Source organism: Archocentrus centrarchus, chromosome 11, assembly GCF_007364275.1.
Source record: "Archocentrus centrarchus isolate MPI-CPG fArcCen1 chromosome 11, fArcCen1, whole genome shotgun sequence".
NCBI classification, from domain to species: domain Eukaryota; kingdom Metazoa; phylum Chordata; class Actinopteri; order Cichliformes; family Cichlidae; genus Archocentrus; species Archocentrus centrarchus.
Genome location: NC_044356.1, coordinates 34,049,144 through 34,193,322, shown reverse-complemented (window position 1 = coordinate 34,193,322; position 144,179 = coordinate 34,049,144). Strand labels below are relative to the sequence as shown.

At 41.6% G+C, this 144,179-nt stretch overlaps 1 long non-coding RNA gene and 18 gene segments (V, D, J or C); 10 read left to right on the top strand and 9 right to left on the bottom strand.

The window, feature by feature from the left end:
• The first annotated feature begins 8,065 nt into the window (after positions 1-8,065).
• LOC115787780 (Ig kappa chain V region 3381-like) lies at positions 8,066-8,550 on the top strand. The segment is given in 2 exon segments: positions 8,066-8,120; positions 8,228-8,550. Coding segments are annotated over 2 exon segments (375 nt in total).
• A 4,233-nt stretch (positions 8,551-12,783) lies between these two features.
• On the bottom strand, positions 12,784-14,489 carry LOC115787779 (Ig kappa-b4 chain C region-like). The segment is given in 4 exon segments: positions 12,784-13,281; positions 13,976-14,098; positions 14,323-14,404; positions 14,463-14,489. Coding segments are annotated over 4 exon segments (561 nt in total).
• A 1,473-nt stretch (positions 14,490-15,962) lies between these two features.
• Positions 15,963-16,601, top strand: LOC115787778 (Ig kappa chain V region 3381-like). The segment is given in 2 exon segments: positions 15,963-16,171; positions 16,279-16,601. Coding segments are annotated over 2 exon segments (375 nt in total).
• Positions 16,602-35,346: 18,745 nt separating this feature from the next.
• On the bottom strand, positions 35,347-40,176 carry LOC115787777 (Ig kappa-b4 chain C region-like). The segment is given in 3 exon segments: positions 35,347-35,777; positions 36,807-36,888; positions 40,168-40,176. Coding segments are annotated over 3 exon segments (420 nt in total).
• A 6,943-nt stretch (positions 40,177-47,119) lies between these two features.
• LOC115788811 (Ig kappa-b4 chain C region-like) lies at positions 47,120-47,571 on the bottom strand. The segment is given in 1 exon segment: positions 47,120-47,571. A coding segment is annotated over 1 exon segment (309 nt).
• A 3,756-nt stretch (positions 47,572-51,327) lies between these two features.
• On the top strand, positions 51,328-51,822 carry LOC115787776 (Ig kappa chain V region 3381-like). The segment is given in 2 exon segments: positions 51,328-51,383; positions 51,491-51,822. Coding segments are annotated over 2 exon segments (384 nt in total).
• Positions 51,823-54,919: 3,097 nt separating this feature from the next.
• Positions 54,920-55,658, top strand: LOC115788808 (immunoglobulin kappa variable 2-29-like). The segment is given in 2 exon segments: positions 54,920-54,995; positions 55,186-55,658. Coding segments are annotated over 2 exon segments (360 nt in total).
• Positions 55,659-56,719: 1,061 nt separating this feature from the next.
• Positions 56,720-57,214, top strand: LOC115787775 (Ig kappa chain V region 3381-like). The segment is given in 2 exon segments: positions 56,720-56,775; positions 56,883-57,214. Coding segments are annotated over 2 exon segments (384 nt in total).
• A 7,733-nt stretch (positions 57,215-64,947) lies between these two features.
• Positions 64,948-66,083, top strand: LOC115788828 (uncharacterized). The gene is made up of 2 exons (XR_004020627.1): positions 64,948-65,081; positions 65,717-66,083. It is a non-coding gene; the product is annotated as an uncharacterized LOC115788828 (long non-coding RNA).
• Positions 66,084-69,669: 3,586 nt separating this feature from the next.
• On the bottom strand, positions 69,670-71,199 carry LOC115788816 (Ig kappa-b4 chain C region-like). The segment is given in 2 exon segments: positions 69,670-70,098; positions 71,138-71,199. A coding segment is annotated over 1 exon segment (258 nt).
• Positions 71,200-72,929: 1,730 nt separating this feature from the next.
• On the top strand, positions 72,930-73,415 carry LOC115787774 (Ig kappa chain V region 3381-like). The segment is given in 2 exon segments: positions 72,930-72,985; positions 73,093-73,415. Coding segments are annotated over 2 exon segments (375 nt in total).
• A 9,184-nt stretch (positions 73,416-82,599) lies between these two features.
• LOC115788819 (Ig kappa-b4 chain C region-like) lies at positions 82,600-83,838 on the bottom strand. The segment is given in 2 exon segments: positions 82,600-83,028; positions 83,725-83,838. A coding segment is annotated over 1 exon segment (258 nt).
• A 17,738-nt stretch (positions 83,839-101,576) lies between these two features.
• On the bottom strand, positions 101,577-104,176 carry LOC115787773 (Ig kappa-b4 chain C region-like). The segment is given in 3 exon segments: positions 101,577-102,034; positions 102,735-102,784; positions 104,136-104,176. Coding segments are annotated over 3 exon segments (423 nt in total).
• A 328-nt stretch (positions 104,177-104,504) lies between these two features.
• On the top strand, positions 104,505-104,987 carry LOC115788804 (Ig kappa chain V region 3381-like). The segment is given in 2 exon segments: positions 104,505-104,557; positions 104,665-104,987. Coding segments are annotated over 2 exon segments (375 nt in total).
• Positions 104,988-114,215: 9,228 nt separating this feature from the next.
• LOC115788812 (Ig kappa-b4 chain C region-like) lies at positions 114,216-115,516 on the bottom strand. The segment is given in 2 exon segments: positions 114,216-114,690; positions 115,386-115,516. A coding segment is annotated over 1 exon segment (258 nt).
• A 4,736-nt stretch (positions 115,517-120,252) lies between these two features.
• Positions 120,253-120,743, top strand: LOC115787772 (Ig kappa chain V region 3381-like). The segment is given in 2 exon segments: positions 120,253-120,304; positions 120,412-120,743. Coding segments are annotated over 2 exon segments (384 nt in total).
• Positions 120,744-128,810: 8,067 nt separating this feature from the next.
• On the bottom strand, positions 128,811-129,958 carry LOC115788813 (Ig kappa-b4 chain C region-like). The segment is given in 2 exon segments: positions 128,811-129,229; positions 129,922-129,958. A coding segment is annotated over 1 exon segment (258 nt).
• Positions 129,959-131,713: 1,755 nt separating this feature from the next.
• LOC115787771 (Ig kappa chain V region 3381-like) lies at positions 131,714-132,199 on the top strand. The segment is given in 2 exon segments: positions 131,714-131,769; positions 131,877-132,199. Coding segments are annotated over 2 exon segments (375 nt in total).
• Positions 132,200-141,338: 9,139 nt separating this feature from the next.
• Positions 141,339-144,179, bottom strand: part of LOC115787769 (Ig kappa-b4 chain C region-like) — a 4,128-nt gene continuing 1,287 nt past the window's right edge. The window contains 2 exon segments of the C gene segment in view: positions 141,339-141,824; positions 142,853-142,923. Coding sequence covers positions 141,496-141,824; positions 142,853-142,923 — 400 coding nt within the window.

Below are 144,179 nucleotides of genomic sequence, written 5' to 3'. Positions count from 1 at the left end.
TTCTATACAGCGGGTGGACAAAAGAGACATTTTGGCTAGCTATAGCAGCTGTTGCATTCATGGTCAAGTCACTCTCCCTTTGTCCCTCTACATCACTGGGTGCAATTTCATTTTCGGCCACAGGGTGGCGCTTCTGGATGACATTTTGAGGCAAGGGTACTTCACTGTACTCACATTTCTCTTTTAATTCGTCGATTTGGTCATTGAGTTTCAGCAAAACAGACATTCCTTCATCTTCTCTTGAGGTAATATCTTCTCCCTCTATATACTGAAGAATACACCTTCTCAACTTACGTGCTACGTCGCTGTCACGTTCATCTACAGTAAGGCTGAGGGCTGTACACACATCCTTCAGGTCCTGTGCTTTCAGACTCAACAACTTTTCTTCTATCTCAGCCACCAGGCTTTCCCAGTCAGATGACATCTGTTGCACTTCGGCCATGATCAAAACGTTTTACCTTCTTCCTCGTGGCTCTTGGAGTCTGTAGCCTTGGTTAGCAGCTAGTGCTAGCTCGCACCAAGTCTGCATCTGTCGCTCTCTCTCGTCTTGCTTCGCGGTGAAGAAAACACTTCAACCGGGCGGAAACACCAAGTTTATGTTGCCCTCTTAAAAAGACAGGATTCCATCTTCAGTTCAGCAACTTTTTTTATTCCCGATTCTCTGAATGATTCCACAAAGCAGGCACAAACATGAGCACAGATGAACGAGAGAAAGTAACAAAAAAAAAACATTCACCAGAGGTCGCACCGCTCACCAACCTCGCGATAGTTGATGACATCACATCCTGAACTCTGACCCCATAGTAGCAACATTAATCACAGTAATATTTGGCATAACATCAAAATAAAATAGAAACGTAAAATATTTACCTATTGTTTAAATCTGTTACTGCCAACTAAATAATTGAAAATACAAATAAGATTAAAAGGGATATTTCAAGGTCGCAACATGAGCAAAAAGATGTCCTTATGTGGACACTAGCATAAAACAACAGAAACAACATGACTTAACAGAGTATAAAATACTCTTGAGCACAATGAAGTATAAGGTGCACAAAGCCAAAATGTAATGTCCCCATATGTTGATGCAGGGTCTCAGGAGCTTAAAGCAGATAATCCGAAAGCTGGAGAGGGAATGGCGTCTCAATAAATTAGAAGATGCTCATTTAGCCTGGAAAAAGAGTTTGTTGCTCTATAAAAAAGCCCTCCGTAAAGCTAGGACATCTTACTATTCATCAGTAATTGAAGAAAATAATAACAACCCCAGGTTTGTTTTCAGCACTGTAGCCAGGCTGACAAAGAGTCAGAGCTCTGTAGAGCCGAGTATTCCTTTCACTTTAACTAGAATCAGAATCAGAATCAGAAGGTTTTTATTGCCATATGGGTGAACAGGTTCACAGCATTAGGAAATTGCTGCGGTACTTCGTGCTTACAGAAAAAAAACAAAAAAAAACAAATAAGTATAAAAACTATAAGACAATATACAAGTATACAAATTGCAAATATACAGAGATATTAGAGCTTACAAAATATACAGTGCAGAGACTAATTAAAAGATAAAAGAATGTAAACTATATTCCACTAATATGTACATCAGTGCAATCAGACAGGTGCATAGACATAGGGTCATCAGCGTTTGTGGAGGGTGGTGGTAACAGTCTTAGGGTAATTGTTCATGAGTCCAACAGCAGAGGGGAAGAAACTGTTCTTATGGCGGGAGGTTCTGGTCCGTATGGACCGTAGCCTCCTGCCTGAGGGGAGAGGGTCAAAAAGTCTGTGCCCAGGGTGAGAGTGGTCGGCTGTGATCCGACCTGCACGCCCCAGTGTCCTGGAGGTGTACAGGTCCTGGAGAGATGGGAGGTTACAGCCAATCACCTTCTCAGCAGAGTGCACAACGCGCTGTAGTCTCTGTTTGTCCCTAGTGGTGGCTCCAGCGTACCACACAGTGATGGAGGAGGTAAGGATGGACTCAATGATGGCAGTATAGAACTGCACCATGGTCCTTGCTGGCAAGTTGAATTTCTTCAACTGCCGCAGGAAGTACATCCTCTGCTGGGCCTTTTTGACGACAGAGGTGATGGTGTGCTCCCACTTGAGGTCCTGGGTGATGGTAGTTCCCAGGAAGCGAAAAGAGTCCACTGTGGTGATGGGGGTGTCAGTCAGGATGATGGAGGGTAGAGGGGCTGTGTGCTTCCTAAAGTCCACTATAATCTCCACTGTCTTCTGGGCGTTCAGTACCAGGTTATTGTGGCTGCACCAGGACACCAGACGTTTGACCTCCATCCTGTAGGCCGACTCGTCCCCGTCTGAGATGAGTCCGATGAGAGTCATGTCGTCTGCAAACTTAATAAGCTTGACAGACTGGTGGTCAGAGGTGCAGCAGTTGGTATACAGGGAGAAGAGCAGAGGAGAGAGGACACAGCCCTGAGGAGTGCCAGTGCTGATGGTCCGGGAGTCCGAGACATTCTTCCCCAGCCTCACGTGCTGCTTCCTGTTCATCAGGAAGTCAATGATCCACCTGCAGATGGGATCTGGCACGTTCATCTGGGACAGCTTGTCTTGGAGGAGATCAGGGATGATGGTGTTGAAGGCAGAGCTGAAGTCCACAAACAGGATCCTGGCGTAGGTTCCCTGGGAGTCCAGATGCTGTAGGATGAAGTGCAGAGTCAGGTTGATGGCGTCGTCCACAGACTTGTTGGCTCTGTAGGCAAACTGCAGGGGGTCCAGAAGGGGGGCTGTGAGGGACTTGAGGTGGGACAGCACCAGACGCTCAAATGACTTCATGACCACAGAAGTCAGTGCCACAGGTCTGTAGTCATTTAGTCCAGTGATCCTTGGCTTCTTGGGGACAGGAACAATGGTAGCGGTTTTAAAGCAGACAGGCACGTGGCAAGCCTCCAGTGAGGAGTTGAAGATGTTCGTGAACAATGGGGCAAGCTCGTTAGCACAGTGTCTCAGTGTGGCAGGTGAGACACCATCTGGACCTGGAGCTTTGCGAGCTTTGACACTCCTGAACTGCTTTAGCACCTGGTCCTCCTGAATACAAAAGACTGTGGGGGTGGGGGAGGAGGGGGACTCTGGGGTGGGAGTCCTTGATGATGTGGGCTTCTCTGAGGTGTGGGGAGTGGGGGAGGTTGGGGGGTGAATATTTGTGTTGGCTGTATTGTAGTTGGGACTGGTGGAGGTGTGAAGGCTGCTGAACTGACCATCAAAACGACAATAGAACTCGTTCAGTCTATTTGCAGTTTGTAGGTCGTCTGTGGAGTGGGGGGTTTTAGGCTTGTAGTTGGTAATCTGCCTAAAGCTTTTCCATACAGAGGCCGCGTCGTTCTCTGAGATCTGCTGCTGTATATTCTCAGAGTGATGTGATCTAGCAGTGGCCACTTCCTTGCTAAACCTGTACTTGGCCTCTTTGTAGCAGTCTTTGTCCCCACTTTTAAAAGCCTCCCTCTTCTCTATCCACAGCTGCTTCAGTTTGGGAGTAAACCAGGGTTTGTCACTGTTATAACTCACCCTGGTGCGTGATGGCACAATGCTGTCCTCGCAGAAGTGGATATACGAGGTTACAGTGTCCGTGTAGTCATCCAGACTGTCACAGGCAGCCCTCATTGAGTCCCAGTCTGTAGTTTCGAAGCATGTGCGGAGCTCCTCCACAGCCTCACGGGTCCACTGCTTTGTTGTCCTCACCACAGGTTTTGAGAGCTTCAGCCTCTGTCTGTACGCGGGGATCAGGTGGATCATGTCGTGGTCAGAGAGGCCGAGTGCAGCGCGGGGCACTGCGTGATAAGCCCCGCTTATCGTGCTGTAGCAGTGGTCTAGTGTCTTCTCCTCTCTGGTCGGACATGTGATATATTGTTTGTATTTGGGAAGTTCCTGTCTCAGGCTGGCTTTATTAAAGTCCCCAAGTACGATGATAAGAGAGTCCGGGTATGTCCGCTCCATGCACAGAATCTGCTCTGTGAGCGCGCACTGGGCCTCGTGCACGTCCGCGTCCGGCGGGATGTAAACAGCAGCCAGTATGAATGAAGCGAACTCCCGCGGAGAGTAGAACGGTTTACAGTGAATGAAAAGATATTCCAGTGAGGGAGAGCAGTGCTTAGCAATCACTGTCACATCCGTACACCAGCCACTGTTTATGTAGAAGCAGACTCCTCCACCTGTAGCCTTGCCGGAAAGCGCAGCTTGCCGGTCTGCGCGGAGGAGATGAAATCCCTCCAACTGGAGCGCGCAGTCCGGTATCTCCTCACACAGCCATGACTCCGTGAAGCATAACACACAGGATTTGGAAAAGTCTATTCATGCTCCTCATCAGTGTCAGTTCGTCCATTTTGTTCCTAAGTGAACGCACGTTGGAGAGGAAAATCCCAGGTAAGGCTGTGCGTAATCCACGTCTCCTTAGCCTCACAAGCACGCCAGCGCGCTTCCCTCTCTTTCGGCGTCTCACTTTCTGGGCCAGAGTGTGTAATAAATCCGCCGCAGATGCGACAAAAACAGGAAATAAATCCGAAGGTGTTGTGGACCTAATGTTGAAAAGCTCTTCTCTGGTGTAAGAATACCCAGAAGAGTGTCCAGACACAGAAATAACGCACAAAAACAAACAAAACAGAGCGCACCGAAGTACCAGGGCATCCATTCGCGGCGCCATCTTGGCAAAGATGGCAAAGAACTAGTAGTGACTTCATGAATTTCTTTAGAAATAAAATCTTAGACATTCGAGAAAAAATTATTCATAACCATCTCAAAGATTATTCTTCATGTTCGGCTGCTTTCAGCACTGCTGGTATTTGTTTAGACTCTTTTGCTCCAGTTGATCTTTCAGAGTTAACTTCAATAGTTACTTCCCCCAAACCAGCAACATGTTTATTAGATCCCATTCCTACTAGACTGTTCAAAGACGTCTTTCCAATTATTGATGCTTCAATCTTAAAAATGATCAATCAGTCTTTATTAGTTGGCTATGTACCACAGACCTTCAAGGTGGCTGTAATTAAACTTACTACTTAAAAAGCCATCACTTGACCCAGCTGTCTTAGCTAATTATAGGCCAATCTCCAACCTTCCTTTTCTCTCACAGACTCTTGAAAGAGTAGTTGTAAAACAGCTAACTGATCATCTGCAGAGGAACGGTTTATTTGAAGAGTTTCAGTCAGGTTTCAGAATTCATCACAGTACAGAAACAGCATTAGTGAAGGTTACAAATGATCTTCTTACAGCCTCTGACAGTGGACTCATCTCTGTTCTTGTCCTGTTGGACCTCAGTGCAGCTTTGATACTGTTGACCATAACATTTTATTACAGAGATTAGAGCATACTATAGGTATTAAAGGTACTGCACTGCAGTGGTTTGAATCATATTTATCTAATAGATTCCAATTTGTTCATGTAAATGGGGAGTCTTCTTCAGACAGTAAGGTTAATTATGGAGTACAGGGACTAGAAAGAGAGAGCAGATTTCTCCCATATTGGCTTCTCTTCATTGGCTCCCTGTTAAATCTAGAATAGAATTTAAAATCCTTCTCCTCACATACAAGGTCTTGAATAATCAGGCCCCATCTTATCTCAAAGACCTCATAGTACCATATCACCCCAACAGAGCACTTCTCTCTCAGACTGCTGGCTTACTTGTGGTTCCTAGGATACTTAAGAGTAGAATGGGAGGCAGAGCCTTCAGCTTTCAGGCGCCTCTTCTGTGGAACCAGCTTCCAGCTTGGATTCAGGAGACAGACACCCTCTCTATTTTTAAGATTAGGCTTAAAACTTTCCTTTTTGATCAAGCTCTTAGTTAGGGCTGGATCAGGTGACCCTGAACCAGCCCTTAGTTATGCTGCTATAGGCCCAGGCTGCTGGGGGGTTCACATAATGCACTTTTTCTTTTTACTCACCTTTTTACTCTGTTTGAACTTCACTCTGTGTTTAATCATTGGTTATTATTAATCTGTTTATCTTCCACATCATGTCTTTTGTCCTGTCTCTCTCCCCTCATCCCCAACCTGTTGTGGTAGATGACTGCCCCTCCCTGAGCCTGGTTCTGCTGGAGGTTTCTTCCTGTGCTTTCACATAGGGGGTCGTTTTGACTGTTGGGTTTTCTCTGTATTATTGTAGGGTCTTTACCTACAGTACAAATCGCCTTGAGGTGACTGTTTGTTGTGATTTGGTGCTATATATATATAACTGAATTGAATTGAATTAGTTCTTTATAATTAATATCACACTCTTGCTACATTAAGTAGGAAGCACTTCAATCTTTTTAAGATGATGTATAATGTGTTATCCAATGCATAATATATTATCTAAATGCATATCCAGGTAGACCGAACCAAGAAGGAAAAAAAAAGTTAAGTCAACTTTTAATGGATTAAATTTAGGCTATGACCTTTGACCTCAAATTAAAGCTCTGTAATAACTAAAAATAAATAAATATAAGAAAACAAAGTTTAAGCTGTAGTCATATTTAACTTTTACATCCTGTGGTCAGCATTATGCATCAAAAATGAATCATTGCTGTGTTTTATAATGAGAACATTTAGAGAATTACAAAAATATTAATATCTGCAACTTGTACCTAACTTGGTTAAAACTAGTTAAGTTTATGCAGAAATAGTGAATAGTTCAATATCTAATTCCACAATTCCAATTTTTTTTTTCTTTTTCGGTTTGTTTGTTCATTTTTCTTTGGTTTTCCAAGGGATGTGTTCCTTTTTAAGGCCCTTTCCACATGTCCAGAGGTATTTTGGTAACCTAAGCTTTTTCTATGCATTTTGGCCTGTTGTCCACATTTAAATTGCATGTTAGGTTTTAGGAACTTAAAAAAAAAATCCTTCCAGGCTGAAGATTTTCAGAAACTCAGTTTTTTTGTTTATATGTAGAAACAAAAAAAAGAAAGACTTTGTCTTGCTAAGTCAACATGAACTTTATCTTCTTTTCTGACATCAGACTGTTTTATGTTTTCATGAAGATTTTGAAAAGATAAAAAGTGCTGTTCTGAAAGGGGAAGTTCCAGAAACAAACTGCCAGCATTTTTGGTCCTGGAAGCAAGCTAATGTGGACTTTGCTCAGGATTTGCTGACTCGTTTTGATCAGAGCACAATGTGATTTAGCAGAGTGAGCATAAAGCTACCAAAGTTCTTGAAGTAGCTGCTTTAGTTGACACAAGTCATATGTTTGTAATCTGCACCCACATTCAGCCAGTTAAGATGTTAGGGGACACAGATTCAAATCATTCATTTGTGTTGCCATTTGCCTCACTGTGGACACAGGGGTAACTATTTTGATGAGAGACATGAGATGAGTGTTGCTGTTTTGTGTTAATTAAATATATGGTTCAAACTGGTGTAAGGAGATGTGTGCATGAGAATGCATCCATATTATACACCAAGAAAAGACAAAATGAAGGAATAAAGGAATTTAGCAAAAAGGATCTTGGTACCTGGAAAAAGCATCCTAGACCAGTAATTGTTTTAGTATAAATTTCTGCCTAATAAGAACCCATCCATCCATCCATCCTCCTCCACCTCACCCGTTCAGGGTTGCACGGCGGCTGGAGCCTATACCAGCTGTCACGGGGCGAGAGGCAGGGTACACCCTGTACAGGTCACCTGCAAACACAGAAAGACAGACAACCATTCACACCTATGGGCAATTTAGAGTTACCAATTAACCTAACCCAGTCACTGGACTGTGGGAGGAAACTGGAGTACCCAGAGGAAACCCACACAGACACAGGGAGAACATGCAAACTCCACACAGAAAGACCCAGGCCAAGGTGGAATCAAACCCAGGCCTTCTAGATGTCCTTCTAGCTGTGAGGCAGCAGTGCTAACCACTTACCAATTAATATTTTCCTCACAACACATTTTCTGATAAAAACATCTGTTACTTCTTATATTTATATGATAATCATACATGCACCCTGTTGGAGTCACTTCATTTCCATAGAGAGCCACTTTGCATCAGCAGCACCATGCTCCAGTGCTCTGGGAGACTTTATAGTCCTGAGAGTTGAACACTGGATGACTGACAGCTGTCCTTCATCACAACAGAAGCCACAGAAATCGTCCTCATCAAAAACATGACTTTGATCTGCGTCCTCATCTGGACTCTCCTCTGCTGCTGCTTCACAGGTAAAGTCCAGAGAATCAAACTCCTCTCCTCTATCAACATCTGTCCCTCTGAAATGAAGCTGACAAAACCATCAAGCTGCTTTATGTTTGTGTCTCTGTATCCTCAGAGTCCAGAGGACAGATCACAGTGACTCAGCCTGGAGCAGTGAGCTCTGCTGTGGGAGGATCTGTGAACATCAACTGTAGGACCAGTCAGGATGTTTATGGCTCCAACTATTTATCCTGGTACCAACAGAAAGATGGAAAACCTCCCAAACTTATCATTTATTATGCTAGCTATCGATATTCAGGGATTCCAGCTCGTTTTATAGGCAGTGGATCAAACTCTGACTTCACTCTGACCATCAGTGGCGTCCAGGCTGAAGATGCAGCAGTTTATTACTGTCAGAGTTATCACTATATCAACAGCCAGCATGTGTTCACACAGTGAAAAACAGTCGTACAAAAACCTCCCTCAGTCAGACTGAACAGAAAGTGGACTGACTGCTGCAGCTGGAAGATACTGCAGAGACTGATACAGTTCACTGACACACACACACACACACACACACACACACACACACACACACACACACACACACACACACACACACACACACACACACACAGGCAATGGCCTTCATGACGTATACTAAAAAAATTAATTTGACAAATTGTTTCTCCCATTTTCCTTATTTTCATTTTTTTTTCAAGTCAAAAGGAGTTAAAGTGGAACAATGTGATTTGATAAATGTGAACAATCAGATCATTAAAAAGACCTTCATGCCAAATTAAAGTCAGTACATCTCATACATCTAAAAAAAAAAGATTTTAAATAGTACAATTTCAGCTCAAACTCTGAAAGGACTCAAGCTCAAAAACAAAGTAATCATAATTTGCTTCCATGATGTGAGCACAGCTACACATACATGACCTCCAAAGCATATGCAGTGACATATTTCTCCTATACAACAACCACTGCTTTGAGTCCATCCTGCACTTTGGATTTTCAGCTCAGAGATGGACTTGAGACAAATAAATGTGACTGAGGGCAGGCTGGTCGTATCTCTGCCTTACCTTAACTTTAAAGTTCTCATTTCTGTTTCCTGACAAGAAAACATGAAATTTATTTCACATAATGACAACTTCTTTCTTTTCCTTCAAATGGAGGCAGCAATCAGCAAAGTAAAGGAAGATTTATGGACACACAGCACAAGTAAAACAAGTCCACAAACACACACTCGTTACACTCTTTGCACAGTGTATGTTCAGCATGAACACACATACAGTGTGTAAGAGCGTTACCTTCAGAAATGTGAAAAAGCTCCTAAACTCCTGTGATGCAAAATATCTTCAAGCTGGAGTTTTCAGCTTTAATGGAAAGCAGATCAGACTGACTTCACTTTGAGCATCAGTAAAGCTCAGACTGCAGATGCAGAGTTCATTACTGTCAGCAGCATCACAGCCACCCGCTCACACAGTGATACAACGTCATATGGAAGCTGATCAGAATCAACAAATGCAGAGAAATTTAAAGTCATCAAGATATTACTAATATTTGGTTGATTGAACGTCACTTTCAGTTCAATAAGGAGACATCACTGAGAGAACAAGAACAAGATTTATTCATAATACAAATGGTTGTTTGGTGATTAGACTCCGATGGCCCAGTGAAGCTGAAGGGAATCCCAGTAGAGATCTGGATTAGGCAGGACCCCCCAGAGTCTAGATGCTGGTGGTGGTGGAGACTAAGATGGAGGCTCAGAAGGAGCTCTTGGGTGGTGAAGGGGAGGGGGTGGGCTGCACGAGAGACTCTGTAAGGGAGAATGAGAGGTAAGCAGTGATATTTAAAGCCCACTAAGTGGAGGCTGATTGGACTCAAAGAGATGAGGTCAGCATTGAGTTTGACAGCGTGGGAAAGTGGAGGTGATGACAGACAGAGAGATGGCAAAACACCTGAGACAGAAAGCAGACAAGTGATTTCAGATCTTCCTCATTGAACTCATGAAAAAGCTTCATTTGCTATAAGACCAATACTTGAGTGAAGAACAGATTTCCATGCAGTATCTACACCTACATGCAGCAACACATTCTGATCAAAAGACCACTGAAACAGCAGATGGAACAATCTCACCATGAGGTCAATCTAGGGCCTGAGGTCGAGGTTTCAATCATAACACTTGATCTCACTCAGCAAGTGAGGCACACATTTATCACTGAGATGAACTACAAACTCCATGTAGTGAGTAAAAATCAAACAATAAAAAACTGAGGAAATCTGAGCTCATAAAACTCACACACTTCCATATTTTCAGGATGTGCATGTGTCCAAGATTCATGACCTGACCTCAGCGTCCCTTCATGTGATGTCTTTATTTGATATAATCTCTACATTACAAAAGCCAAACTATGCCAAAATTAAAAAATAAAATAAAATAAATAATAAACTTTTATTGCATATGTGTCCTGCCTCTCTGCTCCCAGCTGTTAAGAGGCCAGTGTTGATCAGAGGCTGTCCAGGCCTTTCACAGCCACTCACACAGCAGCAGCACAATGATGATGTCACTGACTCTCCTGCTGGCCACCCTGGGGCTCAGTTTGTTGTTCCAGGACAGACTGTCTCTGTCAGCTGTAAAGCCAGTAGCACTGTTGGTGATGACTGACTTGTATCGTCAGAAGACTGAAGAACTGTTGATTCATAATGTAAATGCTGCTGATACATAATTGCATTATTGTAGCAGCTTCACCAAAGATAAACCACCTTACTGTGACTGTGGATTAATAAATGAAATATGTGTGAGCAGTGTAACAGCTACACACTCCACAGTGATACAACATCATACAAAAACCTCACACAGCAATAGAGGAGCTCAGAAGAAGACAGTCTGAATCAACAGCTGCTCAGAAACATAAACCATTTCATCTTTTAATAATATCCACACTAGAAACTTTATTTTCTCAAACAAAGGAAAAAATAACCCAAAATATTTTTGCTTCCAAGAAAAAAAACTAATGCAGGATGTTTTAACTTCTATAGAAATATAGATTTTTTTTGTAATGATTACAATGTTTCTTAAATGGTGTTTTTAAAATTATTATAATGTAACCATCTTGAAATAAAAAAAATCAGGCAGTTTGACTTTGAGTCAAAATATTGTTTTTAGTTTAATATGGCAGCATTGATAAATCTCTGAAACCATCACTTCCACTGTCAGGATCAATTCTGTCCTCATTATTGAGTCCAATCATCTTCTTGCCCTCCTTCTGAGAGCCAATCAGCTTCTGTTCTGTGTGCTTTAAATCTCAGCGCTCTTCTTTCATTCTGCCTTTCAAACTCTCATTGGTGCGACCCGCCTCCTCCCCATCTCCACCTCATCCTGGACAATCAGAGATCCTCATTCAAGTCTCCACCTGCTTCATCTCTGCCAACACCAGTGTCTAAACTCCAGCCTGCTGTGAGGCTCCATCACAGTTTAATCATTTATTGCCCAATAATTGATTAATCAGACTTTGATCAATCATCTTAACTTGTTTTAAATGATCTCTCCTTAAAGATAGGGATGACTCTCTGCTCTTTAATCTTTATTATAGATTGTTTCTAGGGGTGGGACTCGATTAAAAAAATTAATCAAATTAATTACAAGCTTTGTAATTAATTAATCGAAATTAATCGCATTTTAATCGCATTTCAATATTTAACATGATAAATATTAATTTAAGTTTGGTTGATGAATGAATCAATATACATAAGCTTAAACTTCAAAATGTTGTTTATTTTCCCACCAGTCTACTACACAGACCAATGAAGGGTGGAAGTGCTCCTGTGATAAGCAAACACCTGAAATTAAAGTTAAGCATCATAACTGGATAGTTTTATTCAACATTAATGTCTCACTTGTTATAGTTGGAAATTAATCATTCTCTCAGCTGTATTCCTTGATGTTGAAATGTGTTACGCTTGTTTTAACAGCTTATTTTGAATTAAAGATTTAAAATTAAACCACAAAAAGGAGAAAAAGTTCGTTCTCCGTTTAACAGCTGCTTTTACACAGCTGTGCTTCACACTCACGGTTGCTAGGCGACATGAGCTACACAGAGGTGACGGCAGCTGATATGAAGGCTAGCTGCTCACTTCCGGCCTTCGTGGGCTGCGAAAGACGTGGGCCGGGTCCTTCGCAGGATGCAGCCCCTAATTTGGACATTGTGCGTCGATATAATCTGTATGCCGGGAACTCGTGCACTGAGAAACGTTCCACGGTGCAAAGTGCGATTAAAATGCGTTAAAATTTTTAACGCGTTAATTTCCCCGTAATTAATTAATCGAAATTAACGCGTTAAAGTCCCACCCCTAATTGTTTCACATGGTCAGAATAAAATGCAGGTCAAAGAACTGCTTCAAGACTAGAAATTATGAAGAGATTATAGTTAATCTGCCACTGACATGGCCTCAGCATCTATCAAATATATTAAATGTGGATATAAGAATGAATTCAACCATTTTACACAACATTACACTCAATGTGTTCTGCTGCCATTTTTCTTTTGGTCGGCTTAATAAATCTTACAAAATGTTTGATATTTGTTAAACTCAGGGAGTCAAAGAACATGTTTACTCAGTACATTTTTATTCTTTTGAAAAGTTCAAATATCAGTTTTACAACAGACAATCACAAAAGGATCAAACTAGAGGAGATTGTTTTTAGCATTTTTTTATCCTTATGAGATGGAAAATATTATGATTTGATTTTTTTCTTTTAATGTGAGAAGAAAAAGAAAGAAAGAGACAGAGAGAGTTGGAGCACACAGAGAGCAGCAGCTGAAGAAAAGCAGGATCAGAGTCCCAGTGAGTCACATCAGGACTGGGAACACTGGTCTCTCCTCAGTGTCTCTGAGACCAGAGCCTGGGAGCCCTGGGTGGCCTCACAGGTCACAGAGCCCACCTTCCCCCACTGGTCTGCAGTGAGTGTCAGGGTGCTGCTCCAGCTGTAGCGGCCGTCATTGTGCAGCACTGCGGGAGTCCTGCTCTCCTCCCCTCTGATGCTGCCACTGCTGCCGTCCATCTTCCAGGACAGCCTCCAGTCTGAGGGGAAGCCCTTGTTGGCCAGACACATGAGCGTGGCCTTCCCCTGCTGCAGCTCCTCACTGGAGGGACCCAGCACCTTCAGGGCGGGGCGCACATCACCTAGGAGACACCAATCAGCTTAGAGCACAGGAACCACAACTTGATGTTCTCCTTGAAGAAGTTTCTGCCAGATGTTTTTCTGCTCCATCAGTCACTCACTCACACATTGTTTCACTTCCTTTAAGAAAGCTCTCATGCACATCAGCACAGAGAGAATCATCACAGTTTGACCTGAAATATGTTCAAACTACTCTGGAAATAAAAGTATGAATCACACATGACTTTAAAATATTTCATGGAAACAAACAAACCTAGCTCACTAACATTTCTCACTTCCTGAAGATTTCAAACAGTATTTAACAGAATTAAAACAAACTCTGAAACAATATTTGACACAACAAACCATCAATATTTTTATCTTCACGTTGTCCTAAAAGATTGAGTTCATCAAACAGCAGTTATTGGAATGACAGCACATAATAAAAAGCTGTTCATCAAAACGTTGGTGAATAATTTTTTTCTCCTTTTCAAATAATTAAAAAAATGAATTAAATTTACAGAATTCCTTTTAGAATTAAAAACAGAGATTACTAAAAGAAATAAACTGTTTCTTATATTTTTAGAGCTTTTTACATTTCTAAGATTAGTTCAGTTTAAAACAACAAATATCAAAAATTAACATAAAAATGAATTGAGATTCATATTTTTCTGGTAAAAACAAAAAGACCTAAAATTAAATTTGTTTTTGACTTACTTCCAACATCCAGTCTGGTTCCTCCACCAAACGTGTACCACAGTGATACAAAGTCACTGAGCTGCCGTACAAAAACCTCTGACTGCACAGAGACACGGCTCTCTGACTCTGACTGAACTAAACCTACAAACCCTCAAGATTCAACCATTTAAAGAGAAGAAAAACCTCCTTATTCTATGAATCAATGTTTGATTTTTTTAAATTTCCATTTCAGAATGAGTCTTTGTCTCTTAGGGTTAAAAATCAAACATTAAAAATAAAAATGTTTTAGTTGTTCTGATGACTACAAAGAAAAGACAGTAAAAACAGAAAGCATGTATTAAAAAGCTGCTTTAAATTTCACTTACTTCCAACATCCAGTCTGGTTCCTCCACCAAACGTGTACCACAGTGATACAAAGTCACTGAGCTGCCGTACAAAAACCTCTGACTGCACAGAGACACGGCTCTCTGACTCTGAGACAAACAAACTCAGCAGAATAATTTACTGTTGGTTTAATTTGGTCAGCTGACATCAAAACTAAACAATAGTTCAATAAGGAGAGATTGTTGGGAAGAGTTGAACATTATTTATTTAAGAAGAACTTTATTTGTCACCAGAGGTGGCAAAAGTACTGACTTTCTGTACTTAAGTAGAAGTACAAGTACTTGTGTTAAAAAATACTTTGGTAAAAGTCGAAGTACTGGTTCAACTTCTTTACTTAAGTAAAAGTAAAAAAGTACAGGCTCTGAAATTTACTCAAAGTAAGAAAGTAAAAGTAGCTCTTTGGAGGACGTTTCTACCTGTTATTTTTCTGTAACACTAACTGAACCTTATTATATATTATTGTAATAATATAAAATAATACATGAGAACACAAACGTTATTCCAATCTAAATTTTAATCCTAATGAATGCTCTCAGCTTGAATCTGTTCTGTAGGACACAAACTGTGAAAGGGAATTTAAACACAGCTCTGTTCTCTGTGTCCTCCATAGTAGAGGGTGACTGTGCCTCCACCTAAACACCAACATGAGGATACTCAGGGGTTACAGTGGGATTCAGAAGGTGGAGGAACCCTAAGATCAGCTGTAGTGGTTCTGCATGGGGAGAAGAATCACAGCTTTCTATTGTAGCTACAGTAAATGATGTTGGTGTGCAGGCTGTGATCAGCTGACCTGCTGCTGCTGCTCTGAGGTTTACTGCTCTGTGTGGATGAAGTGAACTCACAAAGATGTAACCCAGTATTTCACAGCTATCTGAGCTGATCTCCATCCCCTACACTGACAGCATACAGGCTGTAGAAATGTTGGATTCAGTGAATGAATCTCAGCATCAGCAGCTTTGATTCAGACTCATCTCTGCTGCACTGATGTAACCTGTAACTCTGACCATCAACACAAAGAGCACCAACACAGAGTTTTACTGTAAATACAGTACAACAAGCTAACCTGTTTATTACACACTAAACTGCAGTATTTTCATAGAATCTTTGAATTACACACAGTCAGCATACTTCAGTTTGTTTTGCAGTCCTTACCTTTAAATCTAACCTCTCTTCTTCCTCTCCTGTCCTCTTTCTCCATCTCTGAGTGAACTTCTCTCTCTTTGCTCTCCCTGAAATACAGCAGCTCTTCTTTTAGCTAGCAGACACACTGTGTGACAAACTGCACACACTTTGTGTGTTTGCTGATATTTGTAGAGCATTTACAGACGTTGCATTTACCTGCCACACATTACTCCCTTTATGCTCTCTCCTCTTCAGTAGAGCTAACTAAGCTGTTTATGTGCCGCGAGCACAACTTACAGACTGTAACCCTGATTATAGCGCTATAATATATAAATGAGACATTAATTTTATGGGTTTGCGTATTTAATCAAGGGTTGAATTTTGTCCTTAATTTGTCACCTGTCTATAAATCTTGAAGGGTTTGTGTGAGTTACATGAAAAATATGTTGTGAAAAATTCTCTCTTATAGTGAACAGCATCATCATATTGATCCCTGTGTGAGTCAGTGAGAGCATTTCCATAGAGAGCCACTTTGCATCAGCAGCACCATGCTCCAGTGCTCTGGGAGAGTTTATAGTCCTGACAGTTGAACACTGGATGACTGACAGCTGTCCTTCATCACAACAGAAGCCACAGAAATCGTCCTCATCAAAAACATGACTTTGATCTGCGTCCTCATCTGGACTCTCCTCTGCTGCTGCTTCACAGGTAAAGTCCAGAGAATCAAACTCCTCTCCTCTATCAACATCTGTCCCTCTGAAATGAAGCTGACAAAACCATCAAGCTGCTTTATGTTTGTGTCTCTGTATCCTCAGAGTCCAGAGGACAGATCACAGTGACTCAGCCTGGAGCAGTGAGCTCTGCTGTGGGACGATCTGTGAACATCAACTGTAGGACCAGTCAGGATGTAGCAGGCTCCAACTATTTATCCTGGTACCAACAGAAAGATGGAGAACCACTCAAACTGCTCATTTACACTGCTAGCAGCAGAGATTCAGGGATTCCAGCTCGTTTTACAGGCAGTGGATCAAACTCTGTCTTCACTCTGACCATCAGTGGAGTCCAGGCTGAAGATGCAGCAGTTTATTACTGTCAGAGTTTTCACTATATCAACAGTCAAGATGTGTTCACACAGTGAAAAACATCCATCCATCCATCCATTTTCTTCCGCTTATCCGGGGCCGGGTCGCGGGGGCAGAAGCCTAAGCAGAGAAGCCCAAGCTTCCCTCTCCCCAGCCACCTCCTCCAGCTCATCCGGAGGGACCCCAAGGCGTTCCCAGGCCAGCCGAGATACATAATCTCTCCAGCGTGTCCTGGGTCTACCACGGGGCCTCTTCCCGGTGGGACATGCCCGGAACACCTCACCCAGGAGGCGGCCAGGAGGCATCCTAATCAGATGCCCGAGCCACCTCAACTGGCTCCTTTCGATGTGGAGGAGCAGCGGCTCTACTCTGAGCCCCTCCCGGATGGCCGCACTCCTCACCTTATCTCTAAGGGAGAGGCCAGCCACCCTTCGAAGGAAACTCATTTCTGCCGCTTGTATTCGCGATCTTATTCTTTCGGTCACTACCCAAAGCTCGTGACCATAGGTGAGGGTAGGAACGTAGATCGACCGGTAAATCGAGAGCTTTGCTTTTACGCTAAGCTCCCTCTTCACCACGACGGACCGGTGCAGCGTCCGCATCACTGCAGAAGCAGCCCCGATCCGCCTGTCGATCTCCCGTTCCCTTCGCCCATCACTCGTGAACAAGACCCCGAGATACTTAAACTCCTCCACTTGAGGCAAGAACTCGTTCCTGAGCCGGAGATGGCACTCCACCCTTTTCCGGCTGAGGACCATGGCCTCAGACTTAGAGGTGCTGATTCTCATGCCAGCCGCTTCACACTCGGCTGCGAACCGTTCCACTGCGAGCTGGAGGCCCCCCTCTGATGAAGCCAACAGAACCGCATCATCTGCAAAAAGCAGAGATGAGACTCTGAGGCCACCAAGGAAGAAGCCTTCCGCCACCTGGCTACGCCTAGAAATTCTGTCCATAAAAATTATGAACAGAATCGGTGACAAAGGGCAGCCCTGACGGAGTCCAACACCCACAGGAAACAAATCCGACTTATTACCGGCTATACGGACCAAGCTCTCACTGTGGTTGTACAAGGACTGAATGGCCCGCAACAATGGGCCAGACACCCCATACTCCCGCAGAACCTCCCAAAGGACACCCCGAGGAACACGGTCGAATGCCTTCTCCAAGTCCACAAAGCACATGTAGACTGGTTGGGCAAACTCCCACGCACACTCGAATATCCTTGAGAGGATAAAGAGCTGGTCCAGCGTTCCACGACCAGGACGAAAACCGCATTGTTCCTCCTGAATCCGAGGTTCGACTAACGGACGCACCCTCCTTTCCAGCACCCTGGCATAGACCTTACCGGGGAGGCTGAGGAGTGTGATCCCCCGAAAGTTGGAGCACACCCTCCGGTCTCCCTTCTTAAAGATGGGGACCACCACCCCGGTCTGCCAATCCAATGGCACTGCCCCAGATCTCCACGCGATGTTGCAGAGGCGTGTCAACCAAGACAGCCCTACAACATCCAGAGCCTTCAGGAACTCAGGGCGAATCTCGTCCACCCCAGGGGCTCTGCCACCAAGGAGTTGTTTAACTACCTCAGTGACCTCACCCCCAGTGATGGTCAAGTCATCCCCCTCATCCCCAGACTCTGCTTCCACTACAGAAGGCGTGTCAGTGGGATTCAGAAGGTCCTCGAAGTATTCCTTCCACCGTCCGACTATAGCCTCAGTTGAAGTCAGCAGCACCCCCCCCGCACTATAAACAGTGTGAGTGAAGCACTGCTTTCCCCTCCTGAGTCGCCTGACGGTTTGCCAGAATCGCTTCGATGCCGTCCGAAAGTCTTTTTCCATAGCCTCACCAAACTCCTCCCACACCCGAGTTTTTGCTTTGGCCACTACCCGAGCTGCATTCCGCTTGGCCTGTCGATACCTGTCAGCTGCCTCCGGAGTCCCACAGGCTAACCAAGCCCAATAGGACTCTTTCTTCAGCTTGATGGCTCCCTTCACCTCCGGTGACCACCATCTGGTTCGGGGGTTACCACCACGACAGGCACCAACCACCTTGCAGCCACAGCTCTGAGCAGCAGCCTCAACAATGGAGGTGCGGAACATGGTCCATTCGGACTCAATGTCCTCAGCCTCCCTCGGAATGCTGTCGAAGTTCTGCCGGAGGTGGGAGTTGAAGATCTCCCGGACTGGGGCTTCTGCCAGGCGTTCCCAGCACACCCTCACAATACGTTTAGGTGTGCCAGGTCTGTCCAGCATCTTCCCCCGCCACCTGATCCAACTCACCACCAGGTGGTGATCAGTTGACAGCTCAGCTCCTCTCTTCACCCGAGTGTCCAGAACATACGGCCGCAGATCTGATGATACGATTACAAAATCGATCATCGACCTGCGACCTAGGGTGTCCTGGTGCCATGTGCACTTATGGACATCCTTGTGTTCGAACACGGTGTTTGTTATGGACAAACTGTGGTTTGCACAGAAGTCCAATAACAAAACACCATTCGGGTTCAGATCGGGCAGGCCGTTCCTCCCAATCACGCCCCTCCAGGTCTCACTGTCATTGCCCACGTGAGCGTTGAAGTCTCCCAGCAAGACTATGGAGTCACCAGATGGAGCACTCTCCAGCACCCCACCCAGCAGCTCCAAAAAGGGTGGGTACCCTGAACTGTCATTCGGCGCATAAGCGCAAACAACAGTCAGGACCCGTTCCCCAGCCCGAAGGCGCAGGGAAACTACCCTCTCGTCCACCGGTGAAAACTCCGACGTACAGGCAGCAAGCCGGGGGGATACAAGAATACCCACCCCAGCTCGCCGCCTCTCACCGAGGGCAACTCCAGACTGGAACAGAGTCCAGCCCTTCTCCAGGAGACTGGTTCCAGAGCCCAGGCCATGCGTTGAGGTGAGCCCAACTATGTCTAGCTGGTATCTCTCAACCTCACGCACTAGCTCAGGCTCCTTCCCCACCAGAGAGGTGACATTCCATGTCCCAACAGCCAGTTTCGATAGCCGGGGATCGGTCCGCCAGGGCCTCCGCCCTCGGCCACCGCCCGACACACATTGCACCCGACCCCTACGACACCTCCTGCGGGTGGTGGGCCTGCAGGAGGGCGGGCCCATGTAACCTCTTCGGGCTGCGCCCGGCCAAGCACCACGGGCTAATGCCTGGCCACCAGACGCTCTCCCTCGAGCTCCCTCCCCAGGCCTGGCTCCAGGGTGGGGCCCCGGTAACCCTATCCCGGGCAGGGTAAACTGTTCCCTTGTTTTTTCACTCATAAGGGTCTTCTGAACCGCTCTTTGTCTGGACCCTCACCCAGGACCAGTTTGCCATGGGAGACCCTGCCAGGGGGACAAGCCCCCAGACAACATAGCTCCTGGGATCACTGGGACACACAAACCCCTCCACCACGATAAGGTGGCGATTCACGGAGGAGACAGTGAAAAACAGTCGTACAAAAACCTCCCTCAGTCAGACTGAACAGAAAGTGAACTGACTGCTGCAGCTGGAAGCTACTGCAGAGACTGATACAGTTCACTGAGCACACACACACACACACACACACACACACACACACACACACACACACAGGCAAAAACTTTCATGAAGTATAGTAAAAACATGGTCTTTGCCTCTTTAATTTTAACCTAAATAATATGAATTTGAGAAATTGTTTCTCCCATTTTCCTTATTTTCTTTTTTTTTTTCAAGTCAAAGGAGTTAAAGTGGAACAATGTGATTTGTTAAATGTGAACAATCAGATCATTAAAAAGACCTTCATGCCAAATTAAAATCAGTTCATCTCATACGGCTCAACGAAAATAGGAAATCTTATTTTAAATAATTCAAACCTAAATTTGAAGCTCAAACTCAAAAAGGACTCAAGCTCAAAAACAAAGTAATCATGATCTGCTTTCATGATGTGAGCACAGCTACACATACATGACCTCCAAAGCATATGCAGTGACATATTTCTCCCATACAACAACCTCTGCTTTGAGTCCATCCTGCACTTTGGATTTTCAGCTCAGAGATGGACTTGAGACAAATACATGTGACTGAGGGCAGGCTGGTCGTATCTCTGCCTTACCTTAACTTTAAAGTTCTCATTTCTGTTTCCTGACAAGAAAACATGAAATTTATTTCACATAATGACAGCTTCTTTCTTTTCCTTCAAATGGAGGCAGCAATCAGCAACGTACAGGAAGATTTATGGACACACAGCACAAGTAAAACAAGTCCACAAACACACACTCGTTACACTCTTTGCACAGTGTATGTTCAGCATGAACACACATACAGTGTGTAAGAGCGTTACCTTCAGAAATGTGAAAAAGCTCCTAAACTCCTGTGATGCAAAATATCTTCAAGCTGGAGTTTTCAGCTTTAATGGAAAGCAGATCAGACTGACTTCACTTTGAGCATCAGTAAGGCTCAGACTGCAGATGCAGAGTTCATTACTGTCAGCAGCATCACAGCCACCCGCTCACACAGTGATACAACGTCATATGGAAACTGATCAGAATCAACAAATGCAGAGAAATTTAAAGTCATCAAGATATTACTAATATTTGGTTGATTGAACGTCACTTTCAGTTCAATAAGGAGAGATCACTGAGAGAACAAGAACAAGATTTATTCATAATACAAATGGTTGTTTGGTGATTAGACTCCGATGGCCCAGTGAAGCTGAAGGGAATCCCAGTAGAGATCTGGATTAGGCAGGACCCACATGTGCGCATGTGTGTGACTGGGAATTGGCGTGAGATGTGTGAGTTCCTGAGCACTGGTGTGTGTGTGTGTTTGTATCTGTGTGCGTGTGTGTGTGTCTCAGAGAGAAGGACAGAGAAAAAAAAAGAATGAGAAAAATGAAAACAATGGTTGCAAAGGTTTAGCATATGGAGTGTGTGTGTGTGCTTGTGTCTGTGAGGATTGATGTGTGTGTCTGTGTCTGAGTGTGAGTGTGCGTGAGAGACAAATCAATTACAAGTCCTGTAAGTTATTGTTGCTTTTCTTTTGGACAAACATTTTTATAGACAATTGGAAAAAGGAAAAGTGCGTGTGAATATTTTGTGACACGTAAGGCAAAGTGTCAGGTCAAAGCAAAACATAAAGAATTGAAAACCATCCATCCATCCATCCATTCTCTTCCGCTTATCCGGGGCCGGGTCGCAGGGGCAGAAGCCTAAGCAGAGAAGCCCAGGCTTCCCTCTCCCCAGCCACCTCCTCCAGCTCATCCGGAGGGACCCCAAGGCGTTCCCAGGCCAGCCGAGATACATAATCTCTCCAGCGTGTCCTGGGTCTACCACGGGGCCTCTTCCCGGTGGGACATGCCCGGAACACCTCACCCAGGAGGCGGCCAGGAGGCATCCTAATCAGATGCCCGAGCCACCTCAACTGGCTCCTTTCGATGTGGAGGAGCAGCGGCTCTACTCTGAGCCCCTCCCGGATGGCCGCACTCCTCACCTTATCTCTAAGGGAGAGGCCAGCCACCCTTCGAAGGAAACTCATTTCTGCCGCTTGTATTCGCGATCTTATTCTTTCGGTCACTACCCAAAGCTCGTGACCATAGGTGAGGGTAGGAACGTAGATCGACCGGTAAATCGAGAGCTTTGCTTTTACGCTAAGCTCCCTCTTCACCACGACGGACCAGTGCAGCGTCCGCATCACTGCAGAAGCAGCCCCGATCCGCCTGTCGATCTCCCGTTCCCTTCTCCCGTCACTCGTGAACAAGACCCCGAGATACTTAAACTCCTCCACTTGAGGCAAGAACTCGTTCCTGAGCCGGAGATGGCACTCCACCCTTTTCCGGCTGAGGACCATGGCCTCAGACTTAGAGGTGCTGATTCTCATGCCAGCCGCTTCACACTCGGCTGCGAATCGTTCCACTGCGAGCTGGAGGCCCCCCCCTGATTGTGGTGTTCCAGACAGAAGCATTGAACCCATAGAGTAAAGAGGGTTTTGAGTTAATGTTGTAGTGACGGTGCTCCTGTGTGGTGGAGGTTGGTTGTATTGTTAAGTTGTAGTTGGAAGAAAATAACCAGTCGCCACAGGAGGGCGCTTTGGGGTAGAGAACCGTGGTGTGAAAAAACAATAAATGGTGTTGCTGTGTGAAACTTCCAGTTGTCTGCTTGAAAAGTGTTTATGGGATCCAGTATCATACACAACAGACTTTTGGCGACGAGGATGGGATTTTCAAGTTGGAAGACACAGAGTCCGCGGACGGAGCGACTCCATCGAGGCAACCCAGGACTGTAAAACGAAAAGCCGAGCTTTGGTGAGTGAAAGGACCGCCGAACCGGAGCTAAGAAAATGGCGTTTGGAAAGCCAGAAGACTTTCACTTCGAGGAAAGTGAGGAAAGTTTTGACAACTACCGTGCACGTCTCGAGCAGTATTTTGCAGCAAACGGCTTGGACACTAAAGAGGTGAAAACTAAGTCGGTGTTTCTCACAGTGGTAGGGAAACGAGCACATAGCTTGTTGATGGATTTATGTGCACCAAATAAACCGTCGGAAAAAACCTACGAGGAGTTGGTGAATTTGCTTCAGCGGCACTACGTACCGAAGACCAATTTCATTGCAGAAAGGTGCAAGTTTCACGGGAGAAACCAAAAAGACAACGAGACGATCAGTGAGTATGTGGCCAGCTTAAGAAAGTTAGCGGCTACATGTAAGTTTGGGACCTTCTTAGATGAAGCACTGCGTGATAGATTTGTCTGTGGGGTCAAGAGCAGTGAGCTGAGAGATCGGCTGCTCAGCACCGCGCACACCAAAGACTTGACACTCCCGCTTGCTGTAGAAATGGCGCTCTCTTTTGAGGTAACCAAGGACAGTGCACAGCAATTTGCACAGAAAGCTTTCAAGGCTCACATAGTGGACAAGAAAGCTAAGGCAAGGTACCGTGAAGCTACGGAGAAATGTGCAGCTGTCGGGAAGCCCTGTTATCGTTGCGGTGGAAAGAGTCACAGCCCGAACGACTGCAGGTTTAAGGCAAGCGAGTGTCATGAGTGTAAAAAGAAAGGACACATAGCCAAAGCCTGTCGCTCACGCAAGGAAGGAGGCTATTCCACGACGACCAAGGGAGCCATGCATCTGGATATGGAGAAAAGGCGTCCCAGCGTTTTCACGCACCAGTCCTGCCTTGGTGTCAGTGATCTTAAGCCGCCCCAGAGTGCAGATCGAGGCAGCGCTCACAAGTTTCAGGGAGATCGAGATGGCATGCAACTCCTGTCACACCACAACAGAGAAGACAGAGTGGCCAGCGATGTTTTGGTGCAGGATAAAATGGAGGCTGCACCGAACTCTGACAATGATCCAGTTGTGACATTAGACAGTCCCGATTTTGGTCTGTTTGAAATTAACACAGGTAATGGTGATGTTGTAAAACCTTATTACGTGTATGTCAGTATAAATGGTTCAAGAGTGAAAATGGAACTAGACACTGGTGCAGCAGTGTCAGTGATATCCGAAAAGCTGTACAAGCGCAGATTTAAGTCAGTTAAACTTAGTGCAGCAAATTGTGTACTTAAAACGTACAGCCAAGAATCATTGCAACTGATGGGTAAATTTATGGCAAAAGTAAAATGTCAAGAGACCACTAAAAAACTAGAACTGCTAGTTGTAAAAGGAAGCGGCCCCACTTTGATGGGTAGAGACTGGATTAGCCAGTTGCAGCTGGACTGGTCACAAGTGAATAGAGTGGCTCCAGAAACAGTGGAAGACGTATGCACCAAGTATGCATCAGTGTTCAAACCTGAGCTTGGCAAGTTGAATGGTATTAAAGCCAAGTTGTATGTAGCACCCGAAGCAGTACCAAAGTTCCACAAGCCCAGAAATGTGCCTTATGCACTCAGAGAAGCTGTGGAAAGGGAACTGACTAAATTGGAGGCGGAAGGGGTTATTTCACCTACTAATTACAGTGAGTGGGCCGCTCCAATAGTGTGTATACCTAAAAAGGATGACAGTGCAAGATTATGTGGAGACTACAAGGTCACCATAAATCCCTGGTTAAAAGTGGATCAGTATCCACTCCCAAGAACTCAAGATCTGTTTGCAAAATTAGCAGGAGGTCAGAAATTCACCAAACTAGACTTATCCCAGGCCTACCAGCAAGTCGAGTTGGAGGAAAGCTCTAGGCATTACCTGACAATAAACACTCACAAGGGGTTGTATCGATACAACAGGTTGCCCTATGGTGTTGCAAGTGCCCCTGCAATTTTCCAGAAAATAATGGATCAGGTGCTTCAGGGCATGGATGGAGTTATCTGCTATCTTGATGATATTTTGATAACTGGTAAAGATGCAGAAAGCCACCTGGCTAACTTAAAGGAAGTTCTTAAGAGGCTAGAAGGCTACAATCTCAGAGTAAAGCAAGAAAAATGTGAGTTCATGCAAGACAGTGTATCCTACTTAGGACATGTCATTGATGCCACAGGTATTCATCCTATGAAGGAAAAGACAACTGCCATTCAGAAGGCCCCAGTCCCAAGAAATGTAACTGAACTTAGGTCGTTCTTGGCTCTGTTAAACTATTATGGGAAGTTTATTCCAAACTTATCCACCCTGATCCAGCCGATGTCAGCATTGCTGCACAAAGATGCAGACTGGATTTGGTCAGAAAACTGTCAAGATGCATTTGAGAATGCAAAGAAGGCTCTGCAATCTGACAAAGTTTTGGTGCATTTTGACTCAGAGTTGCCAATTATCTTAGCATGTGATGCATCTCCTTATGGAGTTGGTGCTGTAATCAGTCACCAAATGAAAGATGGAAGTGAAAGACCGATTGCATTTGCATCAAGAATGTTAACCAAGACTGAACAGAACTACTCTCAGATTGAAAAAGAAGCACTTGGGTTGGTGTTTGGTGTTATGAAGTTCCATGACTACCTTTTTGGAAGGAAATTCACTTTGGTGACAGACCACAAACCATTACTGAAAATTTTAGGACCAAAAACAGGTGTACCTACACTAGCTGCTGCTAGGTTGCAAAGGTGGGCTCTAATCCTGGCTGCATACAAGTACGAGATTCAGTACAAGAGATCTGAACAGCATAGTAATGCAGATGCCTTATCAAGGCTACCAATGAGACTGAATGTAGATGTGGTGTCAAACCCCATTTACAAAGTATCTTACCTTGAAGAGTTACCTCTCACTGAAAGGGAGATAGCGAAAGAAACAGACAGAGATTCTGTATTGAAAGTGGTGAAACAGTTGGTGTTGACTGGCTGGCCTAAACATGTACAGGATGATTTGCTGAAGCCTTATTTTCAGAGAAGATTTGAGCTTACAGTTGAGGATGATTGTCTGCTGTGGGGGCTACGTGTCGTAGTTCCTGAAAGATTCAGAAACCAGTTGCTCGCTGAACTGCATGAACACCACTGGGGAATAGTTAAGATGAAATCCCTTGCCAGAAGTTTGTTTTGGTGGCCAGCAGTAGATGAGTGCATTGAAAGGGAAGTCAGTGAGTGTGCCATTTGCCAAAAGCAACGTAGTGTGCCTTGTACTGCACCAGTACATTCATGGAAATGGGCTTCCAGTCCGTGGGAAAGGATACATCTTGATTTTGCAGAGGACCGCAAGCAGATGTTCCTGGTACTGATAGATGCCTATGCTAGATGGCCAGAGGTTATTCCTATGCATACTACTACATCTGCTAAAACCATTGAAACATTGAGAACGTTGTTTGCAGCTTACGGGTTACCAAAAGAAGTTGTAACAGATAACGGGCCTCAGTTTGTGTCGCAAGAGTTTGAGTCATTTCTAAAAAAAAATGGAGTGCAGCACATTAAATCGCCTGCATACCACCCTGCCAGTAATGGATTAGCTGAGCGATTAGTCCAAAATCTTAAGAAGTCACTGGCAAAGAATCGAGCTGTTGGTGGCATGACACTGGAGCACTGTGTTGCAAATTTTCTCTTAGGGTACAGAAACATGCCCCACACAACAACAGGAAAAACTCCAGCGGAGTTGTTTCTGAAAAGACAAGTTCGAACGCGACTGTCACTAATAAGACCTCAGTTTTCCCAGAGAATGCAAAACAAAACAGACCCACTTTTGCCCCGTGTCAGGGTCTTCGCTGTAGGTCAACCTGTCTTGGTAAAGAATTACAGGGGAGGGGAGAAGTGGTTGAATGGAGTTGTACAAGAAATTCTGGGTCCTGTAACTTACAGTGTTGAACTGAATGGGAAATGTGTAAAAAAGCATGTAAATCAGATGTTGGGGGTAAATGGAAACTCAGCTCAGCTGACCACAACAGACTCTTGTGGTGGAACTTTTTGGGATTGTGATGATCTCGATACAAACGAAGATGTGGATCAGCAAAGGGAAGAAAGCACTGTGGGAACACAGCCAACTGAGTTGACATCACCTACAGTCGAAGGGAACACTCGCCCAGTGAGAAACCGGCGGCCTCCTGAAAGACTGAACTTGGAATTGAGATTGTAAATGTGAGAAAAGAAAGGAAGAGGAAAAATAAGTTTTTTTTTCTGTTTGTGTTAAAAAAACAAAAGAAAAGAAAAAAAAAAATCAATAACTGAAAATGTTCAATGGATGGAGAAGTATTGATTTTACAGGGGAAGAGCTGTGGTGTTCCAGACAGAAGCATTGAACCCATAGAGTAAAGAGGGTTTTGAGTTAATGTTGTAGTGACGGTGCTCCTGTGTGGTGGAGGTTGGTTGTATTGTTAAGTTGTAGTTGGAAGAAAATAACCAGTCGCCACAGGAGGGCGCTTTGGGGTAGAGAACCGTGGTGTGAAAAAACAATAAATGGTGTTGCTGTGTGAAACTTCCAGTTGTCTGCTTGAAAAGTGTTTATGGGATCCAGTATCATACACAACACTGATGAAGCCAACAGAACCGCATCATCTGCAAAAAGCAGAGATGAGACTCTGAGGCCACCAAGGAAGAAGCCTTCCGCCACCTGGCTACGCCTAGAAATTCTGTCCATAAAAATTATGAACAGAATCGTGACAAAGGGCAGCCCTGACAGAGTCCAACACCCACAGGAAACAAATCCGACTTATTACCGGCTATACGGACCAAGCTCTCACTGTGGTTGTACAAGGACTGAATGGCCCGCAACAATGGGCCAGACACCCCATACTCCCGAAGAACCTCCCAAAGAACACCCCGAGGAACACGGTCGAATGCCTTCTCCAAGTCCACAAAGCACATGTAGACTGGTTGGGCAAACTCCCACGCACACTCGAATATCCTTGAGAGGATAAAGAGCTGGTCCAGCGTTCCACGACCAGGACGAAAACCGCATTGTTCCTCCTGAATCCGAGGTTCAACTAACGGACGCACTCTCCTTTCCAGCACCCTGGCATAGACCTTACCGGGGAGGCTGAGTAGTGTGATCCCCCGAAAGTTGGAGCACACCCTCCGGTCTCCCTTCTTAAAGATGGGGACCACCACCCCGGTCTGCCAATCCAATGGCACTGCCCCAGATCTCCACGCGATGTTGCAGAGTCGTGTCAACCAAGACAGCCCTACAACATCCAGAGCCTTCAGGAACTCAGGGCGAATCTCGTCCACCCCAGGGGCTCTGCTACCAAGGAGTTGTTTAACTACCTCAGTGACCTCACCCCCAGTGATGGTCAAGTCATCCCCCTCATCCCCAGACTCTGCTTCCACTACAGAAGGCGTGTCAGTGGGATTCAGAAGGTCCTCGAAGTATTCCTTCCACCGTCCGACTATAGCCTCAGTTGAAGTCAGCAGCACCCCCCCAGCACTATAAACAGTGTGAGTGAAGCACTGCTTTCCCCTCCTGAGTCGCCTGACGGTTTGCCAGAATCGCTTCGATGCCGTCCGAAAGTCTTTTTCCATAGCCTCACCGAACTCCTCCCACACCCGAGTTTTTGCTTTGGCCACTACCCAAGCTGCATTCCGCTTGGCCTGTCGATACCTGTCAGCTGCCTCCGGAGTCCCACAGGCTAACCAAGCCCGATAGGACTCTTTCTTCAGCTTGATGGCTCCCTTCACCTCCGGTGACCACCATCTGGTTCGGGGGTTACCACCACGACAGGCACCAACCACCTTGCAGCCACAGCTCTGAGCAGCAGCCTCAACAATGGAGGTGCGGAACATGGTCCATTCGGACTCAATGTCCTCAGCCTCCCTTGGAATGCTGTCGAAGTTCTGCCGGAGGTGGGAGTTGAAGATCTCCCGGACTGGGGCTTCTGCCAGGCGCTCCCAGCGCACCCTCACAATACGTTTAGGTGTGCCAGGTCTGTCCAGCATCTTCCCCCACCACCTGATCCAACTCACCACCAGGTGGTGATCAGTTGACAGCTCAGCTCCTCTCTTCACCCGAGTGTCCAGAACATACGGCCGCAGATCTGATGATACGATTACAAAATCGATCATCGACCTGCGACCTAGGGTGTCCTGGTGCCATGTGCACTTATGGACATCCTTGTGTTCGAACACGGTGTTTGTTATGGACAAACTGTGGTTTGCACAGAAGTCCAATAACAAAACACCATTCGGGTTCAGATCGGGCAGGCCGTTCCTCCCAATCACGGCCCTCCAGGTCTCACTGTCATTGCCCACGTGAGCGTTGAAGTCTCCCAGCAAGACTATGGAGTCACCAGATGGAGCACTCTCCAGCACCCCACCCAGCAACTCCAAAAAGGGTGGGTACCCTGAACTGTCATTCGGCGCATAAGCGCAAACAACAGTCAGGACCCGTTCCCCAGCTCGAAGGCGCAGGGAAACTACCCTCTCGTCCACCGGTGAAAACTCCGACGTAAAGGCAGCAAGCCGGGGGGATACAAGAATACCCACCCCAGCTCGCCGCCTCTCACCGAGGGCAACTCCAGACTGGAACAGAGTCCAGCCCTTCTCCAGGAGACTGGTTCCAGAGCCCAGGCCATGCGTTGAGGTGAGCCCAACTATATCTAGCTGGTATCTCTCAACCTCACGCAATAGCTCAGGCTCATTCCCCACCAGAGAGGTGACATTCCATGTCCCAATAGCCAGTTTCGATAGCCGGGGATCGGTCCGCCGGGGCCTCCGCCCTCGGCCACCGCCCGACACACACTGCACCCGACCCCTACGACCCCTCCTGCGGGTGTCGTAGGGGTCGGGTGTCATATATTTTCATAAACCTGTTTATGAAAATATATGATAAAATAAAAGTACCAGAGTTATAGTTTTGTGCATTTACATTTATTTATTTGGCAGATTTATACCATCTACAGAGGTGGGAAGTAACGAAGTACAAATACTTCGTTACTGTACTTAAGTAGATTTTTCAGGTATCTGTACTTTACTTAAGTATTTATTTTTCTGACTACTTTTTACTTTTACTCCCTACATTTTTACACAAGTATCTGTACTTTCTACTTCTTACATTTTCAAACAGACTCGTTACTTTTTAACACGTCAGAGAGAAGTTTGCATTTCCGGTCAGTGCGCCGTCAAACATCAAGCGATCTGAGCCTAAACGGAGGAATAATAACACATAAGAGACAATCGTACTGGTGTATCCTTCCTCATCGGGGCTGATCTCGTACAAAGGGATTAAATACGCAAACCCATATAATTAATGTATCATTTATAGCGCTATAATCGGGCCGGACCGAGTCCGTAAGTTGTGCTCGCGGCACATAAACAGCTTAATTAGCGCTACAGAAGAGAAGCGAGCATGAAGGGAGTAACGTGTGGCAGGTAAATGCAACGTCTGTAAATGCTCTACAAATATCAGCAAACACACAAAGTGTGTGCAGTTTGTCACACAGTGTGTCTGCTAGCTAAAAGAAGAGCTGCTGCATTTCAGGGAGAGCAAAGAGAGAGAAGTTCACTCAGAGATGGAGAAAGAGGACAGGAGAGGAAGAAGAGAGGTTAGATTTAAAGGTAAGGACTGGAAAACAAACTGAAGTATGCTGACTTTGTGTAATTCAAAGATTGTATGAAAATACTGCAGTTTAGTGTGTAATAAATAGGTTAGCTTGTTGTACTGTATTTACAGTAAAGCTCTGTGTTGGACTGGAGCACAGTGTTTGTGTTCATGGTCAGAGTTACAGGTTACATCAGTGCAGCAGAGATGAGTTTGAATCAAAGCTGCTGATGCTGAGATTCATTCACTGAATCCAACATTTCTACAGCCTGTATGCTGTCAGTGTAGGGGATGGAGATCAGCTCAGGTAGCTGTGAAATGCTGGGTTACATCTTTGTGAGTTCACTTCATCCACACAGAGCAGTAAACCTCAGAGCAGCATCAGCAGGTCAGCTGATCACAGCCTGCACACCAACATCATTTACTGCAGCTCACAATAGAAAGCTGTGATTCTTCTCCCCATGCAGAGCCACTACAGCTGATCTTAGGGTTCCTCCACCTTCTGAATCCCACTGTAACCCCTGAGTATCCTCATGTTGGTGTTTAGGTGGAGACACAGTCACCCTCTACTATGGAGGACACAGAGAACAGAGCTGTGTTTAAATTCACTTTCACAGTTTGTGTCCTACGTAACAGATTCAAGCTGAGTGCACTCATTAGGATTAAAATTTAGATTGGAATAACTTTGTATTCTCATGTAATAATATTTTATATTATTACAATAATATATAATGAGGTTCGGTTTGTTTTACACAAAAATAGCAGGTAGAAACATCCTCCAAAGAACTACTTTTACTTTCTTACTTTGAGTACATTTCAGAGCCTGTACTTTTTTACTTTTACTTAAGTAGAGAAGTTGAACCAGTACTTCGACTTTTACTAAAGTATTTTTTAACATAAGTACTTGTACTTCTACTTAAGTACAGAATGTCAGTACTTTTGCCACCTCTGACCATCTACAATCTTTATTTATAAAGCACTTTAAAACAACCACAGCTGACACAAAGTGCTGTACATTTAAAACACAAATACATAACAATTAAATAACTCTTTCAGGTTAAAAACAAAACAATACAATACAAAACCAAATAGTTTAAAACTATATCCCGCTGGAGTTAAAGCCAAGGGAAAAAGATGGGTCTTAAGACGAATTTTAAAAGTGGACAGTGAAGGGGCCGCTCTAACCTGCAAAGGCAAGTCATTCCATAGCTTTGGACCAACTATAGAGAAAGCCCTGTCCCCTCTGAGCTTCCTTCTTGATCTTGGTACCTCCAAGAGCAGCTGGTCTGCTGACCTGAGAGACTGACAAGGTATGTAGGGGTGAAGAAGCTCAGAGAGGTAAGGTGGGACAAGATCGTGCAAAGATTTAAAAACAAACATAAGAATTTTTAAATGAATCCTAAAATATAGAGGCTACCAGTGAAGTGAGGCCAGGACAGAGGTCATGTGGTCTCTCTTTTGAGTACCCATCAAAAGTCGTGTAGCAGCATTTTGAACCAGCTGCAGACGTGATTTGATTATAATCATAATAGAGGGATTATAAGAGAAGAGCGGTCATCATTTTGAATGTCTGAACAAACTGATATTAAATCAAGTATTAAAGGAAAAATCCAAAAAGGTGATAACACAAAAAAAAAATATTCAGTATGCCCTTTAGATAAATGAGCTAAATTATTGACACATAAAATAGTTATGTCTCAAAAGGCGCAATATAGAATGGGAGAAATTTAAAATTGAACATGTATTTTCATAAAGCCATGTAAGAGATGATAATGTTAACTAACAGAGATCTTTCAGTTTCATTCTAACAGGAGTCTGAACAACATCAGTGGTGCTGCAGGAGACTGGATGCTGATCAGTTATCAATAAAGAAACTCTGGTGCAGTTCAAGGTGAGAAAGGTCATGCCAGGCTCTCCTGAACAGACTGACAGATTCAACAAACGCCTCCTGTCGCTCTGTAAGAAGGCCAAACAGGTGAACTGTGAGTTCTTGACCCATGACCTCTGTGTAAAGTCTGGGCCCAGGGGGAGGGACAACAACAGGTGTGGTCTCCGACTTGGGGGACGTTAACAACAGGTGCGTTCAGTCACAGGTTACCAGTAAAGAAAACACGTTAGTGGTCAAAGGTCAAGGAACTGCAGGAAAAATAACAACTCATTACAATGTTTCAATTCCAGTCTTAACATTTTCAGTAGTCTGACTCATAATCTGTTTTGATATTTTATCATTGGGAGGCCACAGGAGTATAACCTGTAACATGAGGTCTAAGGAGGGACACGTCCTGATTTCAGTTAGATGACCACAGATAACAATTTTGCTGTGAGCTCTGTGTAAAAGGTCAACAAAGGAGGGATGTGTGAGTATGACCTTTGACTCGAGAAATTACCACAACATTTCAGACTCACTTGACTTTTGATTTTGACTGACTGCAATACATGGTGTTATATCCAGAACAAGACCAATAAAGATACACAAAATACAAAATAAATAAATGAAGTCATAAAAGCAAAGTAATCCAGGTTTCTCTTATTAACACTAAAGTTGTGTCAGTCTTTAATAGACAAGCAGACTGTTAGTATATGATGGACAGACTAAATTTAACTAGCTTTTCTTCTCTTTTCAAATTGAGAGATCAATAATATTTGTAATTTTAGTCATATGTCATTCAGATCAAACTGAAATTCTTGTTCTCGGCCCCACAAATCTTAGAAGCATGGTGTCTAACCAGATACTTACTCTGGATGGCATTACTTTGGCCTCCAGTAACACTGTGAGAAATCTTGGAGTCATTTTTGACCAGGATATGTCCTTCAATGCACATATTAAACAAATATGTAGGGCCGCTTTTTTGCATTTGCGCAATATTTCTAAAATTAGAAACATCCTTTCTCAGAGTGATGCTGAAAAGCTCATTCATGCATTTATTACTTCTAGGCTGGATTATTGTAATTCATTATTATCAGGCTGTCCTAAAAGCTCCCTGAAAAGCCTTCAGCTGATCCAAAATGCTGCAGCTAGAGTACTGACAGGGACTAGAAAGAGAGAGCAGATTTCTCCCATATTGGCTTCTCTTCATTGGCTCCCTGTTAAATCTAGAATAGAATTTAAAATTCTTCTACTCACATACAAGGTCTTGAATAATCAGGCCCCATCTTATCTCAAAGACCTCATAGTACCATATCACCCCAACAGAGCACTTCGCTCTCAGACTGCTGGCTTACTTGTGGTTCCTCGGATACTTAAGAGTAGAATGGGAGGCAGAGCAAATGATAAATGATTTTCTTTGAAATTAGGTCATTTGCTTTTTAAGGCAGTTTTAACTGGCTGAATTGCCATAGACAGTGCATTATTGGATCTTTTTATCTTTAGTGTTTTTCATTTTTATTTTTTTCCATAGGTATAACACATGTACACATACGCAATATAAATTGTAGGATTCGAGGATGACTGATCATAGACTTGTGTGAGCTTTAGCATGTTTTTCTTTTCCATATTTGCTGACTTAAAAGCTGTGCCAAATGTTGATTTTAGAGCATAAATTTATTTTTATTTTTATCTGAATACTTTGAATCAACTCCAGAGTTTACAGAGAAGATGATACTGCTGAAACGGTTTTTTTAGATATAAATGCTTGAGATGAATATCTGTGAATTGTACAATACACATACACACGCTATGAAGACTTCCTTAGACTCATAAACATAAATATGTTTCTCAGTGATTAATTGTTTATAGACAACTGCTGCAACTAACTTTTCAGGTGCATAAAAATAGGTTCACTTTTAGTAGAAAAATTTAGAGTGTGTTAAACTAATCTAGAGATGTGGAATATGAAGACACTGAATTATACATCTTTCAAACATACACTTGTGCTGGTAAACAGGTGTCTTGGCTAATTGTAGTGTGTAGATTTTAAATTGATAATCTTTGAGTCAGGGTGTTATATTTAGTGAATAAAATTTAAAAAATTAAGATTATGTTGAATAGTTAGACCTGATCTCACCACAGTCTCTATTCAGATTTAAATCGTGACCCTAATGGCCTGCAGTCCAAGACTCAACTTTTTAAACTATAGACAGAAGGAAAGATCAGAACTTTATAAAACCAGACTAGTTTTTCATGGATACCAGTAACCGCTCCCTGATGTGCTGTTATAAGGAGAATGTGTTTTATTTAGCAGGAAGAACATGTGTGAAGGTCTGTCCTGTTGGTGTGGGGACACACCAGTCTGACAGGCTGGATTTAACAGTCCCTGGTTTATGAGAACAGAAGGCTGGAAGGGCTGAAGTTTGGGAGACACAGACTGTCCTCAGTTTTCTGGGAGAATGGGACGGTGCCTGAGTTAGTCCAGATTATTATGTCCATAAAACAATGAGCCCCACAGGGTCCTTTTATGTCTTAAGAGTTCCTGATGGGGTTCTTAACAAAGTATTAAGTCAGCATATATTTAAATATGTGTTTTGTTTTATATCCATTTATTTGCATTAATCTGTCTCAAAAAGTAAGAACTTATTCTATTATGTTTTTATTACATATGAAAACTGAAAAAAAATAGCTCATAAAATTTTACAATTTTAAAACAATATTTTTTTCAGAGTTTTATTTAAATAAACGTTTCTTTTTTAGATTTCTGGGACCAGCTTCCATCATGTAGCTAACATGAAGCTTTCAATCATCACATGAAGTTCTTAAACAGATGGAGCCTCCTTGTTCTTGTTAACTGTAGATGTTTAAACAGGAACATTATTGTTATCTGTTTGTTTCATCGCTCACTTCTTTGCTCTCCTGCTGAGTCATTTCTTTGTGCTGAAGTTTAAAATAATAAATAGGTGTGAGTTTCTCATGTGTCCAACTTTTAAGCTGTTGAGTGTAGAGCTATTTCAGATTCACACTAAACAAACAAACAGGTTACTTAGTAACAGTTTTGCTTAAAACATAAAAATCTTTATTATCTTAAAAAATATTTTTGACGTCATCAAATGAAAATATTTAAATTTTATTTGGTCTGAGAAAAAAGAGAAACAGACAGAAAGAGTTACAGCACAGACTGTAAACAAAGAGCAGGATCAGTCACATCAGGACTGGGAACACTGGTCTCTCCTCAGTGTCTCTGAGACCAGAGCCTGGGAGCCCTGGGTGGCCTCACAGGTCACAGAGCCCACCTTCCCCCACTGGTCTGCAGTGAGTGTCAGGGTGCTGCTCCAGCTGTAGCGGCCGTCATTGTGCAGCACTGCGGGAGTCCTGCTCTCCTCCCCTCTGATGCTGCCACTGCTGCCGTCCATCTTCCAGGACAGCCTCCAGTCTGAGGGGAAGCCCTTGTTGGCCAGACACATGAGCGTGGCCTTCCCCTGCTGCAGCTCCTCACTGGAGGGACCCAGCACCTTCAGGGCGGGGCGCACATCACCTAGGAGACACCAATCAGCTTAGAGCACAGGAACCACAACTTGATGTTCTCCTTGAAGAAGTTTCTGCCAGATGTTTCTGCTCCATCAGTCACTCACTCACACATTGTTTCACTTCCTTTAAGAAAGCTCTCATGCACATCAGCACAGAGAGAATCATCACAGTTTGACCTGAAATATGTTCAAACTACTCTGGAAAAAAAGTATGAATCACACATGACTTTAAAATATTTCATGGAAACAAACAAACCTAGCTCACTAACATTTCTCACTTCCTGAAGATTTCAAACAGTATTTAACAGAATTAAAACAAACTCTGAAACAATATTTGACACAACAAACATCAATATTTTTATCTTCACGTTGTCCTAAAACATTGAGTTCATCAAACAGCAGTTATTGGAATGACAGCACATAATAAAAAGCTGTTCATCAAAACGTTGGTGAATAATTTTTTTCTCCTTTTCAGATAATTAAAAAAATGAACTAAAGTTACAGAATTCTTTTTAGAATTAAAAACAGAGATTACTAAAAGAAATAAACTGCTTCTTATATTTTTAGAGCTTTTTACATTTCTAAGATAAAAACAACAAATATAAAAAAATTAGCATGGAAATGAATTGAGATTCATATTTTTCTGGTTAAAACAAAAAAGACCTAAAATTAAATTTGTTTTTGACTTACTTCCAACATCCAGTCTGGTTCCTCCACCAAACGTGTACCACAGTGATACAAAGTCACTGAGCCGCCGTACAAAAACCTCTGACTGCACAGAGACACGGCTCTCTGACTCTGACTGAACTAAACCTACGAACCCTCAAGATTCAGCCATTTAAAGAGAAGAAAAACCTCCTTATTCTATGAATCAATGTTTGATTTTTTTAAATTTCCATTTCAGAATGAGTCTTTGTCTCTTAGGGTTAAAAATCAAACATTAAAAATAAAAATGTTTTAGTTGTTCTGATGACTACAAAGAAAAGACAGTAAAAACAGAAAGCATGTATTAAAAAGCTGCTTTAAATTTCACTTACTTCCAACATCCAGTCTGGTTCCTCCACCAAACGTGTACCACAGTGATACAAAGTCACTGAGCTGCCGTACAAAAACCTCTGACTGCACAGAGACACGGCTCTCTGACTCTGAGACAAACAAACTCAGCAGAATAATTTACTGTTGGTTTAATTTGATCAGCTGAAATCAAAACTAAACAATAGTTCAATAAGGAGAGATTGTTGGGAAGAGTTGAACATTATTTATTTAAGAAGAACTTTGTTTGTCACCAGAGGTGGCAAAAGTACTGACTTTCTGTACTTAAGTAGAAGTACAAGTACTTGTGTTAAAAAATACTTTGGTAAAAGTTGAAGTACTGGTTCAACTTCTTTACCTAAGTAAAAGTAAAAAAGTACAGGCTCTGAAATGTACTCAAAGTAAGAAAGTAAAAGTAGCTCTTTGGAGGACGTTTCTACCTGTTATTTTTCTGTAACACTAACTGAACCTTATTATATATTATTGTAATAATATAAAATATTACATGAGAATACAAACATTATTCCAATCTAAATTTTAATCCTAATAAATGCTCTCAGCTTGAATCTGTTCTGTAGGACACAAACTGTGAAAGGGAATTTAAACACAGCTCTGTTCTCTGTGTCCTCCATAGTAGAGGGTGACTGTGCCTCCACCTAAACACCAACATGAGGATACTCAGGGGTTACAGTGGGATTCAGAAGGTGGAGGAACCCTAAGATCAGCTGTAGTGGTTCTGCATGGGGAGAAGAATCACAGCTTTCTATTGTAGCTGCAGTAAATGATGTTGGTGTGCAGGCTGTGATCAGCTGACCTGCTGATGCTGCTCTGAGGTTTACTGCTCTGTGTGGATGAACTGAACTCACAAAGATGTAACCCAGTATTTCACAGCTCTCTGAGCTGATCTCCATCCCCTACACTGACAGCATACAGGCTGTAGAAATGTTGGATTCAGTGAATGAATCTCAGCATCAGCAGCTTTGATTCAAACTCATCTCTGCTGCACTGATGTAACCTGTAACTCTGACCATCAACACAAAGAGCACCAACACAGAGTTTTACTGTAAATACAGTACAACAAGCTAACCTGTTTATTACACACTAAACTGCAGTATTTTCATCCAATCTTTGAATAACACAAAGTCAGCATACTTCAGTTTGTTTTGCAGTCCTTACCTTTAAATCTAACCTCTCTTCTTCCTCTCCTGTCCTCTTTCTCCATCTCTGAGTGAACTTCTCTCTCTTTGCTCTCCCTGAAATACAGCAGCTCTTCTTTTAGCTAGCAGACACACTGTGTGACAAACTGCACACACTTTGTGTGTTTGCTGATATTTGTAGAGCATTTACAGACGTTGCATTTACCTGCCACACGTTACTCCCTTTATGCTCGCTCCTCTTCAGTAGCACTAATTAAGCTCTTTATGTGCCGCGAGCACAACTTACAGACTGTAACCCTGATTATAGCGCTATAATATATAAATGAGACATTAATTTTATGGGTTTGCGTATTTAATCAAGGGTTGAAGTTTGTCCTTAATTTGTCATCTTTCTATAAATCCTGAAGGGTTTGTGTGAGTTACATGAAAAATATGTTGTGAAAAATTCTCTCTTATTGTGAACAGCATCATCATATTGATCCCTGTGTGAGTCAGTGAGAGCATTTCCATAGAGAGCCACTTTGCATCAGCAGCACCATGCTCCAGTGCTCTGGGAGAGTTTATAGTCCTGACAGTTGAACACTGGATGACTGACAGCTGTCCTTCATCACAACAGAAGCCACAGAAATCGTCCTCATCAAAAACATGACTTTGATCTGCGTCCTCATCTGGACTCTCCTCTGCTGCTGCTTCACAGGTAAAGTCCAGAGAATCAAACTCCTCTCCTCTATCAACATCTGTCCCTCTGAAATGAAGCTGACAAAACCATCAAGCTGCTTTATGTTTGTGTCTCTGTGTCCTCAGAGTCCAAACCCCAGGTACCAGTGACTCAGCCTGGAGCAGTGAGCTCTTCTGTGGGAGGATCTGTGAACATCAACTGTAGGACCAGTCAGGATGTTTATGTTTATAACAGCTACCACTATTTAGCCTGGTACCAACAGAAAGATGGAGAACCTCCTAAACTGCTCATTTACCGTGCCAGCACTCGAGCATCAGGGATTTCAGATCGTTTTACAGGCAGTGGATCAAATAAAGACTTCACTCTGACCATCAGTGGAGTCCAGGCTGAAGATGCAGCAGTTTATTACTGTAAGGGAGAATTCCCTTCTAGCACCTGGGAGCTCTTCACACAGTGAAAAACAGTCGTACAAAAACCTTCCTCAGTCAGACTGAACAGAAAGTGAACTGACTGCTGCAGCTGGAAGCTACTGCAGAGACTGATACAGTTCACTGAGGACACACACACACACACACACACACACACACACACACACACACACACACACACACACACACACACACACACACACACACACACACACACACACACACACACACACATATTTTATCTCTTTTCTGAAAACATGAACATGAACTGAGCTGTGACAGTTAATGAGAAAATGCTCAGCCATGATGTCTGTACCTCAGCTTCACACTTCTCAGCTACCCTCACTTAAAATAATCCACACAAGAAGACAAAGATCAGCATCAGAATCCTTCACATTCAGAATCACAAAAACACGACACACCCCTCAAAATATATTTTTAATATTTATAGAAAAAAGCTCAGTGTCAACAGGAATCATAAAAAAGTAAAAGTTTCCTCCTGTATGTTTAATAATTATTGAAAATATTGTGTAGTTGATAAGTGAACACATTATGGATGAAGCTGCTGTGAAACCTTCAGTTATATCAATTGAAGGTTTTACATTAATACTTCTGATTCATATATGTTGTTGTAAAGCTCCACAGAAACTGATGGACAGACCTGGTGTTCCTGTTATTAAAAATCAAAGTTCTCTTTATAAATCACCGTCCATCTGAAAATGTGCGCATGATTCATCTCATATCACACCCTCTAAACACTCACATTCAACCATAAAACCTCATGAACGTTCACACACATGAAGCTTATGATCCTGTTTGTCCAATCACATCGTCCCCCTGCAGTCACAGCTCAGCCCTCGTGCTGCATTAACGTTCCCAAATGGTGATGGAAACAGTGGTGTCTCCCACCCTGGGATATCATTCAAAAATGAAACTTCTGTGAATATGAATGTGTGTTTATGAGTTTTTGTTAATTGGAGGTTTAAAGTATTCACACTTAGTGTTGGGGAAACAAATAACACTGCTGATTTAAATGTTTATTATAAAGTAGATCTATGAGCAGCATCTGAAATGATGTGTGTGAGTCATATTTCATTTTTACCCTTGCCATCAGTTCACCACCTCTCCATCTGTACTAGGGTTTAATATTTTTCCCGAAAATGACATGAATCAAATCCCGGGAAATGACGAGCCATTTCCCGGGAATCCCGGGAAAAAGTTTATTTATTTTTTTATTTTAATTAGGCCTTCTGTAGCCTGTGTCGGCCTTAACCTATTGTGATATTGTAGAGGTAACTTTCCAGCTATGTCCTGTTATGCCCAGTAGGGGGCAACGTCTGCTTGATTAATGCAATAAAACCTACATCTGGACATTCGAGTGCTCGAGCTATGCGGTGTTGTATCTTTCCTCAACACTCCCTTAACAAATAAAATTCGAATATTCCTCCATTGTACATGGAATTATACCAAGCTATTTTACAACTGCTGGTGCAAAACAATACGGTTCATCTCCACAGCATTGATAAAGGCTCAGCCACGCTGTCGTGGCGACATCTGTTGCACTATATCTCCACCAGTGGAACGCTGTAATAGTCATTGAAAAGTTAACTACCGTACTGCACTATAATATGGCATAACACAGGGCCTTGAGTAATGCACTACGACTTGGTCATTGCCATTCTGGCAACAGCAAATTTATAACACCGTGTCTGAGGGTTAAAGTAGGTTCGCTGTGAATCGTCTTTTGAAAAACTGGCCAATCCTTATAGCCTAAAAAATATACATTTTACTCAACTCCGTTTTAAAAGTGAAATATGTTAAAGTAATCTATTTCATGATACTTTCTTCACACATTAGGCCCGTATCCTAATTCATGATTGTTAGTAAGCGGCTGCAAACGAGGAAAAGAAACACTCGAAGTTAAACAGATATTTCTTTATTGTTCAGGGCAGGCATATTTTATAGGCTATATACTGCAATATAACAATATATAATAATATAAAATTATATAATACAAAATACCTTAGGGTAAACACATTGCCTACGATTTCAACAAATTAAAGAGGAAAAAAGTACAACTGTGTAATACCTCTATTAAAACGCTTGAGATGAAGGCTGAAGCCTTAAACGGAGGCTGAACGTGCCTGAAATGAAAAGTAATGCTTTAAACGAACCCTTCTCTCAATATTTCCTTAAATTTAACTTTAGCTTTCTTTTCTTTCTGAAAGTCAAATCGACGCGCGCGACTTTTTTCCCGGTTTCCCGTCTAACGTTTCCCGGGAAACGGGAAATGGTTCTGATCGCATTTCCCGGGAATTCCGGATCCCGGGATTAAACCCTAATCTGTACCTCCAGTTTCTGTCTCCTAAATCTTTGGATGTCAGGGTCAGACGTTGCATTCAGGTTCACACCTTCTCCTGTTAACTTCAGCTTTAGAAATTCCAACTTTTGCAGTGGAAATGATGCACGTCTATTTCAGGCCATGTTTTCTTCATTTACCACATTTATAAATGAGACCCCTGAAATGTATTGATTTGATCAAGTATGAACTCTGTTATAAATTTCAAGCCAAAGTTATTAAAATCATCTTAAAGCAACATGAAAAGCTTCATAAAACTCACATTACTGCACACAGGTGTTACTACATGAAGCTGAGACACAGAAATATGTGAGAGGAAGCACAGCTGCTCTGTCTTTGCTCTAACCTTATTCAGGATTTTACATGATGACGGCTTCTTTCTTCTCCCCAGATGGAGACAGGACTACACAGCAGGTGTCGAATGAAGTGGGTTGAGGTTGAGATCTTGGTTATTCGATGGCCTGTGCCTGATACTATGTGGACAATTATAATTCTGATTTATATAAAATGCTTGAATTATGGAATGTAACAAATAATCTGTATGATTTCTAATCAAAATAGAGAAGAGTGTGTGTAACTCAGAAATGATTGAGCGCAGCATGTTAGGGAAGTTGTGCAATCTTGGAGAATCACTGAGCAGGGTAAAATGAGGAACTGAAACCTGTTGCCTAGGAATAAGTAGGAACAGAGGGGAAAAATAAGCTGAGAATAGCCTTAGATGGAAAGTACCTAAAGGCCCAGAGGGGAGAGGGGATGTGGTCGCTTCGGCCGAGCGACTCACTTGAGTGCAGTCTCTCCAAAAAAGGATTCAAGGAGAGAATTGGACAATTTCAAGCCCCTTCTTCATCAACCCAGCTCATAAGTAACCATTCTGATCAAGATTAAGTGATTGATTTATTCTGATTCTGAAGTTAAGATAGAGTTGATTGTTGACTTCTGAGAATTAATTAAGAATTGATTTTGAGCTAAATGCAAACTGCTTGAGCTGAATCCTGCATAATAAAATTTGACTCTAAAAAGTCTGTATCGTTGAGAGTTATTTTCCTATTGACGGTACAACCATGTCCATGCAACAGTAAAAGCTAGGCAAGTTACGCTATAACATCAGGTTCTTTTTTGGACACACTAGTCTCCAGTAATCCACTTCAACATTACTTATGTCCCTTGGGCTCACTGTCCGAGCCGATAAAAGAATCTGGTCGGTAACAAGCGCACTGATCAAAGGGGCTGGCCGCTATAACTAATTGGGCTGTATTTTGAGGTCAGCTGTGTGAGCCTTCTTGACCGACCGCATCAGGATACAGAGGAAGCGGGGCAGATGTTAGGATTATTAGCAGTTAGAGCCAGACGAGCAGCCCCGCCACAGCTTAAGTAGTGTCACAGCTTACAGAAGAGGGTAATACCCCGCTGAAGATGTGATCAGGACCCTATGAAACGGAGTAGCTGTCACAGAGGTAAATACCTGTGGGATCTAACACAGGACAGCAGATTTATGTCCACACAGCAGCAGCAATACAAGCTCACACATGCATTCATTTCAAACAGCAGCTAAATTGAAACACAGGAACAACTATTTGAATAATGTTTTTATTATTATTATTTTAAGTATTCAAACCATCAACAATGACACAAGCAAGAAAAGATGAATTTTGAACTCTGAGTGAAACAGAGACACAGAGAGAAGAGACTGGGAGCAGTAGCAGAGTCTCAGTCAGCTCAGGACTGGGAGCTCTGGTCTCTGCTCAGTGTCTTTGAGACCAGAGCCTGGGAGCCCTGGTGGCCTCACAGGTCACAGAGCCCACCTTCCCCCACTGGTCTGCAGTGAGTGTCAGGGTGCTGCTCCAGCTGTAGCTGCTGTCATTGTGCAGCACTGCGGGAGTCCTGCTCTCCTCCCCTCTGATGCTGCCACCTTTGTCCTGCGTCCCTCATTGTCATCCCATGGACGAGGACATGGTTTGTTTTCTCAGTGGTCCTCATCCTCTTCCTCCTCGTTTGCCATGTCTCACACGTGCTCTTCCTCCTCTGCACCTCTGTATGTGTCTGTCCATTGTAGATGCACATGTGACACCTGAACACTGAACGGACTTTTGTCCTGCACAGTTGGTCTGCTCACATCATTTGACAAATGTGTGTTCAATTGTGACTTGCTGTGTGTAACAGCTGACAGCGGTGTTGGAGTTGTGTTTGCATTCTGCTGCCAGTGTTTAAGGTTCAGCAAAAAACGTGTGAAGTGTGTTTAGTGACTGAGACTGTGTTTGCTTTAAGCAAAAGAAATTGATTGAGTTGCACCAGATGTGTCAAAGTGCCTGAACCAGAACTGTGTTCACGTTTTGCTGTGATTAGAGAAGTTCATTTTGGCGACTGTGGATTTGATTTAGGGAATGGGTTTTAGTGTTTTAGTGATTGTGAAATACTGTAAAACCAAAGATTCCAAAGAAATCACTGGGATGAGCAGGTTCTGGTGCTGTTGCTCCCCAATCTTCCCTATCTACCCCTGCTTTTGCTGCTTTGCTGCTTTGAGCATCTCTTCATCAGCTGGTCAGCTGGTCTTTCAACACTATTGATGATCAAATTCTCATCACGAGGACACTGGGAGAAGGGGAACCCTCTTTCCTGTGGTCCGACTTCATACCCGGCTGGCTACGTTATGGCCTCCCATGGGAATGGAAGATAACGTGCTTGGCTCTACGGTGTGGACGTGGCATATATGTTGATACCAGGATTTTTCCTGAATTGGACTTGGGGATATCTGGTTTCTGGGCAGCTGTTGGGCCCTATTAAGGCTGCCTATGAGGGATGCAGAAACAGTACAAACTCAATCAGACTCAGTAGAGCTGAATCAAAATGGATTAGATCTGGAGGAGTGTTGGAGTGTCTGTTTCTGAGTGGCAGAGTAGAACCACAAATTCAGATAATTGGATTTTTCACCTGGGAGGTAACCAGAAAACTGTAAGGTCTGTCAGCAAATAGTTGTGACGGCCTGAACCTAAACAACTGTAGTATTTGGAATTTGGCTCCCAGACAGCCTTGGATTGCTGTGTATCTAAATCGTCTCCTGGAGATGTTATGTACTGTAAACAGATGCTCTACGCCCTCGCCCCGTGTTGTGACCTGTATGAACTGGTATCCCAAGGCAGACTATTCCATCTTATCATGAACATTATCATGAACTGCTAGTCTGGAAGCTGGCTGACCATCACAGTATCCTGCTCGTCTCCACTGGCAGCCCCTCCCCTCCCTAGTGCTCTCCAGGCTTTAAATGTGCTGCTGCTTATGAGGTGTTCATAATGAACACAGTATGAGATGATTTGAACCTACCTATCCTACTGTATCTCTTTCTGTTTTCCTGCTAAAGGTAGCGCTGGTATCACGGCTGCATGACCTCAGACACGTCTCCCCTGTTTGTTCTGTTGTTTGTATTTTTTGGATGGGTGTTAACTGTAATTTCCCCATTGCAGGACTAATAAAAGTATTCATTCATTCATTGTTTTGGTTACACAAAACACAGACAAAAACCAAAACACAAACATTAACATCATTAAGACTGGAACACACGCACAAAGAGAAGAGAAGAGAGAAACAAAGAAACAGAGAAAGATGCAGAAACAGGAAGAGAAGAAGAAGAAGAAGAAGAAGAAGAAGAAGAAGAAGAAGACAGGAAAGGGAAGAGCAAAAGTAAGTAAGTGTGTGACAAAGAGCAAGCACCTTATTTTATAACTTATTTTATAACTTTAAAGATGGTAACTGCCCACTTGCCTTTGACCCCTCCTAATTTACATAAAGTGTCGTTCCCTGAAACCTGATGCAGACCAATCACCTTTGGGATCCACTAAACACTTCCTCTTTGTGCAGGATCACAGGCACAGTTCACCGGGGCTTTTCAAAATCTACAGCTGATCTAACAGCTGTCAAAATGAAGGACTTTTCCCAGCTGAACCTACTGCCCCCAAAATACTCCTACTGACAGCTTTCTAAAACTTCCACTATAAAAAACTCCTTTACGGAAATTTTATCTACTGTAAGTATACAAAATTTATTTCTATGCTTTATTAATGTTACACAAACACAGGCGGGTCTACAAACCCAAATTTCAGGGCAAACTGTCCAAAGCAACTTGAAGTTTATCAAAAAACGTGATACAGTGTCATGAGAACAAAAAGTTGTGTTTTAGATAAAAGTGAAGCTCTAAATATTGATGAGAGTTTTAGCAGGAGCTAAAAGTGAGAGCTTGAGCCTCCAAGAGAGCGAATATAACAGGCCTCAGTTTTATTCTACTACCTAAAGCGTACAGTGATAGACAGAGACCCAGATGCAGGACTCCAGAAACAGACATAACTAAGAAGATGTTTGTTGGTTAACAAAAACCAAAATCTTTCTGGGAGACAGATGTAGAGCACAAACAAAGCAAGCCAAGAACACACAAACACTCCATCATAACAAACAGAGGAAACACAGGACCTAAATACACCAGGGGATAATGAGGAAAGTGGAAACAGCAGGGAGCACAGCTGAACACAATGACCTGACGAGACAAAGGGAAGCAAAACTAAACACACTGCACAAGAAACAAGACACTACCAAAATAAAACAGGAAGTAACCTGATGTTTACACACAGAAACGTAACAAAACAGAACTATACAAAAGAACATAAAACACTGGCCCAGGACCACGATAAGCAGCATATTTTTTTTTTTTACTGTAACTATATACAGTAAATTCTCCTGTTTTGTATGTAGACCACTGTATGTTCACCTTTGTGCTGGTTGGGATGTACAGTGTGTACATTGTTTTTGTGGGGAAAATAAAATATACTTGTTTCGTGTATTTGTGTGTTCTGAGTACAAAAACAATATTCTAAAATATTTTACAACACATGTACTGTACAGTAACAGTACTGTCTGTAATAAGTGTAACACTGAACAGAAAAAGGCCTGAGTCATTATGATGAATGGAGAAGAAGTGTTTTCATTCATCACAGTGTTTTACACATCAGTGTTCAACTGGTTCTTATTAATGTCTATTTATATGATGTTTGTGTGTCATCTGAAAACAAAACACACTTTTAAGAAGTGATAACATTGTTTTGAATGTAGAGTTTCATTTTGCAGGAGAATTGAAGGATTTTGCCCATTGTGTGTGTGTTTTTGATTTGTGTGTAGACTTCTGAGAGTGTGAGGCATGCTTTCAGAAATGTGTGTAAACAATTGAGTAAAACTGTGAATAATATAAAAATAGTAACAGTAATGCCAACATCAAAGTGATAAACACTCCCAACACTCCTCTGCCTCTCTGTATGTGTCTGTCCAATGATGCACATGTGCCACCTGCACACTAAACTGACTTTTATCCTGCACAGTTGTTCTGCTCACATCATTGGATGCATGTGTGTTCATTTGTAAGTTGCTGAGTGTAACAGATGACAGTAGTGTTGGCATTGTGTTCGTATTCTGCTGCCAGTTTTTAAGGTTTAGCAACACACGTGTGAGGTGTGTTTAGTGACTGAGACTGTGTTTGCTGTTTCACAAAAGAGAGCGATTGAGCTGCACCGAATGTGTCGAAGTGCCTGAACTGTGTTCACGGTTTGACTGGAAGAGTGTGTCACTCGAGAAATTTGTTCAGGCCTCTTTGATTTGATTTAGGGAATGTGGTTTAGTGTTTTAGAGATTGAGAAATGCTGTAAACAGGTCAAAGTGCTTGATTTGAAAAAGAAACTTTTATTGTCTTAAAGCATGAACAATATCAGCAACAGTGGAGCTGAATAATGAGACAGAGAAACACAGAGTACAGAGTAAACCAGGATCAGAGGCCCAGTGGGTCAGGTCAGGACGGGGAACACTGGTCTCTCCTCAGTGTCTCTGAGACTGGAGTCTGGGAGCCCTGGGTGGCCTCACAGGTCACAGAGCCCACCTTCTCCCACTGCTCTGCAGGGAGCCTCAGGGTGCTGCTCCAGCTGTAGTGGCCATCATTGTGCAGCACCCCGGGGCTCCTGCTCTCCTCCCCTCTGATGCTGCTGCTTCCATCCACCTTCCAGGACAGACTCCAGCCTGAGGGGTAGCCCTTGTTGGCCAGACACATGACCGTAGCCTTCCCCTGCTGCAGCTCCTCCTCACTGGAGGTGGCCAGCACCATCAGGGTGGGGGGGACTCGGCCCACTGCAGAGAGAAAGAATTTAGAGAAACTGGGAGTTTGAATGAATCTGCTCTCCAGATGTTTCACTTCCCTCTCTGAGCTCTGTAACCATGACAACAGACAGGCATCACTGCTCAACCGCAGCAACAGACGAGTTTCAGGACTAAAGATAAAAATGTTAAAGAGACATTTTGTTCTTTTCATGCATTCATTTAATCTGCAAACGACTGATTTTTAGTTTAAGAGAGAAAAACATGTTTTTAGTGATGAAACTTTTTCTGTTTATCAGGTCGTCTTTCTGACGCGTCTGTTTGTTTCATTCATTCTTAATTTTAAATCTGGAAACATTAAAAATGATGAAAATTGTAGATTCATGTCAGTTTTCAGTCAGTTCAACAGGAATGATTCATGTTTGATCAAAGTAAACATTAATGACTCAGTTACATATTCAGACATTCATGTTTGAAACACAAAATCTAAATGAAAATTAATTTGAGCAGAAAATAAAAATATTTTCAGACACAAAATCTTTACTTTAAATGAAACCTCTGACTGCACAGAGACACGGCTCTCTGACTCTGAGACAAACAAACTGCTGAAAATGTCAAACTGAACAAATATAACTGAACTGATCACAAAGTTCAGAAATAAGTGTTTCACTCCTATTTATGAAATGTGTCAAAATCATTTAAAACTAGAAGCACTCAGAGAGCGCAAACCTCCGCCAAGGCCATAGGGTCACTGACGCTGTAATACGTGTATCTAAATGCTGTGAAATAATCTTGCATCTTTCCCAGACGCTAGGATTATCTGAGCAGTAAACGATAAAAAAATGATCGTCGCCTCACTATGTTGTTTGATAGAACATGTCACTATGTTACACAATAATTTTTTTCAGGCTTTTGTGCCTTGTGTTTCGGAGTTAGAAGCTAAATTATTAAAATCCCCCTATCCCGCAATAGTGAAGAATCCTTAAAAAAAAATTCCTGGATCCAGATCATGATCCGGATCACCGCCAATATTTAATCACTTCTTCCTCTTGTCATATCCAACCACTACACAAAATTTCATCGAAATCCGTTCATAACTTTTGGAGTAATCCTGCTGACAAACAAACAGACAAACCAACGCGACCGAAAACATAACCTCCTTGGCGGAGGTAATAAAGACAAAATGAAGAAGTTGGAAGAAAATAACTTTCTTCTCTTTCAAAATTTATACTATAGTAACTGAAAAAATTTACAAAATACTTTAAAATGGCATTGCAACAGTAACAATGATTCATCTATATTTGAAATAGAGTAATTTATCAAACCACCGAAATACTGAAAAGGAAATTTCTCAGATTGAAGAAGGGTAAATGGCTCTGCAGTTAGAATAAGCCTTATGGACCTTGTGGTCCTATTTAAGTCATTAACTTACAGTCTTAGTTTTTTATTATTTGCTCCCAGGTCTACTAAACCCCACCACGGTTGCAGCTAAAATAAAAGACTAAAGTTGTTATATAAGAACACATATATGAAGATATAATTTTCATGGAATAACAAACTGTGATTGGGCAGTGTTATCATAGGTCTATTAACTTCACACTAACTTTGCTGTGTGAATAGCTCTTAGTACTTCAGTATGTGTTTCAGCTACGTTGGTCTGTGACATCAAGGATAACTTTATTTTCATTTTCGCTCTCACTGGAGCATTGTTGTACTTTCTGAAGATTAAAAAGAAAATATGTGTCGAACAAGTTCTCTGTATAACTCACAGTCCACCTGAAAAATGTGCACACATGATTTGCCTCATCCCACGCCCTCTAAACACTCACATTCAGCCATAAAGTGGTCAGTTTGTGTTAATGCAAATAAAATGCAGCTGTTCTTTTTTTAATGTACCATCGTGGAATAATGTTATGTATGTTTTGAGATGCACAATGTGTTGATACAGATCTGATGTAAGGTTTATGTGACTCACAAAATATATCTGCGTTATTAAATAAGCCATTATGTTATCTTTGTAGATGTATGAAGACTGGGTCTTCTTGTGCACTCAACATTTGCCTTTCAAAGTCTGACCAAGTCTATCTAGCTTCAAGGAAAACACCTGTGAGATCTTTACTTGAAGGAAACGACACAACCAAAGGAACCAGTTGCTGTTATCTTTGATGAGACACCACATACTGCTGACACGGTTTTCTTGGATCTTTGCAACCACTCCACAGTTTCAGTATATAAATGCTTTGCTGTATCTTTCCTTGTTTCCTCAGATATCTTTACCTTTCTGGCAGTGTGTTCTGTTTAGTTAGGTTCTTACTGATATATACACATTGACCCAGCCCCCCTCTACATCAACGGTCGAGCATGTGGAGAGGGTCCACACCTTCAGGTTTCTTGGTGTCCTCATCTCTGCTGATCTCTCTTGGTCAGATAACATCACAGCTGTTATCAAGAAGGCTCAGCAGTGACTTCACTTCCTGAAGGTCCTCAGGAAGAACAACTTGGACTCAAACCTGCTGCTGACCTTCTACCGCTCATCCATTGAGAGCCTGCTGACGTACTGTATCACAGTATGGTACGGCAGCTGCACTGAGGCAGACAGGGTCAGGCTTCAGAGGGTAGTCAAGACAGCACAAAGAATCGTTGGCTGCCCTCTCCCCTCCCTAATGGACATCTACACCTCCCGCTGCATCAGCAGAGCCAGGAACATCATCAAGGACAGCTCACACCCTGGCTTTGACCTGTTTGACCTGCTGCCCTCTGGCAGGAGCTACAGGTGCATCAAAGCCAGAACAAACAGACTCAAGAACAGTTTCTTCGCCAGAGCAACACCACCCTGAACTCACACACTCACCCACTGTAACTGTGCAATATTATATTATTCATACTGAACAATATCTAACATTCCTATATTGTGTAATATCCAGTATTCATTCACTAGTGCAATATTCATTCACCAAGTGCAATATTCATCATCTTCATTATTATATGTATACACATATTTACTTTTCTTACAATGTACAGATGCACCAATGTATGTATATATTTGTATACATTCTATTTTTTGTATATTTTATACATTGTTTATTTTCTGTATATTTCTTGATTATACTAGATTATAATATTTTTATTTTTATTTTAGAGAGTTTGATTTTCTGTTGCATGGCACTGAACAGGAGTGGCCCTCCAACCTCATTGTACATCCTGTATAATGACAATAAAGGCATTCTATTCTATTCTATTCTATTTGTTCGTGTGGTCTTGTGCTTTCAGTTAACAAACCTTATTATGACAGCTGGTTTCTTGTTTTGTTGTTTGGGAAAGGGTGGCAAGCCTTGATAGTGTTACAGTGGAAAGCAGGAAGGCAGCTTCCTGTTTTATGTGGAGCAACCAGATGGGGCATCTTTGTTGTCAGCAAGCACTGCCCAAAGGATGACCGGGGTTAACTGTTCGCCCAGTAACGATCACATCATTCATTCTAGTCCATTGTTGAGGTCTGACGTTCTGATTTCCAGCAAGTGTTTTTTAATTCATTTCCTCAACCAGATTTAGGATTTCTCTCTGCTGCTGCCAGACTGCAGGGATCTCCTCCCTTCATTATAATGAACAGCATCATCATATTGATCCCTGTGTGAGTCAGTGAGAGCATTTCCATAGAGAGCCACTTTGCATCAGCAGCACCATGCTCCAGTGCTCTGGGAGACTTTATAGTCCTGACAGTTGAACACTGGATGACTGACAGCTGTCCTTCATCACAACAGAAGCCACAGAAATCGTCCTCATCAAAAACATGACTTTGATCTGCGTCCTCATCTGGACTCTCCTCTGCTGCTGCTTCACAGGTAAAGTCCAGAGAATCAAACTCCTCTCCTCTATCAACATCTGTCCCTCTGAAATGAAGCTGACAAAACCATCAAGCTGCTTTATGTTTGTGTCTCTGTATCCTCAGAGTCCAGAGGACAGATCACAGTGACTCAGCCTGGAGCAGTGAGCTCTGCTGTGGGAGGATCTGTGACCATCAACTGTAGGACCAGTCAGGATGTTTATGTTGCTAGCAGTTACCACTTTTTAGCGTGGTACCAACAGAAAGATGGAGAACCTCCTAAACTTCTCATTTATTATGCTAGCACTCGATATTCAGGGATTTCAGATCGTTTTACAGGCAGTGGATCAAACTCTGACTTCACTCTGACCATCAGTGGAGTCCAGGCTGAAGATGCAGCAGTTTATTACTGTCAGAGTGTTCATGTTATCAACAGTCAAGATGTGTTCACACAGTGAAAAACAGTCGTACAAAAACCTCCCTCAGTCAGACTGAACAGAAAGTGAACTGACTGCTGCAGCTGGAAGCTACTGCAGAGACTGATACAGTTCACTGAGGACATAATCCACCATCTATTCATTATCCTAACCCTTTCCATTACAGATAAATGACTCAACAAATTCAATGAATTAAAAATTGGATAAAAATTATTATTAAATATTTTGTCATTAGTTAGCTATGATAACAGAAGTGGGGCAGTGTATTGAAAAATGCTTGGTCAGAGCTTGACCTCAGTTTAACACTGGAACCAAACACATAAAAGAAATGATAACATGAATATGTCGACATATACAAGATGCATATAAACGTATCAGTAAAACGTTTTCATAGAAAATCAACAATCAGCTCCAGAGACATTAAGTTTGTTCTTCTAATTCAAACAACTGTGGACAACAAATCATCTCTCAGTTAAAAGTTGTTGTGAATTCTTTGATCAAATCAAATTTTCAGCAGATGAAATATTTTAATGTTTTACTGAAATGTGGCAGTTTGAAGTGTCTTGTTCAGTCTGGCTTAAAAGGGTGAAATGCAGTGAAAACAGCACCGTTATTACAACACATTTAAAATTTAGGAAGTCATTTTATTTTTAATCTTTAAAGTATTCAAAATGTCAGGGAAAAACAAAATACTATGATTAGAAAAACTCTAATGATCATGAAACATTTGGAGCATCTTGTAGTTCATAAAGCATTAAACTGCTTAATGCAGCACAGTTCAGTAGTGGCACAGGTGCAGCTTTGTCACGATCATTATTTGAACCAATGAGTTGTTTACACTGTGAAGGACAGCATGTGGCTCAGACTGTCTGCTTCCACTAAAGAACCTCTGTGTCATTCACAGATCACTGCTCCTTTAAAAGGTACGAACATGGACACTAAGGCATTTACTGGAGAAGATATCAGACTGTAAAAGTTACAGAATCAGACGATTTGTTCATGAACTCATGATCACAATTCTGTTTTTTTTTTAGACAGCCTGTTGATTTTCATCAACCTACTGGGATAAGTTGAGAAAAGCTTTAGTTGGTCTTTTCTCATTTGATCACCATGATGATCAGCAATAAGGAAAGGGATAGAGAAGGGGACCCAGGCCATCCACAGCCCACTAGGAGCTCAGAAGACCTGAGGCCACACATCCTGATGGCAACCGAGTGCACACCCCAGAGGAGGAAGGAGGGAGACCCTAGAAGAAGCCCCCACAACAACCAGGGCCGGCACAGAAACCACAGAATGGCAGCCACGGTCTCCGGTCCAAGAGCCATCAGACACCCGAATCCCCCGGCCCACCCCCAGCCACCTGCCGGGTACACCGCGAGACAAGACTACACCCCCACCCCCATCATGTGATGGAGCTGATCAGTGGGGACCAGAGAGATTCAAATTTGGCCAATTGGTTTTTGGAGGTGGCAGACATTCTTTCCAAAATAATGAGGTCTAAAAGTGGATTCTTATAGTGAGCAATGCATAAATCATTTTTTGATTTCCAGTTCATGAGGATAGTTTACTTAGCAATGCATAAGGCAGTAAGATCTATGTGTGATATATGTTTCCATGTGTAATTCACTTACATCACCTAAAATGAACAGTTTTGGTGAAGCTGGGATATCGCAATTAAACCATGTGGATAAGTCCTCACATATCATCTGCCAGAACCTCTGAACAGGTGTACAAGAGCAAATTGCATGCATGTAGTTTTCAGCCTGATTGCCTGAACAGTGGGTGCATATATTTGTGTCTCTGAGGCCCATTTGGAACCTCCTGTGTCCTGAATAATGTTTCTATGGAGACTTTTGTATTGTATAAGTTGTAAATTTGGACTTTTAGTCATTTTGAAAGTGTTTAAACATATCTGTGTCCAGAAGTTTTCATCTGGGTTGATGGAAAGATCTCGCTCCCATTTTGCAGTAGGGAGGGATATTGTATCATTAATTTTTAATAATAACTTATATATTTTTGATGACAAATTAGGGGTATAAAGATTTAGAAATTCTGTTACCAATACAGGGGTTTCTAATTTGACATTATTTAAATTAAACCTTGCCTGTATGATGGACCTCAACTGCTGATATTCAAGAAATTTGCTATTGCTGATTTCATATTTTGAAATAAGTTCTTCAAATGAAATAAAGGTCCCATCGTGAATGACATGTTCTTTATTCCTTTCTCTTTACATGCTGAAAAATTCAGTACTTTCTTTTTCTGACATATATCTGGATTGTTCCAAATGGGTGTCAGTTTACATGGGATAAGTGAAGACTTAGTTATCTTTAAAAATTCCCACCAGGCTGTCAGACATGTGTTTATGTTATAACTTTTAAAGCAGTTATGATGTTTAATACTGGAGCTAAAGAAAGGTAAGTCAGACATTTTCACTCTTCCACAGAGTGTTTGTTCTAGATCCAGCCATGGGCTGTCTAAAGGGCTGATCAGTATTTTAATGAATCAGTTTGCTGGCCATCCTCCTCTGACCTATTTTCACCAGCGAGCTGCAGTTCACTGGATATTTTCTGTTTTTCATGCCGTTCTCTGTAAACCTCACAGATGGCTGTGTGGGGAAAACCGCAGCAGATCAGCACTTTTGAAACTACTTAGACCATCATGTCGGACTTTAGCAATTGTGCCACATTAAAAGTCACTTAAATCTTCAGTTGAGCTTCAGTAGATCGTCTTCATGATCTCTGCTTGCCCAAATGCACTGAGTTGATGTCATGGATTTATTATATAATCATTAAATTTGTGTAAATGAGCAGTTGTACCTAACACAGTGACCAGTGAGTGTAAATTGATGGCAAATCTGCCATAATATCATTGTTAGTATTCACTATCAAACATGCAGAAATACAAAGTTGAATAACAGCCCCACAAACTACAGTTCACTGCCAGAGAATCCAACATACTCCATATGTAATCATGTAAATATGCCGGGTGATGCTCTCAGCACTGAGGGGGAAACAGCTGCAGCTGACTGACTCTGTGTGTTTGCATATGTGTCCTGCCTCTCTGCTCCCAGCTGTTAAGAGGCCAGTGTTGATCAGAGGCAGTCCAGGCCTTTCACAGCCACTCACACAGCAGCAGCACAATGATGATGTCACTGACTCTCCTGCTGGCCACCCTGGGGCTCCTTGTTCAGGGTGAGACTCTCTGAGTGAAACCTTTGCTTCAGGATGCAGCCAGGTTCACCACAATGATGTTCTGCTCTGATGGAGAAACACTGAAACCAGCAGCATTGACCTTCTTCCATCTGTTCTCCATGTTAAAGAAATTATCCTCTTCTGTTTGGATGTTGATCATCTTTAATAACTCTTTTCTTCTTCTTTTTAGGTTCATCAGGAGAAAAAGTCCTGACTCAGACTCCTGGATCTCAGTCTGTTGTTCCAGGACAGAGTGTCTCTATCAGGTGTGAAGCCAGTTCAAGTGTTAGCACATGCCTCAACTGGTACCTTCAAAAAGACAGAGAATCTCCCAAACTCTTAATTTATTACGCTACAAGCCGTCAGTCTGGAGTTTCAGATCGTTTTAGTGGAAGTGGATCTGGGACTGACTTCACTCTGAGTATCAGCAGAGTTCAGGCTGAAGATGCAGGAGTTTATTACTGTCAGCAGTGTAACAGCTTCCCGTTCACACAGTGATACAACGTCGTACAAAAACCTCCCTCAGCTGGAGAGGAACTGAGAAGAAGAGAATCTGAATCAGTGGCTGCTCAGAAACATGAAGCACTTCATCATTTAGCAATCAAACAGACATCAATCACAACATCTCCAACATTTGTTTTAATATTTTTATTTAAATGTATCAGCATGCTTCTCACACAAAATACAGCCAAACACTGCTCCCCATTATTTTAACACTCTTTACTTCAAAACTGTTTTATTCTTCCCAAACTCAAATTAGAAAATAGAAATATTTAGCTTCTTAAAACAGTTATTTCACACTGTTTTTAACCTTACAGCACTTTTATTTTATTTTTGTGCATTTTGGGTCACATTAATCACATTTAATGCTCAAAAAATGACATTCATGCGATTTTTACTGCTGTTAAATATCAAAACAGGTCAAGTTTGATCCAAACACCTGTTTATGATTACCATGTGATCATCTTTGATATGAAAAAAACAGGCAGTTTGACTCTGTGCCACACTCATTTTATTAATGTATATAAATGTATATATGATACTGAAACAGTTCTATATTACCCACTGATTCAGATGATTCTTTGAACATGATGTTGGTATTACAGTGAGGAAAATGTGATGGTGGTAATTCTCCTGACAGACAGCAGGGGGCAGACTGCGGTCCTTCACCTCCTATTTTTCTGTTATGAAGAGTTTTAGTGGTTTTATCTCATTTTGATTTAAATTCTAGAAGTGTTGAATTTTAAGTCACTAAATGAACCACATTAAACCATAAATGTCTGTTGAGTTATTTAATTTATCAGCAATATGACAAGAAAAAAATTAACTTGTATTTACTTTCATATGAAAACTCATTGAATCAGTTCAAAACACTGTTTAAGAAAATTCATTAGTGGAATGTAAAATCTTTGAGAAAGATTCAGTAAGTTTAAAAACTTTTAAAAGAGAAATAGATTTCTTTTAGGACAAAACTTTTTGCAGAAACTTAATATTAAGATAACATAAATCCAAATATTCTGACAAATCACGAATTGTTTGTGTGAACAGCATCATCATATTGATCCCTGTGTGAGTCAGTGAGAGCATTTCCATAGAGAGCCACTTTGCATCAGCAGCACCATGCTCCAGTGCTCTGGGAGACTTTATAGTCCTGACAGTTGAACACTGGATGACTGACAGCTGTCCTTCATCACAACAGAAGCCACAGAAATCGTCCTCATCAAAAACATGACTTTGATCTGCGTCCTCATCTGGACTCTCCTCTGCTGCTGCTTCACAGGTAAAGTCCAGAGAATCAAACTCCTCTCCTCTATCAACATCTGTCCCTCTGAAATGAAGCTGACAAAACCATCAAGCTGCTTTATGTTTGTGTCTCTGTATCCTCAGAGTCCAGAGGACAGATCACAGTGACTCAGCCTGGAGCAGTGAGCTCTGCTGTGGGACGATCTGTGAACATCAACTGTAGGACCAGTCAGAGTGTTTATGTTGTTAGCATCTTCCACTATTTAGCGTGGTACCAACAGAAAGATGGCAAACCACCCAAACTTCTCATTTACCGTGCTAGCAGGAGAGATTCAGGGATTCCAGCTCGTTTTACAGGCAGTGGATCAAACTCTGTCTTCACTCTGACCATCAGTGGAGTCCAGGCTGAAGATGCAGCAGTTTATTACTGTCAGAGTTTTCACTATATCAACAGTCAAGATGTGTTCACACAGTGAAAAACAGTCGTACAAAAACCTCCCTCAGTCAGACTGAACAGAAAGTGAACTGACTGCTGCAGCTGGAAGATACTGCAGAGACTGATACAGTTCACTGAGGACACACACACACACACACACACACACACACACACACACACACACACACACACACACACACACACACACACACACACAGGCAAAAACTGTCATGAAGTATAGTAAAAACATGGTCTTTTCTTCTTTAATTCTAACTTAAAAACATGAATTTGACAAATTGTTTCTCCCATTTTCCTTATTTTCTTTTTTTTTAAGTCAAAGGAGTTAAAGTGGAACAATGTGATTTGATAAATGTGAACAATCAGATCATTAAAAAGACCTTCATGCCAAATTAAAATCAGTTCATCTCATACGGCTCAAAGAAAATAGGAAATCTTATTTTAAATAATAAAAACCTAAATTTGAAGCTCAAACTCAAAAAGGACTCAAGCTCAAAAACAAAGTAATCATGATCTGCTTCCATGATGTGAGCACAGCTACACATACATGACCTCCAAAGCATATGCAGTGACATATTTCTCCCATACAACAACCTCTGCTTTGAGTCCATCCTGCACTTTGGATTTTCAGCTCAGAGATGGACTTGAGACAAATACATGTGACTGAGGGCAGGCTGGTCGTATCTCTGCCTTACCTTAACTTTAAAGTTCTCATTTCTGTTTCCTGACAAGAAAACATGAAATTTATTTCACATAATGACAGCTTCTTTCTTTTCCTTCAAATGGAGGCAGCAATCAGCAACGTAAAGGAAGATTTATGGACACACAGCACAAGTAAAACAAGTCCACAAACACACACTCGTTACACTCTTTGCACAGTGTATGTTCAGCATGAACACACATACAGTGTGTAAGAGCGTTACCTTCAGAAATGTGAAAAAGCTCCTAAACTCCTGTGATGCAAAATATCTTCAAGCTGGAGTTTTCAGCTTTAATGGAAAGCAGATCAGACTGACTTCACTTTGAGCATCAGTAAAGCTCAGACTGCAGATGCAGAGTTCATTACTGTCAGCAGCATCACAGCCACCCGCTCACACAGTGATACAACGTCATATGGAAACTGATCAGAATCAACAAATGCAGAGAAATTTAAAGGCATCAAGATATTACTAATATTTGGTTGACTGAACGTCACTTTCAGTTCAATAAGGAGAGATCACTGAGAGAACAAGAACAAGATTTATTCATAATACAAATGGTTGTTTGGTGATTAGACTCCGATGGCCCAGTGAAGCTGAAGGGAATCCCAGTAGAGATCTGGATTAGGCAGGACCCACATGCGCGCATGTGTGTGACTGGGAATTGGCGTGAGATGTGTGAGTTCCTGAGCACTGGTGTGTGTGTGTGTGTTTGTATCTGTGTGCGTGTGTGTGTGTCTCAGAGAGAAGGACAGAGAAAAAAAAAGAATGAGAAAAATGAAAACAATGGTTGCAAAGGTTTAGCATATGGAGTGTGTGTGTGTGCTTGTGTCTGTGAGGATTGATGTGTGTGTCTGTGTCTGAGTGTGAGTGTGCGTGAGAGACAAATCAATTACAAGTCCTGTAAGTTATTGTTGCTTTTCTTTTGGACAAACATTTTTATAGACAATTGGAAAAAGGAAAAGTGCGTGTGAATATTTTGTGACACGTAAGGCAAAGTGTCAGGTCAAAGCAAAACATAAAGAATTGAAAACCTGTTTATGAAAATATATGATAAAATAAAAGTACCAGAGTTATAGTTTTGTGCATTTACATTTATTTATTTGGCAGAATTATACCATCTACCATCTTTATTTATAAAGCACTTTAAAACAACAACAGCTGACACAAAGTGCTGTACATTTAAAACACAAATACATAACAATTAAATAACTCTTTCAGGTTAAAAACAAAACAAAATTCAATTCAATTCAATTCAATTCAATTCAATTTTATTTATATAGCGCCAAATCACAACAAACTGTCGCCTCAAGGCGCTTTGTATTGTGGGTAAAGACCCTACAATAATACAGAGAAAACCCAACAGTCAAAACGACCCCCTATGAGCAGCACTTGGCGACAGTGGAAAGGAAAAACTCCCTTTTAACAGGAAGAAACCTCCAGCAGAACCAGGCTCAGGGAGGGGCAGTCATCTGCCGCGACCGGTTGGGCTGAGGGGAGAGAAAGACATGCTGTGGGAGAGAGCCAGAGATTAATATCAATTAATGATTAAATGCAGAGTGGAGTATAAACAAAGTAAATAAGGTGAATGAGAAACAGTGCATTATGTGAACCCCCCAGCAGACTAGGCCTATAGCAGCATAACTAAGGGATGGTTCAGGGTCACCTGATCCAGCCCTAACTATAAGCTTGATCATAAAGGAAAGTTTTAAGCCTAATCTTAAAAATAGAGAGGGTGTCTGTCTCCCGAATCCAAGCTGGAAGCTGGTTCCAGAGAAGAGGCGCCTGAAAGCTGAAGGCTCTGCCTCCCATTCTACTCTTAAGTATCCTAGGAACCACAAGTAAGCCAGCAGTCTGAGAGCGAAGTGCTCTATTGGGGTGATATGGTACTATGAGGTCTTTGAGATAAGATGGTGCCTGATTATTCAAGACCTTGTATGTGAGGAGAAGAATTTTAAATTCTATTCTAGATTTAACAGGGAGCCAATGAAGAGAAGCCAATATGGGAGAAATCTGCTCTCTCTTTCTAGTCCCTGTCAGTACTCTAGCTGCAGCATTTTGGATCAGCTGAAGGCTTTTCAGAAAGCTTTTAGGACAGCCTGATAATAATGAATTACAATAGTCCAGCCTGGAAGTAATAAATGCATGAATTAGCTTTTCAGCATCACTCTGAGACAGGATGTTTCTAATTTTAGAAATATTGCGCAAATGCAAAAAAGCGGTCCTACATATTTGTTTAATATGTGCATTGAAGGACATATCCTGGTCAAAAATGACTCCAAGATTTCTCACAGTGTTACTGGAGGCCAAAGTAATGCCATCCAGAGTAAGTATCTGGTTAGACACCATGTTTCTAAGATTTGTGGGGCCGAGAACAAGAATTTCAGTTTTATCTGAATTTAGAAGCAGGAAATTAGAGGTCATCCAGGCCTTAATATCTTTAAGACATTCCTGCAGTTTAACTAATTGATGTGTGTCATCTGGCTTCATTGATAGGTAAAGCTGAGTATCATCTGCATAACAATGAAAATTGATGCAGTGCTTTCTAATAATACTGCCTAAGGGAAGCATGTATAATGTAAATAAAATTGGTCCTAGCACAGAACCCTGTGGAACTCCATAATTAACCTTACTGTCTGAAGAAGACTCCCCATTTACATGAACAAATTGGAGTCTATGAGATAAATATGATTCAAACCACTGCAGTGCAGTACCTTTAATACCTATAGCAAGCTCTAATCTCTGTAATAAAATGTTATGGTCAACAGTATCAAAAGCTGCACTGAGGTCCAACAGGACAAGAACAGAGATGAGTCCACTGTCAGAGGCTCTAAGAAGATCATTTGTAACCTTCACTAATGCTGTTTCTGTACTGTGATGAATTCTGAAACCTGACTGAAACTCTTCAAATAAACCGTTCCTCTGCAGATGATCAGTTAGCTGTTTTACAACTACTCTTTCAAGAATCTTTGAGAGAAAAGGAAGATTGGAGATTGGCCTATAATTAGCTAAGACAGCTGGGTCAAGTGATGGCTTTTTAAGCAGAGGTTTAATTACAGCCACCTTGAAGGTCTGTGGTACATAGCCAACTAATAAAGACTGATTGATCATTTTTAAGATTGAAGCATCAATAATTGGAAAGACTTCTTTGAACAGTCTAGTAGGAATGGGATCTAACAAACATGTTGCTGGTTTGGAGGAAGTAACTATTGAAGTTAACTCTGAAAGATCAACTGGAGCAAAAGAGTCTAAACAAATACCAGCAGTGCTGAAAGCAGCCGAACATGAAGAATAATCTTTGAGATGGTTATGAATAATTTTTTCTCGAATGTCTAAAATTTTATTTGTAAAGAAATCCATGAAGTCACTACTAGTTAACGTGAAAGGAATACTCGGCTCTACAGAGCTCTGACTCTTTGTCAGCCTGGCTACAGTGCTGAAAACAAACCTGGGGTTGTTCTTATTTTCTTCAATTAATGATGAATAGTAAGATGTCCTAGCTTTACGGAGGGCTTTTTTATAGAGCAACAAACTCTTTTTCCAGGCTAAATGAGCATCTTCTAATTTAGTGAGACGCCATTCCCTCTCCAGCTTTCGGGTTATCTGCTTTAAGCTGTGCGTTTGTGAATTATACCACGGAGTCAGGCACTTCTGATTTGAAGCTTTCCTTTTCAGAGGAGCCACAGTATCCAAAGTTATACGCAGTGAGGATGTAAAACTATTGACGAGATAATCAACCTCACTGGGAGCAGAGTTTAGGTAGCTGCTCTGCACTGTGTTGGCACTGAAGAGCATAACAATGAAGGAATTAGATCCTTAAACTTAGTTACAGCACTTTCAGAAAGACTTCTACTGTAATAAAACTTATTCCCCACTGCTGTGTAATCCATTAAAGTAAATGTAAATGTTACTAAGAAATGATCAGACAGGAGGGGGCTTTCAGGGAATACTGTTAGGTCTTCAGTTTCTATGCCATATGTTAGGACAAGATCCAGAGTATGATTAAAGTGGTGGGTGGGCTCTTTTACATTTTGAGAGAAGCCAATTGAATCTAACAATAGATTAAATGCAGTGTTGAGGCTGTCATTCTCAGCATCTACATGGATGTTAAAATCACCCACTATAATTATTTTATCTGAACTGAGCACTAAATCAGATAAAAAGTCTGAGAAATCAGACAGAAACTCTGAGTAGGGACCAGGTGGACGATAGATAATAACAAATAAAACAGCTTTTTGATTTTCCCAATTAGGATGGGCAAGACTAAGAGTCAGGCTTTCAAAAGAATGAAAACTTTGTCTGGGTCTCTGATTAATTAATAAGCTAGAATTGAAGATTGCAGCTAATCCTCCTCCTCGACCTGTGCTTCGAGCATTCTGACAATTACTGTGACTCGGGGGTGTTGATTCATTTAAACTAACATATTCATCCTGCTGTAACCAGGTTTCTGTAAGGCAGAATAAATCAATACTTTGATCAATTATTAAATCATTTACTAATAGGGACTTGGAAGAGAGAGACCTAATGTTTAACAATCCACATTTAATTGTTTTATTCTTTGGTGCAGTTGATGAAGCTGTATTATTTATTGTTTTTGAATTTTTATGCTTAAATAGTTTTTTGCTGATTTTAGCTTTGGTTTTTGGTGGTCTGGGAGCAGGCACCGACTCTATGGGGATGGGGTTTTGGGGGGGATGGCAGGAGGAGAGAAGCGGCAGAGAGGCGTGTAAGACTGCAACTCTGCTTCCTGGTCTCAACCCTGGGTAGTCAGTTTTTAGGAGGGTTAATAAATTTGGCCAGATTTCTAGAAATGAGAGCTGCTCCATCCAAAGTGGGATGGATGCCGTCTCTCCTAACAAGACCAGGTTTTCCCCAGAAACTTTGCCAATTATCTATGAAGCCCACGTCATTTTTTGGACACCACTCAGACAGCCAGCGATTCAAGGAGAACATGCGGCTAAACATGTCGCTCCTGGTCTGATTGGGGAGGGGCCCAGAGAAAACTACAGAGTCCGACATCGTTTTAGCAAAGTTACACACCGAGTCAATATTAATTTTAGTGACCTCCGATTGGCGTAACCGGGTGTCATTACTGCCGACGTGAATAACGATCTTACCAAATCTACGATTAGCCTTAGCCAGCAGTTTCAAATTTCCATGAATGTCGCCTGCTCTGGCCCCTGGAAGACATTTGACTATGGTCGCCGGTGTCTCTAGCTTCACGTTTCTCAAAACAGAGTCACCAATAACCAGAGTTTGTTCCTCGGCGGGTGTGTCGCCGAGTGGAGAAAAACGGTTAGAGACGTGAACAGGTTGGTGGTGTACCCGGGGCTTCTGCTTAGGACTACGCTTCCTCCTCACCGTCACCCAGCTGGCCTGTTTTCCCTGCTGCTCGGGATCTGCTGGGGGGGAGCTAACGGCGGCTAAGCTACCATGGTCCGCACCCGCTACAGGGGCCTGGCTAGATGTAGGATTTTCCAGGGTGCGGAGCCGAGTCTCCAGTTCAGAAAGCCTGGCCTCCAGAGCTACAAACAGACTACATTTATTACAAGTACCGTTACTGCTAAAGGAGGCCGAGGAGTAACTAAACATGTGACACCCAGAGCAGGAAAGTGCAGGAGAGACAGGAGAAGAAGCCATGCTGGTAGTGAGTCGGCTAAGGGCTAAGCTACTAGCTAAGCTAAGCTAGCGAATTTCTAAAAACAAAGTGAGTAATGTGAATACAGGTGATTCAGCAAAGAGTATGCTATTTAAAGTAGGTGAAGATTACACTAAAATATGTTATTATCCAGATAAATCGAGTTATACAGATATAACAGCTAACAGACAGCAAAACACTGTGCTCCGAAACAGGAACAGGAAGTGATACAATACCGCAGTGAGAGCCAACACCAAGTGACAATACAATACAATACAAAAACAAATAGTTTAAAACTATATCCCGCTGGAGTTAAAGCCAAGGAAAAAAGATGGGTCTTAAGACGAACTTTAAAAGTGGACAGTGAAGGGGCCGCTCTAACCTGCAAAGGCAAGTCATTCCATAGCTTTGGACCAACTATAGAGAAAGCCCTGTCCCCTCTGAGCTTCCTTCTTGATCTTGGTACCTCCAAGAGCAGCTGGTCTGCTGACCTGAGAGACTGACAAGGTATGTAGGGGTGAAGAAGCTCAGAGAGGTAAGGTGGGACAAGATCGGGCAAAGATTTAAAAACAAACATAAGAATTTTTAAATGAATCCTAAAATATAGAGGCTACCAGTGAAGTGAGGCCAGGACAGAGGTCATGTGCTCTCTCTTTTGAGTACCCATCAAAAGTCGTGTAGCAGCATTTTGAACCAGCTGCAGACGTGATTTGATTATAATCATAATAGAGGGATTATAAGAGAAGAGCGGTCATCATTTTGAATGTCTGAACAAACTGATATTAAATCAAGTATTAAAGGAAAAATCCAAAAAGGTGATAACACAAAAAAAAATATTCAGTATGCCCTTTAGATAAATGAGCTAAATTATTGACACATAAAATAGTTATGTCTCAAAAGGCGCAATATAGAATAGGAGAAATTTAAAATTGAACATGTATTTTCATAAAGCAATGTAAGAGATGATAATGTTAACTAACAGAGATCTTTCAGTTTCATTCTAACAGGAGTCTGAACAACATCAGTGGTGCTGCAGGAGACTGGATGCTGATCAGTTATCAATAAAGAAACTCTGGTGCAGTTCAAGGTGAGAAAGGTCATGCCAGGCTCTCCTGAACAGACTGACAGATTCAACAAACGCCTCCTGTCGCTCTGTAAGAAGGCCAAACAGGTGAACTGTGAGTTCTTGACCCATGACCTCTGTGTAAAGTCTGGGCCCAGGGGGAGGGACAACAACAGGTGTGGTCTCCGACTTGGGGGACGTTAACAACAGGTGTGTAACCCAGTAGAGAAAGCGTCCCCTTTTCTCTTCTTTTATTTATATCAATACACTTGTACTGTTTTATTTTGAAAAACTTTTATTTTGAAAAGAGGAAGTGTGATTCCCTCGTTTAAACCTTACTTCCGGTCTCGCTATATGCGGCACTTTGAACTGAAGGTGGCAGGCCGTAGACCCGCTGTGCTGAACTTTATCAGTCATCTTGTTGATGGAACACGAGCTAGAGAGACCGTGTGGCTGACCGTCGCCGTGTCCTTATTGATACCTCATCTTGGTGAGTGAGCTCCCGTGTTGTTGGAGCTAGCGTCATGCTAAAATTAGCATTGTGCTAACGCTAAGTCGCGGGTAGATTCCTTTCTACTTAAGAGCCCTGGAAATGTTGTTTCTGTTAAGATATGGTTTTACCAAGTATGGTTTGAGTTTACAATACGCACTTTAAGTTTTCTTTTCTTTTCTTTGCACTTATTTCTTCAGTTGGATATAATGTTTGTTAATTGCAAATGTATCTTTTTATGAGTTATAAGGAAAAAGTTGCAGAACATTTGTAATGATGAACCCAGTAGCCCAGAGAGGGTTTAACTGATAGAGGATGACTTAAGGAGAATATTGGAGTTAGGTATACTACATGCTCATTCAAGGAGTGAGAAATTAGTTGCATTTCATGTTTGCAAAAGCTTAAAAAATGATTTAAGAATCAATCATTTAATTGATTAAAAAATAATTTCATTTATGGTTTGCGTTGTTGGAGATAATTTCATGACTACAAAGATTTTGAAGAAGAACATGCATGTAAAATATTACTGTGGTAATAAGGGAAATGAAGAAAAAAGACTAAGCTATAGCTGTAAGAATAAGATAGGAAATTGGGTTTTATTTAGCTGTATGCAATAATATCATTATTGTGTGTAGGCTAGGTTTGATTTGCTGATTAAGAAGTTGGATTGGATTGCTGGATCGCATCCTTGGATTCTCTCCGGACGGAGATGGCGAGCCTATGCCCAGAGCAGAACTGAACATTGGTCGAGGAGTCCCCTTCTTCTCTTCTGTGTTAACATCTACGTGGTAACAATACAAACCACTGACTGAAAAAAGGAGCTGAACTTGAAAGACAAACATATTTTGACTTGACTAACGACCAAAAGGACAAAGCTGAAATACTGAGCTCAGTAAGACTGTGTTTTGATTTTGATATGCCGGCTTGTTGTTATTATTATTGTTCTGATTACGTTGTGTTGTTATTTCATTTTTGCTCAAAATAATAACTGTCTTTTGCTCATTTCCTGCCTCCAGCCAATTCATTTCGCACTCACCTTGATTCCATTGTACTCCTGCCGAACCTAGCATCTGGTCTAAGATAATTGAGTTGTTCTGAGGTACTTAATAAGTCAGGGGTTACAGGTGCGTTCAGTCAAAGGTTACCAGTAAAGAAAACACGTTAGTGGTCAAAGGTCAAGGAACTGCAGGAAAAATAACAACTCATTACAATGTTTCAATTCCAGTCTTAACATTTTCAGTAGTCTGACTCATAATCTGTTTTGATATTTTATCATTGGGAGGCCACAGGAGTATAACCTGTAACATGAGGTCTAAGGAGGGACACGTCCTGATTTCAGTTAGATGACCACAGACAACAATTTTGCTGTGAGCTCTGTGTAAAAGGTCAACAAAGGAGGGATGTGTGAGTATGACCTTTGACTCGAGAAATTACCACAACATTTCAGACTCACTTGACTTTTCATTTTGACTGACTGCAATACATGGTGTTATATCCAGAACAAGACCAATAAAGATACACAAAATACAAAATAAATAAATGAAGTCATAAAAGCAAAGTAATCCAGGTTTCTCTTATTAACACTAAAGTTGTGTCAGTCTTTAATAGACAAGCAGACTGTTAGTATATGATGGATAGACTGAATTTAACTAGCTTTTCTTCTCTTTTCAAATTGAGAGATCAATAATATATGCAATTTTAGTCATATGTCATTCAGATCAAACTGAAATTCTTGTTCTCGGCCCCACAAATCTTAGAAACATGGTGTCTAACCAGATACTTACTCTGGATGGCATTACTTTGGCCTCCAGTAACACTGTGAGAAATCTTGGAGTCATTTTTGACCAGGATATGTCCTTCAATGCACATATTAAACAAATATGCAGGACCGCTTTTTTGCATTTGTGCAATATTTCTAAAATTAGAAACATCCTTTCTCAGAGTGATGCTGAAAAGCTCATTCATGCATTTATTACTTCTAGGGTGGACTATTGTAATTCATTATTATCAGGCTGTCCTAAAAGCTCCCTGAAAAGCCTTCAGCTGATCCAAAATGCTGCAGCTAGAGTACTGACAGGGACTAGAAAGAGAGAGCAGATTTCTCCCATATTGGCTTCTCTTCATTGGCTCCCTGTTAAATCTAGAATAGAATTTAAAATTCTTCTCCTCACATACAAGGTCTTGAATAATCAGGCCCCATCTTATCTCAAAGACCTCATAGTACCATATCACCCCAACAGAGCACTTCGCTCTCAGACTGCTGGCTTACTTGTGGTTCCTAGGATACTTAAGAGTAGAATGGGAGGCAGAGCCTTCAGCTTTCAGGCCCCTCTTCTGTGGAACCAGCTTCCAGCTTGGATTCAGGAGACAGACACCCTCTCTATTTTTAAGATTAGGCTTAAAACTTTCCTTTATGATCAAGCTTATAGTTAGGGCTGGATCAGGTGACCCTGAACCATCCCTTAGTTATGCTGCTATAGGCCTAGTCTGCTGGGGGGTTCACATAATGCACTGTTTCTTCTCATTCACCTTATTTACTTTGTTTATACTCCACTCTGCATTTAATCATTAATTGATATTAATCTCTGGCTCTCTTCCACAGCATGTCTTTCTCTCCCCTCAGCCAACCGGTCGCGGCAGATGACCCCCCCTCCCTGAGCCTGGTTCTGATGGAGGTTTCTTCCTGTTAAAAGGGAGTTTTTCCTTCACACTGTCACCAAGTGCTGCTCATAGGGGGTCGTTTTGACTGTTGGGTTTACTCTGTATTATTGTAGCATCTTTACCCACAATACAAAGCGCCTTGAGGCGACTGTTTGTTGTGATTTGGCGCTATATAAATAAAATTGAATTGAATTGAATATCATATACACATACACATGTATGATAAATGATTTTCTTTGAAATTAGGTCATTTGCTTTTTAAGGCAGTTTTAACTGGCTGAATTGCCATAGACAGTGTATTATTGGATCTTTTTATCTTTAGTGTTTTTCATTTTTATTTTTTTCCATAGGTATAACACATGTACACATACGCAATATAAATTGTAGGATTCGAGGATGACTGATCATAGACTTGTGTGAGCTTTAGCATGTTTTTCTTTTCCATATTTGCTGACTTAAAAGCTGTGCCAAATGTTGATTTTAGAGCATAAATTTATTTTTATTTTTATCTGAATACTTTGAATCAACTCCAGAGTTTACAGAGAAGATGATACTGCTGAAACGGTTTTTTTAGATATAAATGCTTGAGACGAATATCTGTGAATTGTACAATACACATACACACGCTATGAAGACTTCCTTAGACTCATAAACATAAATATGTTTCTCAGTGATTAATTGTTTATAGACAACTGCTGCAACTAACTTTTCAGGTGCATAAAAATAGGTTCACTTTTAGTAGAAAAATTTAGAGTGTGTTAAACTAATCTAGAGATGTGGAATATGAAGACACTGAATTATAGATCTTTCAAACATACACTTGTGCTGGTAAACAGGTGTCTTGGCTAATTGTAGTGTGTAGATTTTAAATTGATAATCTTTAAGTCAGGGTGTTATATTTAGTGAATAAAATTTAAAAAATTAAGATTATGTTGAATAGTTAGACCTGATCTCACCACAGTCTCTATTCAGATTTAAATCGTGACCCTAATGGCCTGCAGTCCAAGACTCAACTTTTTAAACTATAGACAGAAGGAAAGATCAGAACTTTATAAAACCAGACTAGTTTTTCATGGATACCAGTAACCGCTCCCTGATGTGCTGTTATAAGGAGAATGTGTTTTATTTAGCAGGAAGAACATGTGTGAAGGTCTGTCCTGTTGGTGTGGGGACACACCAGTCTGACAGGCTGGATTTAACAGTCCCTGGTTTATGAGAACAGAAGGCTGGAAGGGCTGAAGTTTGGGAGACACAGACTGTCCTCAGTTTTCTGGGAGAATGGGACGGTGCCTGAGTTAGTCCAGATTATTATGTCCATAAAACAATGAGCCCCACAGGGTCCTTTTATGTCTTAAGAGTTCCTGATGCGGTTCTTAACAAAGTATTAAGTCAGCATATATTTAAATATGTGTTTTGTTTTATATCCATTTATTTGCATTAATCTGTCTCAAAAAGTAAGAACTTATTCTATTATGTTTTTATTACATATGAAAACTGAAAAAAATAGCTCATAAAATTCAACAATTTTAAAACAATATTTTTTTCAGAGTTTTATTTAAATAAACGTTTCTTTTTTAGATTTCTGGGACCAGCTTCCATCATGTAGCTAACATGAAGCTTTCAATCATCACATGAAGTTCTTAAACAGATGGAGCCTCCTTGTTCTTGTTAACTGTAGATGTTTAAACAGGAACATTATTGTTATCTGTTTGTTTCATCGCTCACTTCTTTGCTCTCCTGCTGAGTCATTTCTTTGTGCTGAAGTTTAAAATAATAAATAGGTGTGAGTTTCTCATGTGTCCAACTTTTAAGCTGTTGAGTGTAGAGCTATTTCAGATTCACACTAAACAAACAAACAGGTTACTTAGTAACAGTTTTGCTTAAAACATAAAAATCTTTATTATCTTAAAAAATATTTTTGACGTCATCAGATGAAAATATTTAAATTTTATTTGGTCTGAGAAAAAAGGGAAACAGAGAAAAAGAGTTACAGCACAGACTGTAAACAAAGAGCAGGATTAGTCACATCAGGACTGGGAACACTGGTCTCTCCTCAGTGTCTCTGAGACCAGAGCCTGGGAGCCCTGGGTGGCCTCACAGGTCACAGAGCCCACCTTCCCCCACTGGTCTGCAGTGAGTGTCAGGGTGCTGCTCCAGCTGTAGCGGCCGTCATTGTGCAGCAATGCGGGAGTCCTGCTCTCCTCCCCTCTGATGCTGCCACTGCTGCCGTCCATCTTCCAGGACAGCCTCCAGTCTGAGGGGAAGCCCTTGTTGGCCAGACACATGAGCGTGGCCTTCCCCTGCTGCAGCTCCTCACTGGAGGGACCCAGCACCTTCAGGGCGGGGCGCACATCACCTAGGAGACACCAATCAGCTTAGAGCACAGGAACCACAACTTGATGTTCTCCTTGAAGAAGTTTCTGCCAGATGTTTTTCTGCTCCATCAGTCACTCACTCACACATTGTTTCACTTCCTTTAAGAAAGCTCTCATGCACATCAGCACAGAGAGAATCATCACAGTTTGACCTGAAATATGTTCAAACTACTCTGGAAATGAAAGTATGAATCACACATGACTTTAAAATATTTCATGGAAACAAACAAACCTAGCTCACTAACACTTCTCACTTCCTGAAGATTTCAAACAGTATTTAATAGAATTAAAACAAACTCTGAAACAATATTTGACACAACAAACATCAATATTTTTATCTTCACGTTGTCCTAAAAGATTGAGTTCATCAAACAGCAGTTATTGGAATGACAGCACATAATAAAAAGCTGTTCATCAAAACGTTGGTGAATAATTTTTTTCTCCTTTTCAAATAATTTAAAAAATGAATTAAATTTACAGAATTCCTTTTAGAATTAAAAACAGTGATTACTAAAAGAAATAAACTGTTTCTTATATTTTTAGAGCTTTTTACATTTCTAAGATTAGTTCAGTTTAAAATAACAAATATAAAAAAGTTAACATGGAAATGAATTGAGATTCATATTTTTCTGGTAAAAACAAAAAGACCTAAAATTAAATTTGTTTTTGACTTACTTCCAACATCCAGTCTGGTTCCTCCACCAAACGTGTACCACAGTGATACAAAGTCACTGAGCCGCCGTACAAAAACCTCTGACTGCACAGAGACACGGCTCTCTGACTGACTGAACTAAACCTACAAACCCTCAAGATTCAACCATTTAAAGAGAAGAAAAACCTCCTTATTCTATGAATCAATGTTTGATTTTTTTAAATTTCCATTTCAGAATGAGTCTTTGTCTCTTAGTGTTAAAAATCAAACATTAAAAATAAAAATGTTTTAGTTGTTCTGATGACTACAAAGTAAAGACAGTAAAAACAGAAAGCATGTATTAAAAAGCTGCTTTAAATTTTACTTACTTCCAACATCCAGTCTGGTTCCTCCACCAAACGTGTACCACAGTGATACAAAGTCACTGAGCCGCCGTACAAAAACCTCTGACTGCACAGAGACACGGCTCTCTGACTCTGAGACAAACAAACTCAGCAGAATAATTTACTGTTGGTTTAATTTGATCAGCTGAAATCAAAACTAATCAATAGTTCAATAAGGAGAGATTGTTGGGAAAAGCTGAACATTATTTATTTAAGAAGAACTTTATTTGTCACCAGAGGTGGCAAAAGTACTGACTTTCTGTACTTAAGTAGAAGTACAAGTACTTGTGTTAAAAAATACTTTGGTAAAAGTCGAAGTACTGGTTCAACTTCTTTACTTAAGTAAAAGTAAAAAAGTACAGGCTCTGATATTTACTCAAAGTAAGAAAGTAAAAGTAGCTCTTTGGAGGACGTTTCTACCTGTTATTTTTCTGTAACACTAACTGAACCTTATTATATATTATTGTAATAATATAAAATAATACATGAGAACACAAACGTTATTCCAATCTAAATTTTAATCCTAATGAATGCTCTCAGCTCGAATCTGTTCTGTAGGACACAAACTGTGAAAGTGAATTTAAACACAGCTCTGTTCTCTGTGTCCTCCATAGTAGAGGGTGACTGTGCCTCCACCTAAACACCAACATGAGGATACTCAGGGGTTACAGTGGGATTCAGAAGGTGGAGGAACCCTAAGATCAGCTGTAGTGGCTCTGCATGGGGAGAAGAATCACAGCTTTCTATTGTAGCTGCAGTAAATGATGTTGGTGTGCAGGCTGTGATCAGCTGACCTGCTGCTGCTGCTCTGAGGTTTACTGCTCTGTGTGGATGAAGTGAACTCACAAAGATGTAACCCAGTATTTCACAGCTCTCTGAGCTGATCTCCATCCCCTACACTGACAGCATACAGGCTGTAGAAATGTTGGATTCAGTGAATGAATCTCAGCATCAGCAGCTTTGATTCAAACTCATCTCTGCTGCACTGATGTAACCTGTAACTCTGACCATCAACACAAAGAGCACCAACACAGAGTTTTACTGTAAATACAGTACAACAAGATAACCTGTTTATTACACACTAAACTGCAGTATTTTCATAGAATCTTTGAATTACACACAGTCAGCATACTTCAGTTTGTTTTGCAGTCCTGACCTTTAAATCTAACCGCTCTTCTTCCTCTCCTGTCCTCTTTCTCCATCTCTGAGTGAACTTCTCTCTCTTTGCTCTCCCTGAAATACAGCAGCTCTTCTTTTAGCTCGCAGACACACTGTGTGACAAACTGCACACACTTTGTGTGTTTGCTGATATTTGTTGAGCATTCAGAAACGTTGCATTTACCTGCCACACGTTACTTCCTTCATGCTCGCTCCTCTTCAGTAGAGCTAACTAAGCTGTTTATGTGCCGCGAGCACAACTTACAGACTGTAACCCTGATTATAGCGCTATAATATATAAATGAGACATTAATTATATGGGTTTCGTATTTAATCAAGGGTTGAATTTTGTCCTTAATTTGTCACCTGTCTATAAATCTTGAAGGGTTTGTGTGAGTTACATGAAAAATATGTTGTGAAAAATTCTCTCTTATAGTGAACAGCATCATCATATTGATCCCTGTGTGAGTCAGTGAGAGCATTTCCATAGAGAGCCACTTTGCATCAGCAGCACCATGCTCCAGTGCTCTGGGAGACTTTATAGTCCTGACAGTTGAACACTGGATGACTGACAGCTGTCCTTCATCACAACAGAAGCCACAGAAATCGTCCTCATCAAAAACATGACTTTGATCTGCGTCCTCATCTGGACTCTCCTCTGCTGCTGCTTCACAGGTAAAGTCCAGAGAATCAAACTCCTCTCCTCTATCAACATCTGTCCCTCTGAAATGAAGCTGACAAAACCATCAAGCTGCTTTATGTTTGTGTCTCTGTATCCTCAGAGTCCAGAGGACAGATCACAGTGACTCAGCCTGGAGCAGTGAGCTCTGCTGTGGGACGATCTGTGACCATCAACTGTAGGACCAGTCAGGATGTAGCAGGCTCCAACTATTTATCCTGGTACCAACAGAAAGATGGAGAACCACACAAACTGCTCATTTACACTGCTAACAGGAGAGAATCAGGGATTCCAGCTCGTTTTACAGGCAGTGGATCAAACTCTGTCTTCACTCTGACCATCAGTGGAGTCCAGGCTGAAGATGCAGCAGTTTATTACTGTCAGAGTTTTCACTATATCAACAGTCAAGATGTGTTCACACAGTGAAAAACAGTCGTACAAAAACCTCCCTCAGTCAGACTGAACAGAAAGTGAACTGACTGCTGCAGCTGGAAGCTACTGCAGAGACTGATACAGTTCACTGAGGACACACACACACACACACACACACACACACACACACACACAGGCAAAAACTTTCATGAAGTATAGTAAAAACATGGTCTTTGCCTCTTTAATTCTAACCTAAATAACATGAATTTGAGAAATTGTTTCCCCCATTTTCCTTATTTTCTTTTTTTTTTCAAGTCAAAGGAGTTAAAGTGGAACAATGTGATTTGTTAAATGTGAACAATCAGATCATTAAAAAGACCTTCGTGCCAAATTAAAATCAGTTCATCTCATACGGCTCAAAGAAAATAGGAAATCTTATTTTAAATAATTCAAACCTAAATTTGAAGCTCAAACTCAAAAAGGACTCAAGCTCAAAAACAAAGTAATCATGATCTGCTTCCATGATGTGAGCACAGCTACACATACATGACCTCCAAAGCATATGCAGTGACATATTTCTCCCATACAACAACCTCTGCTTTGAGTCCATCCTGCACTTTGGATTTTCAGCTCAGAGATGGACTTGAGACAAATACATGTGACTGAGGGCAGGCTGGTCGTATCTCTGCCTTACCTTAACTTTAAAGTTCTCATTTCTGTTTGCTGACAAGAAAACATGAAATTTATCAACTTCTTTCTTTTCCTTCAAATGGAGGCAGCAATCAGCAACGTAAAGGAAGATTTATGGACACACAGCACAAGTAAAACAAGTCCACAAACACACACTCGTTACACTCTTTGCACAGTGTATGTTCAGCATGAACACACATACAGTGTGTAAGAGCGTTACCTTCAGAAATGTGAAAAAGCTCCTAAACTCCTGTGATGCAAAATATCTTCAAGCTGGAGTTTTCAGCTTTAATGGAAAGCAGATCAGACTGACTTCACTTTGAGCATCAGTAAAGCTCAGACTGCAGATGCAGAGTTCATTACTGTCAGCAGCATCACAGCCACCCGCTCACACAGTGATACAACGTCATATGGAAACTGATCAGAATCAACAAATGCAGAGAAATTTAAAGTCATCAAGATATTACTAATATTTGGTTGATTGAACGTCACTTTCAGTTCAATAAGGAGAGATCACTGAGAGAACAAGAACAAGATTTATTCATAATACAAATGGTTGTTTGGTGATTAGACACCGATGGCCCAGTGAAGCTGAAGGGAATCCCAGTAGAGATCTGGATTAGGCAGGACCCACATGCGCGCATGTGTGTGACTGGGAATTGGCGTGAGATGTGTGAGTTCCTGAGCACTGGTGTGTGTGTGTGTGTTTGTATCTGTGTGCGTGTGTGTGTGTCTCAGAGAGAAGGACAGAGAAAAAAAAAGAATGAGAAAAATGAAAACAATGGTTGCAAAGGTTTAGTATATGGAGTGTGTGTGTGTGCTTGTGTCTGTGAGGATTGATGTGTGTGTCTGTGTCTGAGTGTGAGTGTGCGTGAGAGACAAATCAATTACAAGTCCTGTAAGTTATTGTTGCTTTTCTTTTGGACAAACATTTTTATAGACAATTGGAAAAAGGAAAAGTGCGTGTGAATATTTTGTGACACGTAAGGCAAAGTGTCAGGTCAAAGCAAAACATAAAGAATTGAAAACCATCCATCCATCCATCCATTCTCTTCCGCTTATCCGGGGCCGGGTCGCAGGGGCAGAAGCCTAAGCAGAGAAGCCCAGGCTTCCCTCTCCCCAGCCACCTCCTCCAGCTCATCCGGAGGGACCCCAAGGCGTTCCCAGGCCAGCCGAGATACATAATCTCTCCAGCGTGTCCTGGGTCTACCACGGGGCCTCTTCCCGGTGGGACATGCCCGGAACACCTCACCCAGGAGGCGGCCAGGAGGCATCCTAATCAGATGCCCGAGCCACCTCAACTGGCTCCTTTCGATGTGGAGGAGCAGCGGCTCTACTCTGAGCCCCTCCCGGATGGCCGCACTCCTCACCTTATCTCTAAGGGAGAGGCCAGCCACCCTACGAAGGAAACTCATTTCTGCCGCTTGTATTCGCGATCTTATTCTTTCGGTCACTACCCAAAGCTCGTGACCATAGGTGAGGGTAGGAACGTAGATCGACCGGTAAATCGAGAGCTTCGCTTTTACGCTAAGCTCCCTCTTCACCACGACGGACCGGTGCAGCGTCCGCATCACTGCAGAAGCAGCCCCGATCCGCCTGTCGATCTCCCGTTCCCTTCTCCCATCACTCGTGAACAAGACCCCGAGATACTTGAACTCCTCCACTTGAGGCAAGAACTCGTTCCTGAGCCGGAGATGGCACTCCACCCTTTTCCGGCTGAGGACCATGGCCTCAGACTTAGAGGTGCTGATTCTCATGCCAGCCGCTTCACACTCGGCTGCGAACCGTTCCACTGCGAGCTGGAGGCCCCCCCCTGATGAAGCCAACAGAACCGCATCATCTGCAAAAAGCAGAGATGAGACTCTGAGGCCACCAAGGAAGAAGCCTTCCGCCACCTGGCTACGCCTAGAAATTCTGTCCATAAAAATTATGAACAGAATCGGTGACAAAGGGCAGCCCTAACGGAGTCCAACACCCACAGGAAACAAATCCGACTTATTACCGGCTATACGGACCAAGCTCTCACTGTGGTTGTACAAGGACTGAATGGCCCGCAACAATGGGCCAGACACCCCATACTCCCGCAGAACCTCCCAAAGAACACCCCGAGGAACACGGTCGAATGCCTTCTCCAAGTCCACAAAGCACATGTAGACTGGTTGGGCAAACTCCCACGCACACTCGAATATCCTTGAGAGGATAAAGAGCTGGTCCAGCGTTCCACGACCAGGACGAAAACCGCATTGTTCCTCCTGAATCCGAGGTTCGACTAACGGACGCACCCTCCTTTCCAGCACCCTGGCATAGACCTTACCGGGGAGGCTGAGTAGTGTGATCCCCCGAAAGTTGGAACACACCCTCCAGTCTCCCTTCTTAAAGATGGGGACCACCACCCCGGTCTGCCAATCCAATGGCACTGCCCCAGATCTCCACGCGATGTTGCAGAGGCGTGTCAACCAAGACAGCCCTACAACTATAACACTATAAACAGTGTGAGTGAAGCACTGCTTTCCCCTTCTGAGTCGCCTGACGGTTTGCCAGAATCGCTTCGATGCCGTCCGAAAGTCTTTTTCCATGGCCTCACCGAACTCCTCCCACACCCGAGTTTTTGCTTCTGCCACTACCCGAGCTGCATTCCGCTTGGCCTGTCGATACCTGTCAGCTGCCTCCGGAGTCCCACAGGCTAACCAAGCCCGATAGGACTCTTTCTTCAGCTTGATGGCTCCCTTCACCTCCGGTGACCACCATCTGGTTCGGGGGTTACCACCACGACAGGCACCAACCACCTTGCAGCCACAGCTCTGAGCAGCAGCCTCAACAATGGAGGTGCGGAACATGGTCCATTCGGACTCAATGTCCTCAGCCTCCCTCGGAATGCTGTCGAAGTTCTGCCGGAGGTGGGAGTTGAAGATCTCCCGGACTGGGGCTTCTGCCAGGCGTTCCCAGCGCACCCTCACAATACGTTTAGGTGTGCCAGGTCTGTCCAGCATCTTCCCCCGCCACCTGATCCAACTCACCACCAGGTGGTGATGAGTTGACAGCTCAGCTCCTCTCTTCACCCGAGTGTCCAGAACATACGGCCGTAGATCTGATGATACGATTACAAAATCGATCATCGACCTGCGACCTAGGGTGTCCTGGTGCCATGTGCACTTATGGACATCCTTGTGTTCGAACAAGGTGTTTGTTATGGACAAACTGTGGTTTGCACAGAAGTCCAATAACAAAACACCATTCGGGTTCAGATCGGGCAGGCCGTTCCTCCCAATCACGCCCCTCCAGGTCTCACTGTCATTGCCCACGTGAGCGTTGAAGTCTCCCAGCAAGACTATGGAGTCACCAGATGGAGCACTCTCCAGCACCCCACCCAGCAACTCCAAAAAGGGTGGGTACCCTGAACTGTCATTCGGCGCATAAGCGCAAACAACAGTCAGGACCCGTTCCCCAGCCCGAAGGCGCAGGGAAACTACCCTCTCGTCCACCGGTGAAAACTCCGACGTAAAGGCAGCAAGCCGGGGGGATACAAGAATACCCACCCCAGCTCGCCGCCTCTCACCGAGGGCAACTCCAGACTGGAACAGAGTCCAGCCCTTCTCCAGGAGACTGGCTCCAGAGCCCAGGCCATGCGTTGAGGTGAGCCCAACTATATCTAGCTGGTATCTCTCAACCTCACGCAATAGCTCAGGCTCCTTCCCCACCAGAGAGGTGACATTCCATGTCCCAATAGCCAGTTTCGATAGCCGGGGATCGGTCCGCCAGGGCCTCCGCCCTCGGCCACCGCCCGACACACACTGCACCCGACCCCTACGACACCTCCTGCGGGTGTCGTAGGGGTCGGGTGTCATATATTTTCATAAACCTGTTTATGAAAATATATGATAAAATAAAAGTACCAGAGTTATAGTTTTGTGCATTTACATTTATTTATTTGGCAGATTTATACCATCTACCATCTTTATTTATAAAGCACTTTAAAACAACCACAGCTGACACAAAGTGCTGTACATTTAAAACACAAATACATAACAATTAAATAACTCTTTCAGGTTAAAAACAAAACAAAACAATACAATACAAAAACAAATAGTTTAAAACTATATCCCGCTGGAGTTAAAGCCAAGGGAAAAAGATGGGTCTTAAGACGAACTTTAAAAGTGGACAGTGAAGGGGCCGCTCTAACCTGCAAAGGCAAGTCATTCCATAGCTTTGGACCAACTATAGAGAAAGCCCTGTCCCCTCTGAGCTTCCTTCTTGATCTTGGTACCTCCAAGAGCAGCTGGTCTGCTGACCTGAGAGACTGACAAGGTATGTAGGGGTGAAGAAGCTCAGAGAGGTAAGGTGGGACAAGATCGTGCAAAGATTTAAAAACAAACATAAGAATTTTTAAATGAATCCTAAAATATAGAGGCTACCAGTGAAGTGAGGCCAGGACAGAGGTCATGTGCTCTCTCTTTTGAGTACCCATCAAAAGTCGTGTAGCAGCATTTTGAACCAGCTGCAGACGTGATTTGATTATAATCATAATAGAGGGATTATAAGAGAAGAGCGGTCATCATTTTAAATGTCTGAACAAACTGATATTAAATCAAGTATTAAAGGAAAAATCCAAAAAGGTGATAACACAAAAAAAAAAATATTCAGTATGCCCTTTAGATAAATGAGCTAAATTATTGACACATAAAATAGTTATGTCTCAAAAGGCGCAATATAGAATGGGAGAAATTTAAAATTGAACATGTATTTTCATAAAGCCAGGTAAGAGATGATAATGTTAACTAACAGAGATCTTTCAGTTTCATTCTAACAGGAGTCTGAACAACATCAGTGGTGCTGCAGGAGACTGGATGCTGATCAGTTATCAATAAAGAAACTCTGGTGCAGTTCAAGGTGAGAAAGGTCATGCCAGGCTCTCCTGAACAGACTGACAGATTCAACAAACGCCTCCTGTCGCTCTGTAAGAAGGCCAAACAGGTGAACTGTGAGTTCTTGACCCCATGACCTCTGTGTAAAGTCTGGGCCCAGGGGGAGGGACAACAACAGGTGTGGTCTCCGACTTGGGGGACGTTAACAACAGGTGCGTTCAGTCACAGGTTACCAGTAAAGAAAACACGTTAGTGGTCAAAGGTCAAGGAACTGCAGGAAAAATAACAACTCATTACAATGTTTCAATTCCAGTCTTAACATTTTCAGTAGTCTGACTCATAATCTGTTTTGATATTTTATCATTGGGAGGCCACAGGAGTATAACCTGTAACATGAGGTCTAAGGAGGGACACGTCCTGATTTCAGTTAGATGACCACAGATAACAATTTTGCTGTGAGCTCTGTGTAAAAGGTCAACAAAGGAGGGATGTGTGAGTATGACCTTTGACTCGAGAAATTACCACAACATTTCAGACTCACTTGACTTTTCATTTTGACTGACTGCAATACATGGCGTTATATCCAGAACAAGACCAATAAAGATACACAAAATACAAAATAAATAAATGAAGTCATAAAAGCAAAGTAATCCAGGTTTCTCTTATTAACACTAAAGTAGTGTCAGTCTTTAATAGACAAGCAGACTGTTAGTATATGATGGACAGACTAAATTTAACTAGCTTTTCTTCTCTTTTCAAATTGAGAGATCAATAATATTTGTAATTTTAGTCATATGTCATTCAGATCAAACTGAAATTCTTGTTCTCGGCCCCACAAATCTTAGAAACATGGTGTCTAACCAGATACTTACTCTGGATGGCATTACTTTGGCCTCCAATAACACTGTGAGAAATCTTGGAGTCATTTTTGACCAGGATATGTCCTTCAATGCACATATTAAACAAATATGTAGGACCGCTTTTTTGCATTTGCGCAATATTTCTAAAATTAGAAACATCCTTTCTCAGAGTGATGCTAAAAAGCTAATTCATGCATTTATTACTTCTAGGGTGGACTATTGTAATTCATTATTATCAGGCTGTCCTAAAAGCTCCCTGAAAAGCCTTCAGCTGATCCAAAATGCTGCAGCTAGAGTACTGACAGGGACTAGAAAGAGAGAGCAGATTTCTCCCATATTGGCTTCTCTTCATTGGCTGCCTGTTAAATCTAGAATAGAATTTAAAATTCTTCTCCTCACATACAAGGTCTTGAATAATCAGGCCCCATCTTATCTCAAAGACCTCATAGTACCATATCACCCCAACAGAGCACTTCTCTCTCAGACTGCTGGCTTACTTGTGGTTCCTAGGATACTTAAGAGTAGAATGGGAGGCAGAGCCTTCAGCTTTCAGGCCCCTCTTCTGTGGAACCAGCTCCCAGCTTGGATTCGGGAGACAGACACCCTCTCTATTTTTAAGATTAGGCTTAAAACTTTCCTTTATGATCAAGCTTATAGTTAGGGCTGGATCAGGTGACCCTGAACCATCCCTTAGTTATGCTGCTATAGGCCTAGTCTGCTGGGGGGTTCACATAATGCACTGTTTCTCATTCACCTTATTTACTTTGTTTATACTCCACTCTGCATTTAATCATTAATTGATATTAATCTCTGGCTCTCTTCCACAGCATGTCTTTCTCTCCCCTCAGCCCAACTGGTCGCGGCAGATGACCCCCCCCTCCCTGAGCCTGGTTCTGCTGGAGGTTTCTTCCTGTTAAAAGGGAGTTTTTCCTTCCCACTGTCACCAAGTGCTGCTCATAGGGGGTCGTTTTGACTGTTGGGTTTACTCTGTATTATTGTAGGGTCTTTACCCACAATACAAAGCGCCTTGAGGCGACTGTTTGTTGTGATTTGGCGCTATATAAATAAAATTGAATTGAATTGAATATCATATACACATACACATGTATGATAAATGATTTTCTTTGAAATTAGGTCATTTGCTTTTTAAGGCAGTTTTAACTGGCTGAATTGCCATAGACAGTGTATTATTGGATCTTTTTATCTTTAGTGTTTTTCATTTTTATTTTTTTCCATAGGTATAACACATGTACACATACGCAATATAAATTGTAGGATTCGAGGATGACTGATCATAGACTTGTGTGAGCTTTAGCATGCTTTTCTTTTCCATATTTGCTGACTTAAAAGCTGTGCCAAATGTTGATTTTAGAGCATAAATTTATTTTTATTTTTATCTGAATACTTTGAATCAACTCCAGAGTTTACAGAGAAGATGATACTGCTGAAACGTTTTTTTTAGATGCAAATGCTTGAGATGAATATCTGTGAATTGTACAATACACATACACACGCTATGAAGACTTCCTTAGACTCACAAATATAACTGTGTGTCTCAATGATGATTCATTGTTTATAGACAACTGCTGCAACTAACTTTTCAGGTGCATAAAAATAGGTTCACTTTTAGTAGAAAAATTTAGAGTGTGTTAAACTAATCTAGAGATGTGGAATATGAAGACACTGAATTATAGATCTTTCAAACATACACTTGTGCTGGTAAACAGGTGTCTTGGCTAATTGTAGTGTGTAGATTTTAAATTGATAATCTTTGAGTCAGGGTGTTATATTTAGTGAATCAAATTAATACATAAAAAAATTAAGATTATGTTGAATAGTTAGACCTGATCTCACCACAGTCTCTATTCAGATTTAAATCGTGACCCTAATGGCCTGCAGTCCAAGACTCAACTTTTTAAACTATAGACAGAAGGAAAGATCAGAACTTTATAAAACCAGACTAGTTTTTCATGGATACCAGTAACCGCTCCCTGATGTGCTGTTATAAGGAGAATGTGTTTTATTTAGCAGGAAGAACATGTGTGAAGGTCTGTCCTGTTGGTGTGGGGACACACCAGTCTGACAGGCTGGATTTAACAGTCCCTGGTTTATGAGAACAGAAGGCTGGAAGGGCTGAAATTTGGGAGACACAGACTGTCCTCAGTTTTCTGGGAGAATGGGACGGTGCCTGAGTTAGTCCAGATTATTATGTCCATAAAACAATGAGCCCCACAGGGTCCTTTCATGTCTTAAGAGTTCCTGATGGGGTTCTTAACAAAGTATTAAGTCAGCATATATTTAAATATGTGTTTTGTTTTATATCCATTTATTTGCATTAATCTGTCTCAAAAAGTAAGAACTTATTCTATTATGTTTTTATTACATATGAAAACTGAAAAAAAATAGCTCATAAAATTCAACAATTTTAAAACAACATTTTTTTCAGAGTTTTATTTAAATAAACGTTTCTTTTTTAGATTTCTGGGACCAGCTTCCATCATGTAGCTAACATGAAGCTTTCAATCATCACATGAAGTTCTTAAACAGATGGAGCCTCCTTGTTCTTGTTAACTGTAGATGTTTAAACAGGAACATTATTGTTATCTGTTTGTTTCATCGCTCACTTCTTTGCTCTCCTGCTGAGTCATTTCTTTGTGCTGAAGTTTAAAATAATAAATAGGTGTGAGTTTCTCATGTGTCCAACTTTTAAGCTGTTGAGTGTAGAGCTATTTCAGATTCACACTAAACAAACAAACAGGTTACTTAGTAACAGTTTTGCTTAAAACATAAAAATCTTTATTATCTTAAAAAATATTTTTGACGTCATCAGATGAAAATATTTAAATTTTATTTGGTCTGAGAAAAAAGAGAAACAGACAGAAAGAGTTACAGCACAGACTGTAAACAAAGAGCAGGATTAGTCACATCAGGACTGGAAACACTGGTCTCTCCTCAGTGTCTCTGAGACCAGAGCCTGGGAGCCCTGGGTGGCCTCACAGGTCACAGAGCCCACCTTCTCCCACTGGTCTGCAGTGAGTGTCAGGGTGCTGCTCCAGCTGTAGCGGCCGTCATTGTGCAGCACTGCGGGAGTCCTGCTCTCCTCCCCTCTGATGCTGCCACTGCTGCCGTCCATCTTCCAGGACAGCCTCCAGTCTGAGGGGAAGCCCTTGTTGGCCAGACACATGAGCGTGGCCTTCCCCTGCTGCAGCTCCTCACTGGAGGGACCCAGCACCTTCAGGGTGGGGCGCACATCACCTAGGAGACACCAATCAGCTTAGAGCACAGGAACCACAACTTGATGTTCTCCTTGAAGAAGTTTCTGCCAGATGTTTTTCTGCTCCATCAGTCACTCACTCACACATTGTTTCACTTCCTTTAAGAAAGCTCTCATGCACATCAGCACAGAGAGAATCATCACAGTTTGACCTGAAATATGTTCAAACTACTCTGGAAATAAAAGTATGAATCACACATGACTTTAAAGTATTTCATGGAAACAAACAAACCTAGCTCACTAACATTTCTCACTTCCTGAAGATTTCAAACAGTATTTAACAGAATTAAAACAAACTCTGAAACAATATTTGACACAACAAACCATCAATATTTTTATCTTCACGTTGTCCTAAAAGATTGAGTTCATCAAACAGCAGTTATTGGAATGACAGCACATAATAAAAAGCTGTTCATCAAAACGTTGATGAATAATTTTTTTCTCCTTTTCAAATAATTTAAAAAATGAATTAAATTTACAGAATTCCTTTTAGAATTAAAAACAGTGATTACTAAAAGAAATAAACTGTTTCTTATATTTTTAGAGCTTTTTACATTTCTAAGATTAGTTCAGTTTAAAATAACAAATATAAAAAAGTTAACATGGAAATGAATTGAGATTCATATTTTTCTGGTAAAAACAAAAAAGACCTAAAATTAAATTTGTTTTTGACTTACTTCCAACATCCAGTCTGGTTCCTCCACCAAACGTGTACCACAGTGATACAAAGTCATTGAGCCGCCGTACAAAAACCTCTGACTGCACAGAGACACGGCTCTCTGACTCTGACTGAACTAAACCTACAAACCCTCAAGATTCAACAATTTAAGAGAAGAAAAACCTCCTTATTCTATGAATCAATGTTTGATTTTTTTTTTTATTTCAGAATGAGTCTTTGTCTCTTAGTGTTAAAAATCAAACATTAAAAATAAAAATGTTTTAGTTGTTCTGATGACTACAAAGTAAAGACAGTAAAAACAGAAAGCATGTATTAAAAAGCTGCTTTAAATTTTACTTACTTCCAACATCCAGTCTGGTTCCTCCACCAAACGTGAACCACAGTGATACAAAGTCACTGAGCTGCCGTACAAAAACCTCTGACTGCACAGAGACACGGCTCTCTGACTCTGAGACAAACAAACTCAGCAGAATAATTTACTGTTGGTTTAATTTGATCAGCTGAAATCAAAACTAAACAATAGTTCAATAAGGAGAGATTGTTGGGAAAAGATGAACATTATTTATTTAAGAAGAACTTTGTTTGTCACCAGAGGTGGCAAAAGTACTGACTTTCTGTACTTAAGTAGAAGTACAAGTACTTGTGTTAAAAAATACTTTGGTAAAAGTCAAAGTACTTGTTCAACTTCTTTACTTAAGTAAAAGTAAAAAAGTACAGGCTCTGAAATTTACTCAAAGTAAGAAAGTAAAAGTAGCTCTTTGGAGGACGTTTCTACCTGTTATTTTTCTGTAACACTAACTGAACCTTATTATATATTATTGTAATAAAATAAAATAATACATAAGAATAAAAACGTTATTCCAATCTAAATTTTAATCCTAATGAATGCACTCAGCTTGAATCTGTTCTGTAGGACACAAACTGTGAAAGGGAATTTAAACACAGCTCTGTTCTCTGTGTCCTCCATAGTAGAGGGTGACTGTGCCTCCACCTAAACACCAACATGAGGATACTCAGGGGTTACAGTGGGATTCAGAAGGTGGAGGAACCCTAAGATCAGCTGTAGTGGCTCTGCATGGGGAGAACAATCACAGCTTTCTATTGTAGCTGCAGTAAATGATGTTGGTGTGCAGGCTGTGATCAGCTGACCTGCTGATGCTGCTCTGAGGTTTACTGCTCTGTGTGGATGAAGTGAACTCACAAAGATGTAACCCAGTATTTCACAGCTCTCTGAGCTGATCTCCATCCCCTACACTGACAGCATACAGGCTGTAGAAATGTTGGATTCAGTGAATGAATCTCAGCATCAGCAGCTTTGATTCAAACTCATCTCTGCTGCACTGATGTAACCTGTAACTCTGACCATCAACACAAAGAGCACCAACACAGAGTTTTACTGTAAATACAGTACAACAAGATAACCTGTTTATTACACACTAAACTGCAGTATTTTCATAGAATCTTTGAATTACACAAAGTCAGGATACTTCAGTTTGTTTTCCAGTCCTTACCTTTAAATCTAACCTCTCTTCTTCCTCTTTCTCCATCTCTGAGTGAACTTCTCTCTCTTTGCTCTCCCTGTAAATACAGCAGCTCTTCTTTTAGCTCGCAGACACACTGTGTGACAAACTGCACACACTTTGTGTGTTTGCTGATATTTGTAGAGCATTTACAGACGTTGCATTTACCTGCCACATGTTACTCCCTTTATGCTCGCTCCTCTTCAGTAGCGCTAATTAAGCTGTTTATGTGCCGCGAGCACAACTTACAGACTGTAACCCTGATTATAGCGCTATAATATATAAATGAGACATTAATTATTTGGGTTTGAGTATTTAATCAAGGGTTGAAATTTGTCCTTAATTTGTCACCTGTCTATAAATCTTGAAGGGTTTGTGTGAGTTACATGAAAAATATGTTGTGAAAAATTCTCTCTTATAGTGAACAGCATCATCATATTGATCCCTGTGTGAGTCAGTGAGAGCATTTCCATAGAGAGCCACTTTGCATCAGCAGCACCATGCTCCAGTGCTCTGGGAGAGTTTATAGCCCTGACAGTTGAACACTGGATGACTGACAGCTGTCCTTCATCACAACAGAAGCCACAGAAATCGTCCTCATCAAAAACATGACTTTGATCTGCGTCCTCATCTGGACTCTCCTCTGCTGCTGCTTCACAGGTAAAGTCCAGAGAATCAAACTCCTCTCCTCTATCAACATCTGTCCCTCTGAAATGAAGCTGACAAAACCATCAAGCTGCTTTATGTTTGTGTCTCTGTGTCCTCAGAGTCCAGAGGACAGATCACAGTGACTCAGCCTGGAGCAGTGAGCTCTGCTGTGGGAGGATCTGTGACCATAACATGCAAGACTAGTGAAGACATTACTAGCAGTTATTTATACTGGTACCAACAGAAAGATGGAGAAACTGTTAAACTGCTCATTTACTATATTAGCACTCAAGCATCAGGGATTCCAGCTCGTTTTACAGGCAGTGGATCAAACTCTGACTTCACTCTGACCATCAGTGGAGTCCAGGCTGAAGATGCAGCAGTTTATTACTGTTCAAGTTATCACTATCCTAACAGTCAGTGGATGTTCACACAGTGAAAAACAGTCGTACAAAAACCTCCCTCAGTCAGACTGAACAGAAAGTGAACTGACTGCTGCAGCTGGAAGCTACTGCAGAGACTGATACAGTTCACTGAGGACACACACACACACACACACACACACACACACACACACACAGGTCACTTTTAGTCAGTATGTATCTGAATACTTTGCCCATTGCTGCTTCGCAACATCCATTCAGTATCATTATAAGCTCAGACAAAGTGTGCGAATATGTAACAGTTAGTCAACTTTATGACCTTTGACCTCAACCTGTAATTCTTCACATACAGATGCAGCCACCGAAAAAGGCCGGCTGATCCATGTTGGGACCTTGGCCGGTCCTTGGCCGATTCGTGGCCGAACCTCGGCCTAAACGCAATCCCCCGCTAATGACGTAGGAATTCCGGCCACTGGTGGGAACGCCCCTAAGCAGCATTTGGGGAAAATGGTGGTAATGTCTTGTTTATCCACCAGGAGGAGCAGTATTAGTGGAAGCGCATTCATTTACAGCCCGCTGTATACTGTACCAAGGATCCTCACATCATTGAACTGTAATTGTAAGCGGAACTGTCCATTAAAAACAATAGAAAGATGAGAGTAAAGCGGTCATTATAGTGGAGCAGTGAGTATTGTCTGGAGGGACGGGCTGGGCTTGAAGTTCAGCCCGGGACCTCGGACAGGCTGTGAGCGCTGCACCGCCAGCGACACTGGGTAAAAAAATAAATATAATAATTCTGATCACCAGCTGGTTTGGCCTGGGAATGACCTGGGAAGCCTAATCCTCTCATCAGTGTCACATTGTTCTTCCAAGTCTTCACAATGTTAAGCTTTTTGTTTGTTTATATTTTCCCTTTTATTTTATAATCAAAACTGCGACCAAAATGACTCCTTCTCAAACTAATAATACTGGCAGTCGTTATTGTATGCTGAGCTAGGGTTAGGGTTAGTAATTGCATAATAAGTGGATTATTATTTACTTCTTTGACTCTCCTCCACCTGCTTCATCAAACCTCAGCAGTAACATATATGAAGGCAGCAGCTGACACAGTAACAGTGAGCACAGCGCACTGTGCAGTCTAAACTCTGCTCTGATTAATTATACGAATGTACAGCGAGTCAATCAGGATTGTGAAACGTCAGCTGCAGAGCCCCAGTCTCCATCATCAGATCAATGCCCGGTTCATTTTCCATTTTATAAACAATACTTTAGAGGTTTTCGTGAAGTCACACTGTGACAGTGACGTGCATTAGTGTGTGTGTGTCATCAGTGGCTATAAAAGGCCTTTTCTTAAAGGATGAAGTGGTGTTTGAGCACCAGTTACGGCGGAGCGGCGGCTCCTTGAAATGGGACGCAGCCTTCCTGCGGCAGACAGCTAGCAGCAGGAACCGGACGCGCCAGGTTAGCCTAATAAGCTACTGAGGCGTCCGTGACAACCACCATAGAAACAGCATTTTAAGACCGTTTTAAAAACATCCTCAGAGTTCAAACGAGCAAAAATATATGATTTGAAACAGTTACAGCCGCAGAGCTGTGGCGGCTTCTTTAAACGTTGTTTACACAGATGATCATGAATGATACGATGTAGCTAGCAGTGTAGCTAGCAGTGAATGAGGTGACGTCATTGTGTGCGCATTTCACAGCTGTCTGTCTCAGTCTGTTGTTGTTATTATTCTAATTAACATGTGTTTACTTTCTCTGGACCATCTCAGGTCCACCGTTACAATTTCAGCCTACAAAATGATTTAAATATGAACACACACTCTAACATCAGTGCGCTTTATGAAGTCCAATCCTTAAAATAAATATTATGTTTGTAAACATTCATGTCTCTGAAATAAGTACAGCTGTTCATGTTTGTCATTACCATTTTATTTGTTTAGAGAATTGTGAACTTCACATTGTGTATCTAATCAGAGTCTCAGCAACCTTCAGTCAGAGACTGAGACTGGATCACAGCTTTAACCTCTGCAGAGTCACAGACAGACACAAACCTTCCAAATCACACACAAGCAGCCCAGTCTCATCATTTTGGATGCCTCTACGGTACACTACACTGTGATCAATATATTAAAAATTATAAATGAAAAGATAACATTCACATAAAGCTGTTTGAAAGTAAAATTAATAGGTACTTTCCAATAATATTTTTAAGGATCTCTGTCAGAGACCAGACAGAGCCATGACTCTCAAGAACCAGAGACTGAAATATGGAAAGAAAAAAAAATCCCCATGAGAAATAAATGTGCAACAGTAAATATTTTGTGCAGTGGAAAATAAATGTTTTGAAACAAAAGCTTGGGATATCATCAAAGCAGAAAAATAGAACTCATTTTTTTCTTTAATAACACACCTTAGCATGCAGTAATATGACACGTTTCCAAACAACAATACATAGATTTTGTTCAATGTTTTGATTGTGGCAGTGAAAACACATGTTGCTGTGTGAGTGTTACTGGCAGCCTGTGCACTGAGACCATGAAGCCCACTTCTCTGAAGCAGCTTCTTCTTCTTCTTCTTCTTCTTCTTCTTCTTCTTCTTCTTCTTCTTCTTCTTCTTCTTCTTCTTCTTCTTCTTCTTCTTCTTCTTCTTCTTCTTCTTCTTCTTCTTCTTCTTATTCTTCTTTTTCTTCTTCTTCTTCTTCTTCTTCTTCTTCTTCTTCTTCTTCTTCTTCTTCTTCTTCTTCTTCTTCTTCTTCTTCTTCTTCTTCTTCTTCTTCTTCTTCTTCTTCTTGGCATCAAAACAGAGGTGGGAGAAATCTACCAAAAGGAGAAAGAACATCTGAGGTGAAACCAGTCAGGACAAATGATTAAATTATATATAGTAGTTCAATACAGCCTCTCAGGTAGCTTTGTGTTGATTTCAGCTCACTGCTCCTGTCTGTGGACCCGTGGTTTTTATGTTTGTAACCACTTAACTTCCATTCATCTATTTAACTCAGGGAGGAGAAATGTCAGGTTGGTGCAGGCTGGTGAGTTTAGGAGGGAGGTGCGTTTGGTTCTCTGTTGTCATTATCTGAAAGATTTGGTTCACCCTGTGGCTGGGCTGTATCTGGGGTTATGTTGGACCTGTCACACTTAGCAAGTTTCCCAGGTTGGTGTTTATGGTTTAGAACTTCTAGCTCTGGAGCAGCATCTGTGGCTGTGTAGGGTCCCGTTGGTTTTTGCTGTTTCTCCAGATCTGCGTTGGAAATTAGGTTATTGATCTCAGTGCATTCCTAAACAGGCTGAACAAGGTTATATATCGTCACCCTCCTAAAAAAATGGTCAAAGACATTTTTTAAATTTTATTTTTGTCCAAATTAAATTTTCAACATTCAGTTCAGTTTTTTGTGTTTTCTGAAAAGCCTGAAAAAATCAAGGGAGGGTGACGACATGTTTCATGGCTAAATAACATAACTGCTGCAGTCTGATGGTGTCAGCAAGATCTGAAGCAGTGGGTGACGAGGAAGAGGAGGAATACAACAATTTGAAGAGATCCCTCAGTCTACAGTCAGCACAACGGCTACATTAGTGGCTGTTTGAGTTTCCTTCCATCTGCTGTGAACCTGAAGCACGGAGAACACAAAACATCTCTTCCAAATTTGAGATCACAATTACAAATATGTTCTTATTAAAGGTGAAATATGTATTGTGACCTGGCTTTTTATACACCTGGCGACCCTGGGTCATCATTGGTAACCCATCCCCACCCCCACACCCATCCCACACACATTCCGATCTACTGGCCCCGTGTACATAACAAAAGGTGGCCTAATGAGATGTAAACTGCCATTTGGAGGCGCTTGGTAGAAAAAGGAGTAGTGTGAAAATGCTGGTAGTTCTAGTGGTCCAAGTTGTTCACCCACTCCTCCAACCTCCTACAACAGTCTCCTACAACCTTAGGGCTTGGTTTGTGGCCTGAACTTGAGTTCAAGCTTCTCCAAACTCCACTGGTGTTGCTCTGCAGTAGCTGGTCCTCCATCTTCTTTCTGTAGGTGTTTTTTCCATCCCTGATTTTCCTTCTGAGATCCTTCTGCACGCTCTCAGCTCCTCCTTATTTCCTGATCTAAAGGTTCTCTTCTTCTCCTTCAGGAGAGCCTTTGTTTCAGAGCCACAGTTATGTATAACAAGTAATACTCAAGTGAATGTTAAACATGTATTAAAAGAAAAATGATTCAGCTCAGCTCACAAGAAACTGCTGGATACTATTCTGGAAATGCCTAATGAATACAAGGCCACTGTGAGCAATAACAAACCTTTAAACATGATAATCAAAAAGTACACATTAAGTATCATTGCTCACCTTTATTTCTGAGAATGTCACTTCTCAAAATGATTGCATGCTGTCAGCTCTCATGGGTGAAGTTTGGCTTTGAGGGTTGGAGAAGAAGCTTTCCAGCACCTTTGGATTTCCAATTCAGTTCTGAAAGAGTAAAGACACAAACTACAATGATGTATGAACTGGACATGTTTGATTGTTGCTGCAGCACTAAACAGGTTTACAAACTGGTAGCTGATATAGCCTGAATATTAAAGATGAACCTCCTCTTCCACAAAAAAAAAAAAAAAAGATTTAGTGGTTCTTATTGCTGGTCTCAAATCTGCTCCCTCCACTGATAAACAACAACAATGTAAAACATATTAATGAATCAGTAACAAAATTATGGTGTTGAAAGTAAGTAGCCTGATGCTTCTAGATTAGTGACTCCAAAGCAGGCTGAGTCAAAACCTGAGATGGAGACTGGGTTTGTTTAAAGCTGAGGACAGTGAATCAGTCCCTGCTCACTGACAGGATTCCCAGAGTCTGGAAGCTTCTCCATGATGGGAATGTAATACACTGTAAGTAATACACTGTAATACACTGTAAGTTTCAGCTCATTCTCAGGTGCTGGCAGGTTTCATGGATCCTCGTGTTTGTCACAGAGGATTAAAGGCAGCCAGACTTTCAGTTTTATGTGTATAGCGCCAAATCACAACAGTCACCTCAAGGCTCTTTCCACAGAAGAGCTGAAGGCTCTGCATCCCATTCTACTCTTAAGTATCATAGGAACCACAAATAAGCCAGCAGTCTGAAGTATAAACAGACTGCTCTTTGTTTAAATAGTGAATATAAGAAACTTGCTAATATAAGGTTTGTTTACAGTGAATATAAAGAAATCACAGGAACCTCCCCAGCAGTCTAGGCCTATAGCAGCATAACTAAGAGAGGCTTCAGGGTCACCTGATCCAGCAACTGTGTTCAGACCAGTATCATTTTATTTTACATTGTGATAACCCTGGGTCGGTTCAGTGCAGATTAAATGAAGCACTGTACTCGCAGATATTGAATATGGATGCACTGAAGCTCATCAGGATATTTATTTGGAATCTGTGGCTGAAAATAATCATTTTACTTAACTAGTAAGTCCAGAAGCTCATATTTCTGTCATAACATTGTTTAATAGTGAACGCTTTCCTACGATATCCGCTAACATTTGCACAAAAGACGGCAAAACCCGCAATAATCTCTACAAATGCATCTCAGAGTTGGGATATCAGCGCTCTCTTACACCACATTAATCTAATTTCAAGTGCTTATTGAACTCACTGCCTTAATAATATCACTGTATAAACGCTGTCCATTGAAATCCTCTTACCTGAACACTGCAGCATCCGCCGGAAGTCAGCGAGCATGGCTTCTGTAGTCCTTCGTCTGTAGTCCTTCATCCCTCTGTCAGTGATCCTCCGTTAGAACGATAACTACCTTCTCGACTGACTACGAGGTGCAGACGGCCCTTGCTGGCCCATATCTACAGGCCTGAAAACCGCTAATAAAGTCAGTAATTACCTCATAACATCCGAAGCGGGTGAACTAATGCAATTTACCTGGACAGCAACGGGAATACGCGTGACCGTGGTCACGGCCGATGGGGGTCATGGGTACTGTAGTTCATTTATTTATTCATCGTTGGTTCATGGATTTAACACAGAGGGAAAACGGCTTCAGACCACGGAACTCACAGAAAAAATTGGACACCGAATATAGCGCTAACCATAAACACGTAAATATAAATTTAGACATAAAAAGCCCCACAAATGTCATCGTTACAACCATAATAAGCACCCCACATTAAATGAAACAAGGAGAAATTCATGTCAAAAGGAAAAGTGGCGCTTAAGGATCGCAATTAAAGGCATAATTCAGCTTCTGAGCTTCCAGTTCAAAAGAAAAGGGGGGAAAAAAGGGGGACAGGGGCAAAAAAAAAAAAAAAAAACTATACTGCAGCTTAGAAGTCGTGCTCAGAGGCACGAACTTTATCCCACTGCCTTTCAGGCAGGTTAGAAGTCGTGCCGAGTAACACGAAAAAAAGAGGGAATTCGTGTTCATGAGCACGAATCAATAGATTAAATTTCGTGACTACTGCACGAACTGCCGTGAGACCGGGTTGGCTCAGCGCAGCACCGCTTCTTTTTTAACCTACTGTATTTATTTACTTATTTAGTTACAAGATGAAGTGAAACAAAGGAATCTTTTGGTGATTCGCAATGGAAATGTGTGAAAGGTCATACTGACAAAAATTTTAGGCATCTATTTTAGGTTTTCAACACTTGATACTTCACCAAAACTTTTTTGAATCACAGAACTCAACGTTTTTGTTAAGAAGGCGCCACCTTTTGGTGACAGTCTACAATTGAGGGAAAGGGGTGTGTTCATGCTGGAAAGTAGATACGCCCAGGAGAAGGAGGGGGACTTCCAGCCCGACGACAGCCGGACGTCGGCCAGCTGGGAGCTGGACTTCAGCTGGCCGACGTCTGGCTGGATGCGGCAACTTTAGGTGGCTGCATCTGTAGATCGTAAGAGCATCAGTTCCCATGTTATGTAAACACAACAATCTAAGATAAGATATAAAAATGAATAAAAGGTAAAAATTCTAGACACTGATATTTACATGAATGCATGTTATTGCAGTTTTGTTAATGAGTTTATGGTTCAGTGCAACTCAAACAGAACAGAATAGAATAATTTACCTTTTACATAACATCCAGTTTGGAGCTCAGAGCTGAGCAGATGGAAAGCTTGTGGACTAAAACTCTTCTTCAGCCTTTCAGTCTCAGTCCTCAGGCAGCAGTAATGCCGACCTGATGGGAGCAGGGAGTGTCTGGACTGTTTAAGGATCTTCTTAGCTCTGAACCTGCAATGCTTAATGTAAATGTCCTGCAGGTGTTGGAGGGTAGTTCAGTATGTGTATTAAATGTAGTAGAATAACATGAATAAACTGACATTCTTTTACTGGTGAGAATCAATATTTTTCTCCACTAGATGTCATGAATGATTAAATTGTGTGCTCACTGTTCACTGCATGTTGTACTGAGGACAGCTGCAGCTGACTGACTCTGTGTGTTTGCATATGTGTCCTGCCTCTCTGCTCCCAGCTGTTAAGAGGCCAGTGTTGATCAGAGGCTGTCCAGGCCTTTCACAGCCACTCACACAGCACCAGCACAATGATGATGTCACTGACTCTCCTGCTGGCCACCCTGTGTTTAAAATGGTGCACACAATGAGGAAAAGATGAACAAATCTGTGAGAACTCCATGTTGAGTAATATTTCAGTACTGCAGTATAGACTCTAATGATATGGCAACAATGATTCTGGATCAGTGTGATAATGAGGACTGCAGCTGAGCTCAGTGAAAGGACCTCTGGACTCTGATGTTGGACCAGAGTTGTACTGATCTTACAGTTTAATGACAGCTAACAGCAGCAGAGAAAGGATCAATTTAATATTTGACAGCTCAGAAATGATGATCATGTGTAACTGAGGACAGAACAGAATTAATTTACTGAGTGGAAACACTGACAGCAGTCTGTGTACTGCTGTCTGATCACAGACTTGTGTAAATATGTAGATATTTATCACATCACTTCTCATAACAGCCTGTTCACTTTTAAAACTCTGATCATAACAAAACAAGCAATTACAGTTTAATAACAATTTTACTATGAACAGGAAACAGAGTAAAAGATGTAAAAAAAAAAATCAAATAAACAAACTTAAAAGCAGTCAGAGAGCAAATGTCCACTGCAGACAAACAGCACACTGATTCATTTAAACTGAAATAAACTGTTAAATTAGCAGTGAATGATTTTAATTCAGTGAAATCTATTCCAGCCTGTAAAGAGCCTCACGTTGAGTAAAAGAAAAGTTCATCTTCAAATGAAAATCTAAATTTAGCTCTGCATGCTACCAAAGACAAAGATAGTTGTTGATTGTGGCACTTTGACCTTTGTGAGCAAAAAACAAAATAAAGAAAGAGATTCAAAATATTACAATGATTTGTGTTCCTTTGTAAGAAAGTTATGGGAATTTTAAAAAGCAGCATGTTTTTGGATAAAAAAAATTTGCAGTCAAATGTAACTGGACACTGAAATGAGAATGAGATTTATCCACTGGAAAACAGAATCATCAGATCAGGGTCCCTGTTGTAGTTACTGTCAGTGAGAGCATTTCCATAGAGAGCCACTTTGCATCAGCAGCACCATGCTCCAGTGCTCTGGGAGAGTTTATAGTCCTGACAGTTGAACACTGGATGACTGACAGCTGTCCTTCATCACAACAGAAGCCACAGAAATTGTCCTCATCAAAAACATGACTTTGATCTGCGTCCTCATCTGGACTCTCCTCTGCTGCTGCTTCACAGGTAAAGTCCAGAGAATCAAACTCCTCTCCTCTATCAACATCTGTCCCTCTGAAATGAAGCTGACAAAACCATCAAGCTGCTTTATGTTTGTGTCTCTGTATCCTCAGAGTCCAGAGGACAATACACAGTGACTCAGCCTGGAGCAGTGAGCTCTGCTGTGGGACGATCTGTGAAAATCAACTGTAGGACCAGTCAGAATGTTTATGTTGCTGGCGGCTACCACTATTTAGCCTGGTACCAACAGAAAGATGGAGAACCTCCCAAACTGCTCATTTACCTTGCTAGCTATCGAGATTCAGGGATTCCAGCTCGTTTTACAGGCAGTGGATCAAACTCTGACTTCACTCTGACCATCAGTGGAGTCCAGACTGAAGATGCAGCAGTTTATTACTGTCAGAGTGTTCATGTTATCAACAGTCAGCGTGTGTTCACACAGTGAAAAACAGTCGTACAAAAACCTCCCTCAGTCAGACTGAACAGAAAGTGAACTGACTGCTGCAGCTGGAAGATACTGCAGAGACTGATACAGTTCACTGAGGACACACACACACACACACACACACACACACACACACACACACACACAGGCAAAAACTTTCATTAAGTATAGTAAAAACATGGCCTTTGCTTCTTTAATTTTAACCTAAATAATATGAATTTGAGAAATTGTTTCTCCCATTTTCCTTATTTTCTTTTTTTTTCAAGTCAAAGGACACAAAGTGGAACAATGTGATTTGTTAAATGTGAACAATCAGATCATTAAAAAGACCTTCATGCCAAATTAAAATCAGTTCATCTCATACGGCTCAAAGAAAATAGGAAATCTTATTTTAAATAATTCAAACCTAAATTTGAAGCTCAAACTCAAAAAGGACTCAAGCTCAAAAACAAAGTAATCATGATCTGCTTCCATGATGTGAGCACAGCTACACATACATGACCTCCAAAGCATATGCAGTGACATATTTCTCCCATACAACAACCTCTGCTTTGAGTCCATCCTGCACTTTGGATTTTCAGCTCAGAGATGGACTTGAGACAAATACATGTGACTGAGGGCAGGCTGGTCGTATCTCTGCCTTACCTTAACTTTAAAGTTCTCATTTCTGTTTCCTGACAAGAAAACATGAACTTTATTTCACATAATGACAACTTCTTTCTTTTCCTTCAAATGGAGGCAGCAATCAGCAACGTAAAGGAAGATTTATGGACACACAGCACAAGTAAAACAAGTCCACAAACACACACTCGTTACACTCTTTGCACAGTGTATGTTCAGCATGAACACACATACAGTGTGTAAGAGCGTTACCTTCAGAAATGTGAAAAAGCTCCTAAACTCCTGTGATGCAAAATATCTTCAAGCTGGAGTTTTCAGCTTTAATGGAAAGCAGATCAGACTGACTTCACTTTGAGCATCAGTAAAGCTCAGACTGCAGATGCAGAGTTCATTACTGTCAGCAGCATCACAGCCACCCGCTCACACAGTGATACAACGTCATATGGAAACTGATCAGAATCAACAAATGCAGAGAAATTTAAAGTCATGAGTGGTGAAGGGGAGGGGGTGGGCTGCACGAGAGACTCTGTAAGGGAGAATGAGAGGTAAGCAGTGATATTTAAAGCCCACTAAGTGGAGGCTGATTGGACTCAAAGAGATGAGGTCAGCATTGAGTTTGACAGCGTGGGAAAGTGGAGGTGATGACAGACAGAGAGATGGCAAAACACCTGAGACAGAAAGCAGACAAGTGATTTCAGATCTTCCTCATTGAACTCATGAAAAAGCTTCATTTGCTATAAGACCAATACTTGAGTAAAAGCTTTTATGTTCTTCATTTGTTTTTCTGAAAGATTTAAATCCATTTTGAATCCCTCGCTGTCAGTGTTTGGATCTGGTACATCCAGAGGACAATCCATCACTACTTTTTATTCAAATGATTTTCTCCTTAGGGTGAGGTAATTACACATCATCCTGTTCATTTTTTCCTTTTTATTGATTCGCCAAGACATTAAGACAAGCCACATGACATTGTTTGAGAAAATGCTTAGTCATGACCTTTGACCTCAGCTTGAATTCAATTCAATTCAATTCAATTCAATTCAATTCAATTTTATTTATATAGCGCCAAATCACAACAAACTGTCGCCTCAAGGCGCTTTGTATTGTGGGTAAAGACCCTACAATAATACAGAGAAAACCCAACAGTCAAAACGACCCCCTATGAGCAGCACTTGGCGACAGTGGAAAGGAAAAACTCCCTTTTAACAGGAAGAAACCTCCAGCAGAACCAGGCTCAGGGAGGGGGGGTCATCTGCCGCGACCGGTTGGGCTGAGGGGAGAGAAAGACATGCTGTGGAAGAGAGCCAGAGATTAATATCAATTAATGATTAAATGCAGAGTGGAGTATAAACAAAGTAAATAAGGTGAATGAGAAACAGTGCATTATGTGAACCCCCCAGCAGCCTAGGCCTATAGCAGCATAACTAAGGGATGGTTCAGGGTCACCTGATCCAGCCCTAACTATAAGCTTTATCATAAAGGAAAGTTTTAAGCCTAATCTTAAAAATAGAGAGGGTGTCTGTCTCCCGAATCCAAGCTGGAAGCTGGTTCCACAGAAGAGGGGCCTGAAAGCTGAAGGCTCTGCCTCCCATTCTACTCTTAAGTATCCTAGGAACCACAAGTAAGCCAGCAGTCTGAGAGTGAAGTGCTCTGTTGGGGTGATATGGGACTATGAGGTCTTTGAGATAAGATGGTGCCTGATTATTCAAGACCTTGTATGTGAGGAGAAGAATTTTAAATTCTATTCTAGATTTAACAGGGAGCCAATGAAGAGAAGCCAATATGGGAGAAATCTGCTCTCTCTTTCTAGTCCCTGTCAGTACTCTAGCTGCAGCATTTTGGATCAGCTGAAGGCTTTTCAGGGAGCATTTAGGACAGCCTGATAATAATGAATTACAATAGTCCACCCTAGAAGTAATAAATGCATGAATTAGCTTTTCAGCATCACTCTGAGAAAGGATGTTTCTAATTTTAGAAATATTGCACGAATGCAAAAAAGCGGTCCTACATATTTGTTTAATATGTGCATTGAAGGACATATCCTGGTCAAAAATGACTCCAAGATTTCTCACAGTGTTACTGGAGGCCAAAGTAATGCCATCCAGAGTAAGTATCTGGTTAGACACCATGTTTCTAAGATTTGTGGGGCCGAGAACAAGAATTTCAGTTTTATCTGAATTTAGAAGCAGGAAATTAGAGGTCATCCAGGCCTTAATATCTTTAAGACATTCCTGCAGTTTAACTAATTGATGTGTGTCATCTGGCTTCATTGATAGGTTCACAGTGGAAAATCTCATTCTCAACTAGATCTTGTAAATTAGAGTGAAGAACAGATTTCCATGCAGTATCTACACCTACATGCAGCAACACATTCTGATCAAAAGACCACTGAAACAGCAGATGGAACAATCTCACCATGAGGTCAATCTAGGGCCTGAGGTCGAGGTTTCAATCATAACACTTGATCTCACTCAGCAAGTGAGGCACACATTTATCACTGAGATGAACTACAAACTCCATGTAGTGAGTAAAAATCAAACAATAAAAAACTGAGGAAATCTGAGCTCATAAAACTCACACACTTCCATATTTTCAGGATGTGCATGTGTCCAAGATTCATGACCTCAGCATCCCTTCATGTGATGTCTTTATTTGATATAATCTCTACATTACAAAAGCCAAACTATGCCAAAATAAAAAAATAAAATGAAATGAATAATAATATTTTATTGCATATGTGTCCTGCCTCTCTGCTCCCAGCTGTTAAGAGGCCAGTGTTGATCAGAGGCTGTCCAGGCTTTTCACAGCCACTCACACAGCAGCAGCACAATGATGATGTCACTGACTCTCCTGCTGGCCACCCTGGGGCTCAGTTTGTTGTTCCAGGACAGACTGTCTCTGTCAGCTGTAAAGCCAGTAGCACTGTTGGTGATGACTGACTTGTATCGTCAGAAGACTGAAGTGCTGCTGATACATAATTGCATTATTGTAGCAGCTACAGCAATCTACAGCAGATCTAACAGCTGTCAGAATAAACCTACCGCCCCCAAAATACTCCCACTGACAGCTTTCTAAAACTTCCACTATAAAAAACTCCTTTAGGGCAATATTATCTAAGTATACAAAATTTATTTCTATGCTTTATTAATGTTAGACAAACACAGGCGGGTCTACAAACCCAAATTTCCAAGCACACTGTGCAAAGCAACTTGAAGTTTATCAAAAAACGTGATACAGTGTCATGAGAACAAAAAGTTGTGTTTTAGGTAAAAGTGAAGCTCTAAATATTGAGAGTTTTAGCAGGAGCTAAAAGTGAGAGCTTGAGCCTCCAAGAGAGCGAATATAACAGGCCTCAGTTTTATTCTACCTAAAGCGTACAGTGTTCATTAATCCAGTGTGTGTGACATATATTTGCTAATACAGTTTTTCTGGATTGTTTACACACAAATATTGGTACTTAAGACACAATGACCACAGCCTGTAACTCATGCATCAACCCCCTGAACCAATCCTGCTAAACTACAAGCACAATTCCTGCTTTACACTGAAACTGCAGTTGTAAAAACACGGTTTTCAAAACACTACACACAATTTTCTGCATTTAGCACAATTTTCATGAAGAAAATCTCATTTTCACAAGGAACACACTGTCATTCAAAATTCTACGTTAATTGTCCTCTATGCTAACTGACTCATCACATGAGCAAACACCTGTCACACCGTTTTACAACTAGCAATCAGACAGACGGCCCACAGCAGCTCAGGGATGCTGTCAGTTGGGACAATAAATTTCCACTGGGCTGCTCTGGTTTGTAACTGGCTCACTGTTCACCGACGCTTTTCAGTTCCTCTCCCTCCATATTCTCCATCCCTCAATCCTATTGAGGAACTTCTTTCTGCCTGGAGATGGAAAGTGTATGACCCAAATGCACAAATGCGTGTACCCCTTCTCCAAGCTGTGGAAGATGCATGTGGAGATATAGCAGTTGATGCTTTTCATGGCTGGATTTGCCAGAGAAACCATTGCTTGCGATGTGGATGAGGTGCTGTGGCCAGTCTGAAACAGAAGAGGATTGTCATGGTGGGCGGTGTGATAGACAGAGACCCAGATGCAGGACTCCAGAAACAGACATAACTAAGAAGATGTTTGTTGGGTAACAAAAACCAAAATCCTTCTGGGAGACAAACACAGAGCAAAAACAAAGTGAGGCAAGACAAGAACACACAAGCACTCCATCATAACAACACAACAAGAAGCAGAGGAAACACAGGACCTAAATACACCAGGGGATAATGAGGAAAGTGGAAACAGCAGGGAGCACAGCTGAACACAATGACCTGACGAGACAAAGGGAAGCAAAACTAAACACACTGCACAAGAAACAAGACACTACCAAAATAAAACAGGAAGTAACCTGATGTTTACACACAGAAACGTAACAAAACAGAACTATACAAAAGAACATAAAACACTGGCCCAGGACCACGATAAGGATGCAGTATAGTTTTTTTTTTTTTACTGTAACTATATACAGTAAATTCTCCTGTTTTGTATGTAGACCACTGTATGTTCACCTTTGTGCTGGTTGGGATGTACAGTGTGTACATTGTTTTTGTGGGGAAAATAAAATATACTTGTTTCGTGTATTTGTGTGTTCTGAGTACAAAAACAATATTCTAAAATATTTTACAACACATGTACTGTACAGTAACAGTACTGTCTGTAATAAGTGTAACACTGAACAGAAAAAGGCCTGAGTCATTATGATGAATGGAGAAGAAGTGTTTTCATTCATCACAGTGTTTTACACATCAGTGTTCAACTGGTTCTTATTAATGTCTATTCATATGATGTTTGTGTGTCATCTGAAAACAAAACACACTTTTAAGAAGTGATAACATTGTTTTGAATGTAGAGTTTCATTTTGCAGGAGAATTGAAGGATTTTGCCCATTGTGTGTGTGTTTTTGATTTGTGTGTAGACTTCTGAGAGTGTGAGGCATGCTTTCAGAAATGTGTGTAAACAATTGAGTAAAACTGTGAATAATATAAAAATAGTAACAGTAATGCCAACATCAAAGTGTTAAAAACTCCCAACACTCCTCTGCCTCTCTGTATGTGTCGTCCATTGTAGATGCACATGTGCCACCTGCACACTAAACTGACTTTTATCCTGCACAGTTGATCTGCTAACATCATTGGATGCATGTGTGTTCATTTGTAAGTTGCTGAGTGTAACAGATGACAGTAGTGTTGGTGTTGTGTTCGTATTCTGCTGCCAGTTTTTAAGGTTTAGCAACACAAGTGTGAGGTGTGTTTAGTGACTGAGACTGTGTTTGCTGTTTCACAAAAGAGAGCGATTGAGCTGCACCGAATGTGTCGAAGTGCCTGAACTGTGTTCACGGTTTGACTGGAAGAGTGTGTCACTCGAGAAATTTGTTCAGGCCTCTTTGATTTGATTTAGGGAATGTGGTTTAGTGTTTTAGTGATTGAGAAATGCTGTAAACAGGTCAAAGTGCTTGATTTGAAAAAGAAACTTTTATTGTCTTAAAGCATGAACAATATCAGCAACAGTGGAGCTGAATAATGAGACAGAGAAACACAGAGTACAGAGTAAACCAGGATCAGAGGCCCAGTGGGTCACATCAGGACTGGGAACACTGGTCTCTCCTCAGTGATGCTGAGACTGGAGTCTGGGAGCCCTGGGTGGCCTCACAGGTCACAGAGCCCACCTTCTCCCACTGCTCTGCAGGGAGCCTCAGGGTGCTGCTCCAGCTGTAGTGGCCATCATTCTGCAGCACCCCGGGGCTCCTGCTCTCCTCCCCTCTGATGCTGCTGCTTCCATCCACCTTCCAGGACAGACTCCAGCCTGAGGGGTAGCCCTTGTTGGCCAGACACATGACCGTAGCCTTCCCCTGCTGCAGCTCCTCCTCACTGGAGGTGGCCAGCACCGTCAGGGTGGGGGGGACTCGACCCACTGCAGAGAGAAAGAATTTAGAGAAACTGGGAGTTTGAATGAATCTGCTCTCCAGATGTTTCACTTCCCTCTCTGAGCTCTGTAACCATGACAACAGACAGGCATCACTGCTCAACCGCAGCAACAGACGAGTTTCAGGACTAAAGATAAAAATGTTAAAGAGACATTTTGTTCTTTTCATGCATTCATTTAATCTGCAAACGACTGATTCTTAGTTTAAGAGAGAAAAACATGTTTTTAGTGATGAAACTTTTTCTGTTTATCAGGTCGTCTTTCTGACGCGTCTGTTTGTTTCATTCATTCTTAATTTTAAATCTGGAAACATTAAAAATGATGAAAATTGTAGATTCATGTCAGTTTTCAGTCAATTAAACATTTACAACTCAGTTACATATTCAGACATTCATGTTTGAAACACAAAATCTAAATGAAAATTAATTTGAGCAGAAGTTAAAAATATTTTCAGACACAAAAACTTTAATTTAAATGAAATTTGAGACTCAGAAAAGTTAAAGTTTGTTTTTCAGAGACGAAATGCTGCCAAAGACTTCAGTCTCTCTGACACACAACATAACCTACTGAGGAATCACTGCAACTATATTAAATAAGAAATTTCACATAAAAATATAATGTCTAATGTTAAACAATATTAGAAAATAAAAAGAGAATTTGGACATCTAAATGAGTCAAATGTACTTACAGTTAACATCCAGTCTGGTTCCTCCACCAAACGTGTACCACAGTGATACAAACTCATTGAGCCGCCGTACAAAAACCTCTGACTGCACAGAGACACGGCTCTCTGACTCTGAGACAAACAAACTGCTCAAAATGTCAAACTGAACAAATGTGACTGAACTGATCACAAAGTTCACAAATAAGTGTTTCACTCTTAATTATGAAATGTGTCAAAATCATTTAAAATACAGAGAAAATGCAGAAAATAACTTTTTTCTTTTTCTATTTCAGAAATGATACTATAGTAACAAAAGTAATTTACAAAATACTTTAAGATGTCATTGCAACAGTAACAATGATTCATCTATATTTGAAATAGAGTCATTTATAAAACCGCTAAAATATTGAAAAGCAAATTTCTCAGAGTGAAGAAGAGTAAATGGACACTGAAGTGAGAATAAGCCCTTTCAGACAGAGCTCTGAAAATAATCCAGTTTATCAACAATCAAATACACTGATTGATCCACTGATTGATCCACTGATAAACAGTAAGTGATGTAAGTCCCTGTGTGAATCAGTCAGAGCATTTCCATAGAGAGACACTTTGTAACTGTTAGTAAAGCTGTTTGCTTACTTCAGTTTTATTTTGCTCCTGGAGAAAAAACTCCCAGATATTTCTAAAATTAGAAACATCTTTTCTCAGACTGATGCTGAAAAGCTAATTCATGCATTTATTACTTCTAGGCTGGACTATTGTAATTCATTATTATGAGGTTGTCCTGAAAGCTCCCTGAAAAGCCTTCAGCTATAGTAGCAAAATGCTGCAGCTATAGCAGAGCCTTCAGCTTTCAGGCCCCTCTTCTGTGGAACCAGCTCCCAGCTTGGATTCAGACAGACACCCTCTCTATTTTTAAGATTAGGCTTCAAACTTTCATTTATGATCAAGCTCATAGTTTGGGCTGGATCAGGTGATCCTGAATTCTGCAGTTACACTGCAGTAGGCCTGGGCTGCTGGGGGTTCCTATGATGCACTGAGTGTTTCTTTTCATTCACCTCTTTTCACTCTGTTTATACACCACTCCACATTTAATCATTAGTCATTATTAATCTCTGACTGTTTTCCACAGCATATCTGTTTTCCTGCCTCCCTCCCCTCACCCCCAGCTGGTCACAGCTACCCCTCCCTGAGCCTGGTACTTCCTGTTAAAAGGGAGTTTTTCCTTCCCACTGTCACCAAGTGATTGTTTATTATTGTTTATTATGTTTATTGTGACAGCTGATTTTGGGAAAATGTGGCAAGCCTTGATGGTGTTACAGTCCAGCTGAGTGCCTTTGGAAAGCAGGAAGGCAGCTTCCTGTTGCTCAGTGGAGCAACTCACCAGGCCCCCCCTTTGTTGTCAGCAGGCACCACCCAAGCTATGACGAGTGGTTGACTGTTAGTCCATCAACAATCACATCATTCATTCTAGTGTATTGTTAAGGTCTGACACTCTGCTTTCCAGCACACTGATTTTTTTTATTTGACAGTTTAACTCGTTTCTTCAACCAGATTTAGGATTTCTCTCTGCTGCTGCCAGACTGCAGGGATCTCCTCCCTTCATTATAATGAACAGCATCATCATATTGATCCCTGTGTGAGTCAGTGAGAGCATTTCCATAGAGAGCCACTTTGCATCAGCAGCACCATGCTCCAGTGCTCTGGGAGAGTTTATAGTCCTGAGAGTTGAACACTGGATGACTGACAGCTGTCCTTCATCACAACAGAAGCCACAGAAATCGTCCTCATCAAAAACATGACTTTGATCTGCGTCCTCATCTGGACTCTCCTCTGCTGCTGCTTCACAGGTAAAGTCCAGAGAATCAAACTCCTCTCCTCTATCAACATCTGTCCCTCTGAAATGAAGCTGACAAAACCATCAAGCTGCTTTATGTTTGTGTCTCTGTGTCCTCAGAGTCCAGAGGACAGATCACACTGACTCAGCCTGGAGCAGTGAGCTCTGCTGTGGGAGGATCTGTGAACATCAAATGTAGGACCAGTCAGAATGTTTATAGCTCTAACTGTTTAGCCTGGTACCAACAGAAAGATGGAGAACCTCCTAAACTGCTCATTTATTATGCTAGCACTCGAGAATCAGGGATTCCAGCTCGTTTTACAGGCAGTGGATCAAACTCTGACTTCACTCTGACCATCAGTGGAGTCCAGGCTGAAGATGCAGCAGTTTATTACTGTCAGAGTTTGCACTGGCCTGGCAGTGAGCGTGTGTTCACACAGTGAAAAACAGTCGTACAAAAACCTCCCTCAGTCAGACTGAACAGAAAGTGAACTGACTGCTGCAGCTGGAAGCTACTGCAGAGACTGATACAGTTCACTGAGGACACACACACACACACACACACACACACACACACACACACACACACACACACACACACACACACCTGATTTGATGAGCATGTACTAAAAAATGAAAAGTTAAAGATGTAAATATCCAGTGGTATCCTTCTAGTATCCATGTCTATTACTGACTCCAGTCCATAAAAACCACCACAAATGTGATAATTAACAACTTGTTCATGAACTTTGACCTCAGCTTTGTTTTATTTTGTATTACTAATACTCAATTCTATCTTAAATTTAGATTAAGATCAAAAATAAATTTTAAAAACTCAAAAACAGAAACATTAGATCACTCAGGATGAAAGAGAAAATATATTTGAATCACCAAATTAAACGAGTCACTGTAATAAATTACATTCTGTTAAACTATCTAAGACGTATTTCAAATAGAAACTATACATTTGAATCAATTAAATAATTACATTTCAATTTTCTCAGGTTTGAGGGTTTCTTTCAGTGTTCAGTTACAACAGTTTTAGTTACAACTGAATAATTAGGGGTTTAATGACAGAATCCAGGGTTTTCATTGCAGTTTTAGGGTCAAGATTCTTTGTTTTGTTTTTGTGTTTGTTTCTCTCACTTCTGTCATCACTCCAGAAATATCATACATGTGTCACATGCAGCAAAGCCTGAGGTTGAGAGTTTTGTACAGGAAGAGGTGAGACATTGCTGATTTCCTTCTTTTTAGTTGGCAAAAAACCCTAAAAATAAAATATTTTGCCTTAAAATCAAAGATTCCAGAACACAGTCTTGTTGCCATTTCTAAGCTCTTTTGTGCATGTTCAGGAAAAAATATGAAAATATCAGCTGCACTGTAAAAGTGTTAACTTTGCTGTTTCTTACAAAATATTCTGATGAAAGAGGCAGGTATAGCTGTGACCCTTGAGTTAGTGCAAACAACAAGCTTTTATTGTCACATACACATGCATGTAGTGAAGCTCAGTCTCTGCATTTAGCCCAGCACACACAGCAGAGCAGGGGCACCTAGAAAGCCCCCGTGGAGTAATTTGGGGTTAAGGGCCTTGCTCAAGGACCCATAGTGCTGCACTGAGAGTGGAGACAGGCAGCACCTCAACACTAGGGTTTAATCCCGGGATCCGGGATTCCCGGGAAATGCGATCAGAACCATTTCCCGTTTCCCGGGAAACGTTAGACGGGAAACCGGGAAAAAAGTCGCGCGCGTCGATTTGACTTTCAGAAAGAAAAGAAAGCTTCAGAATGTTAAATTTAAGGAAATATTGAGAGAAGGGTTCGTTTAATGCGAAAAGCATTACTCTTCATTTCAGGCACGTTCAGCCTCCGTTTAAGGCTTCAGCCTTCATCTCAAGCGTTTTAATAGAGGTATTACACAGTTGTACTTTTTTCCTCTTTAATTTGTTGAAATCGTAGGCAATGTGTTTACCCTAAGGTATTTTGTATTATATAATTTTATATTATTATATATTGTTATATTGCATTATATAGCCTATAAAATATGCCTGCCCTGAACAATAAAGAAATATCTGTTTAACTTCGAGTGTTTCTTTTCCTCGTTTGCAGCCGCTTACTAACAACCATGAATTAGGATACGGGCCTAATGTGTGAAGAAATTATCATGAAATAGATTGCTTTAACATATTTCGCTTTTAAAATGGAGTTGAGTAAAATGTATATTTTTTAGGCTATAATGATTGGCCAGTTTTTCAAAAGACGATTCACAGCGAACCTACTTTAACCCTCAGACACGGTGTTATAAATTTGCTGTTGCCAGAATGGCAATGACCAAGTCGTAGTGCATTACTCAAGGCCCTGTGTTATGCCATATTATAGTGTAGTACGGTAGTTAACTTTTCAATGACTATTACAGCGTTCCACTGGTGGAGATATAGCGCAACAGATGTCGCCACGACAGCGTGGCTGAGCCTTTATCAATGCTGTGGAGATGAACCGTATTGTTTTGCACCAGCAGTTGTAAAATATCTTGGTATAATTCCATGTACAATGGAGGAATATTCGAATTATATTTGTTAAGGGAGTGTTGAGGAACGATACAACACCGCATAGCTCGAGCACTCCAATGCAGAGATGTAGGTTTTATTGCATTAATCAAGCCGACGTTGCCCCCTACTGGGCATAACAGGACATAGCTGGAAAGCTACCTCTACAATATCAGAATAGGTTAAGGCCGACACAGGCTACAGAAGGCCTAATTAAAATAAAAAAATAAATAAACTTTTTCCCGGGATTCCCGGGAAATGGCTCGTCATTTCCCGGGATTTGATTCATGTCATTTTCGGGAAAAATATTAAACCCTACTCAACACCTCATAATTCCACTGCCACTCTGAGTCTCTGGGGCTTTTTGGTGATGGTTCAGATTCCAGATGGTTTTTGATCCATCCAAGGGTGGAAATCCCATTTCTTCAGTACATGCCAGTCAGGAGATTCAAACCAGCATCCTCTCAGTCACAAACCCTCCTCTTCTGCTCTAGGACACCACTCCCCAAGAGAGCCTTACAACCTTTTGATCACAATATATTTGATTAAATTGCATTATAGGCAAAGGCATCAACATAAAGTGAAGCATGTAATGAAAAATTAAAACTTTCTAATTCAATGTGCAGTATTTAAACTTCCATTTAAAAGAAAAATGGGTTTTTTAAAAGTTAAAGTGCAGCTGTTTAATCTCAAATAAACAACAAGAAATAGCAGAAAATAAACCAAACATACATATTTACTCTGGTTGCTTTTTCCTTTTATTATTTATTAATTTAAAGCCTGTCATGTCTGGCAGATTGAACTGCGATCTGAATGCGTTGTTGTGCCAAACATATTTGCTCTTTCAAGATGAGCTCTAAAGGTTCTCAACAGGCTCTTCTTATTAATGTTTGACCCTTTATTTTTTTATTTCAGTTATTTTTAACATACTGTGTAACAAACTCTGTGCCAGAGCTGACAGGCTGAAGAAAAACAAGAGAAAAGAAAGAAAAGAAAAAGGGAGAGAGAAAGAAAGAGAAAGAAAAAATGAGAATAGAGAGAAACTAAACAAACGTTGTTGTGTTGTGATTGCGTGGGTGTTTGTGTCTGTGTCATGAAATGTACTTACCAATGAGGGCAGAAGGCAGCAGCTCCGCCCATCAGAAGCTAGAGGCGGGTAGAGAAAGGCCCAGGAAACCCAGGTCACCAGCAGCTGGGGGCAGCACGGTGGTGTGGTGGTTAGCTGCCTCACAGTTATCATGTGGGAGGCCTTGGTTTGATTCCACCTTGGCCTCTCTGTGTGAAGTTTGCATGTTGTCCCTGTGTCTGCTTGGGTTTTTTCCAGGTACTCCAGTTTCCTCCCACAGTCCAAAGACATGCAGTTACAGGGGTCAGGTTAGGTTAATTGTCCATCCATCCATTCGCTTCTGCTCCTCCTGTTCAGGGTCACGGGGGGGCTGGAGCCTATCCCAGCTGTCATAGAGTGAGAGGGTGCACCCTGAACAGGTAGCCAGCCTGTCGCAGGGCCAACACAGAGAGGCAAAGAACCTTTCACACTCTCATTCACACCTATGAGCAATTTAGTGTAGCCAATTAAAAAAACCCATGTTGTCCCCAGGCAGACACGGGGACAACATGCAAACTCCACACAGAAAGAGGGAGAGGCCTGGGCCAAGGTGGAATCAACCCCAGACCCTCCAGATGTTATTCTAACTGTGAGGCAGCAGTGCTAACCACTGCGCCACCGTGCTGCCTCTCGCCCCGTGTCAGCTGGGATAGGCTCCAGCCCCCACACAACCCTGACCAGGATAAGAAGTGAATGGATGGAGGGGTCTGCCATGGCAGATCTTTGCTGGAGAGGAGACGACATCCATGACTGGAACTGTCTGTGTCACTTGGAGTCATGGATTCCAGTATCACCTTCAGCAGAGCAGACCAAAATGATCCTGCTGCTGGTGCATCTTCTGTGGGACTTCTTTGTCTTTGCTGTTTCCATGGGTGACCTGGCTGCTGCATCATCTGCAGTCACCTCTGTTTTATCCATATTTGCAGATTTCCCAGTGGGAAAGGAAGGCTGGCCAAGAACTGTTCATGAAAAATGAATTTATTTTTTCATTTTATGGACATGAATTTCTACCATGCTTTCATGTCTGTGAACACCAGTTTGTAAATAATTTAACAGGAAACATCGTGTAAGGAGCACATTGTTGATGTTACAGGGAGGTGTCACCATGACAACAAAGTTTTAAGAGGGTAATATAATAATGAATGTGTGTGCGCGCGCGCGTGTGTGTGTGTGTGTGTGTGTGTGTGTGTGTGTCACAGTGAACATTACTAATCTCCATTAATTAACTTATGCCAGTCTGATTTTCTTGAACTGCTGCTTATCTTCCATCCATCCATCCATTCGCTTCCGCACATCCTGTTAAGGGTCGCGGGGGGGCTGGAGCCTATCCCAGCTGTCATAGGGCGAGAGGCAGGGTACACCCTGAACAGGTCGCCAGCCTGTTGCAGGGCCAACACGGAGTGACAGACAACCTTTCACACACTCATTCACACCTATGGGCAATTTAGATTAGCCAATTAACCTAACCCCAGTAAGTGCATGTCTTTGGAATGTGGGAGGAAACCGAAGTACCCGAAGGAAACCCACGCAAGCACGGGGAGAACATGCAAACTCCACACAGAGAGAGGGAGAGGCCTGGGCCAAGGTGGAATTGAACCCAGGCCTTCCAGATGGTATTCTAACTGTGAGGCAGCAGTGCTAACCACTGCACCACCGTGCTGCCCCTGCTGCTTATCTTGTGTTTTTAAAATAAAAGCTTTACTTTAATAGTCAGTGACAAAGTGTATGAAGTGTGATGGGTCTCACATGAACAGTATGCATCTGTCATGAGGAGGAAGGGAAGTCTTTTTCATCAGGTGGAGAGCAGCTTGGAAACAAGGAGTACAACACTAGACCCCACTGTGCACTGTGCAAGCAATCATATTGAAATGGAAGGAGTATCAGACCACTGCAAATCTACAAAGACCCGGCCGTCCCTCTAAATTTTCATCTCAAACAAGGAGAAGACTGATCAGAGATGCAGCCAAGAGGCCCATGATCACTCTGGATGAACTGCAGAGATCTACAGCTGAGGTGGGAGAGTCTGTTCATAGGACAACAATCAGTCATACACTGCACAAATCTGGCCTTTATGGAAGAGTGGCAAGAAGAAAGCCATTTCTCAAAGATATCCATAAAAAGTCTCATTTAAAGTTTGCCACAAGCCACCTGGGAGACACACCAAACATGTGGAAGAAGGTGCTCTGGTCAGATGAAACCAAAATCCAACTGTTTGGCCACAATGCAAAACGATATGTTTGGTGTAAAAGCAACACAGCTCATCACCCTGAACACACCATCCCCACTGTCAAACATGGTGATGGCAGCATCATGGTTTGGGCCTGCTTTTCGTCAGCAGGGACAGTGAAGATGGTCAAAATTGATGGGAAGATGGATGGGGCCAAATACAGGACCATTCTGGAAGAAAACCTGTTGGAGTCTGAAAGAGACCTGAGACTGGGACGGAGATTTTTCTTCCAACAAGACAATGATCCAAAACATAAAGCCAAAACTACAATGGAATGGTTCACAAATAAACGTATCCAGGTGTTGGAACGGCCAAGTCAAAGTCCAGACCTGAATCCAATCGAGAATCTGTGGAAAGAGCTGAAGACTGCTGTTCACAAACGCTCTCCATCCAACCTCACTGAGCTCCAGCTGTTTTGCAAGGAAGAATTTCAGTCTCTCGATGTGCAAAACTGATAGAGACATACCCCAAGAAACTTGCAGCTGTAGTTGCAGCAAAAGGTGGTGCTGCAAAGTAATTGCCCCTTAACTGGCCAGGGCCCGGGACGGGCCGTTTGTAGTCCCTTTTATATGGCAGGCTAGACCCTCCCATTTTTATTGACACCTCATTCGGCAATCATGTAACTGGCTGCACCAAATCACCTGATAAAGCTACGTGACGCCCTCTGAGTATCACTGGCTCTAGCAAACCCATTTCTTAACATGATTGGCTGAATGAGGTGTCAATCAAAATGGGAGGGTCTAGCCTGCCATATAAAATGCACTTCATTCGGCCGGCGGACCAGACGCGGCCAGTTAACAGGCTATGAAATGGGTTTTTCAGAGCCAATAATAACCAGAAGGCGTTATGTAGTTTTTTCAGGTGATTTTTTTGCTGCCAGTTAAGAGGTTAACGCAAGGGGGCCGAATAATATTGCACGCCCCATTTTCAGTTTTTTATTTGATAAAAGAGTTTGACACATCCAATAAATTTCATTCCACTTCACGATTGTGTCCCACTTTTTGTTGATTCTTCGCAAAAAATTTAAATTTTATATCTTTATGTTTGAAGCCTGTAATGTGGCAAAAGTTTGAAAAGTTCAAGGGGGCCGAATACTTTCACAAGGCACTGTATTACATGTATGTGTTCAGTCTCACACAAATGCTCTAGGGTCCTTTCACCAAGCCGCCTTTTACTGGGTCCAGCTCCACAGTTTCACAGCCACAGCTCCACGGCTCATTCCAGGTCCAATTTAAGGTCGATTATATCACAGCCAGAGTGGAAATTAAAGACAGATGTAATTTACTCAGATGATAACTAACGGTTGATGTCTGCTTTATTTCAGTGTTTTATTTGTTCATGTGCAAATCAGTTTGAGTGAGATTAAATTTAAGCTTCATAACTGGATAGATTTGAACTGTAATGTCTTACTGGAGAGCTGTCAGTATATTTGGAAATGAAGCTATCAGCTTTATTCCTTGGAGTAATGTAAAAAAAGACAGAAAAATTAGATGAATTAATAAAGTATCATCAGGTCTGTAGGCTACATGTAAGTCAGAGAAAAGTAAAACAATAACAAGCACCTTTGAAATGAAGAAGAAGTGCTAACAAACATCATGGACTCCAAGGCAGCATTTATTTAATAAGAAGAATAAAACATGAAGCATTTCTCCTGCTCTGTGGGAGGAATTTGAAAATCCAACATGACATCATTAAGGAGTTGTCACATTGATTTTCAGAAACATTGACCTCTGACCTTTACCTGCAGGTGAAGGCTGCTGGAATTTGAACTTGTCCAAGATTTTTAGTTGATGCATCTATTGCCAAGACATTAAGACAAGCCACATGACATTGTATGAGAAAATGCTTAGTCATGACCTTTGACCTCAGCTTCACAGTGGAAAATCTCATTCTCAACTAGATCTTGTAAATTAGAGTGAAGAACAGATTTCCATGCAGTATCTACACCTACATGCAGCAACACATTCTGATCAAAAGACCACTGAAACAGCAGATGGAACAATCTCACCATGAGGTCAATCTAGGGCCTGAGGTCGAGGTTTCAATCATAACACTTGATCTCACTCAGCAAGTGAGGCACACATTTATCACTGAGATGAACTACAAACTCCATGTAGTGAGTAAAAATCAAACAATAAAAAACTGAGGAAATCTGAGCTCATAAAACTCACACACTTCCATATTTTCAGGATGTGCATGTGTCCAAGATTCATGACCTGACCTCAGCATCCCTTCATGTGATGTCTTTATTTGATATAATCTCTACATTACAAAAGCCAAACTATGCCAAAATTAAAAAATAAAATAAATGATAAACTTTTATTGCATATGTGTCCTGCCTCTCTGCTCCCAGCTGTTAAGAGGCCAGTGTTGATCAGAGGCTGTCCAGGCCTTTCACAGCCACTCACACAGCAGCAGCACAATGATGATGTCACTGACTCTCCTGCTGGCCACCCTGGGGCTCAGTTTGTTGTTCCAGGACAGACTGTCTCTGTCAGCTGTAAAGCCAGTAGCACTGTTGGTGATGACTGACTTGTATCGTCAGGAGACTGAAGAACTGTTGATTCATAATGTAAATGCTGCTGATACATAATTGCATTATTGTAGCAGTTTCACCAAAGATAAAGCACCTTACTGTGACTGTGGATTAATAAATGAAATATGTGTGAGCAGTGTAACGGCTACACACTCCACAGTGATACAACATCATACAAAAACCTCACACAGCAACAGAGGAGCTCAGAAGAAGAGACTCTGAATCAACAGCTGCTCAGAAAATTAAACCATTTCATCTTTTAATAATATCCACACTAGAAACCTTATTTTCTCAAACAAAGGAAAAAATAACAAAATGGAGGCTGTTTTAAGTTCTATAGAAATATAGATTTTTTTTGTAATGATTACAATGTTTCTTAAGTGGTGTTTTTTTAATTATTACAGTGTAACCATCTTGATATAAAAAATCAGGCATTCTGACTTTGAGTCAAAATATTTTTTATTTGTGTTCACTGTTTCAGTTTAATATGTCAGCATTGATAAATCTCTGAAACCATCACTTCCACTGTCAGGATCAATTCTGTCATCATTACTTGAGTCCAATCATCTTCTTGCCCTCCTTCTGAGAGCCAATCAGCTTCTGTTCTGTGTGCTTTAAATCTCAGCGCTCTTCTTTCATTCTGCCTTTCAAACTCTCATTGGTGCGACCCGCCTCCTCCCCATCTCCACCTCATCCTGGACAATCAGAGATCCTCATTCAAGTCTCCACCTGCTTCATCTCTGCCAACACCAGTGTCTAAACTCCAGCCTGCTGTGAGGCTCCATCAGAGTTTAATCATTTATTGCCCAATAATTGATTAATCAGACTTTGATCAATCATCTTAACTTGTTTTAAATGATCTCTCCTTAAAGATAGGGATGACTCTCTGCTCTTTAATCTTTATTATAGATTGTTTCACATGGTCAGAATAAAATGCAGGTCAAAGAACTGCTTCAAGACTAGAAATTATGAAGAGATTAGAGTTAATCTTCCACTGACATGGCCTCAGCATCTATCAAATATATTAAATGTGGATATAAGAATGAATTCAACCATTTTACACAACATTACACTCAATGTGTTCTGCTGCCATTTTTCTTTTGGTCGGCTTAATAAATCTTACAAAATGTTTGATATTGGTTAAACTCGGGGAGTCAAAGAACATGTTTACTCAGTACATTTTTATTCTTTTGAAAAGTTCAAATATCAGTTTTACAACAATCACAAAAGGATCAAACTAGAGGAGATTGTTTTTAGCATTTTTTTATCCTTATGAGATGGAAAATATTATGATTTGATTTTTTTCTTTTAATGTGAGAAGAAAAAGAAAGAAAGAGACAGAGAGAGTTGGAGCACACAGAGAGCAGCAGCTGAAGAAAAGCAGGATCAGAGTCCCAGTGAGTCACATCAGGACTGGGAACACTGGTCTCTCCTCAGTGTCTCTGAGACCAGAGCCTGGGAGCCCTGGGTGGCCTCACAGGTCACAGAGCCCACCTTCCCCCACTGGTCTGCAGTGAGTGTCAGGGTGCTGCTCCAGCTGTAGCGGCCGTCATTGTGCAGCACTGCGGGAGTCCTGCTCTCCTCCCCTCTGATGCTGCCACTGCTGCCGTCCATCTTCCAGGACAGCCTCCAGTCTGAGGGGAAGCCCTTGTTGGCCAGACACATGAGCGTGGCCTTCCCCTGCTGCAGCTCCTCACTGGAGGGACCCAGCACCTTCAGGGCGGGGCGCACATCACCTAGGAGACACCAATCAGCTTAGAGCACAGGAAAAACAAGTTGTTTGTCTCCTTGAAGAAGTTTCTGCCAGATGTTTTTCTGCTCCATCAGTCACTCACTCACACATTGTTTCACTTCCTTTAAGAAAGCTCTCATGCACATCAGCACAGAGAGAATCATCACAGTTTGACCTGAAATATGTTCAAACTACTCTGGAAATAAAAGTATGAATCACACATGACTTTAAAATATTTCATGGAAACAAACAAACCTAGCTCACTAACATTTCTCACTTCCTGAAGATTTCAAACAGTATTTAACAGAATTAAAACAAACTCTGTAACAATATTTGACACAACAAACCATCAATATTTTTATCTTCATGTTGTCCTAAAACATTGAGTTCATCAAACAGCAGTTATTGGAATGACAGCACATAATAAAAAGCTGTTCATCAAAACGTTGGTGAATAATTTTTTCTCCTTTTCAAATAATTAAAAAAATGAATTAAATTTACAGAAATCTTTTTAGAATTAAAAACAGTGATTACTAAAAGAAATAAACTGTTTCTTATATTTTTAGAGCTTTTTACATTTCTAAGAGTAGTTTAGTTTAAAATAACAAATAAAAAAAAATTAGCATGGAAATGAATTGAGATTCATATTTTTCTGGTAAAAACAAAAAGGACCTAAAATTAAATTTGTTTTTGACTTACTTCCAACATCCAGTCTGGTTCCTCCACCAAACGTGTACCACAGTGATACAAAGTCACTGAGCCGCCGTACAAAAACCTCTGACTGCACAGAGACACGGCTCTCTGACTCTGAGACAAACAAACTCAGCAGAATAATTTACTGTTGGTTTAATTTGATCAGCTGAAATCAAAACTAAACAATAGTTCAATAAGGAGAGATTGTTGGGAAAAGCTGAACATTATTTATTTAAGAAGAACTTTATTTGTCACCAGAGGTGGCAAAAGTACTGACTTTCTGTACTTAAGTAGAAGTACAAGTACTTGTGTTAAAAAATACTTTGTTAAAAGTCGAAGTACTGGTTCAACTTCTTTACTTAAGTAAAAGTAAAAAAGTACAGGCTCTGAAATTTACTCAAAGTAAGAAAGTAAAAGTAGTTGTTTGGAGGACGTTTCTACCTGCTATTTTTCTGTAAGGCCAACTGAACCTTATTATATATTATTGTAATAATATAAAATAATACGTAAGAATAGAAATGTTATTCCAATCTAAATTTTAATCCTAATGAATGCAGTCAGCTTGAATCACAAACTGTGAAAGTGAATTTAAACACAGCTCTGTTCTCTGTGTCCTCCATAGTAGAGGGTGACTGTGCCTCCACCTAAACACCAACATGAGGATACTCAGGGGTTACAGTGGGATTCAGAAGCTGGAGGAACCCTAAGATCAGCTGTAGTGGCTCTGCATGGGGAGAAGAATCACAGCTTTCTATTGTAGCTGCAGTAAATGATGTTGGTGTGCAGGCTGTGATCAGCTGACCTGCTGCTGCTGCTCTGAGGTTTACTGCTCTGTGTGGATGAACTGAACTCACAAAGATGTAACCCAGTATTTCACAGCTCTCTGAGCTGATCTCCATCCCCTACACTGACAGCATACAGGCTGTAGAAATGCTGGATTCAGTGAATGAATCTCAGCATCAGCAGCTTTGATTCAAACTCATCTCTGCTGCACTGATGTAACCTGTAACTCTGACCATCAACACAAAGAGCACCAACACAGAGTTTTACTGTAAATACAGTACAACAAGCTAACCTGTTTATTACACACTAAACTGCAGTATTTTCATACAGTCTTTGAATAACACAAAGTCAGCATACCTCAGTTTGTTTTCCAGTCCTTACCTTTAATTCTAACCTCTCTTCTTCCTCTCCTGTCCTCTTTCTCCATCTCTGAGTGAACTTCTCTCTCTTTGCTCTCCCTGTAAATACAGCAGCTCTTCTTTTAGCTCGCAGACACACTGTGTGACAAACTGCACACACTTTGTGTGTTTGCTGATATTTGTTGAGCATTTACAAACGTTGCATTTACCTGCCACACGTTACTCCCTTTATGCTCGCTCCTCTTCAGTAGCGCTCATTAAGATGTTTATGTCCCACGAGCACAACTTACAGACTGTAACCCCTGATTATAGCCCTATAAAGGATATATAAATTACATGGGTTTGCGTATTTAATCCCTTTGTACCCGATACGCCAATACGATTGTCTCTTATTATTCCTCCGTTTATGCTCAGATCGTTTGATGTTTGACGGCACACCGACCGGAAATGCAAACTTCTCCCTGACGTGTTAAAAAGTAACGAGTCTGTTTTGAAAATGTAAGAAGTAGAAAGTACCGATACTTGTGTACAAATGTAGGGAGTAAAAAGTAAGAAGTACTCAGTACTCAGCAGCTGTAAGACTTTATAACCATCACTGCTCCCAACAAAAACCACAATAGCCTACACAACGTAGGATAATATATAATATACTGTAAATAGTCCGGCCTGTTAAGGTTCAACACACAGGCACATCATGTACATTGTATATAGTGTTATTATTATTATTAGTAGTATTAAGGTTAATATTGTTTGTTGATTTTATATATATTCTTTTCTTAATAGTGTGAATTATTATATCTTTATTTATATTTATAATAACTGCGGCTGCTGTTACACCCAAATTTCCCCTCTGTGGGACAATAAAGGCTGTTTCTTCTTCTTCTTCTTCTTAAAAAATAAATACTCAGGTAAAGTACAGATACCTAAAAAAAATCTACTTAAGTACAATAACGAAGTAGTGAAATTCAATCTTTGCATTGAACCCATCACACATGGAGTATGTAGCACACACAGTACAACGTGGAGCAGGGGGCTGCTAGAAAGTGCCCGGAGAGCAACAACCTTGCTCAGGGGCTCACAGTGATGCCAGTCCAAGGATTCAATCCAGCATCCTCTCAGTGATGAACCCTCTTCTTTTCCTCTAGGCCACCACTCCCACTCCACCACATATCCAGAATTTAATTGAGCTCTTTGGCAGTTAGACTCTGATGACCCATCAAAGCAGAACGGTATCCCAGCAGTGATTTAGGTCAGGACCCCCAAAGGAAAGAAAAATAATTTTACCATGGCAGGAAGCTGTCATGCTGTAGGATGTTGTTGTGTCCCTTTTGGGTCTAGGGCCTTTCCTCAGGCAGGCTCCTCCAGATCGGCTCGTACCTCAGTGGTAATCAGTGCTGCCTAGACTCGCTCTTGGTAATCCCAGCTCTCCGTTCTTATCTGTTGTTTCTCCCTCGTTCCAGGTCAACTTCCCACCTCCACTGAAGAGCCGTCCTTTTTTTTCACCATCGTAGCAGCCACAAGTACGGACTTCTCTCTCTCTGGATATTATCTGCCTGTCTGCCTGCTTGCCCTCTGACCCCTGGAAACTTTTGGGATTCTTGCAGCATCCTAGTCACACACCCTCTCAGGAATTACCTATTGGACTGCAAAGTAAGCCTCCAACAATCCAGCCCAAATCACGACTCTGCATTCGAGACTCCATGAAAGAAACATTAATTTTCCTATCTTTCTCTCCCCAGTGGTCCCTGCACTCAGGACTCTCCTCCCACACTCATTCACCCAGACATACAGCTAAGCACTGTTTATTGTGATTGAATAAAAACTTTTTAAATAGAGAGCTGTTTTTCAGGTCTTGCATTATTTGGTCCTTTAAGTTTAGAAGTTCAGTTCCATAAATATGAAAAATACATGAATGTTGGTGGTAGCATTGCCAAGACACAGGATAAAGCATAACATGAATAGAAATTCATGATGGTGAATGAGAAAACTGAGGGAAGGTCCAGATAGAAAAGAGAAAGAGCAAAGCAGAATTTTGACTGAGGCTGCAATGAAGGCTCAACGGCCACAGAGAGAAAGAGGAGCCTGCAAAAGGCTGTGAGCTGACAAGGACTATCCCTCCTGACCTGTTGGAGGCTAAGAGAGCAGAAAGTCTACAATGAGGCAGAGTTGACACAGGAAGGAGAATAGAGAGTCTGCATTAAGGCTCAACACCAACTTGGCCAGGAGAGAGTGCAGAGACTGCAACAGGCTAACACTGGCAAAACAGAGAGAGAGAAAGAAGGAAAACCTAAATTAAAGCTCAAGGGCCGAAAGAGAGAGCCGAGGGCCTGTAATAGGCTGAGAGTTGAAGGACGAGAGAGGAGAGATGGTGCAGGAAGACTCAGAGCTGTTGGAAACCACTAGGAAGCAAAGAGCCTGGGATCAGGATCAATGGCTAAAGCCAATAAAGGCACCAGCAAAAATGAATGAGAAGGAAAGACTTGAAGCCTCCACCAGCTACATGTTGACTTACCAGTACTTTAAGAGTTGAGCGACTTTGAAACAGGAAAACTAAACCGTAGGTAAAGAAAACATGGATGATGAGAGAAAACATGTGGATACAGGATGATGCTGGAACTGAATTGGATGTGAAGAATAGGCTGCTGCTGACCAGCAGTCCATTGGAGGAAGAGAAAAGGTAGAAAGCCTCATGGACCTGCTGAAGCAGCACCTCTGTACCTGTTTATTTATTTATTGATGAGCTTTTTGAAATTTGCCACAGTACGAACAGATATAACAACAGGTCACACAAATGAGTCTGCAAGGAAGAAGGACAGGTAAGCAGTGAGACTGAAAGTATGCAAAGAGGAGACTGATTGGCCTGAAGAACACGGCCAGAAAGATGATTGGATTAGAGCAGTGATGTCATCTTTGAGTTTGACAGCATGGAAAAGCAGAAGCGATGTGAAGAATAAACTAGCAGCCAAATACTGAGAAACACTGACAGAGGAGTGAATACAGATCTTCATTATTGAACTTAACTTCATAACACAGTGACAGACTTAAACATGCAGAAACAATGAAGTAGGAACTGAAAAACAAACCATTTTAGATAATGGAAGTTTATAAGAGCGAGGAATCTCACCTTGAATCTCACCTGAAGGTCGATGTAAGAGCTGCTTTGAAGCATTAAATCACAACAAATCATCTTCCCCAGAAATCAGAGGCTTCCTTTCTGCACTGAGAATGTGCTCACATTACAGTTTTTATCCATTTTAAATGTGGTTTATATAAAACAGATCCAGATATATTACCAGGAAATAGTATTTGTTAAACATCATGAAACTATAAAAATGAAAGGAAATGAGGAAACTCTTTAAATGTTCTTTGAAATATCTGTCAAATATTATGATAAACTGATACATCACCGATCAGTTGACATATCTAAATATATATAAAAGAAAGCAGAAATTATAAGAAGCCATAAAATACAGTGAAAAGTGTAGATTTTGTGCTAATAGATCAGGTTATGAACATTCTAATTAAACTGTTTTATTCATTAATAAACAGCATCATCACACTACAGTCCTTATATGAGTCAGTGAGAGCATTTCCATAGAGAGCCACTTTGCATCAGCAGCACCATGCTCCAGTGCTCTGGGAGACTTTATAGTCCTGACAGTTGAACACTGGATGACTGACAGCTGTCCTTCATCACAACAGAAGCCACAGAAATCGTCCTCATCAAAAACATGACTTTGATCTGCGTCCTCATCTGGACTCTCCTCTGCTGCTGCTTCACAGGTAAAGTCCAGAGAATCAAACTCCTCTCCTCTATCAACATCTGTCCCTCTGAAATGAAGCTGACAAAACCATCAAGCTGCTTTATGTTTGTGTCTCTGTATCCTCAGAGTCCAGAGGACAGATCACAGTGACTCAGCCTGGAGCAGTGAGCTCTGCTGTGGGAGGATCTGTGAGCATCAACTGTAGGACCAGTCAGGATGTTTATGTTTGGAGCATCTACCACTATTTAGCCTGGTACCAACAGAAAGATGGAAAACCTCCCAAACGTCTCATTTATGCTGTTAGCACTCGAGAATCAGGGATTCCAGCTCGTTTTACAGGCAGTGGATCAAACTCTGACTTCGCTCTGACCATCAGTGGAGTCCAGGCTGAAGATGCAGCAGTTTATTACTGTCAGAGTTATCACTATATCAACAGTCAGAATGTGTTCACACAGTGAAAAACAGTCGTACAAAAACCTCCCTCAGTCAGACTGAACAGAAAGTGAACTGACTGCTGCAGCTGGAAGTTACTGCAGAGACTGATACAGTTCACTGAGGACACACACACACACACACACACACACACACACACACACACACACACACACACACACACACACACAGGCCAAAACTTTCATGAAGTACAGTAAAAACATGACCTTTTCTTCTTTAATTCTAACCTAAATAACATGAATTTGAGAAATTTTCTCCCATTTTCCTTATTTTCATTTTTTTTTCAAGTCAAAAGTAGTCAAAGTGGAACAATGTGATTTGTTAAATGTGAACAATCAGATCATTAAAAAGACCTTCATGCCAAATTAAAATCAGTTCATCTCATACGGCTCAAAGAAAATAGGAAATCTTATTTTAAATAATAAAAACCTAAATTTGAAGCTCAAACTCAAAAAAGACTCAAAAAACAAAATAATCATGATCTGCTTCCATGATGTGAGCACAGCTACACATACATGACCTCCAAAGCATATGCAGTGACATATTTCTCCCATACAACAACCTCTGCTTTGAGTCCATCCTGCACTTTGGATTTTCAGCTCAGAGATGGACTTGAGACAAAGACATGTGACTGAGGGCAGGCTGGTCGTATCTCTGCCTTACCTTAACTTTAAAGTTCTCATTTCTGTTTCCTGACAAGAAAACATGAAATTTATTTCACATAATGACAACTTCTTTCTTTTCCTTCAAATGGAGGCAGCAATCAGCAACGTACAGGAAGATTTATGGACACACAGCACAAGTAAAACAAGTCCACAAACACACACTCGTTACACTCTTTGCACAGTGTATGTTCAGCATGAACACACATACAGTGTGTAAGAGCGTTACCTTCAGAAATGTGAAAAAGCTCCTAAACTCCTGTGATGCAAAATATCTTCAAGCTGGAGTTTTCAGCTTTAATGGAAAGCAGATCAGACTGACTTCACTTTGAGCATCAGTAAAGCTCAGACTGCAGATGCAGAGTTCATTACTGTCAGCAGCATCACAGCCACCCGCTCACACAGTGATACAACGTCATATGGAAACTGATCAGAATCAACAAATGCAGAGAAATTTAAAGTCATCAAGATATTACTAATATTTGGTTGATTGAACGTCACTTTCAGTTCAATAAGGAGAGATCACTGAGAGAACAAGAACAAGATTTATTCATAATACAAATGGTTGTTTGGTGATTAGACTCCGATGGCCCAGTGAAGCTGAAGGGAATCCCAGTAGAGATCAGGATTAGGCAGGACCCACATGCGCGCATGTGTGTGTGTGTCTGGGAATTGGAGTGAGATGTGTGAGTTCCGGGCACTGGTGTGTGTGTGTGTAACCCAGGTGACAGTGTGCATTAGGTAAAAACCTGCTAAAAATTTATTTTTGTTTATTATTTCATCTGGAAAAAACTGGTTTAAAAATATTAAAAACAAACATTCAATCCATGGATGATTATTGGTTGGTTAAAAATATGTATGGTTGAAATTTTAAATAGGCAAGATTTTATTCTGAAAGTATCCCAGCGTGGCCCATGTGACTGGTAGTAGCCAACCGGATTTTTTCGGGTTCTGATCAAGATCGCTGCAGACACACAGACGTCGAGCTGCCGTTATTAAACAAAGGAAACTTATTTAAAAGAATATCTTTCATTTTTGAGAAATTGCTTTGTTTCTCCACTTTATCCTGCCCTTCAGACGTGTGTACATTGCTGAATGGGACTTGGCCATTTAAGTTGGAGTGGAGAAAAGTTGAGCTAGTACTGAAGTGGGACTTCATACGCAGTGAAACGAGATGGCGAGCCACCGGACCTGATGAACTGTGAATTTGCTGATCTGTGCATGTGGAGCAACATGCTGTCTGCTGGGTGTTGACCGTTTTCATCCGAACTGGTAGGATTTATCCTTGACTGCTAACAGCAGTCAAGGATAAATCTGCATGTTTAAAAAAATAAACATGTTTAAAAAGGATAAACAATAGAGGGATCAACAGCAGGACAAAAGAAAAGAGACTCTCATGTGCATCACATCTTGTTCAGCCTTTTGCTGGATTATTTTGAGTTGTGTCTTTTGGTTCAATATATTTTTTTTTAATATTGAATGACCCTGTGTGGTACTGCTGTGATATTATTGAGATTGCAAACTATTTTGTTGGTTAAACCTAACATAACATTGAGTCTGCCGAATCTGAATACAGAGCCTAATGTTTGTATTAACTTAAAAAAATAGATAAATAGATTTTGAAGCTAGAGAACTAAACTAGATTTAGTGACTACTGAGTTAACTCAAAAAGGACAAACCAAAGGGAACTGAACAAATAACCCTAAATTGAAGTTATTTCTTTTGGTTAAGATAACAAAAAGAGGGATTATACACCAGGAAGGTGTATGTTGTTGTGTTTTCTGTTGTCAAAGTCTTTTATGGTTTTTGTTGTGTGTAAATAAATCTTGCCGGCTAATTTAAATTTATTCTCTTGGTCTGTGGTCCTTAATTGTGGTGACACTAACTCTACTCTCCGTAGCCGAACCTGTCATCTGGTCCAAACCCTGTAACGACTAAGGTGTTACATGTGTGCGTCTGTAACTGTGTGCTTGTGTGTGTGTGTGTGTTTTTTAAGAGAGAAGGACAGAGAAAAAAAAAAAAGAAAGAGAAAAATTAAAACAATAGTTGCAAAGGTTTAGCATATGGAGTGTGTGAGTGTGAGTCTGAGTGAGAGACAAATCAATTACAAGTAAATTATTGTTGCTTTTCTTTTGGACAAACATTTTTATAGACAATTAGAAAAAGGAACAGTGCATGTGAATGTTTTGTGACATGCAAGGCAAAGTGTCAGGTCAAAGCAAAACATAAAGAATTGAAAACATGTTTATAAAAATATCCATCCATCCATCCATTTTCTTCCGCTTATCCGGGGCCGGGTCGCGGGGGCAGAAGCCTAAGCAGAGAAGCCCAAGCTTCCCTCTCCCCAGCCACCTCCTCCAGCTCATCCGGAGGGACCCCAAGGCGTTCCCAGGCCAGCCGAGATACACAATCTCTCCAGCGTGTCCTGGGTCTACCACGGGGCCTCCTCCCGGTGGGACATGCCCGGAACACCTCACCCAGGAGGCGGCCAGGAGGCATCCTAATCAGATGCCCGAGCCACCTCAACTGGCTCCTTTCGATGTGGAGGAGCAGCGGCTCTACTCTGAGCCCCTCCCGGATGGCCGCACTCCTCACCTTATCTCTAAGGGAGAGGCCAGCCACCCTTCGAAGGAAACTCATTTCTGCCGCTTGTATTCGCGATCTTATTCTTTCGGTCACTACCCAAAGCTCGTGACCATAGGTGAGGGTAGGAACGTAGATCGACCGGTAAATCGAGAGCCTCGCTTTTACGCTAAGCTCCCTCTTCACCACGACGGACCGGTGCAGCGTCCGCATCACTGCAGAAGCAGCCCCGATCCGCCTGTCGATCTCCCGTTCCCTTCTCCCATCACTCGTGAACAAGACCCCGAGATACTTAAACTCCTCCACTTGAGGCAAGAACTCGTTCCTGAGCCGGAGATGGCACTCCACCCTTTTCCGGCTGAGGACCATGGCCTCAGACTTAGAGGTGCTGATTCTCATGCCAGCCGCTTCACACTCGGCTGCGAACCGTTCCACTGCGAGCTGGAGGCCCCCCCGTGATGAAGCCAACAGAACCGCATCATCTGCAAAAAGCAGAGATGTGACTCTGAGGCCACCAAGGAAGAAGCCTTCCGCCACCTGGCTACGCCTAGAAATTCTGTCCATAAAAATTATGAACAGAATCGGTGACAAAGGGCAGCCCTGACGGAGTCCAACACCCACAGGAAACAAATCCGACTTATTACCGGCTATACGGACCAAGCTCTCACTGTGGTTGTACAAGGACTGAATGGCCCGCAACAATGGGCCAGACACCCCATACTCCCGCAGAACCTCCCAAAGAACACCCCGAGGAACACGGTCGAATGCCTTCTCCAAGTCCACAAAGCACATGTAGACTGGTTGGGCAAACTCCCACGCACACTCGAATATCCTTGAGAGGATAAAGAGCTGGTCCAGCGTTCCACGACCAGGACGAAAACCGCATTGTTCCTCCTGAATCCGAGGTTCGACTAACGGACGCACCCTCCTTTCCAGCACCCTGGCATAGACCTTACCGGGGAGGCTGAGGAGTGTGATCCCCCGAAAGTTGGAGCACACCCTCCGGTCTCCCTTCTTAAAGATGGGGACCACCACCCCGGTCTGCCAATCCAATGGCACTGCCCCAGATCTCCACGCGATGTTGCAGAGGCGTGTCAACCAAGACAGCCCTACAACATCCAGAGCCTTCAGGAACTCAGGGCGAATCTCGTCCACCCCAGGGGCTCTGCCACCAAGGAGTTGTTTAACTACCTCAGTGACCTCACCCCCAGTGATGGTCAAGTCATCCCCCTCATCCCCAGACTCTGCTTCCACTACAGAAGGCGTGTCAGTGGGATTCAGAAGGTCCTCGAAGTATTCCTTCCACCGTCTGACTATAGCCTCAGTTGAAGTCAGCAGCACCCCCCCCGCACTATAAACAGTGTGAGTGAAGCACTGCTTTCCCCTCCTGAGTCGCCTGACGGTTTGCCAGAATCGCTTCGATGCCGTCCGAAAGTCTTTTTCCATAGCCTCACCGAACTCCTCCCACACCCGAGTTTTTGCTTTGGCCACTACCCGAGCTGCATTCCGCTTGGCCTGTCGATACCTGTCAGCTGCGTCCGGAGTCCCACAGGCTAACCAAGCCCGATAGGACTCTTTCTTCAGCTTGATGGCTCCCTTCACCTCCGGTGACCACCATCTGGTTCGGGGGTTACCACCACGACAGGCACCAACCACCTTGCAGCCACAGCTCTGAGCAGCAGCCTCAACAATGGAGGTGCGGAACATGGTCCATTCGGACTCAATGTCCTCAGCCTCCCTCGGAATGCTGTCGAAGTTCTGCCGGAGGTGGGAGTTGAAGATCTCCCGGACTGGGGCTTCTGCCAGGCGTTCCCAGCGCACCCTCACAATACGTTTAGGTGTATAAAAATATATGATAAAATAAAGGTGCCTGACTTATAGTTTGTGCATTTACATTTATTTATTTGGCAGATTTGATTATAATCATAATGGAGGGATTATAAGAGAAGAGCGGTCATCATTTTGAATGTCTGAACAAATTGATATTAAATCAAGTATTAAAGGAAAAATACAAAAAGGTGATAATACAAAAAAAAAAAAAGTTCAGTATGCCCTTTAGATACATGAGCTAAAAAAGGTGCAATATAGAATAGGAGAAATTTAAAATTGAACATGTATTTTCATAAAGCCATGTAAGAGATGATAATGTTAACTAACAGAGATCTTTCAGTTTCATTCTAACAGGAGTCTGAACAACATCAGTGGTGCTGCAGGAGACTGGATGCTGATCAGTTATCAATAAAGAAACTCTGGTGCAGTTCAAGGTGAGAAAGGTCATGCCAGGCTCTCCTGAACAGACTGACAGATTCAACAAACGCCTCCTGTCGCTCTGTAAGAAGGCCAAACAGGTGAACTGTGAGTTCTTGACCCATGACCTCTGTGTAAAGTCTGGGCCAAGGGGGAGGGACAACAACAGGTGTGGTCTCCGACTTGGGGGACGTTAACAACAGGTGCGTTCAGTCAACGGTTACCAGTGAAGAAAACACTTTAGTGGTCAAAGGTCAAGGAACTGCAGGAAAAATAACAACTCATTACAATGTTTCAATTCCAGTCTTAACATTTTCAGTAGTCTGACTCATAATCTGTTTTGATATTTTATCATTGGGAGGCCACAGAAGTATAATCTGCTTTTGTTTCTTGTAATACTAATTATTGCTTTTTCTTATAATTTGACATGAGGTCTAAGGAGGGACACGTCCTGATTAAGGTCAGCAAAGGAGGGATGTGTGAGTATGACCTCTGACTCGAGAAATTACCACAACATTTTAGACTCGCTTGACTTTTGATTTTGACTGACTGCAATATGTGGTGTTATATCCAGAACAAGACCAATAAACATACACGATATACAAAATAAGTAAATGAAGCCATAAAGCAAAGTAATCCAGGTTTCTCTTACTAACACTATAGTTGTGTCAGTCTTTAATAGACAAGCAGACTGTTAGTATATGATGGACAGACTAAATTTAACTAGCTTTTCTTTTCCTTTCAAATTGAGAGATCAATAATATTTGTAATTTTAGTCATATGTCATATATATCATATACACATATGATATGATAAATGATTTTCTCTTAAATTAAACTTTACTTTTTAAGGCAGCTTTAACTGGCTGAATTGCCATAGACAGTGTATTATTGGATCTTGGAATCACAATTTTTATATATGTTTATTTTTTCTTTATGTTTGTTTCTATCTTTTTATCTTCAGTGTTTTTTGTTTTTATTTTATTCCATAGGTATAACACATGTACACATACGGAATAAAATTGTAGGATTCGAGGATGACTGATCATAGACTTGTGTGAGCTTTAGCATGTTTTTCTTTTCCATATTTGCTGACTTAAAAGCTGTGCCAAATGTTGATTTTAGAGCATAAATTTATTTTTATTTTTATCTGAATACTTTGAATCAACTCCAGAGTTTACAGAGAAGATGATACTGCTGAAACGTTTTTTTTAGATATAAATGCTTGAGATGAATATCTGTGAATTGTACAATACACATACACACGCTATGAAGACTTCCTTAGACTCACAAATATAACTGTGTGTCTCAATGATGATTCATTGTTTATAGACAACTGCTGCAACTAACTTTTCAGGTGCATAAAAATAGGTTCACTTTTAGTTGAAAAATTTAGAGTGTGTTAAACTAATCTAGAGATGTGGAATATGAAGACACTGAATTATAGATCTTTCAAACCTACACTTGTGCTGGTAAACAGGTGTCTTGGCTAATTGTAGTGTGTAGATTTTAAATTGATAATCTTTGAGTCAGGGTGTTATATTTAGTGAATAAAATTTTAAAAATTAAGATTATGTTGAATAGTTAGACCTGATCTCACCACAGTCTCTATTCAAATTTAAATCGTGACCCTAATGGCCTGCAGTCCAAGACTCAACTTTTTAAACTATAGACAGAAGGAAAGATCAGAACTTTATAAAACCAGACTAGTTTTTCATGGATACCAGTAACCGCTCCCTGATGTGCTGTTATAAGGAGAATGTGTTTTATTTAGCAGGAAGAACATGTGTGAAGGTCTGTCCTGTTGGTGTGGGGACACACCAGTCTGACAGGCTGGATTTAACAGTCCCTGGTTTATGAGAACAGAAGGCTGGAAGGGCTGAAGTTTGGGAGACACAGACTGTCCTCAGTTTTCTGGGAGAATGGGACGGTGCCTGAGTTAGTCCAGATTATTATGTCCATAAAACAATGAGCCCCACAGGGTCCTTTCATGTCTTAAGAGTTCCTGATGGGGTTCTTAACAAAGTATTAAGTCAGCATATATTTAAATATGTGTTTTGTTTTATATCCATTTATTTGCATTAATCTGTCTCAAAAAGTAAGAACTTATTCTATTATGTTTTTATTACATATGAAAACTGAAAAAAATAGCTCATAAAATTTTACAATTTTAAAACAATATTTTTTTCAGAGTTTTATTTAAATAAACGTTTCTTTTTTAGATTTCTGGGACCAGCTTCCATCATGTAGCTAACATGAAGCTTTCAATCATCACATGAAGTTCTTAAACAGATGGAGCCTCCTTGTTCTTGTTAACTGTAGATGTTTAAACAGGAACATTATTGTTATCTGTTTGTTTCATCGCTCACTTCTTTGCTCTCCTGCTGAGTCATTTCTTTGTGCTGAAGTTTAAAATAATAAATAGGTGTGAGTTTCTCATGTGTCCAACTTTTAAGCTGTTGAGTGTAGAGCTATTTCAGATTCACACTAAACAAACAAACAGGTTACTTGGAAACAGTTTTGCTTAAAACATGAACATCTTTATTATCTTAAAAAATATTTTTGATGTCATCAGATGAAAATATTTAAATTTTATTTGGTCTGAGAAAAAAGAGAAACAGACAGAAAGAGTTACAGCACAGACTGTAAACAAAGAGCAGGATCAGTCACATCAGGACTGGAAACACTGGTCTCTCCTCAGTGTCTCTGAGACCAGAGCCTGGGAGCCCTGGGTGGCCTCACAGGTCACAGAGCCCACCTTCCCCCACTGGTCTGCAGTGAGTGTCAGGGTGCTGCTCCAGCTGTAGCGGCCGTCATTGTGCAGCACTGCGGGAGTCCTGCTCTCCTCCCCTCTGATGCTGCCACTGCTGCCGTCCATCTTCCAGGACAGCCTCCAGTCTGAGGGGAAGCCCTTGTTGGCCAGACACATGAGCGTGGCCTTCCCCTGCTGCAGCTCCTCACTGGAGGGACCCAGCACCTTCAGGGCGGGGCGCACATCACCTAGGAGACACCAATCAGCTTAGAGCACAGGAACCACAACTTGATGTTCTCCTTGAAGAAGTTTCTGCCAGATGTTTTTCTGCTCCATCACTCACTCACTCACACATTGTTTCACTTCCTTTAAGAAAGCTCTCATGCACATCAGCACAGAGAGAATCATCACAGTTTGACCTGAAATATGTTCAAACTACTCTGGAAATAAAAGCATGAATCACACATGACTTTAAAATATTTCATGGAAACAAACAAACCTAGCTCACTAACATTTCTCACTTCCTGAAGATTTCAAACAGTATTTAACAGAATTAAAACAAACTCTGAAACAATATTTGACACAACAAACCATCAATATTTTTATCTTCATGTCCTAAAACATTGAGTTCATCAAACAGCAGTTATTGGAATGACAGCACATAATAAAAAGCTGTTCATCAAAACGTTGGTGAATAATTTTTTTCTCCTTTTCAAATAATTAAAAAAATGAATTAAATTTACAGAATTCCTTTTAGAATTAAAAACAGTGATTACTAAAAGAAATAAACTGTTTCTTATATTTTTAGAGCTTTTTACATTTCTAAGATTAGTTCAGTTTAAAATAACAAATATAAAAAAGTTAACATGGAAATGAATTGAGATTCATATTTTTCTGGTAAAAACAAAAAGACCTAAAATTAAATTTGTTTTTGACTTACTTCCAACATCCAGTCTGGTTCCTCCACCAAACGTGAACCACAGTGATACAAAGTCACTGAGCCGCCGTACAAAAACCTCTGACTGCACAGAGACACGGCTCTCTGACTCTGAGACAAACAAACTCAGCAGAATAATTTACTGTTGGTTTAATTTGATCAGCTGACATCAAAACTAAACAATAGTTCAATAAGGAGAGATTGTTGGGAAAAGATGAACATTATTTATTTAAGAAGAACTTTATTTGTCACCAGAGGTGGCAAAAGTACTGACTTTCTGTACTTAAGTAGAAGTACAAGTACTTGTGTTAAAAAATACTTTGGTAAAAGTCGAAGTACTGGTTCAACTTCTTTACTTAAGTAAAAGTAAAAAAGTACAGGCTCTGATATTTACTCAAAGTAAGAAAGTAAAAGTAGCTCTTTGGAGGACGTTTCTACCTGTTATTTTTCTGTAACACTAACTGAACCTTATTATATATTATTGTAATAATATAAAATAATACATGAGAACACAAACGTTATTCCAATCTAAATTTTAATCCTAATGAATGCTCTCAGCTTGAATCTGTTCTGTAGGACACAAACTGTGAAAGGGAATTTAAACACAGCTCTGGTCTCTGTGTCCTCCATAGTAGAGGGTGACTGTGCCTCCACCTAAACACCAACATGAGGATACTCAGGGGTTACAGTGGGATTCAGAAGGTGGAGGAACCCTAAGATCAGCTGTAGTGGCTCTGCATGGGGAGAACAATCACAGCTTTCTATTGTAGCTGCAGTAAATGATGTTGGTGTGCAGGCTGTGATCAGCTGACCTGCTGCTGCTGCTCTGAGGTTTACTGCTCTGTGTGGATGAAGTGAACTCACAAAGATGTAACCCAGTATTTCACAGCTCTCTGAGCTGATCTCCATCCCCTACACTGACAGCATACAGGCTGTAGAAATGTTGGATTCAGTGAATGAATCTCAGCATCAGCAGCTTTGATTCAAACTCATCTCTGCTGCACTGATGTAACCTGTAAATCTGACCATCAACACAAAGAGCACCAACACAGAGTTTTACTGTAAATACAGTACAACAAGCTAACCTGTTTATTACACACTAAACTGCAGTATTTTCATTGAATCTTTGAATTACACACAGTCAGCATACTTCAGTTTGTTTTGCAGTCCTGACCTTTAAATCTAACCTCTCTTCTTCCTCTCCTGTCCTCTTTCTCCATCTCTGAGTGAACTTCTCTCTCTTTGCTCTCCCTGAAATACAGCAGCTCTTCTTTTAGCTCGCAGACACACTGTGTGACAAACTGCACACACTTTGTGTGTTTGCTGATATTTGTAGAGCATTTACAGAAGTTGCATTTACCTGCCACACATTACTCCCTTTATGCTCGCTCCTCTTCAGTAGCGCTAACTAAGCTGTTTATGTGCCGCGAGCACAACTTACAGACTGTAACCCTGATTATAGCGCTATAATATATAAATGAGACATTAATTATATGGGTTTCGTATTTAATCAAGGGTTGAATTTTGTCCTTAATTTGTCACCTGTCTATAAATCTTGAAGGGTTTGTGTGAGTTACATGAAAAATATGTTGTGAAAAATTCTCTCTTATAGTGAACAGCATCATCATATTGATCCCTGTGTGAGTCAGTGAGAGCATTTCCATAGAGAGCCACTTTGCATCAGCAGCACCATGCTCCAGTGCTCTGGGAGACTTTATAGTCCTGACAGTTGAACACTGGATGACTGACAGCTGTCCTTCATCACAACAGAAGCCACAGAAATCGTCCTCATCAAAAACATGACTTTGATCTGCGTCCTCATCTGGACTCTCCTCTGCTGCTGCTTCACAGGTAAAGTCCAGAGAATCAAACTCCTCTCCTCTATCAACATCTGTCCCTCTGAAATGAAGCTGACAAAACCATCAAGCTGCTTTATGTTTGTGTCTCTGTATCCTCAGAGTCCAGAGGACAGATCACAGTGACTCAGCCTGGAGCAGTGAGCTCTGCTGTGGGACGATCTGTGACCATCAACTGTAGGACCAGTCAGGATGTAGCAGGCTCCAACTATTTATCCTGGTACCAACAGAAAGATGGAGAACCACACAAACTGCTCATTTACACTGCTAACAGGAGAGAATCAGGGATTCCAGCTCGTTTTACAGGCAGTGGATCAAACTCTGTCTTCACTCTGACCATCAGTGGAGTCCAGGCTGAAGATGCAGCAGTTTATTACTGTCAGAGTTTTCACTATATCAACAGTCAAGATGTGTTCACACAGTGAAAAACAGTCGTACAAAAACCTCCCTCAGTCAGACTGAACAGAAAGTGAACTGACTGCTGCAGCTGGAAGCTACTGCAGAGACTGATACAGTTCACTGAGGACACACACACACACACACACACACACACACACACACACACACACACACACACACACACACACACACACAGGCAAAAACTTTCATTAAGTATAGTAAAAACATGACCTTTGCTTCTTTAATTCTAACCTAAATAACTTGAATTTGACAAATTGTTTCTCCCATTTTCCTTATTTTCTTTTTTTTTAAGTCAAAGGAGTTAAAGTGGAACAATGTGATTTGTTAAATGTGAACAATCAGATCATTAAAAAGACCTTCCTGCCAAATTAAAATCAGTTCATCTCATACAGCTCAAAGAAAATAGGAAATCTTATTTTAAATAATTCAAACCTAAATTTGAAGCTCAAACTCAAAAAGGACTCAAGCTCAAAAACAAAGTAATCATGATCTGCTTCCATGATGTGAGCACAGCTACACATACATGACCTCCAAAGCATAAGCAGTGACATATTTCTCCCATACAACAACCTCTGCTTTGAGTCCATCCTGCACTTTGGATTTTCAGCTCAGAGATGGACTTGAGACAAGTACATGTGACTGAGGGCAGGCTGGTCGTATCTCTGCCTTACCTTAACTTTAAAGTTCTCATTTCTGTTTCCTGACAAGAAATTATGAAATTTATTTCACATAATGACAACTTCTTTCTTTTCCTTCAAATGGAGGCAGCAATCAGCAACGTAAAGGAAGATTTATGGACACACAGCACAAGTAAAACAAGTCCACAAACACACACTCGTTACACTCTTTGCACAGTGTATGTTCAGCATGAACACACATACAGTGTGTAAGAGCGTTACCTTCAGAAATGTGAAAAAGCTCCTAAACTCCTGTGATGCAAAATATCTTCAAGCTGGAGTTTTCAGCTTTAATGGAAAGCAGATCAGACTGACTTCACTTTGAGCATCAGTAAAGCTCAGACTGCAGATGCAGAGTTCATTACTGTCAGCAGCATCACAGCCACCCGCTCACACAGTGATACAACGTCATATGGAAACTGATCAGAATCAACAAATGCAGAGAAATTTAAAGGCATCAAGATATTACTAATATTTGGTTGATTGAACGTCACTTTCAGTTCAATAAGGAGAGATCACTGAGAGAACAAGAACAAGATTTATTCATAATACAAATGGTTGTTTGGTGATTAGACTCCGATGGCCCAGTGAAGCTGAAGGGAATCCCAGTAGAGATCAGGATTAGGCAGGACCCACATGCGCGCATGTGTGTGACTGGGAATTGGCGTGAGATGTGTGAGTTCCTGAGCACTGGTGTGTGTGTGTGTTTGTATCTGTGTGCGTGTGTGTGTGTCTCAGAGAGAAGGACAGAGAAAAAAAAAGAATGAGAAAAATGAAAACAATGGTTGCAAAGGTTTAGCATATGGAGTGTGTGTGTGTGCTTGTGTCTGTGAAGATTGATGTGTGTGTCTGTGTCTGAGTGTGAGTGTGCGTGAGAGACAAATCAATTACAAGTCCTGTAAGTTATTGTTGCTTTTCTTTTGGACAAACATTTTTATAGACAATTGGAAAAAGGAAAAGTGCGTGTGAATATTTTGTGACACGTAAGGCAAAGTGTCAGGTCAAAGCAAAACATAAAGAATTGAAAACCATCCATCCATCCATCCATTCTCTTCCGCTTATCCGGGGCCGGGTCGCAGGGGCAGAAGCCTAAGCAGAGAAGCCCAGGCTTCCCTCTCCCCAGCCACCTCCTCCAGCTCATCCGGAGGGACCCCAAGGCGTTCCCAGGCCAGCCGAGATACATAATCTCTCCAGCGTGTCCTGGGTCTACCACGGGGCCTCTTCCCGGTGGGACATGCCCGGAACACCTCACCCAGGAGGCGGCCAGGAGGCATCCTAATCAGATGCCCGAGCCACCTCAACTGGCTCCTTTCGATGTGGAGGAGCAGCGGCTCTACTCTGAGCCCCTCCCTGATGGCCGCACTCCTCACCTTATCTCTAAGGAAGAGGCCAGCCACCCTTCGAAGGAAACTCATTTCTGCCGCTTGTATTCGCGATCTTATTCTTTCGGTCACTACCCAAAGCTCGTGACCATAGGTGAGGGTAGGAACGTAGATCGACCGGTAAATCGAGAGCTTCGCTTTTACGCTAAGCTCCCTCTTCACCACGACGGACCGGTGCAGCGTCTGCATCACTGCAGAAGCAGCCCCGATCCGCCTGTCGATCTCCCGTTCCCTTCTCCCGTCACTCGTGAACAAGACCCCGAGATACTTAAACTCCTCCACTTGAGGCAAGAACTCGTTCCTGAGCCGGAGATGGCACTCCACCCTTTTCCGGCTGAGGACCATGGCCTCAGACTTAGAGGTGCTGATTCTCATGCCAGCCGCTTCACACTCGGCTGTGAACCGTTCCACTGCCAGCTGGAGGCCCCCCCCGATGAAGCCAACAGAACCGCATCATCTGCAAAAAGCAGAGATGAGACTCTGAGGCCAACGAGGAAGAAGCCTTCCGCCACCTGGCTACGCCTAGAAATTCTGTCCATAAAAATTATGAACAGAATCGTGACAAAGGGCAGCCCTGACGGAGTCCAACACCCACAGGAAACAAATCCGACTTATTACCGGCTATACGGACCAAGCTCTCACTGTGGTTGTACAAGGACTGAATGGCCCGCAACAATGGGCCAGACACCCCATACTCCCGCAGAACCTCCCAAAGAACACCCCGAGGAACACGGTCGAATGCCTTCTCCAAGTCCACAAAGCACATGTAGACTGGTTGGGCAAACTCCCACGCACACTCGAATATCCTTGAGAGGATAAAGAGCTGGTCCAGCGTTCCACGACCAGGACGAAAACCGCATTGTTCCTCCTGAATCCCAGGTTCGACTAACGGACGCACCCTCCTTTCCAGCACCCTGGCATAGACCTTACCGGGGAGGCTGAGTAGTGTGATCCCCCGAAAGTTGGAACACACCCTCCAGTCTCCCTTCTTAAAGATGGGGACCACCACCCCGGTCTGCCAATCCAATGGCACTGCCCCAGATCTCCACGCGATGTTGCAGAGGCGTGTCAACCAAGACAGCCCTACAACTATAACACTATAAACAGTGTGAGTGAAGCACTGCTTTCCCCTTCTGAGTCGCCTGACGGTTTGCCAGAATCGCTTCGATGCCGTCCGAAAGTCTTTTTCCATGGCCTCACCGAACTCCTCCCACACCCGAGTTTTTGCTTTGGCCACTACCCGAGCTGCATTCCGCTTGGCCTGTCGATACCTGTCAGCTGCCTCCGGAGTCCCACAGGCTAACCAAGCCCGATAGGACTCTTTCTTCAGCTTGATGGCTCCCTTCACCTCCGGTGACCACCATCTGGTTCGGGGGTTACCACCACGACAGGCACCAACCACCTTGCAGCCACAGCTCTGAGCAGCAGCCTCAACAATGGAGGTGCGGAACATGGTCCATTCGGACTCAATGTCCTCAGCCTCCCTCGGAATGCTGTCGAAGTTCTGCCGGAGGTGGGAGTTGAAGATCTCCCGGACTGGGGCTTCTGCCAGGCGGTCCCAGCGCACCCTCACAATACGTTTAGGTGTGCCAGGTCTGTCCAGCATCTTCCCCCGCCACCTGATCCAACTCACCACCAGGTGGTGATCAGTTGACAGCTCAGCTCCTCTCTTCACCCGAGTGTCCAGAACATACGGCCGTAGATCTGATGATACGATTACAAAATCGATCATCGACCTGCGACCTAGGGTGTCCTGGTGCCATGTGCACTTATGAACATCCTTGTGTTCGAACAAGGTGTTTGTTATGGACAAACTGTGGTTTGCACAGAAGTCCAATAACAAAACACCATTCGGGTTCAGATCGGGCAGGCCGTTCCTCCCAATCACGCCCCTCCAGGTCTCACTGTCATTGCCCACGTGAGCGTTGAAGTCTCCCAGCAAGACTATGGAGTCACCAGATGGAGCACTCTCCAGCACCCCACCCAGCAACTCCAAAAAGGGTGGGTACCCTGAACTGTCATTCGGCGCATAAGCGCAAACAACAGTCAGGACCCGTTCCCCAGCCCGAAGGCGCAGGGAAACTACCCTCTCGTCCACCGGTGAAAACTCCGACGTAAAGGCAGCAAGCTGGGGGGATACAAGAATACCCACCCCAGCTCGCCGCCTCTCACCGAGGGCAACTCCAGACTGGAACAGAGTCCAGCCCTTCTCCAGGAGACTGGCTCCAGAGCCCAGGCCATGCGTTGAGGTGAGCCCAACTATATCTAGCTGGTATCTCTCAACCTCACGCACTAGCTCAGGCTCCTTCCCCACCAGAGAGGTGACATTCCATGTCCCAATAGCCAGTTTCGATAGCCGGGGATCGGTCCGCCAGGGCCTCCGCCCTCGGCCACCGCCCGACACACACTGCACCCGACCCCTACGACACCTCCTGCAGGTGTCGTAGGGGTCGGGTGTCATATATTTTCATAAACCTGTTTATGAAAATATATGATAAAATAAAAGTACCAGAGTTATAGTTTTGTGCATTTACATTTATTTATTTGGCAGATTTATACCATCTACCATCTTTATTTATAAAGCACTTTAAACAACCACAGCTGACACAAAGTGCTGTACATTTAAAACACAAATACATAACAATTAACTAACTCTTTCAGGTTAAAAACAAAACAAAACAATACAATACAAAAACAAATAGTTTAAAACTATATCCCGCTGGAGTTAAAGCCAAGGGAAAAAGATGGGTCTTAAGACGAACTTTAAAAGTGGACAGTGAAGGGGCCGCTCTAACCTGCAAAGGCAAGTCATTCCATAGCTTTGGACCAACTATAGAGAAAGCCCTGTCCCCTCTGAGCTTCCTTCTTGAACTTGGTACCTCCAAGAGCAGCTGGTCTGCTGACCTGAGAGACTGACAAGGTATGTAGGGGTGAAGAAGCTCAGAGAGGTAAGGTGGGACAAGATCGTGCAAAGATTTAAAAACAAACATAAGAATTTTTAAATGAATCCTAAAATATAGAGGCTACCAGTGAAGTGAGGCCAGGACAGAGGTCATGTGCTCTCTCTTTTGAGTACCCATCAAAAGTCGTGCAGCAGCATTTTGAACCAGCTGCAGACGTGATTTGATTATAATCATAATAGAGGGATTATAAGAGAAGAGCGGTCATCATTTTAAATGTCTGAACAAACTGATATTAAATCAAGTATTAAAGGAAAATCCAAAAAGGTGATAACACAAAAAAAAAATATTCAGTATGCCCTTTAGATAAATGAGCTAAATTATTGACACATAAAATAGTTATGTCTCAAAAGGCGCAATATAGAATAGGAGAAATTTAAAATTCAACATGTATTTTCATAAAGCCATGTAAGAGATGATAATGTTAACTAACCGAGATCTTTCAGTTTCATTCTAACAGGAGTCTGAACAACATCAGTGGTGCTGCAGGAGACTGGATGCTGATCAGTTATCAATAAAGAAACTCTGGTGCAGTTCAAGGTGAGAAAGGTCATGCCAGGCTCTCCTGAACAGACTGACAGATTCAACAAACGCCTCCTGTCGCTCTGTAAGAAGGCCAAACAGGTGAACTGTGAGTTCTTGACCCCATGACCTCTGTGTAAAGTCTGGGCCCAGGGGGAGGGACAACAACAGGTGTGGTCTCCGACTTGGGGGACGTTAACAACAGGTGCGTTCAGTCACAGGTTACCAGTAAAGAAAACACGTTAGTGGTCAAAGGTCAAGGAACTGCAGGAAAAATAACAACTCATTACAATGTTTCAATTCCAGTCTTAACATTTTCAGTAGTCTGACTCATAATCTGTTTTGATATTTTATCATTGGGAGGCCACAGGAGTATAACCTGTAAAATGAGGTCTAAGGAGGGACACGTCCTGATTTCAGTTAGATGACCACAGATAACAATTTTGCTGTGAGCTCTGTGTAAAAGGTCAACAAAGGAGGGATGTGTGAGTATGACCTTTGACTCGAGAAATTACCACAACATTTCAGACTCACTTGACTTTTGATTTTGACTGACTGCAATACATGGTGTTATATCCAGAACAAGACCAATAAAGATACACAAAATACAAAATAAATAAATGAAGTCATAAAAGCAAAGTAATCCAGGTTTCTCTTATTAACACTAAAGTTGTGTCAGTCTTTAATAGACAAGCAGACTGTTAGTATATGATGGACAGACTAAATTTAACTAGCTTTTCTTCTCTTTTCAAATTGAGAGATCAATAATATATGCAATTTTAGTCATATGTCATTCAGATCAAACTGAAATTCTTGTTCTCGGCCCCACAAATCTTAGAAACATGGTGTCTAACCAGATACTTACTCTGGATGACATTACTTTGGCCTCCAGTAACACTGTGAGAAATCTTAGAGTCATTTTTGACCAGGATATGTCCTTCAATGCACATATTAAACAAATATGTAGGACCGCTTTTTTGCATTTGCGCAATATTTCTAAAATTAGAAACATCCTTTCTCAGAGTGATGCTGAAAAGCTCATTCATGCATTTATTACTTCTAGGCTGGACTATTGTAATTCATTATTATCAGGCTGTCCTAAAAGCTCCCTGAAAAGCCTTCAGCTGATCCAAAATGCTGCAGCTAGAGTACTGACAGGGACTAGAAAGAGAGAGCATATTTCTCCCATATTGGCTTCTCTTCATTGGCTCCCTGTTAAATCTAGAATAGAATTTAAAATTCTTCTCCTCACATACAAGGTCTTGAATAATCAGGCACCATCTTATCTCAAAGACCTCATAGTACCATATCACCCCAACAGAGCACTTTGCTCTCAGACTGCTGGCTTACTTGTGGTTCCTAGGATACTTAAGAGTAGAATGGGAGGCAGAGCCTTCAGCTTTCAGGCGCCTCTTCTGTGGAACCAGCTCCCAGCTTGGATTCAGGAGACAGACACCCTCTCTATTTTTAAGATTAGGCTTAAAACTTTCCTTTATGATCAAGCTTGTAGTTAGGGCTGGATCAGGTGACCCTGAACCCTCCCTTAGTTAAGCTGCTATAGGCCTAGTCTGCTGGGGGGTTCACATAATGCACTGTTTCTCATTCACCTTATTTACTTTGTTTATACTCTACTCTGCATTTAATCATTAATTGATATTAATCTCTGGCTCTCTTCCACAGCATGTCTTTCTCTCCCCTCAGCAGATGACTGCCCCTCCCTGAGCCTGGTTCTGATGGAGGTTTCTTCCTGTTAAAGGGAGTTTTTCCTTTCCACTGTCACCAAGTGCTGCTCATAGGGGGTCGTTTTGACTGTTGGGTTTTCTCTGTATTATTGTAGCATCTTTACCCACAATACAAAGCGCCTTGAGGCGACTGTTTGTTGTGATTTGGCGCTATATAAATAAAATTGAATTGAATTGAATATCATATACACATACACATGTATGATAAATGATTTTCTTTGAAATTAGGTCATTTGCTTTTTAAGGCAGTTTTAACTGGCTGAATTGCCATAGACAGTGTATTATTGGATCTTTTTATCTTTAGTGTTTTTCATTTTTATTTTTTTCCATAGGTATAACACATGTACACATACGCAATATAAATTGTAGGATTCGAGGATGACTGATCATAGACTTGTGTGAGCTTTAGCATGTTTTTCTTTTCCATATTTGCTGACTTAAAAGCTGTGCCAAATGTTGATTTTAGAGCATAAATTTATTTTATTTTTATCTGAATACTTTGAATCAACTCCAGAGTTTACAGAGAAGATGATACTGCTGAAACGTTTTTTTTAGATGCAAATGCTTGAGATGAATATCTGTGAATTGTACAATACACATACACACGCTATGAAGACTTCCTTAGACTCATAAACATAAATATGTTTCTCAGTGATTAATTGTTTATAGACAACTGCTGCAACTAACTTTTCAGGTGCATAAAAATAGGTTCACTTTTAGTAGAAAAATTTAGAGTGTGTTAAACTAATCTAGAGATGTGGAATATGAAGGCACTGAATTATAGATCTTTCAAACATACACTTGTGCTGGTAAACAGGTGTCTTGGCTAATTGTAGTGTGTAGATTTTAAATTGATAATCTTTGAGTCAGGGTGTTATATTTAGTGAATCAAATTAATACATAAAAAAATTAAGATTATGTTGAATAGTTAGACCTGATCTCACCACAGTCTCTATTCAGATTTAAATCGTGACCCTAATGGCCTGCAGTCCAAGACTCAACTTTTTAAACTATAGACAGAAGGAAAGATCAGAACTTTATAAAACCAGACTAGTTTTTCATGGATACCAGTAACCGCTCCCTGATGTGCTGTTATAAGGAGAATGTGTTTTATTTAGCAGGAAGAACATGTGTGAAGGTCTGTCCTGTTGGTGTGGGGACACACCAGTCTGACAGGCTGGATTTAACAGTCCCTGGTTTATGAGAACAGAAGGCTGGAAGGGCTGAAGTTTGGGAGACACAGACTGTCCTCAGTTTTCTGGGAGAATGGGACGGTGCCTGAGGTAGTCCAGATTATTATGTCCATAAAACAATGAGCCCCACAGGGTCCTTTTATGTCTTAAGAGTTCCTGATGGGGTTCTTAACAAAGTATTAAGTCAGCATATATTTAAATATGTGTTTTGTTTTATATCCATTTATTTGCATTAATCTGTCTCAAAAAGTAAGAACTTATTCTATTATGTTTTTATTACATATGAAAACTGAAAAAAAATAGCTCATAAAATTCTACAATTTTAAAACAATATTTTTTTCAGTTTTATTTAAATAAACGTTTCTTTTTTAGATTTCTGGGACCAGCTTCCATCATGTAGCTAACATGAAGCTTTCAATCATCACATGAAGTTCTTAAACAGATGGAGCCTCCTTGTTCTTGTTAACTGTAGATGTTTAAACAGGAACATTATTGTTATCTGTTTGTTTCATCGCTCACTTCTTTGCTCTCCTGCTGAGTCATTTCTTTGTGCTGAAGTTTAAAATAATAAATAGGTGTGAGTTTCTCATGTGTCCAACTTTTAAGCTGTTGAGTGTAGAGCTATTTCAGATTCACACTAAACAAACAAACAGGTTACTTAGTAACAGTTTTGCTTAAAACATGAACATCTTTATTATCTTAAAAAATATTTTTGACGTCATCAGATGAAAATATTTAAATTTTATTTGGTCTGAGAAAAAAGAGAAACAGAGAAAAAGAGTTACAGCACAGACTGTAAACAAAGAGCAGGATCAGTGAGTCACATCAGGACTGGGAACACTGGTCTCTCCTCAGTGTCTCTGAGACCAGAGCCTGGGAGCCCTGGGTGGCCTCACAGGTCACAGAGCCCACCTTCTCCCACTGGTCTGCAGTGAGTGTCAGGGTGCTGCTCCAGCTGTAGCGGCCGTCATTGTGCAGCACTGCGGGAGTCCTGCTCTCCTCCCCTCTGATGCTGCCACTGCTGCCGTCCATCTTCCAGGACAGCCTCCAGTCTGAGGGGAAGCCCTTGTTGGCCAGACACATGAGCGTGGCCTTCCCCTGCTGCAGCTCCTCACTGGAGGGACCCAGCACCTTCAGGGCGGGGAGCACATCACCTAGGAGACACCAATCAGCTTAGAGCACAGGAACCACAACTTGATGTTCTCCTTGAAGAAGTTTCTGCCAGATGTTTTTCTGCTCCATCAGTCACTCACTCACACATTGTTTCACTTCCTTTAAGAAAGCTCTCATGCACATCAGCACAGAGAGAATCATCACAGTTTGACCTGAAATATGTTCAAACTACTCTGGAAATAAAAGCATGAATCACACATGACTTTAAAATATTTCATGGAAACAAACAAACCTAGCTCACTAACATTTCTGACTTCCTGAAGATTTCAAACAGTATTTAACAGAATTAAAACAAACTCTGAAACAATATTTGACACAACAAACCATCAATATTTTTATCTTCACGTTGTCCTAAAACATTGAGTTCATCAAACAGCAGTTATTGGAATGACAGCACATAATAAAAAGCTGTTCATCAAAACGTTGATGAATAATTTTTTTCTCCTTTTCAAAAAATTAAAAAAATGAATTAAATTTAAAGAATTCTTTTTAGAATTAAAAACAGTGATTACTAAAAGAAATAAACTGTTTCTTATATTTTTAGAGCTTTTTACATTTCTAAGATAAAAACAACAAATATAAAAAAATTAGCATGGAAATGAATTGAGATTCATATTTTTCTGGTTAAAACAAAAAAGACCTAAAATTAAATTTGTTTTTGACTTACTTCCAACATCCAGTCTGGTTCCTCCACCAAACGTGTACCACAGTGATACAAAGTCACTGAGCCGCCGTACAAAAACCTCTGACTGCACAGAGACACGGCTCTCTGACTCTGACTGAACTAAACCTACAAACCCTCAAGATTCAACCATTTAAAGAGAAGAAAAACCTCCTTATTCTATGAATCAATGTTTGATTTTTTTTTTATTTCAGAATGAGTCTTTGTCTCTTAGTGTTAAAAATCAAACATTAAAAATAAAAATGTTTTAGTTGTTCTGATGACTACAAAGTAAAGACAGTAAAAACAGAAAGCATGTATTAAAAAGCTGCTTTAAATTTCACTTACTTCCAACATCCAGTCTGGTTCCTCCACCAAACGTGAACCACAGTGATACAAAGTCACTGAGCCGCCGTACAAAAACCTCTGACTGCACAGAGACACGGCTCTCTGACTCTGAGACAAACAAACTCAGCAGAATAATTTACTGTTGGTTTAATTTGATCAGCTGAAATCAAAACTAAACAATAGTTCAATAAGGAGAGATTGTTGGGAAAAGCTGAACATTATTTATTTAAGAAGAACTTTATTTGTCACCAGAGGTGGCAAAAGTACTGACTTTCTGTACTTAAGTAGAAGTACAAGTACTTGTGTTAAAAAATACTTTGGTAAAAGTCAAAGTACTGGTTCAACTTCTTTACTTAAGTAAAAGTAAAAAAGTACAGGCTCTGAAATGTACTCAAAGTAAGAAAGTAAAAGTAGCTCTTTGGAGGACGTTTCTACCTGTTATTTTTCTGTAACACTAACTGAACCTTATTATATATTATTGTAATAAAATAAAATAATACATGAGAACACAAACGTTATTCCAATCTAAATTTTAATCCTAATAAATGCTCTCAGCTTGAATCTGTTCTGTAGGACACAAACTGTGAAAGGGAATTTAAACACAGCTCTGGTCTCTGTGTCCTCCATAGTAGAGGGTGACTGTGCCTCCACCTAAACACCAACATGAGGATACTCAGGGGTTACAGTGGGATTCAGAAGGTGGAGGAACCCTAAGATCAGCTGTAGTGGTTCTGCATGGGGAGAAGAATCACAGCTTTCTATTGTAGCTGCAGTAAATGATGTTGGTGTGCAGGCTGTGATCAGCTGACCTGCTGCTTTGAGGTTTACTGCTCTGTGTGGATGAAGTGAACTCACAAAGATGTAACCCAGTATTTCACAGCTCTCTGAGCTGATCTCCATCCCCTACACTGACAGCATACAGGCTGTAGAAATGTTGGATTCAGTGAATGAATCTCAGCATCAGCAGCTTTGATTCAAACTCATCTCTGCTGCACTGATGTAACCTGTAACTCTGACCATCAACACAAAGAGCACCAACACAGAGTTTTACTGTAAATACAGTACAACAAGATAACCTGTTTATTACACACTAAACTGCAGTATTTTCATAGAATCTTTGAATTACACAAAGTCAGCATACTTCAGTTTGTTTTCCAGTCCTTACCTTTAAATCTAACCTCTCTTCTTCCTCTTTCTCCATCTCTGAGTGAACTTCTCTCTCTTTGCTCTCCCTGTAAATGCAGCAGCTCTTGTTTTAGCTCGCAGACACACTGTGTGACAAACTGCACACACTTTGTGTGTTTGCTGATATTTGTAGAGCATTTAC